This window comes from Chiloscyllium plagiosum, unplaced genomic scaffold (assembly GCF_037043375.1).
Source record: "Chiloscyllium plagiosum isolate Xiang-an unplaced genomic scaffold, Cpla_swu_hap1 HiC_scaffold_39, whole genome shotgun sequence".
Classification (NCBI taxonomy): Eukaryota; Metazoa; Chordata; class Chondrichthyes; order Orectolobiformes; family Hemiscylliidae; genus Chiloscyllium; species Chiloscyllium plagiosum.
The window spans coordinates 22,631,667-22,775,845 of NW_028270177.1; the positions used below are offsets into that span (position 1 = coordinate 22,631,667).

The window sequence follows — 144,179 nt, forward strand, 5'->3', positions numbered from 1 at the left end:
GTGCTCACGTTGTTAATAATCCTGTTTCAACAACAGTGCTCTGCTGTTAACAATCCTGCATCGACAGGCAGTGCTCACGTTGTTAATAATCCTGTTTCAACAGCAGTGCTCTGCTGTTAACAATCCTGCATCGACAGCAGGGCTCTGCTGTTATCAATCCTGCATCGACAGGCAGTGCTCGGCTGTTAAGAATCCTGCATCGACAGCAGGGCTGTACTGTTAACAATCCTGCATCGACAGCAGTGCTCTGCTGTTAACAATCGTGCATCGACAGCAGTGCTCTGCCGTTAACAATCCTGCATCGACAGCAGTGCTCTGCCGTTAACAATCCTGCATCGACAGCAGTGCTCTGCCGTTAACAATCCTGCATCGACAGCAGTGCTCTGCTGTTAACAATCCTGCATTGACAGCAGTGCTCTGCTGTTAACAATCCTGCATCGACAGCAGTGCTCTGCCATTAACAATCCTGCACTGACAGCAGTGCTCTGCTGTTAACAATTCTGCATCGACAGCAGTGCTCTGCCGTTAACAATCCTGCATCGACAGCAGTGCTCTGCTGTTAACAATCCCGCATCGACAGCAGTGCTCTGCCGTTAACAATCCTGCATCGACAGGCAGTGCTCTGCTGTTATCAATCCTGCATCGACAGCAGTGCTGTACTGTTAACAATCCTGCACTGACAGCAGGGCTCTGCTGTTATCAATCCTGCATCGACAGCAGTGCTGTACTGTTAACAATCCTGCATCGCCAGCAGGGCTCTGCTGTTAACAATCCTGCATCGACAGCAGTGCTCTGCCATTAACAATCCTGCATCGACAGGCAGTGCTCTGCTGTTAACAATCCCGCATCGACAGCAGTGCTCTGCTGTTAACAACCCTGCATCGACAGCAGTGCTCTGCCGTTAACAATCCTGCATCGACAGGCAGTGCTCTGCTGTTAACAATTCTGCATCGACAGCAGTGCTCTGCTGTTAACAATCCTGCATCGACAGGCAGTGCTCTGCTGTTAACAATTCTGCATCGACAGCAGTGCTCTGCCGTTAACAATCCTGCATCGACAGGCAGTGCTCTGCTGTTACCAATCCTGCATCGACAGCAGTGCTGTACTGTTAACAATCCTGCACTGACAGCAGGGCTCTACTGTTAACAATCCTGCATCGACAGCAGTGCTCTGCTGTTAACAATCCTGCATCGACAGACACTGCTCTACTGTTAACAATCCTGCATCGACAGCAGTGCTCTGCCGTTAACAATCCTGCAGCGATAGGCAGGCATCTACTGTTAACAATCCTGCACTGACAGCCGTGCTCTACTGTTAACAATCCTGCATCGACAGCAGTGCTGTACTGTTAACAATTCTGCATCGACAGCAGTGCTGTACTGTTAACAATCCTGCATCGACAGCAGTGCTCTGCCGTTAACAATCCTGCAGCGATAGGCAGTGCTCTACTGTTAACAATCCTGCATTGACAGCAGTGCTCTACTGTTAACAATCCTGCATCGACAGCATTGCTGTACTGTTAGCAGTCCTGCATCGACAGGCAGTGCTCTGCTGTTAACAATCTTGCATCGACAGGCAGGGCTCTGCTGTTAACAACCCTGCATTGACAGCAGTGTTGTACTGTTAATAATCTTGCATCGACAGGCAGTGCTCTGCTGTTAACAATCCTGCATCAGCTGCTGAGCTCTGCTGTTAACAATTCTGCATCGACAGCCGTGCACTGCTGTTAACAATCCTGCATCGACAGGCAGTGCTCTGCTGTTAACAATCCTGCATCGACAGGCAGTGCTCTGCTGTTAAGAATCCTGCATCAGCTGCTGAGCTCTGCTGTTAACAATTCTGCATCAACAGCCATGCACTGCTGTTAACAATCCTGCATCGACAGGCAGTGCTCTGCTGTTAACAATCCTGCAACCACAGCAGTGCTCTGTTGTTAACAATCTTGCATCGGCAGCAGGGCTGTGCTGCCCACCGGTATAAGTGTTCTTTTTCAATGGCCCACAGCCATTCCAGGTCACCTCTTTCCCAATCATACCTTTTCCCCAGCGTCCTGTTCATCCTTTCCTCATTGTTTTGCATTATCTGTACTGTGGACTCTTTCGGCCTTTCTCCACACTTTTTAGATTTAGATTTCATCAATTCTGAATGTTTCCCCTAGTTTTCTATTTCATGATCCATATTTGTGCTCACTATACTTTCAGTTTTCAACGTGATGTGCTCTTTCTAATGGTTTCTGGAATCTCACGGTCACTGATTTTCTTCTGGACTTTTTGTACAAGTATTTTCCACGGCTGATCGATTGGACAATTTCTCCAAACATTTAGTCTGGGCAAATTGCTTTGACCTTTATATAAATTTCATTCGAATAATCTTCACAGCAACTTTATTTTCAATTCTACTGAACCTGATCAGTGCTTTTAATTGATAATCTGAGGTTCACTGTTCCTCTCTGTTATCACTAAAAGAAGAGCAGTTCTTGTGGTGCAGTGGTAGTGCCCCTAGCCCTGGACTTTAAGGACCTCTATCCAAATCCTAACCTGCTCCAGAGGTGTGTCATAACCTCCTTAACCAGGTTGGTTAAAAAATATCTATAATCAGTTGAAATCCATTTCTAACTACTGTGCAACAGCGAATAACTTTACAGATATTGACAAATGCAACAATTGTTGACTGAAAATAAATGTTCTTGCAATAAAGGATTTGAATATTGATCATTTCCAAAAAGAAGAATTCCAGTGTTATTAGCTAAGAAATAAAAACGATGTGCTGTCAAAACTTAGCAGATCTGGTAGCATCTGTGGAGAGAGAAACCATGTTAATGCCAATATAATTCTCAAAATGATTCAGTATGAACCTATATGAGTGTGGAAGAATTTGCAGATCCAAGGATGGGCGAGATCATAAATTCATTTGTAAATTAGTGTGAGAAGTGTGAATTTAGTGTAGTGGGGGATAGAATTCAGAGGACAATTGCTGGGACTGCAGTAATAGATGAACAGAGCCAAGTGCAGGGTACAAAAACTGACATCCTGTACAAACAAGAATGTATTAACGATGAAGCTCAAGAGGTCCCTTCAAAGGGAATTGCAGGTGGTAAGACTAATTTTGATCAAGAACATCAACCATAACTTGTATTTTTATTAGTACTTTAACACAGTAAATTATCGCCAAGTAATCATAGGGATGTTATGAAACAAAATTGGATGCTGATTCATGAAAGGAGAAATTCGTGCAGATGATCAAATGCTTTTTCCAAAGATATAAGTTATAAAGACCACCTGAAACGAAGAAATTAAGCTAGAAAGGCCAAGAAGGTTAGGGAAGGAAATCCAGAGCTTCGTATTTCAGTTAAAGGCACAGCCAATGGTGGAGTAACTGAAATTAGAACAAAAGGTCAGAATTGAATGAGAATGATATCTTGGAAAGTTGTAGGAGGATATTGAAAAGAAGAAATCATGGATAGATTTGAAAACCAGGATGAGAATTATACAATTGAGTTCCTTGACATGGAGCAAGATTAGGTCATCACAGGAATGATGTGTTTACACAGGACAGAAGATGGAAGGGCTGCCAGCAATACATTGGAATAGTCAAGTTTAGAGATAATTAAAATGTGGGTGACAGTTTCTGCAGCAGGTGAATTGAGGCACTGACAAAATCAGGTAATGTTACACGGTTGGAAATAGCCCTGTCTTAGCAATAGTGCTGCTACCTGATGGAAGTGCATCTCTGGGGTCACACACACCAAGATTGTGAATATTCTGTCCAAGTGTGGACACTTAGCACAGAGAGAGGGGGGAGTAAGTGGCGAGGTAATGGATGTCATGGCTGTGCCCCAAAAAAACTTGGGTCATCCCAGTACATGTCTGGAAGACATTTCTGTTCATCCATTATGGGTTGTTGGACAAGCAGTTAGAAAATTTGCAGAAGTAGAGGGCATCGATAGAGGTGGTGGTGATGTACAGTTCAGAGTTGTTATCATTCGTGTGGAAACTAATGGTTTGAAATATTGTCATCAAGGAGTAATGTGTAGATGAGAATTAGGAGGGAATCAAGATTTGATCACTGGAGACACCATAGATAATGCTACAAGAGCAGGAAGAGAGTACACTAAGGGTGACTTTCTATCTGTCAATGGAACAAAGTGCGACTGAATGACAGAAGAGAGGTGTTGGAAGAAGATGGTATAAGCAATTGTTTCAAAGATTGCACACAAATTGAGATGAATGAGAAAAGTTTTATTGCCTCTGTTAGAATCATGTTGGATGTTATATGTGATTTTGATAAGAGCTGTTTCAGCAATATGGTGAGGCAAAACTCTGTTTGGCGGATTCTTGAGCAGATTAACATGGATTCAGGAGGTGACATAACAACATAAGAACATAAGAAATAGGGGCAGGAAAATGCCATGCAACCCCTCAAGCCTGAAGCACCATTCTATAAAATCATTGTTAATCTGGCTCAAGCCTCAAATCCTCTTTTGTGCCAGCTCCTCATAGCTCTTAATTCTCCAATATATCAAAAATGTATCTACCTCTGCCTTAAATAATTCCTGTGATCCAGTCTCCACAAGTCTCTATGGTACAAAATTCCATACATTGACTACTGTCCGAGAGAAGAAATTCCAATATGTCTCAGTTTTAAATGAATATTCCCTTATTCTGTAACTATGCTCCCTAGTTTAAAGATCCCCCACTTGTGGAGCCATCATTTCTATCCTGTCAAACCTCTACAGGACCTTATTTGTTTCAGTAAGAACACCCTTCATCTTCCAAAACTCTAAGGGATAAAAGCCTAACCTGTTTTGCTGTTCTTGTTAAGTCAACCCCATAGTGATCAGTTTTGAAGTGTCTCCAATGCCAGTATATCTTTCCTAAATGCAGGGACCAAAACTGTACACAATACTCCAGATGCAAACTCACCAAAACCCTGTACAGTTGCAGTGAGACTTGCTTATTGTTTAAACCCCAAGCCCTGACAGTAAAAGCCAAAATTAGATTTTTCTTCTTAATTAGCTGCTGCACCTGCATGCTAACTGTTTGTGTTTCACACACAAGAACACCCAGATCTCTCTGCACTACACTCTTTTGGAAACTCTCTTCATTTTGATAATAGTCTTTATTTTTATTCTTCCTGCCAAAGTGGTTAAACTCACACTTGACTAATTAAACTCAATCTTTCAAGTCTTTGCAACTCAATCTATATATATCCCCTTCATCACCTTGCCCTCCCATCTATTTATCTATTGTCAGCAATTTTGCATAAATTACACTCAGCCCTTCCTTCACTTTACTAATATAGACTAGAATACCTACAGTGTGGAAACAGGCCCTTTGGCCCAACAAGTCCACACCAACCCTCCGAAGAGTAACCCACCCAGACCCATTTCCCTCTGACTAATACACCTAACACTATGGGCAATTTAGCATGGCCAATTCACCTGAACTACAGGTCTTTGAACTGTGGGAGGAAACCTGAGCACCCAGAGGAAACCCAGACAGACACAGGGAGTGTGCAAACTCCACACAGGCACCCACCCAAGGCTGGAATTGAACCTGAGAACCCTTGGTGCTGTGAGGCAGCAGTGCTAACCACTGAACCACCATGTCACCCAGACAGTAAATAATTCAGACCATAGGAATGATCCTTGTGGCACTCCACTGGTAACATCTTACCAACCTGAAATAGATCCATTAATCATGGTTTTCAGCAGCTGAGGGAGAAATCAGATTGGAATTAAACAATGTTGCCATGTTATAAATATCTTGGTGATAGATAGAATAAAGGGTTTGAAACTTAGTTTTAGGGGAACATTGAGCAAGCAGCCAGGGAGGGAACAAAAACAGAGGAAAAGTTTAGAGTTTTACTGCAAGTCAAGCAAGTTGGCTTCAGTCTCACTTATTTTAACTTGATTGGCAATTGATGGGAGATTCTGGCTCAACCTTGCCTTGATGTTGAATAATGGGCATTCACTGCAGTGGTCTTACTAGCACTGATAGAGTTGCCATCAGTGTACAAACAGCTGCTAAGCCTTTGCCACTGAGGGGAAGCATGTGTTGAAAGATTAGGAGTGGTCAAAGATGGAAAATTGTAGCTTACCTGAATGAGCACTGGAGCACGGTGGCACAGTGGTTAGCACTGCTGCCTCACAGCGCCAGAGACCCGGGTTCAATTCCCGCCTCAGGCGACTGACTGTGTGGAGTTTGCACATTCTCCCCGTGTCTGCGTGGGTTTCCTCCGGGTGCTCCGGTTTCCTCCCACAATCACAAAGATGTGCAGGTCAGGTGAATTGGCCATGCTAAATTGCCCGTAGTGTTAGGTAAGGGGTAAATGTAGGGGTATGGGTGGGTTGCGCTTCGGCGGGGCGGTGTGGACTTGTTGGGCCGAAGGGCCTGTTTCCACACTGTAAGTAATCTAAATCTAAATCTAAAACAACTGGAGCTGAAATGCTGTGTTATTTTAGGACAGGTCAAACTGGAATGGTTGATCACAAAAGAAAGGTGGCAAAAGAGGAGGAAGTAGTTGATTATATCGAACACCATGAAAACCATTGAGGAATACAAGGAGAGGTAAAATACCATTTTTGCAATCATTACAGATTGGTTAATTGTGATCTTTTGGTCTAGATACTTTGAGCAGGGCTAAAACTGAAATGATTCAAAAAAGGAGTTAGAAGTGAAAAACTGAGAATAGTCAGATGGGAATGACCTTTTCAAGGACCATGGATAGGAAAGGATGCTTAGAGGAGGAGATGTTATTAAAATCTTTGGAGGGAAGAAGGATTTTGGTAAGGAAAATACTGATATTAGTATCAAAGAGTGAACAAAGAATGTTGAAGCAAACAAACCATTGATAAAGCTACTGAATACCAAAGCAAGTAAAAGTAACACATTTCAAAGTTGTTGTGGTTCTGTTCGCCGAGCTGGGAATTTGTGTTGCAGACGTTTTGTCCCCTGTCTAGGTGACATCCTCAGTGTTTGGGAGCCTCCTGTGAAGCGCTTCTGTGTTGTTTCCTCCGGCATTTATAGCGGTTTATAGTGGTCCCCACACCTCAGGAAGGACATACTGGCACTGGAGCGTGTCCAGCGGAGATTCACACGGATGATCCCTGTAATGGTAGGTCTAACATATGAGGAACGGCTGAGGATCCTGGGATTGTATTCATTGGAGTTTAGAAGATTAAGGGGAGATCTAATAGAAACTTACATGGCTTGGAGAGGGTGGATGCCAGGAAATTGTGTCCGTTAGGCGAGGAGACTAGGACCCGTAGACACAGCCTTAGAATTAGAGGGGGTAAATTCAGAACAGAAATGCGGAGACATTTCTTCAGAAAGAGAGTAGTGGGCCTATGGAATTCATTGCCACAGAGTGCAGTGGAGGCTGGGATGCTAAATGTCTTCAAGGCAGAAATTGATAAATTCTTGATGTCACAAGGAATTAAGGGCTATGGGGAGAATGCGGGTAAGTGGAGTTGAAATGCCCATCAGTCATGATTAAATGGCGGAGTGGACTCGATGGGCCAAATGGCCTTACTTCCACTCCTATGTCTTATGGTCTTATGGTTTGTCTCTGCCGCTTCCGGTTGTCAGTTCCAGCTGTCTGCTGCAGTGGCCGGTATATTGGGTCCAGGTCGATGTGTTTGTTGATAGAATCTGTGGATGAATGCCATGCCTCTTGGAATTCTCTGGCTGTTCTCTGTTTGGCTTGCCCTATAATAGTAGCGTTGTCCCAGTCGAACTCATGTTGCTTGTCATCTGTGTGTGTGGCTACTAAGGATAGCTGGTCGTGTTGTTTTGTGGCTAGTTGGTGTTCATGGATACGGATCGTTAGCTGTCTTCCTGTTTGTCCTATGTAGTGTTTTGTGCAGTCCTTGCATGGGATTTTGTACACTACGTTGGTTTTGCTCATGCTGGGTATCGGGTCCTTTGTCCTGGTGAGTTGTTGTCTGAGAGTGGCTGTTGGTTCGTGTGCCGTTATGCTGCTAGGATGTCACCTAGACAGGGGACAAAACGTCTGCAACACAAATTCCCAGCTCGGCAAACAGAACCACAACAACAAGCACCTGAGCTACAAATCTTCTCACAAACTTTGAACATTTCAAAGTATTAAATGCTTTGATATTGGCAAAGATGCAAAGAAATGGTGATAGATCATATGATTCTAATGGATTAGATTGTAATGTCATCTTCAGAAATTCAAAGCAATTGTTTGTCTTGTAATCACATCTCCATATCAGTATTCTCTCTAGATCCTTCACAACCCTCTCTGTACTGCTGCCAAATAATTCTGAGTGGCAAAGTCTTGAAAGATTGCAATGTTTGATGGAATACAGATTAGAATTACTTCAGCTATAATTATCTAAGGTGTATGTGTAACTTTACAGCCAATCCCTGCCGTATAAACGTTCCACCGGAAAAAGAAAAACCTCACTGCGTACTTTTGTTATTGCTGCCAGTTAGGTTTTAAGAATTGCATCATCTGAGGAACACTTTGTGAATTGCATAAATAATGTTTATCCATGTTGGATAAGCTTACATTACAGTTTCATTTTTTAATTAAATGAACTATCAGAGGAACTTTAATTCTAGCATCGCTTCAAACTCTTTCCTTGATTACTTGTTGAGTGGTTGGTGATTTTGTACATAAATAGGCACTCAGTATTAATTTTACACAACATTTTTGCATCCTTCTTTTTATTAGATTTTTTTCAGAAATGTCTTCAATTCTGATCCACAGTTATGATGACAAAAAAAGCAATAGTTTCTGAGTTACGATTTCTATCTGCTAAATGATATATGTTCAGTAACTTTTAGGCCAATATTTTACTTTGGGTGTTTTCTAGATTAAAAGCATATTGCTTGGGCTGCAATTATAGTGCCCTGTTAGTGACTAGCTCCAGCATTATTGTGCATCCATTGGGTGGAATCTGAAGCTGACTGAGTATTTTCAGGGGTCATGACTATTTTGAGATTCTGACCTTGCATGGGTATGCAGTATCACAACATACTCCAGAAAGTGTCCCCTCCCATTGTCCACCTCTGGGTCTGATGTCTAATTGAAGGCAGCAATGAGTTCCTCAGACATCCCGAAGCCCTACCATGATGCAACTCAGGTGGAAAGAAGAACTCAAGAGTGCCTCAAACTGTAATATTTCTATTCAAGAAATGACAGAGAGAGAATATAGGGAACAATGGGCCTGTTAATATATCAGTTGTGGGGGGAAATGCTGGAATCAATTATTAAAAAGTGGAAGTTGGGAATTTAGAAAGTTGCAATATGATTAGGCAAATTCAACATAGTTTTATGAAAGGATAAATGTGGTTGATAGATCTAATAGAATTATTTGTGGATGTAAATTGCAGAGTGGATAAAGAGGAACCGATAGTTGTATTATACTCAGATTTTCAAAATGTACATGTGTGTGCTAAGGTGCCATAGAAAGCTTTCTTTAAACTTCTTTTGTGGGCTGTAGGCATTGGAGCCAGGTCAGAATTTGTTGCCCATTCCAGTTGCTCTTAAAAAAATGGTGATCTTCTTGAACTACAAATTTGGGATAATATATCAGCATGGATAGAGAACCATTTAAAGGTTAGAAGTCCGAGAGTAAGAATAACTGAGTAACTTTCAAGTGGGCAGGATGTTACTGATGATTGATGCTGAGTCCATAACTATTAGCAATCTATATTTGTGACCTATATAAAGGAATTCAGTCCAATATAAAGCTTGTTGGGAAAGTAAAGTTTGACTGCACTAAAGTGTGTTTGCATAGATGTATAGGTAGGTTAAGTCATTGGCAAGAAGATGACATTTGGAATGTAATATTTAATTATTCTGGTAGGTAGAATACAAAAACAAAATATGTTCTAAGTTGTGAGAAATTATTAAAGCTTGACATTCAAAGAGATTTGGATGTCTTGTACATGAAACACAGGAAGTTAACATACAAGTTCAAGAAGCAGTTAGGAGCCTAAATTCTAAGTTTTTTTAAATTGCAAGAGGTTGACATTGCAAGGGTAAGGAAGTCTTGCTGCAATAGTACAGCATTTTGTTGAGACTATACCTGAGATACCATGTATTGTTTTGGACTCTGCCTCAGGAAAGGATATGCTTGCTTTCAAGGCTGTGAAACAGAAGTTAGTAAATTGATTAGTGTGACAAGAAAACATAGATATACCATACCATAAAAAGAACGTGAGTGAAAAGGGCTCTCTAAAGTTTTGAAGATGTCACTGAGACCCATAAGATTGTGAAAGGGCTTGACAAAGTACAAGCTAAGAAGCATTTTATTAGGTTTGGTGCCTGGATGTGGGAACCATTAGCTAGGTTATTTTGGCCATTCCTAATTGACCTTGAGAAGACGATAGTGAACTGTCTTCTGGAACCATTGCAATCCTTGGGATGTTGATACATCATCCACTGTGCTGTTGAGGACTATGACCCCCTGGCCAGTGGTGGGGAGGGGGGTAGGGGTTAAACTAAGGGGCAAAATCTAATGACAAGACCAGTTAGAACTGAGCAAATGAGAAATGTCTTCATTCAAAGGGTTGTGAATCTTTGGAATTCTTTATCTGTGAATGTCCTGTCCTTGAGTATATTTAAGACTGAGATTGATAGATTCTTAGAATCTAAGGGAATCAAGGGACATAGAGATCATGCAGGAGAGTGGAATTGAGTCAAGGATCAGCTATGATCTTATTGAATGGGAGGCAAGCTCCAGGGGCTGTATAGTCTCCTGCTGCGCCGTTTTCATAAGGTCTTTTGATGTTGATAGAAAATGACTCTGTATAGTAATTGTTAGGATGTCTCCATTTTACTTGTCACACACAATAACCGTCCTGTTACAATCAAGTCAGATTAGAAACCATTTAAATACCTCCACTCCCACCACCTCCACCTATTGACTTAACAAGGTTCCACTGGACTGACTCTCATGTGGGACAAGTAGACACTATGGTAACTGAAAGGAAAACTAAATGACAGGCCAATGGATTCGTTACATTGGGCGTCTCCCCTCAGCAACGAGAGCCAACATTCATAATGTGTGCGTGTAGTGTTGGAACCGAACTCCCACTGCCTGGCTTGGTTTCTGTGCTTTGCTTTGTTAACTGTATGTGGGGTTCTTGTTTGTCTGTGTTTAAACTAATGACTTGAGAGTAAAATGTTTTGATTACATTAATCACTGTCAGTCTCTTCTGAAAATAAGCTCTTTGATGTAAACCTCTATTGCAGGAAAGCGGTTTCGAAGGAGAAAAAAAACAATATTCACATATGCTGGACGATAAAAAGAATAGTTTCGAGGGTTTTGTTTTCGCACTTTGATAAGATTCTGTCTTCTTACGTAAATCCAAGGCTGTGAAGTCAGGAAAATCAATAGCGCTGTTGTTTTGGTTGTAAATCGTTCGATACCAACTTTAAATGTTCTGCCATTTCCTCAGTGCCCAAGTATGTCTCAGGATCTTCGCCATTAATAATACCCATTGTATTGATTCAGCAGCAGCTCCAGACAGAGACCAGGCTGTCAGCATGCGCGAAATTCGCAGGTCGTTTGAAATCTGTCGAGGAAGTTTGCTGCAGGGATAACATTAACGGTTCGTGTAAAAGCCTGAGAAACAAGGTCCTACCTAATAGGATCGTAAATGAAGTCCCGTTTTCTTCTCGCACCTTATTCGATATTCTAGAAACATTTCAAAGGGTTTAATTTGCAATGAAAGACATTAAGGGGCGGGTACTTGGGTTCTGACGGTAGACCCGATTGTCCATTTGTGCATAGGAAGATGCCACGCTTTGGCGAATGGAACGAGGGGACTCTCTCGCTCTTGCTGTTGATTTGAGGGAGGAATATTGGTCAGGGGAACTCTCCGCTCCTCAAATAACACCAGAGAGTGCCCTCCAAAGCGCTGCGACACAGGTTTAGCGCCTCCTCTGAAGATTGGCATCGTCTGTTATCCACAGGCTGGCACATATGGCAATGCCTGGGCAGAGGGTGAAATACTGGCGATGCAAAACACAAAACAGGTTATTGTTTCAGCTCAGCTGTCAGAGTGGGTGGTGAATGTACCTGGCAATATAGGAATAAAATATGACAGGGCTAAGAGAAGCCAACACTGGATTTGTGGCGTGAATTTCGACCTCCTCACTAGCAAAAAGATGATGCTGAGAGGTCTGCAGGTGTCAGGGAGATGCTGGTGGAGGTTTGTAATTGGAAGGGGGATACTGGGACAGGGAGGGGGTGACAGTCTCTAAGGTAGGGATATGCTGAGGAGGGGTCTGTAAGGACGATACTGAGGAGGGGTCTGTGAGGGAGATACTGAGGGAGGGTATTTAAGGGAGGTATTGATGGAGGGGGTCTGTAAGGACGATACTGAGGAGGGGTCTGTGAGGGAGATAGGGACGGTATTTAAGGGAGGTATTGATGGAGGGGGTCTGTAAGGACGATACTGAGGAGGGGTCTGTGAGGGAGATACTGAGGGAGGGTATTTAAGGGAAATGCTGAGGAGGGGCCTGTGAGGGAGATACTGAGGGTGGGTCTGTGAGGGAGATACTGAGGAAGGGGTCTGTGAGGGAGATACTGAGGGAGGGTCTGTGAGGGAGATACTGAGGGAGGGTATTTAAGGGAAATGCTGAGGAGGGGTCTGTGAGGGACATACTGAGGGAGGGTCTGTGAGGGAGATACTGAGGAAGGGGTCTGTGAGGGAGATACTGAGGGAGGGTATTTAAGGGGGATTCTGGATTAGTGGTGCTGGAAGAGCACAGCAGTTCAGGCAGCATCCAAGGACCTTGGATGCTGCCGAACTGCTGTGCTCTTCCAGCACCACTAATCCAGAATCTGGTTTCCAGCATCTGCAGTCATTGTTTTTACCCTATTTAAGGGGGATACTGAGGGAGGGTCTGTGAGGGAGATACAGAGGGAGGGGTCTGTGAGGGAGATACTGAGGGTGGGTCTGTGAGGAAGATACTGAGGGAGGGGTCTGTGAGGGAGATACTGAGGGTGGGTCTGTGAGGAAGATACTGAGGGTGGGTCTGTGAGGGAGATACTGAGGGAGGGGTCTGTAAGGGAGATACGGAGGGAGGGTCTGTATGGGAGATACTGCGGGAGGGGTCTGTAATGGAGAGGCTGAGGGGGTCTGTAAGGGAGATACTGAGGAGGGCTCTGTAAGTATGGGAGTTTCTTGGCCTGGGTCTTGGGGGTGGGGGCTCTGTAAGTGTTAAATGTTACTAGCTTAAAAAAAACCATGTGCCGGGAGTTTGCTGCTGTCTGTCTGCCTGTCTGCCTTTGTGAAAAACGCGTTTATTTTGGACGGTTTCGAAGAGCTCGTTCCGCAGAAGCTGTTTTGTGTACCTTCAAACTTTCGTTTTCATTGGCAAGGAGAATTCCCAGCTGGGGAGAAGTGGCGGATCCTGTCTGGAGGTTGTGGGAAAAGTCCGCTGTCGCTTCCGAGCGCTGCTCGTTTCCATTGCCTGTGGCGGGCTTGGGCTGTGAGAGTTTGCTGGGGAAACTGGGCTCCAGCGGCCGGACACACACACAGATACACAGACACATACGCAGATACACACACAGAGACACATACACAGACACACAGAGACACACACAGACACACACACACACAGACACGCACAGACACACAGACACACACAGACAGACATACACACAGACAGACACACACACACAGGGACAGGCACACACAGACACAAACAGACACACACACATAGACACACACACAGATACACACAGACACACACAGACACAGACACACAGGGACAGGCACACACAGACACAAACAGACACACACACATAGACACACACACAGATACACACAGACACACACACACAGGCACAGACACACACAGACACACACAGACAGACATACGCACAGACACACACAGATAGACACACACAGGCACACACACATTTACCTCCCCAACCAGAGTCACCTCGCCGTATGTTCTTTAGTGAAGCCGATAGCAGCTTTGAAACAACCGACTGTCGGCTTTTGCCGGTTAAAAATCTGCTTCTTGTGCAAGTTTGAGATTTTTAACAATAATAAAAGCTGGAGGAGCACAGACATTGTTTTTCCTGTCCATCTTTCTATATAAGTGGTGCACATGCCCCTCAGGGATGGGACACGCCAATCAGGTAAAGGCGAAACAGATTAGGACCAAAACTGAAACAGAAATTTGCGTCCCCGATAGGGAAATTCGGTCCGCAACATCAACCAGAAACAGGGAGAGGGAGCCAATGTCCACTGTAGGAATGAAAAGGGCTTGAAAGATCGGAGTTTGGGAACTGCGACTCTTTTCCCAATTCTAGTGGTGAGGGAGGCACGATCTCCGGTGAAAATCGCTCCAGGATTAATCGGGGAGAGGAAGGGGGAGGTTAAACTGGCTGAAAAATCCAATGGATTTCAACCGTGTGGGTCATCCGCTGCATTGCCCCCCCCCCCCCAAGGTCTGGCTGGCTGCGCAGGTGAGGAGGTGAGTCTCAGATAAAACATACCATCTGACAAGGTAGGACCAGGACTGACTGTCTCTCGTGAATGCAACAGTGCATTGGAAAAGGCAATGAGTCCGATAGTTTCACCTCTTTGGAACATGTCATTGAGAAAGGACAGCCCAACCCCCTTCTCAGCTGATGCCCAATAAGAGAGAGACACAGACTGACACCTGCTTAAATAGAAAAGCCCAGAGCTCAGGGACACAAGTCAGAATCTCTGATCAGCAAAAGTAACGGGGGGTGGGTGGGAGGGGAGACAGAGAGAGAGAAAAAAACTCGGCATCCTGACTGCAACCCGTCTCGCCAAATCGACAACTATGACTTCCAGTGAAATCGAGATCCCCAGTGAGGTGAAGGCTGACCCCGCCGCTCTGATCGCTTCCCTCCAACTACTACCATCGCCGACACCAAACCTAGAAATCCAACACACCAAGGTTCGTTTCCTTTTTCCATTAAAGTGTGAGTAAGAGTGAGGGAGTCATGGCACTCTGGGGGTCATGGCGGCTGCGGCCAGGCGGCTGTAGCTGTCTGTGTGTGTGTGTCTGTGTCTGTGTGTCTGTGTCTGTGTGTCTGTCTGTGTCTGTGTCTGTGTGTGAATCTTGAATCTTGAAGATTCTTTTTCTTCGATTTGGTCAGCACACCAGAACGATATTTGAACTACTGTTTGTAGACTCAGCTTCCCAGCGCCTATTGCAGCCCACACTGTGGGCTCCAAGTTCACTTTGGGAATGTTCAGCATGGGAAAGTGCAGCCCCTGGATTCACACACCGTCTTTTGAATTTTCTCTATTTCCAGTACCTTGCCGTATAGTTTACCTCTTGACTTGTTTGTTTGGCTTTTACATGGTGATGAGAACAGCAGGTGGTTTTACCCCGCGAGGGGCATCTTCACAAGAGAATGAAAGTGACAAACAGAAGCGTGAAGACACTCCATCACAGGCCTCCCGAGTGTCGTGCGTTAATGCAGCTCTTCAGATCAAATCACAGCATGGTGGGGGGGGGGGGGGGGGGCGGTGAGGGGTGACGACGCATGTGTATGTGTCTGTCTATGTGTGTCTGTATGTGTGTGTGTCTGTGGATGTGTGTATCTGTGTGTATGTGTCTGTGTGTATGTATGTGTGTGTCTGTGTGATTGTATGTGTGTCTGTGGATGTGGGTGTATGTCTGTGTGTATGTGTCTGTTTGTATGTATGTGTGCCTGTGGATGTGTGTATCTGTCTATGACTGTGTTTGTGTGTATATGTCTGTCTCTATATGTGTGCATATATATATGTGTGTCTGTGGGTGTTTGCATCTGTGTGTGTCTGAGATAGACGGGGACGAGTCTGAGTCTGAGCCCTGTGAGACCAGTGGCTCTCTCTGCCCCCTCGGGTAGGATTTATTATTGGGTGATGTGGAGATTATGATCGGGAGTGCGGCGGGCTTTCTCGTTCTCTGTGTCTAGGATGTACTGAGCTCAGGTTTGTCACTGATTGTCTTTCCCAAAGGACTTGTTGGAGCAGTTGGCAGCTCCTGTGATGCTCCCTGTTCAGCTTCCAAAGCAGCATTTGGTTCAACCTGCTCTGTCACAATTCCCTACCATGTGATTGATTTTTATTGTAATAATTCCGCGACTCAGTCATGGTTTAGAACCGGCAGTAAAGCGGTCAGTGGTTTGGTTCATGGTTGACCGAGTTAAACATGTTCACTGGTGAAAAGTGCTGGAGGCAGGCTCTGTTGAGACTCTGAAGAGAGGCATTGTGTGATTGGGCAGAAATGGTGTGCAGGGATATGGGGAAAAGGCAGGAGACTGACACCAGGTATTGGAACAATGGGCCGAACGGCCTCCTACTGCCCCGTAATCCCTCTGTGATTCCCTTGATGCCGCTGGGATATCCAAAGGCATTTTGTCTTAGCTGCGTTCAGGTTTTCGTGTGGTTGTAGATTTTCTTTTGGCAGAATTCATCCTAGTTTTTACACGCCCGCGAGATGGTTTTCCGCAGGGGGATCTGAACATCTCGCATTCTGCATGGACCTTCATGCGTTCAAAGGGAGCGGGGCAGATTTATCGCTGTCTTCGTGCCTTGGGTGTCGAGTCGCAGTCTTTAGTGCAGCCCTTTAAAGCAGGATCCACTTTCCCGTTTATTTATAAAGGTCAACACACAGCCCAAATAGGACAAGATTTGGAAAGTGATGCTTCGGTTCTCTTTCAGAAACGAATTGGGGACGAAAGCCTCGCTTAGTGACCGGATGGTAACTTGCCTCCTGTACTTCTCACATCAATCTACATGGGGGCGGTGCAGGGAAGGGTGGCTTTGGGGGCGATGGCTAATGTGTGCACATTTAGAATGAGACTTTCCACAATGTTACACCGCGCTCTCGATAGACTGGAAACACCTAAACGTCCTCGAATTTACGAGTGAAATGTATGAGATGGGTAGATTTGACAAATTCCCAGAAACCCCTCAGTCCATGGACAGCGTGGGGTGTAAAGTGTGGAAAGTCGATACAGTCCTACAGCAGCGAGAAAGACCCTTCGGCCCATTGAGTCTTTGCCAGTCAAAAGCAAGCACCTAATTATTCCAATCCCATTTTCCAGCACTTGGCCCATATCCTTGTCTCGCAGATTTATAACAACATAACCTCATGGATAGAAACAAATAAGCCTCTGGCACTTTATGCTGATCTGTAATATGTTTCAAATTGACGTTGATCGCAATCGAGCCTTTCCTGACTTCCCGAGTCCAGTGGAGTTCATTCCATCCCACCGAGAGAACGCAGGGCGTGTGTGAGCGCCACCGCAGCAATGGTTAAATATTCCGTTCCGTTATTCAATCAGCCCAAACTCCACTCACTTGGGTTCCAGAGTGTATCAAGGAGTCTAGTTTCATTCAATTCTGAATTCTTACTTTGAGAAGGGCTCACGCCCATCTTTAAGTGTAGAAATAATTCCATGGTAAAGTGAGGTTCCAATCAAAACGGGGAAAATGTTCACACTCTCAAGTACTGCAGTTTAAATGGGGCCTGAGACCCAAGTCAGGGTCAACCTGACATTAAAGAGAATTTCGGTACACGGATCCGAGCCTGGGAAGATCGGACTGTTTCATCTCAGAGCGAGTTAATGCCTTTCCATTCAATTTACATTACACACATTTAACACAACGTGTACATAAGGCTCTGGGCTCTGATGTTACACTTTCGCCTGATAACATCTTCACTCTTCCATTCGACCACCCATTGGGTGGGAATCTGGTTCACCGTCTACCTGCTCCTACTCTGCCCGGCTCGAGCACCTCCAATCTATTCTTTAAACATTTGCCTGTAACTGTTGGATGATGGCTCTGTTCATGATGGAAGCGACCCCGTGTATGTGCGGAGACAGACCTTTTTCATGTGTGGTGCCAGGGATGTTAATGAGTGCATCCCTGGGTGGGGTGATGGGGAAGGGAGTGGAATTGCTCCAATTATATGATGCCCGGTGTATATAGTTAAAAATCACACAACACCAGGTTATAGTCCAACAGTGGGAGCGCCACTCCTTCATCAGGTGGTTGTGGAGTATAAGACTGTAAGACACAGAATTTCTTACAATCTTATATTCCACAACTACCTGATGAAGGAGTGGCGCTCCGAAAGTTAGTGCTTCCAATTAAACCTGTTGGACTATAACCTGGTGTTGTGTGATTGTTAACTTTGTACACCCCAGTCCAACACCGGCACCTCCACTGTGGAGTATATGCAGTGCTCACTTGGAAGTAGCTACGGCAGAGAGGAGCCAGTGAGCATGGACAAGGTTCTGATGAAGAATCATGATCGAACTCGAAATGTTAACTCGGTTTCTCCGCCTACAGACGCTGCCACACCTACCCAGTTTCTCCTCTGTTTTCATTTTCTGAACAGGGTTCTGAATAGTTGGAACCCAATTTAAGAGTAGAATCTTATGGATATAGTCCGTGAAATATTTGCTTGTGTTTATGAGCTGCCTGCTTGATACAAATTCATTGTGGGCAAGCTATTTCCTTCTTCTGCGAGTGTAATATTTGATTAAAATTCATAGAATCTTTTCACATGGATGGATGATATTTAAGCTAATGTATGTGTTCTGGCTCTTTGACAGTGCTAGCCAGTGAGTAGTGCTCTCTACCAACTGAGTTAGATTAGATTACCTACAGTGTGGAAACAGGCCCTTCGCCCCAACAAGTCCACACCGATCCTCCGAAGAGAAACCCACCCCCCTATATTTACCCCTAACCAATCCACCCAACACTACGGGCAATTTAGGATGGCCAATTTACCTAACCTGCACATCTTTGGACTGTGGGAGGAAACCGACGCAGACACGAGGAGAATATGCAAACCCCAGGCGGGAATTGAACCCGGGTCCCTGGCGCTGTGAGGCAGCAGTGCTAACCACTATGCCGCCCCTTCCTGTTTAATTTTCCTAAAAAAAAGTCGTTACTTTTGTTGTTATATATCCAAATCTCTTTTGAAAGTCAATAGTAAACCTGCTTTCGACGTCCTTCTAGATAACGTATTCTCAAATCAAACAATTCACTCCATAAAATAAATTCTCATCTTCCCTTTTACCAATTCCCTTAAACCTAACTTCCCATTAATTTGAACAGCTACTCCTTTTTTTTTAAATGAAATTACTCTTTTTGAAAGTTACACATGGCAGAAGTAGCTAGGAAAATTTGATATCAATAATTAATAGGTTTGGTTCTGTCTTGTTAAATGATAAGTTCAGTTCTATTATTTTAGATGAACAATTACGTACTGGAGGGAAGTTGAGATTCAGGGCTGATAGCTCTAAGCTATGCATTATATTTAACGTTTTTGGCTTATTTTACAGTTGAAAAGGTATTCAAAGATGATGCATATTCTATACAAAGAAATGTTAAGTAATTTGATCCAATTTTGATAAACATCCCAATTCCATAATGATTCTTGCTTATTGTATTCATTTAAAAAACAATTTTACCAAGTGTACAGCATCCTGTTTTTAATTCCATAATAAAACAAATAATGATGGATTATTACATCATACCTGCAATTTTCAGATACTTGCCATGTACTTGTTACATAACAAGAAAACTAAAAAGATCAGAATCTGCCAGATAATTTTAAACATTTTTCCTTCTTGTCAACCTCCTAATGATGTTGGCTTCTTCATTCTATGGATAGAAGCTGTTTTCTGCCCCCTCAAGCAAGTAGTCCTTGTCAGTTGTACGGAATTTGACAGCAAATGCTTGGCACCTATTTACCAACATGCCCTTATTCAAGTGACATGCATATACATCCTGCAGAAGTCACTGAATAATGATTAACAGGGGAAGCACAGATAAATTTGCTTTACATGTCCTGGAACCATTCAGGCTAAATTCATTAGCTTGGCTCCTATCTGGGTAATTCAGCCTAAATTAGAACTTGAACTTGGCTAAAAACTCAACTGGATATCATCACAGAGCTGCTGGGAATCATTTAAGATGATTTTATTATAAAGTCACAGCATGAGAAGTGTAGTTCTTGAAATGAACTATGAAGATGTATCATGAATAACAGAGTGATATTTGGATCGATTGACCCAGAAGACTGTGGCTAGAGCATTTATTTTTGGATTGTGTAATCTATAGGACTGTAAACAGAGTGATATCTGAATTAAGTGATGCCTTTAATTATAGGAAGTGTGACATTGGAATTGAATAGTCCACATTAATTGTGAGCATTTTGATGACTTGTTAATATTTTATAAATTGCCACAATTTCTCTTACTATTCTTCACACTAAAAAGTGGAGAAATCATTATCATAGTTATTTGAAGTTATAAGTACTTTTATTTTACTCACTATAATGTTTGTCCTAGTACAGGAACAAACAGAGAAGCTGTGACAATAGAGTAAACAGCATTCACAAACTCTTAGGTGTGTTATGTCATCCCAGCCTCAAAATATAGTACAATAAGACAGAGTCAAATGCAATTTAAAAAGGGCTGTGCACTATCATTAATGGCTAATCAATTCATATCACATTCCAGTTTGTAAACTGTTAACCTTTGTAAGTCTGTATTAATTGGTCACTAAAAAACTCCACACAAAGAAATCAATGTTTTGTTTGATGTGTTTGCTAGTGAAGCTATCATGGTGAATGGCAACAGAAGGCACAAAAAAATCACATAGTTTAACAATTAGTGATTAATTTTTATTGATTGATGCAGGGCAATCTCATAATATGTAAATTATTTATTGTACAAATGGCACACAACATGAAAATCTGCCTTTTTCTGTTTCTATATTCCCAACTAGTCTGATTCTGCACTTCTACAAAATGTAGCCCAGGTTATTGAATATCAGAATCTTTACCAGAAGGCCACAGAATTTAGTTTAAATTTAATTGGGCAGTTATGATCTACCTTTGTAGGTTTATTTCTTGAATAGGCTTGCCCCGGTACAGCATTCTCTTGTTGCAAGACTCAAAGTTGAGTCATAGCCAGTTTGCTAAGTACAACTCTGATGGGGAATAGAAATCAATTGTTTAGAACCTGTGGTTCTTTCAGTTGATTGAGACAATACAACAGAACCAGCTTGTTATGATGTAAACTGGAGTTAAATCAAACATAAAAGTATTTATTCAAAGTTCCATGGTTATAATATTAAATAAAACTGATTAAGTCACTCAGCTTTAATTGTTTTTACTTTAGTAAACTAATTGAAATTAATCAGCATGCTCAGACATAATAATAGCTTAAACTCTGCATCATTAGATACTGTTCAGTAATACCTGTTTCAGTTCCATCAGTAAATCCTGTACATATCAGAATTCAAGTCTGATCTCAGCTACAGATTACATTTTAGCAGTAAATTACTTTGGTGGAAATCTGATTCTGACCATGTAATGAGCTCACACTTTAAGCAAGTACAAATTGGGCCTAATTTTCCTGCATGTTTTCTTTAAGTAAATGTTTCTTTTCTACTTAGGCACGAATGTCCCATTAAATAAACAAGCCCTTGATAACTTATTCCTGAGTAAAGACATTTCCCTTTCTACACAAAGTGGTTGTGTGTGAGTAGGGCTCTTTGTAGTTGCCTCTCCCAGCTGTTTGCCTGAGCAGCTCTCAGGGGGAGTGGAAGCAGCGAACCTGGAATAACAACAACATTAGACTTCATTTACCTCTCTGGAGAGTTTAGATCTTGCTAAATGGATTGAATTGATGTGATATTGTATACTAGGCTAGACCAAAGGGTTGCGGTGAATTAACTTTTTTCCAGTGCCTTGAAGCTTCCTTAAAGGGCGGCTGGTTATTAGGCTACATGTGTTGGTTGTAATTAATATGGCCTTCCACACCTCCACACGTTGATAGGTATTTGCACTGTCTGGGTGATAAATTCCCCAAATGAAAGCATTGCTGGTGGTTCCAGCCATTTAGTGATTTTGTGTCACAAAGTTCAGTCTATTGGGCATAAATCCTGCCTTGTAAACAGCAGGAGCAGTAATGAGCTTTCCTGCACATTTTAGTATCATTATATCAAATTCATGAAAGGATTCCAGCAGAGGAAGGAGATGGGATGCACTGGGTAACAGAAGAAAAGACCATTTATTCACGAAAGCTTCAGGTTGCTGTAGTGCTGGGGTTTGTTACTTCACACCTTTATCTCATAAATGCTGACATTTTGTTTGAAACTCTTACCTCGAATGTCATGCCTAGTTTCATGTAAAGGTTAATCACTTTTGAGCTGTCAGGATGTTTTTAGTTCTTTTAAACAATGAAGTAGATAGCATTCCAGTGCCCCTTGTATCTGGTACTTAGAGTGATAACATTCAATTAAGTTGATATATAACTATCATCACATTTCTTTCATTTGTTGGCAGTCAGAGAATTTATTTTAATTAACTCCACAAATCATATCTTTGAAAAGAGCATTTGTTCAAGATAAAACACAGCCAGCAGTTTTGTCTGGAAGACATATTCATATTATTCACCAAAGAGATAAGAAGTCTTAGAAAGAGTCCAAACTAATTCGCTTGCCACTTGAACTTGTGTAACAGGAGTTCTGGAAAAAGTGGAACATTGGTATATGAGAAATGGAGGAGAAGTGATAGGCTGAGAATGTCCAAGAAGTACCTTCATCGCTTTGGCCTAAATTATTCCTTCTACCACTGTGCAGGTCAGTGGCTCTGCTATTCGTCTCTGACCCAAGTGATCTGGAGTTCTTCAGATCAAAACTTAAGTCTTGCTGAGCTGAGATCAAACGGGCGAAGGTAGGGATACTGCCGGTGATTCATCATTGCCAAGGCGGGTGATTGGGCCAAATGGAGCCGTTGCAAATGAAGTTGACATTCCAGCGATCTCCTCTGTTTGATCAGGGGACCATTCTCTTGATAACATTAATTTTCATTCAGCAACAGAGCAGTGGAATCTCCTGTAAATATAACTCGAAATAATGTTATTTAATTATTATTTAAATGTTATTTAAATGTTAAATAATTAAAACATGTAGATAGCAAGTTTTTAATTAGTAAATGTTCGTATACATACATAGACTGTTCTCAAACGGATATAATTAACACATATTGTGTTTTCACTAAATTTATTTAGCCAATTAATGGCAATGCGCTTGTGAAAAGACTTGTGCGTCAGCTACATATGCATAAGTTAAATTCATCACATCACCATTTTCTTGCATTCCCACCTGCAATCATTCTACAAAACTGTGTAATTTGAAACAAACTAATGTTCTTACTTTAGTGATGCTTAACTAATTTAATTTTACTACATTAACACCCATGTTAAAATAGCGAAAAAACTGTTCATTCATCCAGTATTATCAGCCAAAGTTCGTTTTTTCTCGTTTGGCGAAGGTGGGTTGTGGTATAATCTTGAATTGCCCTCCGACACTCAGACCAAGGTCAGAAAAACTCTTCATCCTTATTTGTTCAATTGCATTTCGCGGTGAATGAAGGCAAAATGTCCACCAAAATCATAGTGGGCACCTACGTACACGTGGTTTCCAACATCGCAGGGCATCTGATTAATCCAACAAAATAAAAAAACAAGAAGCCAGAGTGTGTAAACATATAAAATGCGTTTTTAGAAATCAGTCGCAAAATGTCACGTTGTTGGATTCCACGAGGAATGTTTGAAAATTTACTTGTGAACCGTAGGAAAAGTATAAAGTATAAAATATATAATTTTGGACTAAATTACGAGGCGTAAATACGTTTGTCAACAGACATGCTGCAAAGGTTTGTTTAATGTATTATTTCAATAAGTGACAGTTGGCACTATTGTCTTTGGCCACAAATGCATAAGGCACTGCGACCTTCCATTCCGCATTCTGGAAATCAGCAAACATTCGAGACATAGCAGCGTCCCTCAGATGTGTCGTTCACAGTAAGAAAATAAACACTTTGGTGCCCTATGGTTGCTCTGTTGCCATATGTAAATTTCACGACTAATTGAGGAGACAAGGAAAATAGATTGAGCAAACATTTGGTGCAAGTATTTTGTTCCATAACAAAATGTCAGGTTACATTCCTAGTTTCATAACAGATTGATGGCCGATAGTAAAAGATAGTCAGTGTCATCTCCTCCCATTCTATCAATGCGAGGCAGCCCTCCCACCGAGCACTCTCACCAAGACACAACCGTTTCTACATTTCTAATGCCTATAATCCTTGTTGGTTCAGATTAGCAACAATGAATTCTTCGCTAACACTGTTTGAGCCTTAAACTGATATCGAAAGTCTGTCTTGAACGACTTTGGAGTGCAAAACGCACCCCAAACACGGCATTGTATTCTTGGAATTAGAAAAACCAAATCAAAATGACACCAAAAGGACTGAAAACGCACACTAAGTTGTTGAGTAAAATCTAAAAGAACTGCGGATGCTGTAACTGAGAAACAAAAACAGAAATTGCTGGAAAAGTTCAGCAAGTCTGGCAACATCTGTGGAGAGAAATCAGAACCCAGAGGATGGGTCACTCAATCGAAACGTTAACTCTAAACTGTTTAGTGATGTCTGGAAGTGAATGTATGATTGTGCTTTACTGGTATCTGAAAATTACACAGAAATAAAGAGGTCAGTCAATTAAATTGAGTTCTGAACCATACACAGAGTTCCATTTTTGGGGTTGAGTGACCGTTAACCAACCCTCCTGATTTCCAATCTAACCACACCTCGTTGGTAGATTACAACGTGGCATTCGCAAGCAATGCAGAATTTCTTTTCAGTCTTAACCCAGTTAATAATAGAACCTGGTGCAGAATTGACTTCTTCAAGAATCCACTAATAAGTAATATTTTATAAATATAGTATACTAAACAATATTTTATACGGAAAGAGGTGTTTTTTGCAAGACAGCCAGGGAAGAGATATTTGTCTAACAACAATCTTCTTAATAAATGCATGCAATCATTTTATGCTAAAACTTTCAGGATAAGAGTGGACAGTGATACTGTAAAATTATTTGTTAAAATTCCACCTCAAGTTAAATAATGTTTCAAGAGGAATAAAATTAGACTTTCTTTACCACATCTGAGTTTTTGGTCACCCATATACAGTAAGCATTTAGGTTCTTGGCTGAGTTCCCTGAATAGTTCACATTCTCAAAAACTATTTGCATTTAATTTTCCCGGTTTGATTGTGTTCTTGCTAGCCCTATCCAGAATGTAGGATCAGAGAACGCAGAATGGTTACTGTGCAGACAGAGGCCGTTTGTGTCCATGCAGTTCTCTGCAATCACAGCATAGCTAATCCCAATTCCCTGCCTTGACTATGTTGTTCTGCCAATTTCTTTGCAAACATTTAGAGATAGGTAAGGGATGATGCGCTCTGGATTTCCCTTCTCTTTACTTTTTTTTTTCACCTCATGAGGCAAGCCACATCCCTCAAGAATGCTTTGCGGTTCAATGTAAGATTATGATACTCATGGAAAAAGAATTATGCCAGCTTTCATGGACTCCACACTGAAATCTACATATTTCAGGTTTGGCTCAACTATTTACAGTTAATGTTTTAAGACAAGGTAAAATTTCACCCACCCAGATGATGGTTTCACTACAAAATAGTGTGCAGCTGTCAAGAGCAAAATGGTGTGGAGACAACATATAGATTGGTAAGAAGAGTTAACCCTTAAATCGTTTAAATATCTAAAATATATAGAGACTAATAGTACAACTAATCCCCCCAAAACATAAGGGGTGATTGCAACATAACTGAAGATTGGAGAAGGCACTAATATATATATTTATATAGAGTCTGGTTTGCCAAGATCAAGAAACTAAGTTTGTAGTTTTAATGAAATGATCCAAATTAGCAAACCATCCATCATCAAGTTTGTGTTTTATTGGTTAAAACCAACAGAACTCCTCACAGAGTTCTCCAGACTATTTTGTACCCTAAAATATTTTCCTGCCATTTTCAAAATTATGAACTTTGTGGAATGTGGGCATTGCTGGCTGGCTAGCATTTATTACCCATTACTAGTTGCCCTTGAGAAGGTGCCTTCTTGAACCGCTGTAATTCACATGTTGTGCATTGATCCACAATGCCATTAGGGAGGGAATTCCAGGATTTTGACCCAGTGACTTTTCTCTAAAAAATTGCATCCTTCAAACTACAATAAACATACCTATAAAGATACAATGTCAAACAATGCTTCTGTGCTAATTGTTTAACTACTCATTAAAATAAACGTGATTAGATAATTTTTAAACTTTGATTTATGTCAATTAGATTATGTCAATGTTTATTAAGTATGCATTCAGGCACATATTTAAATTTTAAAACACAAAGCTAGTATAGTGAAATATGTTTAAAAGATCTAAAATAATGAGAAAGGCTAAACTAAGTTTTAAAGTAACAAAGAATGTAGAGTGTATGGAAATAATCCTTGATGTAATGGTTACAAAGAGTTGTGTCCTGTTATTAGCAATGATTGGAAGCATTTTTTAACTTCCTGCTGATGGCCTGTGATACAAATAGTGCAGTTTTGTGCCACAACAAAGAAAAGGGAAAAACCATCTGTGACTCATTGAAACTATAAAAACTCATCAAGATTACCTCGTTCTTCACAATAGTATTAAAAGATAATATTTTCCAGCAGTTGCTATTACCTATCATGACTCATTGGTAAATCACAGTCCTGACTTTAAAAGTCTTGTAAAGGAGGTAATCACAGGATTTCCACTGAGGGTTGCACTATACTACATGAGATGTTATTACTTGGTTTGGGAAACTCATTCTTAACTTGGTATATAATAACATAACTTTACAGACAGTGCTTGGTTTTTTTGGGGGACTATGTAAGTTACTGAAAATTGTGCAAACTGGTTTAGACAGGAACAGGATCATCTGGGATCACACAAGGATTTATTCTGGGCACTACTTGTCACTGCATGGTAAATGCATTCAAGAGTATTTACAGTGTTGTTAAACATTGTGACCAAAACAATTCTTCCCCCAAGAGGAAAAGTAAACTTGGTATGTGTTAAAAGATATCAGGTATCCAGATTTAAATTGAAGACTTGCAGAATTCACACTCTGTGTAAACATATTTGCGCAGTTAATGGTCCATGGAAAGAAAGGGAAAGCAGTTAATTGGCTTGGTAATTAACTGGACAACAAGTGACTCTTGCACTGGTCCACCTAAACCATATCAGTTTCGCTCACACATTTCAAAATTTTGGCCTGGTGAAACTGAAAGTGTCGCATCCATTCCTGCACAAGTTCTGGTCATCCATCTACCTCCAGGCCTTCTGACATCCTGACAGCCACTTGTACCTTGGTAGTGCTCTCCATTTCTCCAGAATTAAACTATATGCTTGCTACAATTGGATTAAGGCCGGTGTGCAACCCACATCCTTCATTCAAAGCAGCAGGAGGTTGTCTCCTCGAGTTGCACTGTAACCTGACGCATCTCGCCCGGTACCATAAACATAATGTCAATAGAACATTTGTCAGTTGATGCAAGATTGAGTTAGTAAAACAGACCACATGATGTGTGACCTCCTCTTGCAACCTCAGCCTCTTCTAAAGGAAGATCAATAACAATCAACTATCAGGTAGATTATAGCATTTCCCTATAAAGTGTATTAAACTCAATGAATGTAACACATCGACTATTCAGGACTATGCTCAAGTACTATTCCTAGGTAGCATGTCCTCAGAAAGCAGGCAAAGAGGTTTTTTACAAGGTTAAAATAATGTACAGGAAAAGCAGAGTAACACTGGCCATTGCCTGTCTTGGCAGTAGTTAATGACATAGCTCATCAGGCATAAGCATTTACTTTCTCTGTAAAAAACACAAGTGAAAAGTTAGTAAGCAGCAGCTTTAAAACTTCCACATAATACTGAACACCTTGGAAATCACACAATGTGCAGCCATAAATTCACAAAATTAAGAACTTGGAGTGGTTCAGCTAATAATTAGCCAGATATATTTAGTGCTAAGTACAGATACTGCTTTGAGGTGTGATTACCTGTAATGTAAAGAATTATTTACATTTTAAGATTAAGGCAACAGCAAAACAAAAGAAGCATTATTGACAAATCTCAAACTAGTCAATATGACATACCAGTCAGAAATCAATAAAGTAAACATGAATATTGGGAAATAGCAATAAGAGCATTGAGTAAAAGTTCAAGATCAAACCTCTATCGTTAGTTGTGAGGTGGAAATAATGGATGCATTTTTATGGAATAGGTTGTATTTGCTGAAAGGGAAGTTCCTGCTCTAGTATCAATTTGGTATCATGCAGCAGGTCATAGGCCAGAGTAGTCTCACACAGTTTGACTTCACATCATCTGCAATGTATCTGCAGTCTCTGCAAAAGATGACATTTGAAACTTAATGTTTAAAAAAAGAGGCCAAACTGTTTTTTGGACTTCAATATCTTTAATGTTAGAAAAGTGCTGATGGACTCATTAATACATTTTGACAATAGATATCTCAGAAAAATCCTTGGACACAGAACATATTTCTCCATGTAGGCGAAAATGAGGATCGTAGATGCTGGAGATTGGAGTTAAGATTGGAGAGGTGTTGGAAAAGCACAGCAGGACAGACAGCATCCGAAGAGCAGGAAAACTGACGTTTCGGGCAAAAGCCCTTCATCATGAATGCCCAAAACATCAATTTTCCTGTTCTTCGGATGCTGCCTGACCTGCTGTGCTTTTCCAGCACCACTCTGATCTTGACCCATATTTCTACATGTATCTGCTCTGTTGATTCAAGATCAGTGTAAATGAAATGAAAAGTGAATGAACTTTATCAAAAATGGTGTTAAACTGATTCATCTGATCCATCCTCACTCTTAGAAATTTATATTCATAGAACTATAGAAATTTATGACACTTGAGACCACCCAGTGAAGACCTAATCCTACTTCCCAGCCCTACATTTGCAGTTTTAAATCAGTGAACTGTACATTTAATGCAAATTGTTCTCTTTTTCTCATTCAGTAAATCATTCATATTAAATACAAAAAAAACATTGAATTAATCTATTCAAGCCAATAAATGGTATCAATGAAATGAAGATATTAAGTTTGCCAGTAAAACAGGACTGAAGAATCAGCTCCAGAATTAGAAAATCAGCAAAACTGTAATTAGGATGTGACTCCACAAATTGTGGGGATGTATATGGAGTAGGCTGACGTACAATATAGTGCCTTCTTTAAGAGTCTGCTTAGAGGATTTCTGATAACGAAAGCATGGAAAGAATGTTGCTGCAGATATAATGCAAAATAATATGAATGTTAGCTAGGTTATGTTTGGGGCTGGCACTTGTATGGAAGGTAAGAGGCACACCTAATTATTCCCAGTTAGGTTTGGTGAGGCTGATGGGTGGGGTAACCATTTCTCATCCATAGCTCTTTGATTCCTAGTTAATGGCCACATGTGTCTTACTGAAAAGAACTGGCACAGATAATAATCTAGTTGAAACATTAAACATTTCTGTTTAAAGTCCTGTGTTATATTTCTATTTAAATTTTATCTGAGTACAAATCATGTTCATTATAAATATATTTTATCTGCAATGTATTTATTGCGACCACAGGAGATCTTCAGATGATTCTTTGATAGAATGGAGGCGAGTTAGTGAATTAATTTATGATGAGTTATCTCAATTCCCACTTCATTTTTTTGAATAGTTCATTCTCTCCTTTTGGTTCAATCATTCATCATACTTCGCTTAGAAGTTATGGGGTGAGTCTATTCTCTGTGATTTGTTTGAATCACCCTGTAAGCCACCAGTAAGAATTTTCAAAAATGAGATTGAATAAAGTAACTTTTACACCTATTTGAATACAAATAATGACATTATTTATTAAAATCAGCTAAGGTCATGAATTTACAAACTCATTGTACCAAATGTTCTCATCAACCCTTTAGATAGCTTATATTTTACTAAGAGTTAAAGACCAAAGCAAAACATGATAGAGATTATTATTAACTATCCACTATTGTTGTGCTCATTTGATGCTAAAGATATGCTGATTATATTAGTGTCTATGGAATGATGTTAAAAAGTTAATTACCGAGGAACATATTAAATATGATTAAGATTATAGTGCAGTGATATGCTATATTTTGTCATCCAAAAAGTCATGACTTAAGAATTCAAACTGCATTTGATTAGCCTTGTGACTTCAGCTTTATTGCACAATTATTGTAAGACACAGATGTTCCTATTTCATTATGAATTCCAGTTTAATATCTGTTCCGCATATCCAAAATTTGATCTTGTATGTATAGTTGCATGGCACATACATTGCAAACTAATGACTATAATTGGAGTCATATATACAAGAAGGATTTGTGTCTTGCATATATTAATTGACAATTAGTCACAATATGACATTTATTCAGAATTTTAATGATTAAATCTGTGCCACATTTATATAACAAAATTGAGTGCCTCTCCAATGACACTTGTGTTTCTCAGTCTCATGTCACTTCCATTACAATGATAATTGCAAGTTCTGAATGTTCCAAATGGGCGGAAATGAAGTTTTTCAGTTGGAACAGGATATGAAATTTCCTGAGTTATCCTAGGAGCAGGTGCCCAATGTGCATGAGGTTATGGAATATTTACAAAACTGTGTCATTCCATGACTTGGAAGACATTGGAAGCCAAACAGCTGCTAATGCTTCAAAAATAACTGAGCATTTTATGCCTGCCTCTCTGAGCATGGGAGTCAAAAATTCTCAAAGCAGGAAACTACATATGAAAAAGGAATTATTTCTATGGAATGAAGTTGCAACCAGCAACTAAATCAATTAAAATAGAAGAAATTCCCATTCATTCAATCCTCCATTCACCTAAAGTTATTCCTCATGTGGGAAACTGTTATTTGGGATGTGAAAACTCTTCCGGTACCAAAACATGTGTGAAGCTGAAAATACAAAAACATCCCACAACAGCCATGAGAAACACTTGTGGTTAAGTCTCCAGTTCTTGTGATATATCGTAGAGCAATTTTTAAAAAATTAAAGGAAAAGTAGTAGACTAATCTAATTAAAATAAATATTGATTCTCCTTCAGCAGCTATTAATTGATTGAATAAATAACTTGTAAGCTTTTGACTGAAATTAGATTCTCAAATAAACGAAAGCACTCAATTTCTCCTTGTTCTCTTTTCTAGGATAAAATCCATCAGATCATTTATGGCCTTCTTAATGGTGAACAGGTTATAATGCTGATAGATTATGATATATATGTTGGATAAGCAAACCAAAATATAGAATAAACTAAGATTGACCTTTTTCTGCAGTTTATCACATCTGATGTTGAAACTTCTGGAGAGGACATTCATAGGATGGCATGGTGGCTCAGTGGTTGATGCTGCTGCCTGGAGGTGGGTGCGGGAATGGGTAGCGCCAGAGCACAACTATCAAGAAAGGCTGAACAAATTAGAGTATTTTTCTCCAGAAGAGACCTGATAGAGGTCTTTAATGAAGCAGTTTCATAAGACTAACACAGAGAAGCTGTTTCCACTTGTGGGAGATGTCTGACATGAGGGCCATAAATATAAGGCAGGTCAGTCACTAGTAAATAAAGAAAGAATTCAGAAGAAACCCGTTTACTCAGAGACTGGTGAGAATGTGGAACATTCCACTGTCTGGAGTAATTGTGGTGACTAGCATTGTTCTATTTAAGGGAAGCTAGATGAATCTTTAAGGAAGAAAGAAATAGAATGATATATTGGAGATGAAGCATGAACACCAGTGTAGATCTAGTGGGCTAAATGCCCTATTTCTGGGCTATAAAATACTATGTGCATGTGTAATTAACAGAAATCATTGCTTACAGGAAACCTGAGCATAATAAAACAGGAATAGACAGTGTGTCAGTTGGCATTGGGAAGAAAAATACATTATAGTTGGATCCCTTCACCAAAACTGGAACAATAAAATAATTGTCTGAGAATTACTGTCAGCAATGTTATCATGCAAACACTCTTATAACTAATTCCTCTATCTATTATTTGAACAGAGACATTAATCTAGTTAGTTTAAATGGTTCAGTGCCTCCAATAAAATTGCAGACAGAGGAGTTTGCTGTAAGAGCGTAATGTTTAGCAGCATTGCTCATGGTAATTCCCTAACAATGCCTGTACTGATTGCTTATAAGAGTGAGCTGGTGAAGTAAGACAGTGATCATATACTGGAAATGGACCATTCATTCACTGAAATAAGAGATGGCACAGCCAATGACTAAACAGGGGGTGAAAGATTTTCAGATGTTTTGACACCCCTAAACCAAACATAAACAACTGTGAAGCTAATCAAATCAAATAATGGCACTTCGTGTCCACATAATATAATTTATGTTAAATTCAGTTATCAGCCCTACCTGATACCGACATCTGTGGCACATCCTTGCTACAACTATACCCTCTAACCAGCTATTCCCCCGCTTGAGATCGAGGACATATAGTTGTTCAATTAACAAAAGAAAATTACAACGTTCAGGTTATTATCTTTGAAGGAATGTTGTTCTCAAGGTGTTTTAACAAATGATTCAACTTTTCCAGGTCAGTTAATTTAATGACAAAAATAGTATGGCCGGATGTGGAGTGAAAATCCCATTGCTTTGTCTGTCAGTGTACCTTTAACTCCAACTTAAGAAAAGGCACCCCTTCTACAATAGTGCAACTTTTTCTTTCTCCAACTGCAATCATGTTCTCGCTTGATTGCAAGATCAGGTATTAATCTGTGTTGAATTATGGACAGTTAGTGTTCAGTTCTCATATATAAAGGGTACCCAAACTAAATCATACCTAACTGGCATTTATAGGAGATGTGCATTAATATGCCTGAACTATATCAGGACGCAGAGATGAAAAGACACTGCTGCTACACATTACAGCACTTCAAGCAACAACTCCTTAGGGCCTCAACATCATTTAGAAGCATTTAATCATCCAAGATATGTGAAGAGTTTGTTGTACTAAATTAAACACATTGGAAATCTAAATATTCCTTCTCACTCTGCCTGAGGGTAGATCCTGAATAACAACTTGCTGCACATTGACAAAGTGGTGTGACTGTTTTAACACAGGTAAGCTGTAAATCCCCAACCAGAATGCGAATTGAGATATTTCCATATCAACCTATTCAGCTGTGCTATTACACACAGCTCTGGAGCCAGTGTGATTTAAAACCAGGCATCCAGGCTCAGAGGTAGAGACACTACCACTGTGCCACAAGAAAGGCCTCAAAGGTGACAAGTAATTAGTCTATCAGATTTCACCTATTTTCTAATCAACCTGTTGAAAGATCTTATTACACACCTCAGGATCAGGTGGGACTTGAACTTGAGACTCTCAGTCTAGGGGTAGATTGACAACTGAACCCTGTGCTGTTTATCCAAACCATATGTTAGCTGTTTAACCAACTGAACTAACTGACCCTACATTTGGAATCTAATCTAAGAGATATCATAAACCCTTCCAATGAATCCTAAGTCTTATTCTACAAGTGGCAGAAACATACAACAGATCATGGTTGAAAATCTGTCCCTGGCAGTTCTGTTAGAAAAATGGAATATGGTATTATGAAGGTGGGAGTGAATCAAAGTTATAATTGAGTTGGAGGCCAGATTACATCACAAACTAGCAGAGCAAATTCTGCCTTTTATTGACATCTTCTGAAACCCAAAAGAAAGATTATGGCAGTTAATCACCTGCTGCAATCTATAATTTTGAAGCTTTCACTGCCTGCAATGCAATTTACAAAAAACAAACTTATGATATTTAAAAGTAGAGCTGAAATTACATTCGTTCAAAGTGAGACTGTTTTGAAGTAATTACTGTTGAACATAGTGTCTATAATTCCCAGAGGCTCAATAAAAAAAAATGTTATGGCCAATACAGTGAATGTCTTAAGTCACTAGTTACAAAGATATAAATATTCAATTTAACTCACGTAGAGGTGTTGGTCACATTTTACCATTTATTTTCGATGCATTTTAATCCATAAAAAAAGTCAAAGGGTATTTATATAATCTTGGAGGTTTTATTGAATTTGTTGAAAACTACTTTGTTCAGTCATTTTGTTATTGTGATGCTATATTTTTATTTCTGTTTGTAATTCTCCATGAGCTTTTGAATGTATGGGATACTGTAAGCCTGGAATGTGTTACAAAACTGGAATGAATTATAGTGTGGAGATAGCAAAATCAACCAAAACATCTCAGCTTGAATGATTTATCAATGCCACCTCAAACCAGAAAATATTATTAGAAAGCTAGTGTTGCTGATTATATGTTAAGTGTTTAGAAATATAGTTTAACTGAAACTTTACATGTGCACTTAAATTTTCTGTTTTTGTTTCACCATTAGTGTGTGTCATTTCAGAAGGTAAGATTCTGTTGAATCCAGCTCATTTAGTCATACAGCATGGAAACAGACCCTTCAGTCCAATTAGTCCCTGCTGATCATGTTCCCATACTAAACAAGTCCCACCTGCCTGCATTTGGCCCATATTCTTCCAAACTTCCTTATTCATGTACTTATTCATATGTCTTTTAAACATTGTAACTGTACTTGTATCCATCACTTGCTCTGGCAGTACATTCCACACACTAATCAGTCTCTGTGTAAAAAGGTTGCCTCTCATGTTCTTTTTAAATCTTTCTTCTCCTCACCTTAAAAATATGTCCGCTGGTATTGAACTGCCCCACCTTAGACAATAGACCTTTGCTATTCAACTTATCTCTGCACCTCACAATTTTATAAATCTCCATAAGGGTGTAGGTTTGCTCACTGAGCTGTAGGTTTGATATCCAGACGTTTCATTACCTGGCGAGGTAACATCATCAGTGGCGACCTCCAAATGAAGCCATAAGGTTGTCCTCTCAACTTCCCATGCTCCAGAGAAAAAAGTCGCAGCCTATCCAGCCTATTTTTATAACTCAAACTCTCCATTCCTGGCAACATCTTGGTAAATCTTTCGCATATAAGCATAAGTAAATATTACTACTTATTTCATTATGTAATACAGAGAATTGCATCAGTATGAACTAATAAGTGTGTTGAATGATGCTTCCCTAATATGTACATGAGACAAAGTTTGCCCCCTGTGGCCCTGTCCCATACAATATTAGTTCTTCCTCACTTGTCACCCGTCTCCTTGCTGACCAATTTTGGCTCCTGACCCCCGACACTATAAATTTAAAGTTGGTTACTACATTAATCAAGATTTTGGCCAATGCTCCTATCAATGTGGGTTGATAAAATGAAGGTCCAGGTCAACCATGATCTTACTGAATGAGGGAATAGAATGGACTGATTGGACTGTGCCTGGAAAAAGATGGAAAAGGTAGTGTCCAGATCAAGGTGGATGGGGTCTCTGGGATAAGATTGGGGGTGAATGTGTCTGGGACATTGCTGGGGGTTCGAACAGCAGGATCTGGAACAGGAGGGGGTCGGGAGAGCAGGGTCTGGGACGAGATGGATGGGGTCAGAAGAGTAGGGTCTGGGACAAGATGGAGGTGGTCAGGAGAGCAGGGTCTGGGACAAGCTGGAGGGGGTCAAGAGAGCAGGGTCTGGGACAAGATGGAAGGGTTGGGGAGAACAGGGTCTGGGACAAGATGGAGGGGGTTGGGAGAGCAGGGTCTGTGACAAGATGAGAGGGTGGGGGCTTAGGGGAGCAGGGTCTGGGACAAGATGAGGGGGAGAGCAGGATCTTGGACAAGATGGAGGGTGTTGGGAGAGCAGGGTCTGGGACAAGATGGAGGGGGTTGGAAAGCAAGGTCTGGGACAAGATGGAAGTGGTGGGATAGCAGGGTCTGGGACAAGATGGAGGGGGGTGGGAGAGCAGGGTCTGGGACAAGATGGAGGGGGGTGGGAGAGCAGGGTCTGAGACAAGATGGAAGGGTTGGGAGAGCATGGTCTGGGACAAGATGGGGGTGGGAGAGCAGGGTCTGGGACAAGATGGAAGTGGTGGGAGAGCAGGGTCTGGGACAAGATGGAAGGGGTGGGAGAGCAGGGTCTGGGACAAGATGGAGGGGGGTGGGAGAGCAGGGTCTGAGACAAGATGGAAGGGGTGGGAGAGCAGGGTCTGGGACAAGATGGAGGGGGGTGGGAGAGCAGGGTCTGGGACAAGATGGGGGTGGGAGAGCAGGGTCTGGGACAAGATGGGGGTGGGAGAGCAGGGTCTGGGACAAGATGGAAGGGGTGGGAGAGCAGGGTCTGGGACAAGATGGAGGGGGGTGGGAGAGCAGGGTCTGAGACAAGATGGAAGGGTTGGGAGAGCATGGTCTGGGACAAGATGGGGGTGGGAGAGCAGGGTCTGGGACAAGATGGAAGTGGTGGGAAAGCAGGGTCTGGGACAAGATGGAAGGGGTGGGAGAGCAGGGTCTGGGACAAGATGGAAGGGGTGGGAGAGCAGGGTCTGGGACAAGATGGAAGGGGTGGGAGAGCAGGGTCTGGGACAAGATTGAGTTTTGTAGGAGGGAGGTGTTTGGCTTCCCTGGATCTTCAGACTGATCCTTAGTGTGTGAGATTAGATCAAGTAATTCAGCAAGTCCTGGGGTGGATCCTGGAAGCATTCCAGTCCATTTCAAAGCTCAACTGTACAGTTTATACATTTCCACTGTAAAACACATGTTCTGGTGCTCTAAGATTAAGTGGTGCTTGATGTTTGTGCCGTAGATGTGTATGGTCTACAACTCTAAGTTACACAATGAGCACTGAAGGATCGAACCATGGCCAATGGAAACGAGTTTAAATTATGATGGTGGTGACACGAAACTGTTTAAAACAGCCCAACATGCAATTGCCCTGAATGAAGTGATAATACCCTCTGCTCCGTTTTCACACGCCTTTCTGAAAGGCAGACTCGTACATCGCCCCCTAACACCCAGTCCCACACTTCGTAAAATATAAAGTAAAAAAACACAGGCAGAACCCAGAAGGCAACACAATCACTGTTACATTCTTCATATCGACGTCATGAATATTTTGACCAGCTCGTCCCAAACTGGATTAAACATATTTCAACAGGATAAACCCTGAGGCTTTTCTCAGTTTCTCACCAGACGGCTACTTCAGAAATGTATGACTACCCAGTATGGCAACGTGAACACTGCAGTCAGTTTTCTCGGTAAAAAGTACCAACCGTAACATTCTACTCCACTGGTTTTGATTAACTAAGAGACCGGGTCTCTGTCCCTGACACACATTAAAACGGCCAGTTGCTGCAGTTGAGTGAAACTGAATGATCATTTGTTTCAAAACGTTGAGTAAATATCCAAGTTAAATGGCTGGGGAGTTCTACAGACCTGAACAAAACACGAATATTTTGCTTACTTCCAAAAATTGTAAGGTTTTCCATCAATGTATAGGTTAGATAAATAGAATATAGCATCAGATCTGCTTGAAGCTGCAGTTGGGAAAGGTTAGAGGACGATTAATGTTTTGGGTACCTTGCTCCCTTAAGAATGGGACCTCCCTGTACCATCCATTACCTTGATGTGAATTACCGTTTAGCTGAGTTCATTCCCAATTAACTGATTCAATCTGACAAACAAGAAAAAAGGTCTTTGGAAAAATGCACAAAATCACTTCCCAAAATGTACCCATTATTAATTCATAAATTGGATGAAAACATAAAAACCAAAACATATTTTATAATTCTCACATTGGATATAGGCGTTACTTGCAAAGCCAGTGTTTGCTTTAATCGTCTGTGGTGGGCAACTCTGCTGTGAGTCTGGAGTCACATGAGGTGGGGTAAGGACACAGATTGCCTTTCCTAAGTCAAGAACATCGGTGATTTCCCTTTTTAAAAAGTGGATTGTTACATGGTCATTCGACTGGCATTAAATTTAAAACTCACCAACTGCCATTGGGGAATTGTGAATCAGTGGAGGTTACCTGTGACATTGTCGTTTTAAACAAAAACCCGAAATAACCGCGAATGCTGCAAATCAGAAACAGAAGTTGCTGGGAAAGCTCAGCAGGTCTGGTAGGATCTGTGCAGAGAAATCGGAGTGAACGTGCCGCGTCCGGTTACCCTTCCTCAGTTCTGAATGCAGCGACACCGGACCCGAAACCCTCACTCTGATTTCTCTGCACAGAGGCTGCCTGCCCCCACTGTGTTGTGTCCCCAATCATCTGTCCGAGCAGTGATACAGGAGGGGGTTCGCTGAGGAGACAGGTTTGTTTTCTGTCTTCGTTGACCAAGCTGGCGAGTGGAGGTACCAGCTGAGCGTGAATAAGCTTCCGCCTTCACCAGTGAGTTATGTCGCTTTTGTGAAACTGCCAAGTGTTTGTGTGTCAGCTGCAACGATTCATTCATGAGGCAGTTCCAGAGAGCTGCTCTCTTTTCTCTCAGATCTCCTTGGAAGCGACTAATCCCTGTCTCGCGGACAGATTACATTTACGTATCTGCTCTGGTTGACTTCAATAAATCAGTATTCAATGATCTAAATATTTAGAGACTGGTAAACATGCGTCTGTGAGGCACGGGAGGGGACCATAAATATTGTTCCTGAACAGACTCAAACAGAGTGCATTGGGGCGGGTTGTAATGCCTTCGATAAACTGGAGAAGTAAAAACCAGAGCACACACTCGCTGAGAACTGTACACACGATCGCTGGACCACATTCCTGTCTCTCGCGTTGGCAAACACCAAAACTTCCCATGGCTGGCGATGTTCAAAGCGAGAGCCATTGGTTAAATGAATGGTCTATAAGTTGTTTAACTGCAAGGGGAATCTCTGCAGGACGGTATTTACCTTTAAACCACCTGTTTCGGTTTTAAACCGACTGAGAAATGTTAATTTACAACGTGGCTATCTTTGTGGAAGCTTAACTTCTATTTATGTAGCGCCTTTAATGTAGGAGTGCGGTAAAATATAGGAGCGGTTATAAAACAACAGACGACTAAATACGATGGGAACGCTTCAAACCAGTACAGACCCATTGGTTTGGAGGCGCAGATGTAAACATCACCCAGACCCTTCCCTGTATCCTGGCGACTACAGGAGTCAGTGGGACACAAGTTACAGTCGATGAGACAGTTGGAGAGAAGATGGGAGGGTCTCCCATAAATCAATGCTCCTTCCACACGCAGTATAGTGTGCAAAACTCTGGATAGTTGGAAAAAGACTGCGGAAGCAAACCACATTGCCAGACTCCTGTTGCATTTACTCAGTTATAGAAAATATGTAAACTTCCTTAAAGTGTGTGTGTGTAAGGCGTAACAGACTGTGTGGTAACTGGAACGTAGCAAATGTTGCATCACATTCAAAGGACAGAAACAAACTCTGCAATTATAGACCAGTCGGCCTAAAGTCCGTGAAGCAGAACTTCTGAGACATTAATCCTGGACAAAATTAATTGGCACTTAGAAAAATATGGTTTAAGAAAGCCAATGCAAATTTGTGGTTTGATGGACTTGTTTGAGTTCTCTGTTGAAGTAATGGAGAGGGATTATGGGAGTATTGCGGTGGATGTGCATATGGATTTTCAAAAGTTTGGTAAAATGTCACTTGTCAGTAAAATTAAAGTGCCTGAAATTAAAGGGAGAAAAAGGATTTTTTTAAAAAAAAAGACTAATAAAGCAGAGAAATGTGGTCATTTATCAGTCTGGATTGAAGTATATGATGGCATTGGTAAGAGACTGACATTAGGTCAATCATTTTTTGAAATACATTAAAGACCCAGAAGTAAGCATTTGGAGCAACATTTTAAACTATTTCAAAGGACACAGAACTTACAACTGTCATATAAAAGCAAAGCAGTAGTAATAAGCTTGGGGAGGATTTAGGTGGGTGAAATGGGCAGATGGATGGCAAACAAAATGTAATACAGAGATGTGTGAAATGAATCATTGTGAAGAGAGACCTGGACATATATACAAAAGTCTTTGAAGGTGGCAGGACAGTAATCAAACTAAGAATAGGCATACAGGATCCTTGACTCTGCAAATAGGGGGATAGAATAGAAATGCAAAGAAATTATGCTAAACTTTATAATACACTGGTGAAGCCCCATCTGAAGCAATGTGGCCAATTCTAAGTATTTTGCACTTGAGGATATTGGAGCCTTCAGAATTTTACTAGAATGGTATTGAGATGATGTACTATAATTACATAAAGGCTACACAAAGTGGGGATGTTCTCCTTCGAGTAGAGAAGATTAATGGGAGGTAGTTTTCAAGATTTTGAAAAAGGCTTAATTAAGGAGAAACTGTTTTCAGTGGCAGGAGGTCGTTAAACAGACGGAACTGATTTAAGGTAATTTGTAAAAGAACCAGAAGACATGAGGAAAACATTTTTACACAGCAAGTTGTTGTGATCTGGAATACACTGCCTGGAAGTATAGTGGAACCAGATTTAAAAAAAACTTTTGAAACAAGAAAACTTGAAGAGGAACATTTTGTAGGCCTCTGGGAGATAAGCAGAGAAGTGGGACATAATGGATATTGCAAAAAGCCATGAATGACTGAATGAACGCCTTCTATACTTATTATATATGATTTCCTTAAGAGTTACAACTTGATGAATAGCATGAGCTGCAGTGTACACATTGATCTTTTACATATGGCTGTCCAACTCTTTTTAGATTACATGATTCTTTATGGAGTTCCATGCTTTCTTATCTCATCAGCTTTTCATTAACAATGAGTGGCATCATTCAGTGAGTGGGAAAACATTCTCCACCTCCAACCCTTCAACAGGAGAGAAAATCTGTGATGTTCAAGAAGCTGACAAGGTAAAATGCTCTGGTGATAATGTCAACATTTGTTTGTCAAATAAAGATCAAATCATTCCCATTGTAATTTCCCTTAGTTTGATGTGTCCAATATATGCATAAAATCATTTCATCAACATTCAGTACAATAGGAATTGAGGAGTAATTTTGTCCACAATCTATACACACAACGTGTTTCAAAAGGCCTAATGCATAGTTACTTTGCACACATATGAGCTATAAAATGCTGGGAAATTGTTGGTAAAGGAACAATGTTCACCATTCGAGGCTGTAGAAATATTGACCATTTTATGGTATAGAAGAATCTCACCAAGATTGATAGATATGGTTTGCTATGGTCATTCCATCGTCATTGTATTATGCAACTGACAGAATGGAAGGTGAATTAGATAGACCCAGGTTTTTATTAGCATTCAATAATGTCTATGTTTCAATGAAAGCAGTGTAATAACTTGCCCCTGGGTGCCCCACTGATCCTGATCGTGATGGACAGGGTTTCTCATTTTATACTTCATGCATCAAGAATGTTTAATAATTTACATAGTTATCCTGCTACTCATTCATTCACTCATTAACTTCTCAACGACAAAATACAACATTCACAAACACAACTGGGTTACAATTTTATTGCTTTCTATTTGCTCAATAATAAATACTTTCTTACTTTATTCTCTCACTCTTAACCCATTCTTTCTTCTTCTCTCTTTATTACTCACTTTTCATTTTTTTTATCTTTCAACTTTAATTCACTCATATGAGAAGAATTTGGATTCGCCACTAATTGATGGGGCAATTTATGCCACTCCATATTATCCTTAATGAAACTGAGAAAAAAATTGAAAGTTCACCAATAGCACCCCCATTAAAATACATTTCCATTTTTAGTGCCTATTACTCTGGCTGTAGCCATATACAATTGCTGATATATGTCATAAGGGCCCTTCTAAAGTCATTATGTTACATTGGAACATAAAGGTTCAAAAAGGGAATAGTGAAGCTGTGAAGTCTCAGACCAGCGATTAGTGAATTGTTCTTGGAGAGATTTTTTAAAAAATCAAGACCTTTGATTTGTATTTGAATAGGAAAGGTTTGGAACGATATGGGCAAAACACAGGCAAGTGGAATTAGCTTAGTTTGGGAATATGGTCATGCATTGACTAATTGGACTGAAGGGTCTGTTTCCATGCTGTATGACTCTATGACTCTATAACTATCTGCTTTGGCAGTATTTGTATGTCATTTCTGTTAGTGTAGGAGAGTAATGATTTTTTTGGATGCAAAGCTGTTTTGACACTTGAGTGCAAATAAGATAGATTTCTTTGAGGAAAAAATGTTGGGATGCAGCGCATGTGTAATATGAGACATGACCTAGTAAATGTAGCATGCGTGGGAGGAAAGCAATGATTTAGGACCTATGGTTCCCAACTCTCTCCACCACTGGGATTTTTCTTCTGTCATTTCTATGTCTGTTGTAGATTAATTGATAAAGATTGATTGCCATGATCAGTCAACAATTCCATCATAATTGTATTAGCAATTTCTGTGTTCCGATGAATGCAGTGTAATGACTTGCCCCTGGGTGCCCCACTGATCCTGATCGTGATGGACAGGGTTTCTCATTTTATTCTTCATGCATCAAGAATGTTTATACAATTTGCATAGTTGTCCTGCTACTCATTCATTCACTCATTAACTTCTCAAGGACAAAATACAACAATTCACAAACACAACTGGGTTACAATTTTCTCATCTTGTGTTTGTTTGATTAGATTAGATTAGATTATTTACAGTGTGGAAACAGACCCTTTGGCCCAACAAGTCCACACCGACCCCGCTGAAGTGCAACCCACCCAGACCCATTCCCCTACTTTTACCCCTTCACCTAACACTACGGGCAATTTAGCATGGCCAATTCACCTAACCTGTACATTTTATTTTGGATTGTGGGAGGAAACCGGAGCACCTGGAGGAAACCCACGCAGGGTTATAAAGGTTTCCTTTCTCTTTTTATTTCTCATTCTGAATCTACATTAACTCTATTACCCTTTCTGTCATTTGGTTTGTTTCTTACTCTATTCATTTCATTAATTGATAAAAGAAATACATTAAGGCGTGGGAACCTTCAGGTTAAACCACCACCAGTTGTCTCTCACTCATGAGAGAGCAACCCTATCGTCTGGTAAGACTATGGTGACTTACAGTTGTCCAACTGAGCACAGTGGCTCAGTTTTCTTTAGCATTGCTGTGCCATTGTCAGCTACACATTCAGAAATGTTTAAGCTCAATAGTGCATAACTTTTAAGCATCTTATTTGTAATAGTATGTGATGAGTTTTAGTACTCACAATGTATACAAGCATAAGTCACTTAATGTACAAGAAAAATGTTTTGTGTTAAAATTGAAGATTGCTTCTTACTGTAACATTAATTGTTTATTTTTCTGTACACTGCTTCTACAGGCTGATGTGGACAAGGCAGTACAAGCTGCTCGGATTGCCTTTTCCCCGGGCTCCGTGTGGAGGCGGATGGATGCTTCAGAGAGGGGTCGGCTGATCGACAAGCTGGCAGATCTGGTGGAACGAGACCGAGCGCATCTTGCTGTGAGCATCCAGTCACATCTTGCAGTATCAGGCATTGAATTACACGATCAACAAACTGCAGGACTAGCAAAGAGGACATTTTATTCCCACCCACAGTTAACAGAAGGACAGATAAAATAGTTAAACAAAAGATAAACAAAATAACAGCAAAAATAAAGTGTAGCCAAAAATAACAAAACAGAAATCTGAGGAAGCCAAACATTAGAAACATAAAACTTAAACACATACCTTTAGAAAATATATCCCTAAAACATCTAATCTAAATATATATTTTCACTACAAATAACCTAGAAACATAACCATAAAAACATCTACCATAGGAGAATATATTCTAAAATGCATATCCTAAGAATATACATCTTAAGAACATATACTTCAGGAAATGTAACCAAAAACATGGATTTTCAAACCTCCACAATACTGTTTGAAGGATTCCCCTTCAAATGAGTAAATAACCATGGATCCCCATCTAAAGATTTTGGTTCTATAATATTCAAACAAAAGAGCTACATGTGAAGAGTATTTCTCTAAAGCTTTTCAGAAACTTGGTATTTACTTTTATGATGTTTTCAGTGCTCCTTCATGTACAATCCAAACCCCCCCTCCTGTGAGGCAGCCAACCCACTCTGCTATGCATATTGTGGTGACTGCATTCTGTTCCTGCTTCTTGTACTTACACATGATGGTTTTGATCCCCACACCCCTGGAAAGTTTCTACTGACCCCTGGGAGTTCAGTGACTGTAATTTGTGAATAGCTATCTTAAAAAGAAATACCCAGAAAACATTAACCGAACAAAACATAGCCTTAGAGCAGAAACATTAGAAACAGAGTCATACAATTTTATGTAATAGAGAAAAACAGATTAGAAATGTTTGTTATCTCTGAAAATAAACTTATCTTTTAATTCCTTTAAAACTACAAGATAAACAGTTCATCATTGCTTGTCTATACTTCCAATTCTCCAATGTTTCCTAGTAGATGGCCTGTATTCCTTTCCATGTTGAGGGCGTTCATCTTTTTGCTTATTCCCCCAACTTAATAAATTGTTTGTCTTTCCCTTCAAATAACAATACACCTGTTATGAATGCATTAGGGGGCTAAATTTCTACTGGCAATGTGTTTAGGTAGATTCCCTTATGCACTATTATAAAGCAGACGAAAATGTATTAACCAATGTCCCATTGGAGGAAGTGAAACACCTATATGTCAGACATCCATGGGAAATATGAATAATCCATTTTATGATCCTAATCACATTAACACACTCATCACTTCATCAGTCATGAATGATATGATTGGTGTCCAGTTGGATGCAGTCCATACACCAAGAGAGACTGATAGGTACCTTCAAATAACTAATATTGAGCAAGGCATGCTGTAATCTCACTTTCTATCCCCAGCTTGATTTATCATCTCATTGAATTGCATTATGTTCTTTGCAGACACTTGAATCTCTAGACAGTGGAAAGCCATTTCTCCAGGCTTATTATGTTGACCTACAGGGAGTCATAAAAACCCTCAGATACTTTGCTGGTTGGACTGACAAGATTCATGGCAAGACAATTCCAGTTGGTAAGTTGACAAAGGAAAGGGACCCATTGGTGTTTCTGCTTGGCAGGAATTCAAGCAGGGAATACCAAAACTAAAGCTGAAATGAGACTTAATGAATAAGCTGTTTCTGTGCTTAACTTGACTTTTGTTTTAACAATCTCTCACAAGAGTTAAACATCAGGTGCCTTGTTTCAGATTCAACAGAGCTTCTGTACTTTTTGATGATATTTGATACATATGCCTGATTTAGATATTGTAGCTTACACTAAATAGCATTTACTATTGATAGTCTAAATCTGGTCACAAGGTTACTTAGAAATCTTAGGATGTATATAAACTAAGAGTCACAAAATTTGTTATGTGGTGAGTATGATGTTCAGTCAGTAGACAACAGTCATACTGTCATGGATTTTTTGAAATGGAATTTCAATCTGCAGCTGGTAAGTCTAAATCTTCGGCTTGTGTTAGTGCTTGCTTTCAGCGCACTTAGATGTATAGTTAAGCTTTTTTTGATAGTCATTGATGGGGTGTGAGCATTGGTGGCAAGACCAGCATTTGTAGTCCATCCCTAATTGCCCTTCAGAGGATGAGCTGGCTGCTTTAACTGCAATCTATCTGTCTTAGGTATGTTTACAGCAATGTTGGGGAGGGAGTTCTAGGGTTTCGATCCAGCAACAGTAAAGAATTGACAAAACATTCTAGGTCAAGGTGTGTGTAACTTGGAGGGGAATTTGGATGTGGCAGTTTCTGCATTTGCTGTCCTTTTCTTTCCTGGTGGTAGACATCATGTGTTTGAAAGGTACGGTTGAAGGAGGTTTATTGAATTGTTCAGTGCATTTCTAGATGGTGGTGCACACTGTGACATTGTGTATCAGTATGAAGGGAGTGGATGTTAAATATATTTGTTTGGTCTCCAATCAAGATGGCTGTTTTGTCCTGGAGCTGCATATGTCCTTGCAAACAGATTACTCTTTCTCACCCTGACTTGTGTCTTGAGACTGGTGGACACGCACTGCAGAGAAAGGAGTTGAATTATTTGCTGCACAATTCCCAGCTTCGATATTGATGCTATAAGTTTCGGCAATGGCATTCTCATTGTCAAGGTGAAATGGTTAAGTCAAAAGGCAGAGCTATGGATGCTGGAAATTGGAAACAAAAGCAGAAATGCTGCAAAAACCCAGCAGGTTCAACAGGAGCTGTGCAGAGAGAGAAAATAGTTAGATTCTGTCTTGTTTGAAATGGTCATTGCAGGCACTTGTGTGCCATTAATCAGCTCAATTCTGTGTAGATCTTGCTGCATGTATGCACAGACTGAGTCTGTACATGAGGAGTTGTGAAGGATACTGATCATTGTGTACATTCTCACTTCATGAGTGTACATTCTCACTTCTGACCTTATGATGGAGTGAAGGCTATCGATGAAGCAACTGGTGGTGCTGATGGTTGGGCTTAGATCAGGATGTGATTGCTGGTTTATACTTGCCCTTTTGCTTTGATACACATCTGAAATCATTTCAAATTGACAGGAAACTGGCAGTAAACTCTAACCATGGAGATCTGATTATTACAAATCATACTATTTCCAAAAAAATGTCAGATACAGTTTACTTTTCAGACCAACCCAGTTGATTAACAATATAGTTATACAGAGAGTTTCACACTAATCGAAAGCAGTTTCAGATTTATATCAATGTAACTGCATGACTTAGGGGTCACTGTTGAATTTTCTGAGCACTAAAAAAGCTCAGTATTGAGTTTCTTAATACATGAAATCAAACTCTGCTTCTCTAACAGTAAAACAAAGCTCCCCAGGAGCATAACTTTGTGGTATAACTTTTGTCTTTCTCATATTCTACAAGAATTGGTCTCATTGCAGTATAACTTCAGCACAAGTTCGATTTATATGGATAGCTGATGTAAAAGATTAATTGCCATCTTGTGCAAACAGAATCTTGGAAATATTGCTTGGTCCAACCTTTTAATTTGAAATTCATATTGGTCAGTAATTATGAAGAACCAAGAAAAATAAGTAAATACTTTTAATATGACATAATCCTGACTCCAGATCAGCATCCCTGCAACTGTGATTAGCTACACCAACCTTTATCAATTCCTGTCCACATAGTGATAGTTTCATAAGATTTTCCAAACTGATCCAAACTCAATTTATTCAATATCCTGATGATGGACAAAAGAAAACAAACTTCTAACCTGGGTCTTCACTTTATTGGAATGTAGATACCAAGGTTAGAAGTCAGAGTTACAGCTCACAGCTCCACTCATCCCTTGAGATGCTCCCATTTGCAGATAACTTTCCTTTCTTGCATTCCCCATGCAATATATTAATCTTAGCCGAGATTGTTAGTAATTCTTTGTCAGACTTCCGCCAATGCAGTCGGTGGTTATTGTGAATTACTTTAGGGAATGGCCTACTCCAGTTCCTATTTGAGAAGTGCCAGTGATTGTACAGATTAACATCCCAACTGGTGTGGTCCTGCCAGTCTCTGTAGTGTGGTACACCTTTTAAAATCTGTGTTTTGAATGAAAATTAAGGTATGTTCAACACAAGTATGTGTTACTGGTCTCTGCCTTAGTTATTGAAGAATTTTTAATGCTGTTCAGTGCTTAGTTATCTGAATAGAACCAGCAACTTTTAAAAACATCAGTTTGGGTCAAATGACCACTAGAACTGTGAGTTTGTGTAAGGTTAAAACAATCTAGTCATATCTAACTTAGTGATGAATGAGACAGTTCCCTCCTGATCACCACCACTTGAATTCTCTCAAGTCGAGGCTATGCAATTGCTGACAGAAAACAAAATTGGGGATTGTTAATGTCCTGTCACCCATTTGTCATTGACACTCTCTATTTTCACGTGCCTTTAAGTTCCAAAGAGAAAAAAACAATCCATAGCAGGATTGTATTCTTCAAATATTATTGTATTAGCTCTTGAAAGTCAGTTACTATGGGACGATGCACACACATTAGAGTCAAAAGAGCTTCTCAAGTTTCTTAATTTAATTCCTTTGAGAGCAGTAGTTGAGCAGAGTTTTTTTAGATAGATTTCCTTTATAGTGGAAACTGCTTTTAAAAACACCACTTGATTAAATGTTTAATCACAGTGAATTGCAGGGTTAGAGCTAATGAGTTCTGGCTTCCAGAGTGGGTGTCTATGGTGGAAAGACATTAAAGAACTGGTATAAATGATGACAGAGTCAAGGCCCAGATGTCTTCCCAGTTTATGTTGTTTTGACGAGTGGGAGGGGAGACAGAGTTATACTTTGTAAAATGCACATGCAGTGAATCTGTCAGTCTGGGGTAGTAACACTGTGAAGCCAGTTCAGACTGTGTAGCCTAGAGTAGGCTGAATTATAATCAGTGATAAATCATTTAACAATCTATGTCCAAATGAAATAATTATGATGTCCAAGAAATATTTGCAAGTGGTAGGTAGTTTAAAGAGGGTTTAAGATAATAATTTTCAAGTACATCTCATCTTAAATTCTTGCCTCTTTGATAATGAAACACAATGTCTTTTGCTTAAAAATGAGTCATTTTCTTAAAATGCTGCTCTGTTATTTTCAAGAAACTCTCTGTTGTAATTTTATTGGAGATTTTCATGTGCCAGGAATTCTTTAACCCTCAAATCATCCCACTATGAAAATTACTCAAAACGTCTGATGTCTTGTCAGTTGTTCTTTCTAAAGTATTTACAACAAATTGGAAACGAAACCATTGTTGGATTTCGGTTCGATTCTGAAATGCCTTTGGGATGTCAGTTTTCCCTCTGGTGTTTCGACAGCCCTTTCCAAAGCTGTGATTTATACCTTACAACTGTGCTGTTTTCCTGCTAGTCCTGACATTCTGGGCATGAGAATGGGATTTGTTTATTGAAATGCTTAAAGGGGAAGATGTACCATCAGAACTCCATTATAAAATCCCACAGTTGAAACAAATTCTGCTGAACTTTAACATCCTTTCGTTTTATTTCTATTTCTGTTGTTTCAAAAAACAGAATTTGTTTAAATAATCGGAGCCTGATGACAGCATGAAAGAAATTGGCCAAAACGAGATGCTTATCCCAATAGTGTAAGGAAGTTGAACTAAGATTAATAGATAATATCAAGAGCTTGGGGTGTTTCAGCAATTGTGTCAATTCAGCTCCTTTACTCTCTTGGATTCATTGACTTTTCTAGAATCACTTTTTCCAATAACATTTAAAATAGACAATAAAATAAAGGATTTTTAAAAGTTGTCTTAAACCAATGGTATGGCTCATTTAAGATGAGCGTTTGGTATGTAAAATATTGCTGTTGTAGATTGAAACATAGGTTTAGTGTAATCCTAATTAGTTATGATTCTAGATTGGCTGACAAGTCAGTGAAGCATTAAAAATTCAAACATATTTTGGAAATGTTCTAATTAGTGCAACACCACCCATGCTAGAATTATTTTTAGAATCAGTTCAGCTGGTAACTCTTCATGTAAATAGTTTCTACCTTTGTTTTTCCATTAATTTGTATGTCTCAGCAGGAATCCTGTCCTTCTTGAAGGCAGCATTCAATGTATTTATTTGTATCCGACTAGCCACTGGAACAGCTTGATCTTGACATGTTCTGTGTTCTCAAATGACAAGTGCTCGTGCATTTTAAGCACTTGCAGAGAGGTTCAGGTGTGGTAGAGATCAAAGTGTGGAACATCACAGGGAGGTTCCAATGTTAAAAAAAAAATTCCTTTAGGCACCTTCAGATTGGTGTCAAATGTGCAGACCTCATTCAAATGGACTCCTACTGATATCTCCCAGACAGGAGACATGCACATTAGTTATTTCCAATGAGAATGAAAAATAGACTGTCGCTCTGTGCCTTTAATATAGTTGCTTCTCTTTATCGGTTCATAAACTGTGAAAGAAAAAAACCTTTGTTAAGACAAATAAAACATAAGCATTCACCCTTCACAGCACTTTGTAAATGCAAATCTTGGAAATGTTGGCACTAATGATTATCAAAAGCCAGTCCATTAAAATGTGGCATTATATTTTCACTATTGAAATAACGTGCAAGGGTGTGGAGAGAAAACAGGAGATGAGCACTAGGTAATGATGCTCGTTTGTACAGCTAGTATAGGCACAGTGGACCAAATGGCCTTCTGCTGCACTGGAATAATTCTGAGATTCTGTGCATCCGTATTGAAATGCAAAGAAATAAGCATTTCAGAAAAAATTAGAATGGGCCTCATGCTGTCCTGTGAAGTTACCCATTCAGCAGCTGAGTCGATGCACTGGAGGGTCTTACTTTGAATCTTTGGGTTGTGCAGAGGGTTTATGAGTTTGCCATAAAACTGTAGATAATGGATCTAACAATGTGAATACTAGGAATCAGTTTCCAGAATCCAAATTTAAAGAATGTATTAGAAGGATCTTAAACTATTTCAACTAGCATATCAGCTAGGATGCCACAATTAGTGAAAGCACCCTGGGTTAAACAGAGACAAGGAATACTACACCTGCCAATCCAGTAATCTTTCATAGAAATACAAGCTTCCATATTGGAGACAAAAAGAAATAACTTGTGTTTATATAGCACCTTTCATGAACTCAGAATGTCCCAATGTGCTTTACAACCAAATAAATACTTTTTAAAGAATTGTGAAAAGGAAGTTTAATGCATTTGTAGATATTTTCAACCTTTAAACTGAGGATTGCTGAAATAAGTGAAAGATCGCCTCTTGAATCATCGCACAAAAATAATTCCCTCATGTACGTCGCTGACTGCTTACTATTTACAGAATATAAACACTCTGGAAATTGGAAAAATGCATACATTTCACCACATTCTTCCACCAAGTATAACTGACTGGCAATAATTTGACTGTGGGTGTTGACTGGCGTGGAACTTGGCTATTTTTATCGTGGAGTTGTCCTTTAGCCGATCTTGGACTCCATGGTATTAACTCTGCCTGTCAATCCCCAATTTTAAAAAAGTTCCTAATGTCACATCTTCCAATAATTGCATCTAAACCTTAAGAAAATGACAAGATATTTACAACTCCACTTCAGACTGATTTTGGACTTGGCCCAGTGTCAAGCAGCTGGGTTGACTCACAATTTGAATTTATGTTGAAGAATAAATGTTGAAATGTTTGTTTTACACCTTTCCTTTGATATATTCAAGTTAAAGGCTTGGCTGTAATGCATTCTATGAACAAGGCTAGATCAGTATCCACCATTCATGGAATATATCTTTTTTTTGTGAAGATAATATTCTTGAGAAAATAACATAAAAAGTTAAGAAATAGGTTCAAGAGTCAAGCTTAAAACCTATTGAGTTTTTTCTTTCTTTCATTCTGATCATGACTGATCTTCAGCTTCAATTTCACTTTACTGCTTACTCATTATAACCCTAGCATATCAATTAGGATGCCACAATCAACCCTTGATTCCCTGAGAGACCAAATATCTGTCTATCTCAGCCTTAAGCATGTTCAGTGATGGAGCACCCACGACCATCTAAGGTGAAGAACTTGAAACATTCACAACCACTTGAGTGAAGAGATTTCTCTTCATCACAGTCCTAATTTAGACTGGGAAAACGGAATGTGCAACAAGACCTGGATGCCCTTGTAACTTAGTTGCTAAAAGTAAGTTTGTAGGTGCAGCAGAAGGTACGGAAGGCAAATAATGTGTTTTAGTACAGGAGCAGGCATACCTTGCTGCAATTGTGTTGAGACCAGATTTGGAGTTTTGTGTTCAGTTTTGGTCCCCTTAACTGAGCAAGGATATTCTTGATTTGGAGGTTGTGCAACAAAATTTTACCAGACTGATTCTTGAAGTGACAGGACAGACACACGAAGAGAGATAGAATTAATTAGGATTACATTCACTGGAGTTTCAAAAGGTAAGGGGGGGACGCGCTTTCATAAGAACCTATAAAATTCTAATGGGAATAGACAGAATAAATAGAGAAGGATATTCCTGATGAGTGGGAAATTGAAAACTAGTGGTCACAGTTGATACGGGGGTAGCCAATTGGGCCCATGATGAGGGGAAATTTCATCATCAAGAAAGGGATAAGGCTGTGGAAATCTCTGCCACAGCAAAAGGTTGAGGTCAAAGCATTGAATGTAGTTCTTAGGGCTGAAGCAATCAAAAGCTATTGGGAGAAAACAGGAACTGGATACTGACCTGGATGACCAGCTGTGGTCGTAGTGGTGCAAGTGGTGAATGGCCTATTCTTGCTCCCATTTTCTATGTCTATGTTTCTAAATGAACAGTCCCTTGTCCTGAGAACATGCCCCTGATTACTTAATCCCTCAGCTAGGAAAACAATGCCTTAATGTTTATACCCTGATGACCCCATTCAATATCTTATATGTCATATTCAACATAAGCATACGGGGAAGTGATGGCCTTGTGGTATTATTGCTGGACTGTTAATCCAGAAACCCAGGTACAAATCACATCATAATTTCAATAAACATTTGGAATAAAGAGTTTGATGATGATTGTGAAGCGATTGTCAATTGTGGAAAAAGCTATTTGATTCACTAATGTTGTTGAGAGAATGAAATTGCCATCTTTACCTGGTCTGACAATAGACAATAGGTGCAGGAGTAGGCCATTCTGCCCTTCGAGCCTCCACCACCATTCAATATGATCATGGCTGATCATCCTTAATCAGTCACATGGCCTGCATGTGACTCCAGAGCCAGCAATGTGGTTGATTTTTAACTGCTCTCTGAGCAATTAGGAATGGGCAAGAAATGCTGGCCTTATCAGTTACAGTCTCATCCCATGAAACAATAAAAAAACCTCTTGTTGGATCGTTACAGACTCACATCAGGATTGGAATTGGATGTTTCCTTCCCAACTCAATTTTCTCCCAGAGGTGGGAAAAGGAATGGATTTTACTCAACGACAATGAAAACAACTAGATTGGGCAAATATTAAAATGAAAAAGTATTGTAAAAGTTATGCTTTATTGACAATCAAATTGTTGAACCAGGTTTAAAACAATGATTTTAATCATGTAATTGCAGTCTACCTGGTCCCTTTTTATAACAAGGATTTTTATTAAACAGTTCTCTTCGCAATTTATTTTTCATGAAAACTACATTGGTTTGTCAATATCAGGACTTGACAGTAAAAGATAGTCTACATATTTTCTCTCCTGTGCAAGTTGATTAATGTGCCGAGAAGTATTTAATGTTTTTTTGTGCAGCCAAATCAAACAGGAATGATGAGTAATTGCAGACCTTTCTTACAGATGGAGATTATTTCACATTTACAAGACATGAGCCAATAGGGGTGTGTGGACAGATCATCCCTGTGAGTATTATTCATCAACAGTAGGTGTTTATGTTCTCAGAAATACCACAGATGAAAACTGAAGACCAATTTTTAATCTTATTATTTGTGCACCTCTGACATGAAAGGATAACTTGCAGCTGGGAGTCCTTAAATAAAAACTCAGCCCATTGAATACGAGGAAAAGCCTATTTTCAAACAGTAGAAGGGACTTATTTATTTGGCTACATTCATAGTTAATTTAATGCATGTATTAGAGAAATCAAATCAGCACCTTACATTCTTTATTAATCAGATAAAATCTCTGATGGTTCAGTTATTTTGTACAGGGATTTGAGATTAAATGCAGAATAGATTATGAGTGCTGCACATGTGTTACAGTAAAAGTGTGATTACAGAACATTTAACAGTATCTTCCAACAGTTGTGGATATTCTTGATAGCTGAATATATATAATGTGGATACTTCGCAATGTAGACTGAGAAGTATCCAAATGTAAATAGATGGAGAGTAAATATCCTAATAAAGCTCATGTCTTGTATCTGTTTCTTTCAGATAAATATCAGTATGCTTGAACCTATAAAATGAATTATAATATTTAAAACCCAAGAGTGGTAACATTTAAGTTAGCAAATTTTGAGTTTGTGTAATTGAGTGTAAATGAAATACTGTTGCCTCATGCTTCGCTGTCATCATGACTATAGTTGGCTTTTAAATGTCAATCACTTTGGGCAATAATTGCAGTATAAAATTATTGTCTATTTTGATGTATCCAAGGATCTGTATTTATACAAGGGAGTGACCTATACACGACATGATTTATATAACATGAGGAAAATAACTGTGTCCAGGCACGGAAGAATTGTAGCTTTTGTAAACAGGCTGGATGAGTAGAAAAATAAATAAATAAACTTGCTTTCGTTTAGTGCCTTTCCCAACCAGCAGACAGCTCAAAACACTTTGTAGCCAATGAAATAATTTTGAAATGGAGTAACTATGACAATGTAGGAAATGTGGCAGTCAACTTCCACATTGTAAATTTTCACAAACAGCAATGTGATAATGACCAGGAAACCTGTTTTTCTGGTGTTATTTGAGAGATAAATATTGACCAGGACACTAGTCTCTACCCTTTTCTCAAACAGTGCTGTGCAATCTTTTGCATTCACCAAAGCAAGCAGACAGGTCCCTGGTTGAATATCTCACCCAAAAGATGGTGTCTCTGACAGTGCAGCACGCTCTGTGCTACACTGGAGTGCCAGCCTTGATTTTTGTCCTCACATCCTGGAATTAGATTTGAATGCACCATCAACTGAGCAATAGCCAATACCAATTAGTAGGCCTGAAACAGTTATCAAAGATGTCAATGTAAAGCTTTGTCAAGTGATGAACCATGTACAGCTCAGATCACTGCATCCTCTTTCCAAGCCATGTTACTGGGAGGAAATCCAAACAGGGGCCAAACACGTACCTCAATGTGTGAAGGGACTTCATTTGGAGAGAGTATGCAGCTTCAGATAATGTTTGTTCATCGTTTAGCAGTTGGTCCAAAGACTAGTAGTTGGACACCCAGGGGTTAGGCAGCCAATCCGACATCCTGGCTGCAGGGGGAAAAAAGGCGTGAATAGTCCACTAATCACTAATTGAAATGTCAATGCTTAAGTCAATAGACATTGTTTACTTGGTCAATGGTTCTAATCTAAAAATATTCACAATGTGTCTGAAACTTACTGTTGTCAAGATTTATTAAAAACATTCACAAAGAATTGATGATATTTTTAATAAGTCATTTTAATAAATTCATAGCAAAATTTGGGTTAGAACTTTCATTCTTATTTCAATGAGATTCCCCTCTTTCTCAAAGAAATTGTAGAAATCATGAAAATACAAAAAAAAATGAAGTATGGTGAAAAGAAAGCAGCGGAACATATGTTGAATAGTGCAAGTACAATTCTTAATAAAGTGAGAAACCAGCAAGTTGCTGCTTTGTCTAAAATATATAGCCTGTAAATTAACATTTATGTTATGATAGATCAACACTGAACAGACATACATATATCTAACATTCTTTGTCCAATATTTTAATGAAAGTATTAAAACAAATTGATGAATTAGCTGATTTAGAACAAAAGGCAATATTGTCAGAAATTCTTGGTGTATTGGTGATCAACAGTGATCTTCAGCTTAAGTATGTAAATGCATTTTTACGTAACTCCAGCAATGGTACTACTTAATTACTGTACAGAAATGTACAAACAGTTTTGTCAACAGTTCATCTTAAATAATTATGAGCTTTTGTCATCAGAACATGATTTTACATATCCCATTTTTAAAATCATCTTTCTGTCCCTCATTTGCCTGCAGTGGAATTTTCCCCTTCTCATGTTTGCGTGGAAGATAGTTCCTGCCTTGTGTTGTGGTAACACAGTAGTCATCAAACCAGCAGAGCAAACACCCCTGACTGCGCTCTACATGGGAGCCCTCATCATTGAGGTGTGCTTTTTTTTTACTTTCAATGATGACATAAGTAGTGAGATCTGACAGTTCCTCTGATATCTCTCCAGTTATTCGAGGCAGTTTTTCCTTTACTGAACATATGTCATCTAATCCTACTTTCACAGACTGGGCTTCCCCCAGGTGTGGTCAACATTGTGCCTGGATTTGGTGTGACAGCTGGTGCAGCAATAGCCTCTCATATGGATATCGACAAAATCGCATTTACAGGATCAAATGAGGTACACAACTTGCCAGAATCATTGTCAAAATTAACACAATGTTATATTGACTTGAAATTAACACTGTGGGTTTATATTGAGTTGTTAAGTGGCACAAATAATAGAATTAAATATGAAGCGTCTGCATTTACATAGTTTTATCATGTCTCTAGGATGTTCTGGAGTACTCCACTACCAATGGATTGATGTATTATCACTGTGTGTAGTAACCAAATGAGGCAGACAATTTGCATACAGTATGATCCTAAAATGAGATGGAAGATTAATTAGAATCATAGAATTTACTGCACGGAAAGAGGCCATTTGACCAATTGTTTCTGTTCCAGCTCCCACAGAGTCACTAGTCCCGCTCATCCCCCCGTCTCTGTAGTCCATTAAATTCATCACTTTCAAATCTATATCCAGCTCTTTTTGAAATTTACTATGGAATCCACCTCCACCAGTCTCCCAGGCAGTGCATTCCAACTCCTAACAATGCTCTAAGAAAATACTCTTCATCTCACTCCCTCACTCTCTTGTTGACAATCTTGAAATTGTGACCCCTAGTTAAACTCTCTGATGGTTGTTTCAAGCTTGACTTTTGGCAAAGACCAGAAAGCACCTTGCCTTCCACCAAATGGGAGAGTCCAAAACTAGAGGGCGTGGATTTAAGGTGAGAGGTGATAGTAGATTTTAAATGAGGCAAATAGGGTTTTGAATTAATGTCCCTCTGCAATGCATCAATAAATAAGTCAGAATAGCTCACAGCCTGAAACTTCTAGTCAGCCCTTTCTCTGTCACTGATAAGAAGAAAAAAACGTACCCGCTTACCTACAGCTGAACTTTCTGGCCAATATTCCACTGGAGTATTCTGCAGGTCCTTTTTAAATCTTTCTCCACTCACCTTAAGTCCATGCCCCTCTAGTTTTGGACTCCCCCACCGTAGAGGAAAAAAATTGGCTGTTTACCCTATCCACACCTCTCATGATAACTTACCAGGCAATTACCACAGAGTCAGTACGTTAGGAATTTCATGGCATCCCAATGATCATCTTGGGTCATACTTCTTATAGTCTTCAACTATCCAGAGACCAGATGCTGGTCAGTGCCTTGAGTATAGGAGTTGGGAGGTCATGTAGCAGCTGTATAGGACATTGGTTAGGCCACGATTGGAATACAATTCTGGTCTTCCTGCTATCGGAAGGATGTTGTGAAGCTTAAAAAGTTCAGAAAAGATTTGAAAGTATGTTGCCAGGGTTGGAGAGTTTGAGCTATAGGAGAGGTTAAATGGATTGGGGTTATATTCCCTGGAGTGTTGGTCGCTGAGTGGTGACCTTATAGAGGTTTATAAAATCATGAGGGGCATGGATTGGGTAAATAGACAAAGTCTTTTCCCTGTGGTGGGGGTGTCCAAAACTAGAAGGCATAGATTTAAGGTGAGAGGGAAAAGATTTAAAAGGGACCTAAGGGGCAACACTTTTAATGCAGAGTGTGGTGTGTGTATGGAATGAACTACCAGGGAAGTGATGGAGGCTGGGACAATTATGGCATTTAAAAGGCATCAGGCAATAGGAAGGGTTTAGAGGGTTATGGGTCAAATGCCAGAAAATGGGACCAGATTAATTTAGGATGTCTGGTTGGCATGGACTGGAGGGTCTGTTTCTGTGCTGTATATCTCTATAATTACTATTAAGGCCTGATTTCTTTAAAGCAAGAATTGATGATGTTATTTTTAATAAGTCATTTTAATAAGTTCATAGCAAAATTTGGGTTAGAACTTTCATTCTTAGAAGCAATGTTAAGGCAGATGGGGGAAGAGGTCTGGAGCTAAGCCAATATAATCTTCAAAAACTATAAAATGCTCAGAGGGGTAGAGTTGAAATAGCACTGGGGAGATAATTGGAGCTGTGGGGAAGGGGAAGGGTGCAGTCTGTCCTGCCGAGCACCCATATTTTTAGCCATCAAGCTTCTGGCTGTGAAAGTCTCGTCCCCTATACCTGACCTCCCTCCCATCTCCATCACCATCTTGCCCCTAACACCACTACTCACAGATGCCGAAGGTCAATCCCATGTTGACCTGAAATCGGCCTGAATTAATGCTCGTCATCTGCCAGCCACTTTGCAGCAGGCTCTAATCCTCATCTGCTCCCACTGTCAGAAGGGAAGTCCCTGCAGAAGGATCACATTTGCACTGATTCTATGACGTTTCCTGCAATTTTACCACCCTCCTCCAGTGACCTATATAATCTTGACTAATATTTCATTGCCTATTCATCAATACTAATCATGATGGTCTGGAATTAAGCCTTTAAGACTGCACAAACAACCGAAGAGCCATTTAACTAATGTTAACCGTTACTAGAGTTCTAATACTACAGTGAAAATTCAAGTCTATTCTATGCTTCAGTGGATCAATGAGCACATGAGATGATGTTCCCCTCCACTAAAGGGTTTGCATGAATTGGCACAGCTGGTAATTCTGTAACTTCTGAAAACACTCGAGTGATTAGTACTGGGGGGGGGGGGTTAAGATTAATGATGACTTGAATAGCAGATGTTCTGCATCCTATGCAGATCAGTAGAAAGCTTTGGCTTTTCACCAATGCTATACCTTCAGTTTTGGAGCATTAAGTATTCAAACTTGTAGACAATTAGCACAGAGAGAATTACCAAACACAAGAGGCAACATCATGTACACCAGTAATATTGCAACATACAGTGTCGCTGTAGTGTTACCAGACCATAGGAGCTGCTCTCTTATTAGAGAGAAGCGACTGGTGGTGATTTAACCTGAGGGCCACCAGACCTCAGGTGAGGGAACAAGTTGAGAAGGACAGTTTTTCATGGTAACCTCAAACCAGTGATGGGAATTGAACCCATACTGTTGGCATCACACTGCTCTGCAAATCAACGATCCAACCAACTGAGCCATACCGATTATTGCAATATAAATCAAAATTAATTTGCTTTAAATATGTCTCATAATCTGACCTTCAATTATTGTGCCAGAAAAGGAAGCAAAAGGCAATTGGTCAACTCTGTAGCTGTCTGGACGGGTGATATGGCATATCAATTAAGAGAAGTGATGATTTTCACTGTAAGAGCAGTGCATTGCAAGAGGTTGATTAATCTTGTAGGTCTTCATCTCAGATCCAGTAGCATACCTGATGTTCAGCCTAATTACGGAGTCAGAGTTTCCTTGCCTGTAATGCCAAGATAAGTCGCTGTGTTGCAGTAGGTTTAATAAGGTTGTGCATCCAATGTGCCTTTTACATTTCCAGTCTTCCCTCTCTTCATACTTGCCAGCAATATAGGTGCTAGCAGACACTGTACTGATATTCTTAAGCAGAAACTACTTTAACTTTTTGTGTTGACAATTGCACTGCTTCTTTGAAATTACTAATGCTAGGCCTAACATAGGATTAAATGTGTTTTTTTTAATTTGAGTGGGCAGCTGTGGAATATTGAATGAGTTCATACTTAAAGATTTTTAACACAGTTCTATCAAGCAAGATGCGGACATTTCATTCTTATTTTGCTGTTCCGTGCTAATACATTTTCGGGCACAGTGTCATTGAATGGTTACAGAGCTGAAGGAGGCCTTTTGGGTCATTGAGTTCTTGCTGCCTGTCTGAAAGAGTAATTCCCCTAGCCACCTTTATCTCAGGGCTCTGCAATTGCTTTTGCTTAAGAGCAATATCCAACTACAATTTGAAAGTCTCCATGCTCTTAGGAAGCACAATCCAGATTGTAACTGATGGCTGAGTTAAAACCTTTTCTTGTGTCATTGTTATGTATATAAAATCCCTGGAGTGTGGTAACAGGCCCTTTGATCCAACAAGTCCACACCCACCCTCCGAAGAGTAACCCACCCAGACATTCCCCCTACCTGATATTTACCCCTGACTAATGCATCTAACCTACACATCTCTGAACACTTGGGCAATTTAGCATGGCCAATTCACCTGACCTGCACATCTTTGGATTGTGGGAGGAAACCGGAGCACCTGGAGGGAAACCACGCAGACACAAGGAGAATGTACAAACTCCACACAGACAGTTGCTTGAAGCTGGAATTGAACCCAGGTCCCTGGTGCTGTGAGGAACAGCGCTAACCACTGAACCACCGTGCCACCCCTTGTTCAGCTTTTGCAGTCGACTCTCAACTTGTACACCTATCAAAGGACACTGAACACGGAGCAGTAGTGCTTTCCTAAATTACCTTTTTTTACTCACATTAATATAAAGCAAAAACAGGCAAATTGTTCTGGGTGTTCTGAAATGCTACTCAGCCCGGCAGCATAGGGAGGACTTCTCTTAATCCTGAACAATCCCTGCAGCAAGGTACACCTTGCACGTGTGACAGGATGCTGAAAGGCATCTTCCTCCCAATTCCAAGGATCAAACAAAGCACATTCAAAAGTTGTATCCAGAGTGAAGAAAACCGAGTCAGAATAAAAACCCAGATGAAAAGAGGGGAAATTTAAAAGACTAAGAAGAAAGATTCAGACATAAAATCTGAGGGGATATTTTCAGCTTCAACGCTGTGCACTGCAAAGATCCACACCCAAGAAAGAGAAAAGAACAGACTTCCATTCACATATTTCATCACCACCAGATGACTCAAAGCACTTTACAGGAAGTGGAGTGCTTTTGGACATGTATCGTAACACAGGAAATACAAATTCTCTCAAACAGCAATATGAAAATAACCAGATCATCAATGATATTGATTGAGGGATAAATATTGCCATGTCACTGGATAGATATCAACATATGAATTATGGGCAGAAGTAGGCCATTCAGTCCTTCAAACAATTTCCACCATTCAATAAGATCATGGTTGAGCTGCTTGTGTTTCACATTCTACTTCCCAGCTACCCTCAAACCCTTGCCTAACAAGATTCTACTGTGCTTTGAAAATATTCAATAATGCCCACTTCCGCCCTTCTGACATAGCTCTCTAAGCAAAAACAAAAATCCCTTCATCTTTTCAACCATAATTTAAAACATTTAATCCCTAATTATGGATTCACTCACAAGAGTAAACATCCTTTTCATATCCACTTTGCCAAGCCTATTAGAATCTTATAAATCTCATTCAAGTCATCATTCATTCTATTAATTCTAATGAAAACAAGCCAAGTCTGTCCTGTCCGTCCTCAAAAGACAACCTACTCACTCCTAGTTTCAATCTATAAAACCCTTCTGAACCACCTCAAATGCATTTATATTCTTCCTTAAATATGGAGCCTTAAACTGTATAATATTCAAGCTTTGGTCTTAACCAATGCCCTGTAGAACAAAAACATAAATCCTTACTTTTATATTCAATTCCTCATGTAATAAAGAATAACATTTCATTAGCTGCCTTAATCACTTGTTGTAGAATCATTCTTTTTGTGATTCATACACTAGAAAGCCTAGATCCCTCTTTAAAATAATTAAACCATTTAAATAACTCATTTTTATCTTTCTGACAATGTGAACAACTTCACAGTTTTCCACATTATACTCCATCTACCAGATTGTTGGCCCACATCTCGCCTATCTGTATTGGTCTGCATCCTTGTTATGTCAACTTCCCAATACATTTTCCTATCTCTTTGTGTCATTTGCAATTTTAGTTAGATATCTTCTGATGAGCCTTTCAAGAGAGGTTATTACACATCTCTGGAGCAAGTGGGACTTGAATCTGGACACTATCATTGCACTACAAATAGACCATGCCTCTAATCCCCTCATCTATATCATTGACACAAATGTTAAAAAATTCAAGAGTACAGCATAAGCACTTGCAGGACCCCATTCGTCACATCTGCCAATCTAAAAATGACCCACTTTTGCATGCTTTCTGTCTTCTGCCAGAGAGCCAATCTTCTATACCTGTCAGTATGTTACCCCCCCAACACAAACTCCCTCGTCATGCAATAACCTTTTAGGTGGTACCTTTTCAAATGCCTTTTGATGACGCAATGGGGCAAAATCTTATGGTCACCCACAAGTGTGTTTGGAGTTGAAGAAGGCCCAAACAATTCAACTAGGTAGAAGGACTAACTGCCAATTCCATTAACAGTAACAACTTGCCTGGAGTCCGTGTTTAAAGACTTCTCATAAAGATACAAATTAAAAACAGGAAGTAGTAGAGTCAGGGGATTGAAGATGTAGTCAGAGGGGATTGAAGATGTAGTCAGAGAGGTAGGCCCTCAGGAAGCTTTTGAGGGTGTGGTGACAAGGAGGAATGTTATGCAGTGAGTTCCAGAGTTTGCAGTTCAAGTTTTCATGCAGATTGTAGAATGGGAGGGGTAAGTGATGCACTGAAGGTCAGAGACCTAGGGGTGCATTGCCCTGAAAAGCTTAAAAGGCAAAACACAATGACAGAACACAGTGAGATTTGTAACTCAAACTGACATTTTGAATTCAATTTCATAGTGGAGGGGGAGAATCAAATAAGGGTGGAGGGGTGTTGGTTGATAAGGATGAAATTGAATTAGGATTTGGCGTAGGATAAGTTTTGGGCTTCAGATCTTTGAGTATGTTAGAGTTTGCTTCGGATGGAACAGCTTGCATAAAGAATGCAGCAGTCTGAGGAATGTAATAACCACTATCATAAAATTTAATCCAAGCTATTCTGGGTGCCTGAGGAGATGGGCACTAGATCAGAAAGTCTCTCTGAATCATGTTGCTCAGACATTTATTTACCACTTGGAATACAAGCAGCTTGTCCATGAGACAACAGGTTGCACTATAAAAGGCAAAATCACTTCCCAAACAATGAGTCTGACAGATTTAGTTTTTTTTAAATTATCATTGTGTTAAAATGGAGATTCGAACCGTTTCATATCAAGTATTTCAAAGTTGTAAGTGATTTGGAGGTGCCTCTTCAGGCAAAATTATTTTAGTTGCAATTCTAGAAGGTTCTGCTTTCATTAAAGCATATGTTCTAAGTCATATTGTGTGGTTTGCCTCAATTGCAGTTTATTTTCATTACCTGCACATTTAAAAGCTTCATGACCCTAAAAATGAAAATGAAAATTATCCAAAATCTAAAGCTCCATCTCGCAGATCCAAACAAAACCAGATGCTTACTGCGATGTTCAGCCATTATATACTGTGTCCTTTTTAGGTTTTGATTTCCTGTTATGATCCAAATATCTAAAAGCAGCTGTGTCTCACAGAGGTTAACATTTGGTTTGATAGGAATACCACAAAACAGGACATCTATTTTCCAATAAAAAGTGCACCGCAAGGTCTAGTGTAATAAAAGGTCTGCCTGCTAACAGCAGTGATCTGCTCCCTTCTGAAAAGCTGCACTGCTGTCCTCCAAGAAGTCTGCTTGAGAGACTTTCTTTTGCATCTTTTAATAATTAATTTCTTATGATGATTGAGTTTCCAGTAACTAAGGTTTCTTTTGCTGGAATTTTCCTCCTGTGATTATCGGAACAATTGTTTTTTTTTATATTAACAGACGCTGAGCATATATTTTTACTCAGAAGTTTACTTTCTTCTATGTAGCAGATATAATTCTGAAAAGATACAGCCAAATCCTATGACACAGGGTTTCGAAAATGGGGGAGCTACATGGGTTGATTGGTCTCGTTTTCTTTACTTACGTTTGTGATATACTGTATACAATCTTCTTGAAGTAATTCTTTCTGATTCTGATATAAACATTGTGATATGGAAAAAGCTCGAGGAGTTGTGCAATTTATGCTGTGGAACCTGATGTAGAAAGTATTTTTGCAGCAGTTTCTTCATGTCTGTTACTAGCCAACAGGTACAACCTCTTGCCCCTGGTACTTCCACTCTGATCCTTTATTAATCTTGGTCACACTGACCACAAATAGAACTCTTTGATCTCCTCTGTTGCTAAAGCTGCTTGTAAGTAATTCTACGTTTATTAACCCAAGATTTTATTTTCCCTTCAATAATTTTAAACTCTCAATAAAAGCAAAGCCAATTCAAGGATAAGCCAATAATATCTCAGGGAATGTGATGATAGGGAGAGCAACTAGATCAATGGAGTTAAAGCGAAAGATTGGCCGTGATCGACTTGACTTGTGGATCTGGGTTAAGACAGTGTATTGTATGGTCCTGCTGCTATTTCCTTTGTTCTTAATACCGCTGGCATATTTAATAAAGCCCTTCCTCCTAGCATTGCTCTTTCATCCTGAACTGAGGCAATTCCTAATTTTCTTTAGAAGCAAACCTCCTTCCTCTGCTGTCTGCTGCATCTTCACTTGTAACTGACATAATCTTTACAATTGATATTGGTGCGATCAATGTCCCACTATGGTTTCTCTCTTGTTCCTTTGAAAACTCAGCCTCCCGACCTTTTGTACTCTCTCCCATCTCTAAGGCCTCACTGGGTTGAAACTTAGACTCAAAACAGCTTCTGACCCTTCATTTATTCTTTTAGAGTACAGTCGGAGAACTCCTCACCACCTCGTTCTCACTTTCTTCCTCTGACTTTCAGGCTTTGTTGAAACTAGAGTTTGTAATCACCCAGTCTCAGTTTATCTTCCATTTTATCTTAACTTTTGTAACATTTTTGGTGTCCTGCACTTACGGTGTTATGGCCTTTGCTTTGGCTTACCAGTAAAAGTAAAATTACATTTTTAAAAAGCTGATAAAATGAATAAATTTCTTCATTTTGAAACTTCCATATGCTTTCTAGAGGTACAAAGCCAACTTGCTTCCAGTTGGAAAATTTCTATTCAACAAATGAAATGACTTAATATTGACACTTTAAACATAGCATCTAATTGCAATGCATTTTTATTTTGGAAATTTCAGTAATTTCATTTATATTATCATGTTCTGTGAGAAGGGAAGCTCAATTGAGCATCAATGCATGAGGACAGCACCTTTCAAACCCACAACCACTTCCAGCTAGAAGGATAAGGGCAGCTGATACATGGGTACACCATTCCCTGCAAGTTCCCATCCAAGCCACTCACCATCCTGACTTGGAAATATATGGCCATTCCTTCACTGTTGCTGGATTGAAATCCTGAAATTCATTCTCTAAGGGCACTGTGGGTCAACCAACAGCACATGGACTGCTGCAGTGCAAGAAGGCAGCTCACCACACCTTCTCAAGGGCAACTATGTACAGACAATAAAGTCTGACCACGAGCGAATAAAAAAAGTCTATTCCAACTCACTCCTGGCCAGTCTCTCCAATTAAATCCTCTGCAAATTTGATACCATCCAAAACTCTGACACCCATGTCCTAACTGCCCTGATTTGCACTAGTCCTCAGTCAAGCAATGCCTCAGTTTTAAAATTTTTGTCCCCTTTTTGAAATTCCTCTGTGACCATATCTTCTTCCTATCTCTGCAAATGTCCCCAGCTGCACAGCACTTTGAGATATCTGTCCCCCCAAATTGTGACATTTTGAGTGTTGACAATTTTAATTGCTCTACTATTTGGTCTGTGTTTTCAGCTGCCAAGATAGTAAGTTCTGAAATTGACTCCCTAAAACTTTCCATCTCTCTTCCTCCTTTTTCTTCTTTAAAATTCCGCTTAAAAGTCTTTGACCAAACTTTAGTTTTTCCTGTCCTAGAAACTCCTAATGTAGCCTGGTGCCAAACTTTGTTTTATAGACCTCCTGTGAAGTACCTGGGGATGATTCATTACATTAAAGGAGCTATATAAATACAAGCATGTTGTTGGCTGGGCAAATGCTAAGAAGGTCCTGTGATTAGAGCAGGTGAGAGTGACAGCCAATGTTGTGCAAGTTAGACAGTTTGACAAAGGGGATGCCCCACATAATCACTGTGCTTTATATAACCCACTGCATCCTCTGAATGCAATGTCCTCTCTTAACCCAATCCCTACTGCCTCATCGCGTGACAACGTCAAGGATGGGGTGTTTGAAGTTTGAGGAAGGAACCATGACACTTGAATTGGTGCCACAGGAGAAGAGCATGTTAAGGGGGCAATTTGAAAACCATGAAAGATTTTTAAGCAGTAAGTCATTAAAAGGCTATTTCCTCTATTTGAGGATTCAGTGACGCATGGGTAGTAACTCAAAATTGATGCAGAGCTTAAGGATTGATCTTACACAGGGAGTATATGGAGGATGGAATGCTTTTCCAAAGGGAGTGTTTGAGACAGAGATTACTCAATCTTTTAAGGGATCGATTGTCAAAGAGAGAGATCAGAATGGTGAGTTTAGTTTTGATTGTTCAAGCAAAGAGCCAGGTCAGGCACAATGGATTGAATGGCTTCTTTCTGTGTTGCAAATGGTTATGGTTCTATGTTTTCTGGTCTCTGTGTCCTATTCTTGCTGGCTACAGTTCACCAGCTGCGTGGTTTCAAGTCAAGATACAGGATTTACTCCCATTGACTTTACTAGGTTTCAGATCATTAAATGTTTAAATGGAAAACGGCTGTGTCCGATGTCATGTTCCAACATACCTCACCAGCTGCAATGCTTACATTTCACTGCAATAAAGTAAACTCTGCTTTTCATTTAAAAAAAAAAATTAGCCTTACCCACAAAGGAGAAATGGACTCAAAAGGCAAAAATCATCAGTGGGCATCGGAATAAATGCTTCAGAACTAATGATGGGGAACCCTCCAGGTAATCAGTGGAGAGTTAGGAAGTTGGCCTGAAATCTAATGGGCTTGATTTGCCAACCAGGTCATTTCCTCCATGTCACCAATTTGCTGTTTGAATCATTATTTGACAAAGTTTAGCAGGGAGAGTGAACAGTGTAAGTGAAGGAGGAATTTGCAAAGAGGAAATCAGTGCAGAGCTGTAATATTATTGGATTAATAATCTGATAGACATCTCAGATTATTCTCTGGGGACATTGGTTCTAATCCCACCATGGCAGCTGGTGGACTTTCAGTTCAATTAAAAACTTTGAATGTGACATTAATTCAGGAATGGTGCAATGAAACACAGTCATTCACGTTATCCTTGAACAATCTGTATGCTAGGCAGAGGGACAGGTAGTGTCGAGGAAGTAGGGAGGCTGCAGATGGATTTGGACAGGGGCTAGGAGAGTGTTCGAAGAAGTGGCAGATGGAAACAAAAGAGAACGTATGAGATTAGGAGGAATAGAGGTGTAGACTATTTTCTAAATGGGGAAAGGCTTTGGAAATTTGAAGTACCAAGGGACTTAGGAGTTCCAGTTCTGGATTCTCTCATGGTTAACATGCAGGTTTAGTTGGCAGATAGGGAGGCAAATGCAATGCTAGCATTCATTTCAAGAGGGCGAGAATACAAGAGCAGGCTCTGCATTTGGAATATTGTCAGCAGTTTTGGACCCCGTATCTAAGGCAGGATGTGTTGGCATTAGAGGAGATTTGCAAGTATGATCCGCGGAATGAAGGGCTTATCGTATGAGGACTGGCTGAGGACCCTGGGTCTATATTCGATGGGATGAGGGGGGAACTGATTGAAATTTATGGAATACTGAGATGCCTGGATAGAGTGGACGTGGAGAAGATGTTTATCCCCCTGAGGGCACAGCCGCAGAGTCAAGGGGCAACACTTTAGACCTGAACTGAGGAGGAATCTCTTCAAATCACTAAGCGTACTTAAGACAGAGACAGATAGGTTCTTGATTGGTACAGGGATTGGGGTTACAGGGAGAAGGCAAGAGAATGGATCGAGAAACCTATCAGCCATGATTGGTGGCACAGACACGATGGACTGAATGGCCTAATTCTGCTCCAATGTCTTATGATGTAATGGAAACTATAATTGATTGTCATAAAAGTCCATCTGATTCATTAATGTCCTCTCAGGGAAGAAATTCTGCCATCCTGGTCAGTATATGACTCCTGACCCACAGCAACACCCTCTGAAATGGCCCAGCAAGCCATTCCCTTCAAGGATAATTATAATGGGTAGAAAATGCTGACTTGGCCAGCAATGTCCACATCCCACAATCAGAATAAAGAGAAAAGGGGATAGACAAATTTAATAAATGGATGAAAATATGGCAGAGGTGTGAGGTGACTTTGAGAACAAAAAGGTTACATATACTTTTTTAAAAGGTAATATAAAACTGTGAACTGTAAAGCAACAAAGAGATTCAAATATCTAAGCACATAGACATTAAACATCCATAGACAGATACAAAAAAACTTCAAGATGGTGAATGCATGATTGCTGTTTAGCCTAAGTGGGGGTGAAATGCAAAGGGAAGGAAGCAATGCTTCACTTATATACAGTCTTTGACAGACTTCAATTTGGAACACAGTATTCAGTTTTGAGTGTTGCTCTGCTGGAGATAGCTTGGTACAGATTTTTAAGATCCACACCCTGCTGTGTAGGACTAAATTATAGGGACAGGTTGCATAAGCATGGCTCATAATTCTTTGGAGGAGATGGAGCTTGATCAAGGCATTTAAAAGGATATTAGCTACAAAAAAAACTAAGAAATTATTTCCTTTGTTGGGGGGAATCAAGAGCAAGGGTATGTAATGATAACATTAGAACAAGTGTGTGCAGGAATGAAATCAGGAAACATGTTTTCATGTGGGTTCTAGGAATATTGAATTTTTCAAGACAGATAAATTACATTTTGGTGGGTAAAAGGAATATTGAATTTTTCTAGACTGAGATAAATAACATTTTGGTGGGTAACTGTTATCAAAGCATATGGAGCCATGGCAAGGAAGTGGAAGTTGAGATGTCCATCAGACCAATGGTGGAGCAGAGACTAGATTAGAGTGGTGCTAGAAAAGCACAGCAGGTCAGGTAGCATCCAAGAAGCAGGAAAATCAGGAGGCCATTCCTGATGAAGGGCTTTTGCCTGAAACATCGATTTTCCTGCTCCTCAGATGCTGCCTGACCTGCTGTGCTTTTCCAGCACCACCCTGACCTAGACTCTGATCTCCAGCATCTGCAGTCCTCACTTTTGCCAATGTTGGAGCAAGCCTGAGCAGTTAAACGACCCAGATTTGATTTCTCTCCCCTGAATTGTTGATTGCAGGAATGCAGCTCTTTCATGTTTGGGGATCAATAGATGAGGAAGACCACATCTTATCTTGCTCATTAGAGGCTCAGCTCGGTGCAAAAATGCTCTTTTCCTAATGAATTACAAGCGATTCTGCTGCTGTTTGGTGCACTGAGTTGCTTTTGCTAAAGAAGTCTTTACAATGTTTGAATATGTTCTGGAGAATATTTCATATGGTTCTGGCTCATATCCAAAATGGAATCTCACAAGTGAGGAAGGTTTTTTTTGTATCTGTAAACCATTCAACTTGAGGGTGTTGGGAGAGAGGGGAGTATACATGTTAGGAAATGGGGCTAACCCATGCTGCAGTTGCAAGTGAACCTGTGGATGGAATTAGCTCAATATTCTGCTCTGTCATTGAAAAATGCAAAGAGGGGAAACACCAAAGCTCTGAAATATAAGTAATACTTGGACGTGTATTTGATGCAAGTGGGTTGTTCAACATGTAAGGAAACCATGGAATTATTTACGATGAACTGAGACCAGACGTTGCTATTGGCCATTGATGAGTGGCGAGAGACAGGATGGGGTCGACTTCTCTGTGTTTCACTCCTCATGACAAAGTATCCTTTCTGGCCTTTTATCCCAGTATAAGCAAGTCTAGCCTTTAGAAGATAGCCAAATTCAGATGCTGTTTGCACATCAGATTTTTTAAAAAATGGAGGCATTAAATTAATGTTGTACAAGAAATGAGAGAATAAGTAACTCTGTGAATCTGAAATAATGGTTGATGCTGTCCTGTTTCTGAAAGATTTCAAGAATGTCCTGTTAAAAGTCTGAAGTCAAAAGAGGAGAAAGCTGTTTCCTGTCTCAATCCCTTAAATGCCAGAACTCAGCACTTTTTTGGGGGGCTATTTCATCCAAAAGTGTCAATTAAAAGTAGAATCAGCCCACAGTAATTTCCCCAAAGCATTCTTCTGAAGTTTTACATAGTCAGTAATGATTTCCCATGATAATTTTTTTCAAGTATAAGGAATGCCGAACATTTTCAAACATCCTTTTGACCAAAGCTCATACGGCACTAATCATACCATGTTGCGATTACAAAATTAAGGAATTTCTTTCAAGCCATAAAGCAACAGGAAGCAAACAGTAACTCTGAGCCTTAATAAATCTTCTGAGAAAAAACTAAAATACTCCCATTTCTATGGTCCTATTAGTCAGGAAGTTGCACGTTTTTAGATGCCAGTAAACTCCTCATATCTGATAACTGATCCCGTCACCCTCCAAAATCTGCCTAAGATGCAAAAGACATTAAACTCATCCCTGCAAACTCTCTTTCGCATTTTTAAATTGACTTGATCAATCATAATTCACTTGCAAAATTAATTTTCTGTTTCAAAAAATGCTTTGTTACGTACATCTGACTATTGCATTTTGAAGTGAGGGAACTGTTCATTTAAAAGAAGGGGAACAGTCACCGTTTGTTTAGATTTAATAGATCACTAGAGTGAAGAAAAAGTTTGCCGATGCTCCTGTGCTTCGTGTCAGACTTGATACTAATTTATGTATTTCTAGAAAAACAAATATAAATTGTTTCCTTTATATTTTCAAAACAAGGTTGAGGTCTATGACTTTAAAAGGTGAATACTTAAAATACTTAAATACTTAAAAACCAGAAAGAATATCATATCACTTTTCATAACACGGCCAGTTAAGTACTTGTTCAAAGTGTGGTCACTGTGGTAAGGCAGAAGTCTCAGTGCACTTGACGTACAGCAAGATCCCAGAAACATCAATTCGTACACTGTCAAGCAGTAATGACAGGATCCAACAAATTGGCCAACCAGCCTCATTTGATGATTAGTGCCCAGTTAAAAGTGTCAATCCCTTGGGTGGCTTAGCAGTTTATATGCAGAAGCCCTGGTCACCTCTGCAGGGGTCTTTACCAATGGGCATAGTTCTGTCACTGAATGTACAGGCTGACCATATTGAATACTGAGAGCCCGTTTTTAAAATATGATTTGAATTTTTAACATGAACGTAGCTCCCACACATTTGTAGGCCCTGATCTTTTGCAATCACATGAAAGGACCGACAATGCAGCATTCTTTCAGCGCTGAATGGAACTGCCAGATTATGAGCTCAATTCTGAAGTCTCTGGAGTGAAGGCTTAAACCCACAATTGTCTTTTGGAGGTCAGAGTGAGACTGAGCCAAGGATGACACCTCACAATATTCCAGTGATCAGGTGACAGTGAGTAATGATGGTACAGCATGATCTGTGCTGGATCACAGCTACAGAAAAATCTGAGTGTGTTTTTGGAAAGATTGCCTTTCAGTATTTCTGTCATGTGTTGTTATGTTCCTTGTGTTTTATACTGCCAATAACCAAACAAGTCATGTGTGTTGATGTCTTTTTCATGTTTTCTTTTGTATCTGTGCTGGGCAAATTCTTTAGCCTTGATTAGGGAGCCATGTTAGGCATTATAACTAGGACATACAGATAATCAAATTGTGCCATTTGGTGAATTCTGTCTGTCTAACCTCCTCTGGCTGACAAAACCTAATGTTATTCTGCAGTTCAGCTGGTAAAGAAATCTACTCCTAACCCAATTGAATGTGAAAAGACTGCTTGAAGTATGCTTTTACTTTCATATCAGTAGCTGGCTGGACACAGGAGAAGCATCAAAGTAAATGGAAGTAAAACTAGAACCAAATCCCACCCGCCCAATTTTCTGAGTTAACAGCTGCATTAACTACAAACCCCATCATTCACTCGGCAGGGTTTCCAATTTGCCTCGAATGTGCTCGCCTTCATCCCCTGATTTATTTTAAATAGGAAAAGTGTTAAAGACTTTGAGTGGTCACAGAAGAAGACTTGTGAATGTGCTGCTGTTATAATGTGTATGATATCCACTCTCTCTCATACCTATCACTCTCCTGATATGTAACAATTATGCAGTCATATGTTAACAGCTGCTTCTAACACATGCCCGTTGGCTATGTTACATTTGTTGAATCTGTTTTAGTCCTCACTGATAGAATATTCAGTATCCAAGACAGCCTTGCTCCGATCTATGAGTTATCACTTTTCCTCACTTGAACTTTAATATTACTAAATCTCAGAACAGCCTCAGACTAAAGTTTGTATTCTGTATTTATCATTAGGTTGGAAAATTAATCCAGGAAGCAGCTGGGAAGAGTAATCTGAAGAGAGTAACACTGGAGCTGGGAGGAAAGAGCCCGAACATTATTTTTGCAGATGCTGATTGTAGGTTTAACTTAAAATGACAACTATTGTACAGAGCAAGGACACACACATTTATAGTACAAAATGCCCTCCTATGCAACTGGGCTTACACACAAGCACATGCATGACAAAACTCTCAATTTTGATGTAGTGCACAATTAGATTAGATTCCCTACAGTGTGGAAACAGGCCCTTCGGCCAACCAGTCCACATCGACCCTCTGAAGAGTAACCCACCCAGACCCATTTCCCTCTGACTAATGCACCTAACATTATGGGCAATTTACCATGCCCAGTTCACCTGACCTGCATATCTTTGGACTGTGGGAGGAAATCGGAGCACCCAAAGGAAACCCACGCAGACACTGGGAGAATGTGCAAACTCTGCACAGACAGTCGAAACTGGAATCGAACCTGGTACCCTGGTGCTGTGAGGCAGCAGTGCTAGCCACTGTGCTGCCCCAGTGATTGCCCATCAAATTACCCATCCACTTACTCAATGGAAAGAAAACAATGGTGTTAAATAAGTGGTTAATCCACTAAACCTTGTTAAACACCCCTCTGAAATTGGACATGTCAAGTAACACAGTTGCATGCATAATATCTTGCTGCTCTTAAGTGTTTCCTAAGTGAGATTTCAGCTGTTGTACTTGCTTAAACAGCAAGCGATTGCAAATGACACAGTGACCAGTGACATCCTCCACCTTTGCCAACTCAAACCATTGCCTGTTACCTTCCATGTTGGAAGGTGATGTCTGCTGAAAAGTCTGGTATAAGAGGAATAATTTGTTTTACTCAGATACTCTTGAGGTAAAGAATTTGTAAGGAGAGAATTTCATTATCTCTTCTTAAAAATCATTTGAATCTGATTTGGCTCTGGAAATGTTCCTTTTATACTTTGAAGATTATATTATGTGTAGTTGTACTTTGATACCGACCTACATAACTGCTGAGCCACAGCTGTTAGTGCTGTATATAAAACACTCCACTGTGTTTAAGCATGTCACTTTTCTCAACTTCTTATAATATTTAGATAAGAAATCTGTGGTTCCTCATTTTCTGTAAATATTTGGGGGGAAACGTATGACACTTAGAAATATATTGTCTAAGATGATACTGGGACTTCCTAACACAGAAAAGGTAATAACTAATCTCTCATGTGCCATGTTGTTGGCTTATGCTTGCAGTGGATTATGCTGTGGAACAGGCTCATCAGGGAGTGTTCTTCAACCAAGGCCAGTGCTGCACAGCAGGATCACGGATCTATGTAGAGGAGCCAATCTATGATGAGTTTGTCAGAAAGAGTACAGAACGTGCACAGAGGAGAACAGTAGGAAACCCTTTTGATCCTGCCACTGAGCAGGGCCCGCAAGTAAGATTTTCTTAAGCAAAACAAACAAAAAATGGTTATGTCAACATTTGTTCACTTTTATTATTGATAATTTCAATACACACTTTAGTTTCTTAGAAACTTTTGACATAGCCCTGTGCATCGGAGTCAATCTAGAAACACTAAAACAAACACAATAAGCCACTGAAAGATACAGTTCAGATTAATTTTAGTAAACTGTACTAGTATTACTATCTAATTCTAGAGGGAGAGTGACTGTAGATTTGGCCTTACTTTTCATCGTACAGTTTCTTATGTTATGGTATCAGGTTGAGTTTATTATGATGTAAGTTTGCTCATTGTTGGGTATAAGACTTGCTTTTTTTGATGAATTATAAGGCTGGGATTATACTGTACTGTCTTTAAAAAGCTATTTCATGGGATGCGAACTTAGCTGACAAAGCCAGTATTTGTTGCCCATCCCCATTTCCTCTTGAGGTTGTGGTGGTGGTGATGGATGTAACGGTGGTGGTCGTGATCGTGGTGATGGTGGTGATGATGGATGTGGTGATGGTGATGGATGTAGTGGTGGTGATGGTCACAGTGATGGTGGTGGTGATGTTGTTGGTAGTGACGGTGGTGATGGATGTGGTGGTGGTGATGGATGTGTTGGTGGTGGTGATCGTGTTGGTGGTGGTGATCGTGTTGGTGGTGGTGATCGTGGTGGTGGTGTTGGTGTTGGTGGTGATGGTGATGGTGATGATGATGATGGTGGTGGTCATGATAGTGATGGTGGTAGTGGGCTGCCTTCTTGAACCACTACAGTCCACCCACCATGAGTTTCAGGTTTTTTATCTGGTGACTATTCAGTGTATTATACAATTGGATATTTTACAGTATGATATAAGCTTACTACGATGTAACTTTTTTTTTAACTATACAGATTATAAGATTGCATTTGCTGTGGTACAGAGCGACCAACTGTGCTCATAATGGATTTTACTTATCTTCAGATTGACAAACTGCAATGTGATAAAGTCCTTGAACTTGTACTAAGTGGTATCGCTGAAGGAGCAAAGCTTGAATGTGGTGGCAAAGCATTGGGGAAGAAAGGATTCTTCATTGAACCCACTGTATTTTCAAATGTCACAGATGACATGCGGATAGCGAAGGAAGAGGTACTGGACTCGATTCTAATTATTTCCAGTACGAAGTTTATAGATTATATCATTCAACAATAGACTTTGAAATGCTATTTTACTGTTAACTTGTATTTTGATTCTGAGTATCTTCATTCATTTGTTTCAGATTTTTGGCCCAGTTCAACCAATCATCAAGTTTAAAACTATGGAAGAGGTTGTGGAAAGGGCTAATAAGTCTCAGTTTGGTCTGGTAGCTGCAGTCTTCACCAAGGACATCGATAAAGCATTAACGGTTTCTGCTGCGATGCAGGCTGGGACAGTCTGGTAAGGAACCACAATGTGAGACAACTCTCTCCTGAACTCCATCACATTTCTGAATTATGTTTCAAGGAAAAAGATCATTGATCAAAGATCAGACCAGAAGAAAACCACAAAGACAGATTTCTTAGTAATTTAATTTAGAGGCTGTATAAGGTGGGTGGTGTCAGACACTGAACTGACCAAATCAGATGAAAGTGGGTAAAGTTTGTAATACTATGCTCATAGATTAGAACCACTTTCACAGGAGCATGGACTGTCAAGCAACTCGTATTAAGCAATAGTTCTTCATTGGAAGTGGAATCTTACAAAATGTGACAGATCAACATTTTCACATATAGTCAAACAGAGTCATAGAGTCTGTTTTGACCTTATTACAAACTTCAATAGACAACAACAATGAAACAAATCCACATCTACAAAGGTAGCATTAGCTACTTTGTACAATAGAGAGACAGGCCATTCAGCCCATCATGCCTGTTCTAACTCTTTCAAAGATCCATCCAATTAGTCCAATGGTTCTGCTCCTTTCCCAAAGTCCTACAAACATTGGCTCTTCAACAGCATATCAAAGCACCTTTTTGTCAGTTACTATTGAATCTGCATCTACCACTCTTTCAGGCAATGCATTATAAATCATAAAAACTTGATGCATAAAAATCTTCTCATTTCCTTCCAGATTTTCACAAATTATCTCAATTTTGGGTCTTCAGGTTACCAAACTGTTTCCAGTGGAAACAGTTTCTCTCCATCTACTCCATCTAAACCCTTTATAATTTTCAACACCTCCATTAAATCTCCCCTTAACTATATGGACTCAAAGGAGAACAATCCAAGTTTCTCCCATCTCCTAATATAACTGATGGCCTTCTACCATTCTAATAATAAAACATAATGCCTAGAAGTAGACACAAGTCTCTAATTGAGGCTGATTTCTAAAGCTTTACCATAACCTCCTTGTTTCTTTACTCAGTGCCTCTATTTATAAATGATGTGGAGGTGCCAGTGTTGGACTGGTGTCACAAAGTTAAAAATCACACAACATCAGGTAATAGTCCCACAGATTTATTTGGAAGTACAGATAGACAATCCTTTATCTGAAATTCCAAAATCCGAAAAGTTCCAAAATCCGAAGTATTTTTCCTGCAGATTTTATCTCATTAATAAAGTGGTTTGGCGTGCAAACAGTTAATGCAACACCACACCCACTCAACCCACGTCACTCAGCGGTGTGGCCCAGCACTGGCAGGCATCAATTCTGTCTCAGTGCGTGTAGTAATCACAGGTGGGTCTGCTGTTCAGTAATTTTTAAAAATGTTACTATGAAAATGTCGATTAATCTGAAAGACAGCTGGTCCTGAGGATTTCGGATAAAGGATTGTCTACCTGTACAAGCTTTCGGAGTGCTGCTCACTCGTCGGGTAGCTAGTGGGGCTGGATCATAGGGCACAGAGTTTATAGTAAAAGATCAATGATGCGATGTTTTGAACAAACCTAGATTGCTGTTAAGTCTTTAATCACTTAGAATGGGTCACAGGTTTTGATTCATTAATATGTACATCCCAGAACATCTTTCAGTTATATTCCTGAGATAACCCATGGTTTTATAAAAGAAAGTGACATCTCAGCGGAGACAATGCTTTAAAATTGTGAGGTTAGAGTTTATCTGTATTCCAACCTTGAGTCAGACTGGTTCTATTTCCAAAGTAGGAATTTATAATGTCACGTGGTCTGACTGCTTACAGATTATGTGCTTTTTTGAACAACTTAGAATGTACCTGCAAATGCAATTCACCCCATAGAATTCCACAAATTCCAAATAAATCTGTGGGAATATAATCTGGTGTTGTGTGATGTTTAACTCTATTTATAAAGGCAAGAATCCTGATTGATTTTGTTGTTAAGCAGCTTTTTTGACAACTCCTCAAAGATACGATAATGTGAAGTTCCCAGACTCTCTCTTCCTGCATGCTCTTTAAAATTGTCCCTTTTAGTTTATGTTGGATCTACTCATTCTACTTTCCAAGATGCATCACTTCACACTCTTCTGCAGTAAATCTGCCTTGTGCCTGCCCATTTCCACAGTCTGTCCATGTCCTCCTGACGTCTGTTACTAGCTTCCTATGACATAGTTTATTCCAGAAATATATCCAGTTATCTACTGAAAGTAAGTACAGGGAATGGATGCTGAACAATGGATTCAAGCTGTCCAATTCGGTTGATGTGTTACTACATCACTCACTGCTTTTGCAGCTTGCCAGTCCCTCTCAGACTACAGTCTGTTGCTGGCACAAAGCATTGCACAGCCTCTTGCCTCAGATGGTTTCCAGCCTGCTTACCAGTGACTGTTTTAGTGAGCTCATTCCGTTATTACAGTCAACGTTTTGGAAGGAAAGAATATTTATTGAAACAAAACATATCAAAACTCAAACACTCAGTCCTGAGCAATGTTGAACATAAATTCTATCTTTCATTTTATTCAGGATCAGCAATTTCTAGATGTGGAATATTATAAATAAAAATGCTCTGTCATGAGTTGGAGCACTCAATGGAGGTTTCTTTTGTACAATCAGATTTATTTATGCTTTTTCAAGTTTTACTTCTGGTGAAATACGACGGCTTTAGTGTATTTTGGGCCTTGTCTAGTGAAATGAAATATGTGTAGGGACGGAAGATGCTAACTAGTAACTAATTGCAATATTTTGTGTCATGCTGAACTCAAATCTGCAGAGTCCCTTTTTCACAGCCAGGTCATTGATAAGGAATTACAATTGACTTCAGTGTCTCTCAAATGAGGAGGGAAAGTCAATCAAAATTCCCTCTTTTGAATTCTCTCCATCAACAAAAGGCGACCATAATGTTGGGCAGAGCCTGTGATCTTCCACATCTTCTTTGCAATGGACATAGAGATTAACTGTGTTAGGCTCCCCCATCATTGAGAGCAGGGATATTTCTGAAGCCTGCTGCTCCAGTGAGATGTTTAATTGACCACCACCAGTCACAATTGAATGCAGGGCTTAGATTTGATATTGTGGAATTGTTTAGTCCTGTCTAATACTTGCACTTTCTGCCATTTGGCATGCAATCAGTCCTATTTTGTAGCTACACAAGATTGACTTCTCATTTTTAGGTATGCCTGGTGCTGCGCCTGGCGTGCACTCTATTGAAGCAAAGTTGATCCCCTGGTTATGATGGTAGTTGTAGATGGGCAATGTGACAGGCCATGTGGTTGCAAATTCTGCTCAAAAGGTGTGACACTGAAAAACAACAGCAGATCAGGTAGCATTCAAGGAGCAGGAGAATTGACGTCAATTCTCATGTTCCTCGGACACTACCTGACTTGCTGTGCTTTTCTGGTGCCAGACCTTTTGACTCTGATCTCCAGCATCTGCTGTCCTCGCTTTCTCCTCGTCACTGCGAATTCTGCTGTTGATGACAGTCATAGTGCCTCATAGATGCTCAGTCTAGATCCGTTCAAATTTAGCATGGTGATATTGCCACACAACACAATAGAGGGTATTCTCGGTGTAAAGGTGGGAGTTATTCTCCTCAAAGACTGCGCTACTGTTGATGATGGACACTGAAGCCACCCATTCAGAGTACATTTTGTGCTCTTGCCACCCTCAGTGAACAGAAATTACTGGAGAAACTCAGCAGATCTGGCAACATCTATGGAGGGAAAGCAGAGTTCAGTGACTTTTCATTTGAAACCTCCATGCTATCTGTGCTCATCTAATTTCTGGCCTCTTCTTAATATTTATTACTCTACCATTAGTCGCCATGCCCTTCTGTTGCACATGCCTCAAGCTCTGGAAATCCCTTCCTACACCTTCTCTCCTTTAAATTATTTCTCCCTTAAAATATTCCTTAAAATCTACCTCTTTATCCAAGCCTTTGGTCATTTGATCTGATGTCTCTTTAGCTAGCCTGGTGTTGTTTTATTTTATAATGCTCCTATGAAGCATTTTGGTTAAAGGCACTATATAAATATAACTAGTTGTTGATGTGCACCATGCCTGTTTGAGATGAAGTGTTAAAAGTCATAGTCAATTTGAACCTCCTTGGAGTTCAAAACTTAATGCCAGGACTGCAATTAATTGTACAAGCAAGTGTTTTAACATTCACAGAGAGACAGATTGCCTCACTCACACCCGCAGAGGCAAAGAACATTCTAATCAATTAGGAGACTGACAGTTTTAAAAATCACTCATTTAAAAAACAACTCACATTTGCTCTCTCCAACATACATTTGTGCCTCTTTTTCAAATGGGGTCATGTATTGTTCATTGGTGCAGTTGTTGTATTTGGATCAGAACTGGGTATCAGTTTGATCGTGGTTTCAATGTGTTCATGTGATATGACAATGGATTTTGATGCACTTGGTGTATTGACATTACAAGGAGAAATTTACAAAAGGCATTTCCTTAAAAAATTGGCCACACGTCTGACAGTTCTTAGCGTATATGCATGCATTTTATGTACATGAAGTTATTCTGGAGGCATATTTAGTGGGGCTGATAACATCAGCCCTCAAACTTGCTAAAAGTATGCTCCAAATTGACTTGTATTTTAAAAATCCTGGCTTTGTACCAAGGAATTTCAAGCAGCAGCAATTACTCCAAGAGCTGAATCATTTGCACAAATGTAATTACTGAAACAGGACAACTTTCCATTAAGATAGTGGAGGAAGAGTGGAATATGACATAGTTGAAGCTTTGAGTTTTTATCCATTCTGAATGATTTCAATTCCGTCTGATCTTTAAAGGTTGTGTTGCCTCTTTTCCAATCTGATTAATTTTGTTCATCTGTCACAATTCATTGTCATATGTTGCACATCAAACTCTAAACCCTCTTGTGAATACAGTTAAAAATCATCCCTTATGCTTGTTTTTCTTCACTCGTCTTGCAGACTTTAGAATTGAGTGGATTTCTTTAAACAGTAATTTAATTCAAATTAAATTCATTCTTCTTTTATTGCAGGATTAATTGCTACAATGCCTTAAATGTCCAAAGTCCCTTTGGAGGATTTAAAATGTCTGGCAATGGAAGAGAAATGTAAGTAGTTTTATAGACTTGGGTTTCAGAACACTGTGTATCTCACCAAACTCAAGAGTGCTGTTTTATTTCCACAAACACATCTTCTGTTAAACTTCAAAAAATTAAACACCGGGGAAGAAGGAAACAGAATTCCTCACATTTGCAAAGTGTTTTTTAAAAACCCATTTTCTGATTTCAGTGTCAAAGTATTATTTTAGTCAATCGTACAATGTGAACGTGCTATTTATCTCTTTCGTTCTCTTTCTCTCTCTCTAGGGGAGAGTATGGGCTAAAGGAATATACAGAAATCAAAACTGTAACAGTCAGAATTCAACAGAAGAATTCTTAAGGTTGTTGGGGCTGATGTTTTGTACATGGACCCAGTGAATCCATTCTGTGGTCAGCAGGACAAACGTGCACAATGGTGGGTTGTGCAGTATACGGTTGAAGCTTTATCTTATCAAAAGTAACAAAAACTATACTAGTGAATGTATATGTAACACAAATACTGTGTATTTGAGGAAAATACAATAATCTCAGCAGATTCCCCGAGTGCATTCATTACACATTTCCCCTTAAAATCATTTCAAGCCTTATGGAATCTGTCCACTATGGAGATTTAATAGACTGGGAACATTTCTAGTGTCACTGGAACTGATAGCCTTGTTCTGCCTCTATTAACACTTTGAAAACTGCCATAGAAGCTAAAGACCCCAGGCTAAAAATCAGCGTGTGCTGTGAGCTGGCTCAGATCCATGAAGGAGGGGAATAAATTGAAGGGTGAGGTCAGCCTAATGTTCACATCCCTTCAGTGACGCAGTGTAATCATCAGTTTAGGCCCACACACTCTCTTAGACAAAAAAGGTACAATTATGCAAGCGAGTCACAAAATCCAGTGTGTTCTCATTTTTCTGATGCTTGGGGAAGGGTGGGGGGGGGGGGGGAGGCGGGGGTTGAGATATGGTGAGGTGGCTCTATGGGTTACCCAAATATAAATGTGTAGGTATCTGGGCTGTACACTAGTTGATTCTGGATATAAGTTTGCTAGCTGAGCTGGAAGGTCAGCAAACAAACTTACATCCAGGACCTCAACTTGAGCTACAAATCTTCTCAAAACTCGTTCACTGGTTGATTCTCATAGCCAGCAGAGAACTGAGAGTCTGCCATTAGCTGCAAGAATTCAACGTTTAAGATATAAATTTGCACTGGAACAATTTTAATCTGCTACTGTCACCATTTACCTCTAAGGACAAGGGAAGCCTCGGATTTCCCAGAGTCAGTCTCACTTGGGAAGGGCAGCACAGGAATCCCCGAGTTTGTGGGGGGGTCCATATCCACTGTCTGAAGGAATTCTCTTTAATTATGATCTTGGGAATGTCCGTGCACCCCCCATGAGTCCAATATGAGGTTTGAAAGTGAGGGTATGGCAGAACTGGTGGGCAGATTACCTATATTGGTAATCACGATTTACATAACATCTAGTATTTCGAGGATTGAACCAGCCCTTCAGTCCAAGAGCCACAGCAGTGTTTATACTTCACATGAGACTCCTCCTGCCCTTCTTCCCTCAACTTCATCCACATCTCCTCCTTTTTCTCTCATGTGTTCAGCTCCCCTTAAACATATACCCTACACAATATATATCAACACAAGCTGCTCCCTGTGGTAGCCAGTTCCACACTCCCAGCACTGCCTGAGTGAACCAGTGACTCCTAGATTGGATTTATTCACAACTTTATTCTTATGGTGCTGATAGTGTTCCCATCTCATAACTGAAAGCTCTCTATCTGGTCATCCCTCAGCCTTCCCTGATCCAGCAAAAGGAGTTGCTGTTCATGTTTTTTTTCTTAATAGGAGTACTTTTGCAGTTCAGGTGTCTTTATAATATTTCAATGTTAAAATATGTTTTCATTTCAATTTTTCAGCTCAGTGCTGCTGGACAATTTTTCTTCTGCTTTGCCCAGCCACTTGGGGCACCCTGGTGTGAGCCAGAAACAGTGTGGGCAGCACCCATTCAAAATATACACAGGTGGCTGGGCAAAGCATTTATAGTGGGTTCAGGGACAGTAAGAGTAAGTGGATAAAAATTCTAACCTCCCACAATACCTACTCGCCGCCTCAAACTGCCCCAGGAAATTCAGGACCAGGATCCAGTTCTGTACTGGTTGTCAGAGAGCAATGTTAGATTGTGCAGCTCTTTCCTCCTCCCCCAACCTTTTATTGTATTTTTCCAGCAGATGCCAGCTGTTTTAAGCAGCACCAGGTTAAAAGCAACTTAAAACAACCAGTAATAAATCAGAAAGTGCTGGAGGAAGAAACTCAGCAGCTATATGGAGAGGGTAAAACTGAGCTAGCATTTCCATCCTCTGAAGAAGTCATTGAACTCAAAGTGTTAGCTCTGCTTCTCATACCAAAAATGCTGGCAGATCTGCTGAGTTTCTCCAGGTATTTTGGTTATCACATTTATGCTATCCAATGAAGATGACTTTCTCCAGTCATTATGTGTATTGACGTAAGAATTAAACACAAAAGGGCTTTCACTGTTGTTACTTCAAGTTTAAATCTTCGAGGAGAAAGTGAGGTCTGCAGATGCTGGAGATCAAAGTTGAAACTTTATTGCTGGAACAGCACAGCAGGTCAGGCAGCATCCAGGGAACAGGAGATTCGACGTTTCGGGCACAGGCCCTTCTTCTGGAATGAAGGGCCTTCTTCCTGAAGAAGGGCCTGTGCCCGAAACATCGAATCTCCTGTTCCCTGGATGCTGCCTGACCTGCTGTGCTGTTCTAGCAATAAAGTTTCAACTTACTTCAAGTTTAAAATGTTTTTTGAGCATTGTAAAATGTCTCCAGGAGTACCAACTAGAACTGCATTTGTTTATGTCTAATACAGAAAGCAGCCCAGAACAAAACTAGACTGAATTACATGGGGCACTAATATTAGGCAATTTCTTTGGCAAATCTTTGTTCTCACTTATTTCCATAATGGCAGCTTGGTAAGTTACAATGAATAACCTCCTCACTTCATTTGGCTATAAACAGTGCTCTCCTCTGAATACAGAGCATATCCTTGTTATCTCCCTTGCTAAGGGAAGGTAGATTTGATAAAGACAATGCCCTTATATATGTGCCATGTCCTCTTTCTGTGTTGTCTGGGACATTGTTACATGTTACACCATTAACTGTTGAGTGTTATCAATATATGGAATAACTCTTGGGCCTTGGTAATATTGAGCAGCTCAATACCTAGGCAATGTTGCAATGTAAGACGAATCACTTGATGTTGTATCAGACATTAGACATCAATGAATCATTTGGAATTTTTGTCTGCTATTTAGCGATTTCAACACAAGTATTATCACCCTTTTAATCATCATGATTCTGAACAACAAAAATAAAGGCACAGTAAGAGGCAATCTGCAGCTCATAGCAGAGAAACAAAATCTCTTTAATCAGTCAAAAAGTCTGAAAATGAGGTAACTGGTTGGCAATAATAACAAAGAATGTATCATATAAAGTGAGAGGATACCAAAGTAATTAGGAACTTATTTCAACTCTTGAGTGGTTAGTCTAGAAATTGCTTTTGGTGATATTAGCAGACTAATAATTAACACAAGTAAAAGGATATAGCTTTGTCCAATATTTTAACATAGGCTTTAATCAATTTAAAATAAAAAGTTAACATTTCTATTAAACTAGTACGTAGAGGAATTCCTTAAGCATTAAGCATTCAACCGTTAATATCACAAACAGTCATTTCAAGGCTTATGTATGTTTAAAATATTTTGTTGTTACAATATAATTACCATGATAAAAATGAATCCTTTTATTATATTTCATACTTCTCAATCAACACATATGGAAACTGAGCATTAATTTGATAAATTATCACTATTCCTGTTTTTTTTTCCATTTCTATGATTTAGGTCACCTATGGTCGATGTCACAAAAAGCAATAATGTATAAATCCTTGCATTTTTATACACTGACTGCAAATTTCTTCTGTTAACTGTACTGCAGTTTTGAAATCATGTATATACAATTATGTACTATGAAGATATAAAGATATTTTCTATACTGTTTTTCATTAAAGAAAGAAGACACATTTGATATTGGAGTCTAAGAATTATGTGAAACAATTTCACTAAAAATCTGCTGATGTTTTAGAACAGAGTGTCAGCCGTGTTGTGTTGGTTGTGACTAGATTGTGTATACACAAAGTCCCTGCCTAGAAATCTATTTCCTGGCACCTGGTCAAAAACTAGTTTTCATTCTCCAGACACTGCATACAACAGGAATACAGGACTCTCAAAATCAGTGACAGGCATCTTACGTTTCCCTATTTACCTGTCTGAAACAGGATTTTATATTTGGAGCCCAATTCATCTTCCGTCTCTGACACATAGACTAAAATCAGACAAAAATGGAATGACTACACTTAGTTCTGGCAACTGTACCTGAATACATGCCTCTCAGTATTTAGACCTGAAAAACCTACCAATCGTGAAGACCCCACAGGCAGTTTATAATAAAATTACCACATTGGATTCATCCAACTCACTATTATTAAGAGTTTTTGTTCTAATATATAAAATTCCACTAATTGTTCAATATTTTAACTTCTATCGTACTAAAGGTACAAATAATGTCAATGTTGACAAACCTGCATAAATATTTGGTTATAAGAATATATCCAGAAAGACAACTGAACATTTTGGCAATTCATTTGACAGCTAATAAATGTTTGACTATGTTACAAAGTCTGTGAAAAGTCATTATTATTTTTTAGTGAGGTGTGAAGCAGTTAAACACATCCATCTGAACATGTAGCAGATGTGGTGACATCACAGCAATGACACTCTACACAGCAATGACAATCTAAAAAGCAATGACACTCTACATATATGTGTGTAGTTAGTTAAACAAAGGTTTTCTTATCCCCTTCATTCAGTCCCTTTGACTCCTTCTGCCAGAGAGATGCTAAAGCTCCCACTGTAGCACTCATTCATTTTTATACGCTTTCAAAATTTTCACCTCCACTAAATGGAGTGGAAAATTATTCCACACATTGATCACTCTGTGTGAAGAATTTCTCAACATTAGCTCTAAAATTGCCTTTTGTTAGTTTGGGCCTGTAACTCCTGTCAAAATCTAGTGTAATATCAGAGGTTACTTTTCCCATTTCTTTAAGACAGAAGACCTCTATAAGGATATCTCTCCAACACCATCTATGTTTGGATGAAAACTTCAGGTTATTCCAATCTCTCTCTTTAACTCAATGTCAAAAAGTGAGGAACATCTCATGCCTTTTTAATCTGTCTTCAGCATTTAAACATCTCTCCTGTCTCTAGGTGATCAAAATTGGATACAGTATTCAAAGAGGAATCAAATCAGTACATTGTAAAGTTTGATTCCTTTCACCTGAGTTGTAGTTAATTGTTCTGTCTATGTAGTTAATCATTTTCATTGATTTTATTGACTGAAGCTCTAAATTGGTTGGACTTGTAAGTTTCCCAGCTTCATCTTTAATCATTTCACACGGTCATGGGGTATCTGTGTCACCTATTTTTCCTTCCTATGTGCAACATTTGTCTCAGTTTAATTTAATTGTTCTGCCTTCTTACACATTTGTCCAACTTATTCTGTAGTTTCTGTACTGCTTCACTGTTTGGTTTCATGTCATCTTGAGCATTTTCTTTCGAACTTCTGAACTCCAGGAACTTACAAATTGAAGAAAATAGTGTCCCCAGCTCCACTCTCTGAGGCAACCCATTGCCAAAAGTCCAAGTGCTGGGAAATGGATAAAGAAAGCCCGCTGATCGAGAGGCTGGGACAGTAGCATAAAAGTGGACTGAACAGATTGTGGGATCAGAACTAGAGATAACAGTAGAACCATATGGACAGGAAAAAAAGGGGAAAAGAAAGTTTCTTTAGCTTGAAGAGAAACCATAAACACAATTTACCAAGCACTATGGTAGATTGAGGCAAGTCCATCAAAGTGCTGCTGCCAATTAACAATGTTTACAAAATGTATCAAGAATGCTCACATTTAACTTCAAGCCAATACATCATTATAATGACATTGTAGATCATAAATATAATTTTGCATTGTCACGTTTTGAAAAACATCAAGCATGACTTTGATAAAATAAAAAGGCAGAACATTGCGGATGCTGGAAATCTGAAACAAACACAGAAAATGCTGGAGAAATTCAACAGGTCTGGCAGCATCTGTGAAGACAAATAGAGTTAATGTTTCAAGTCTGGCGACTTATGGTACATCTGATATGGTACTTCTAAATTATTCTTTGATCTTAATTATTATACATAGTAGTAAACAGCAATTTATGCTAGTGAGATTAGTTTTGACTAACCTAATTTTATAAACATTTCTTTCATATTCCTCTCAACAAGTGCCTCTCAACAAGTGTCTTAGCAAGCTCATTCTTCCCCAGAATCTAAAAACTGATAACTTCCATCAATTATGCTTTAAATTAGCATTGTCTAACTCCTATTTCCTCATTTTCTTCCTCTGCCCTGCTGCTGTCCACAGTTTAAATCAAGGTTTCTCAGTTAAAAAGAAGTCTTTATAAGACCTAATTTGGTCTTTAAGACTCAGGGGAGTAATAGGTACCTATGATAAATGTACACATTTTCCACAAAAGCAAACCCGAAGACAAAAGGAGCCAAGTGTTGATTTAAATGATTTTTATGGCAAGTTTATTTCTTGACTGATTTGTGTGCACTGTCCAACACACTTGTCTTTAGCACAATTTGTATCTGCTCTTCTGCCCAGTTTTATATTCTGTTCTGAAAATGAGTGTTAAACATTGCTCAATTGTAGATATTTAAAATTGAACAATCAGATTAGCTTTGGATGAGCTAATATAACCTTTTCAAACTGTTCACAAATATATATTAATGACTTGGAGGAAGGAAGTGAATGCAAATTTGCAGAAGGCACAAAAATAGATTGAAAGACAGGTTGCAAGAGGGATACAAACAGTGTACAGAGAAACATTTATAGGTTAAGTAAGTGGGCAAAATGTTGGCAAATGGAATATAATGTGGGAAAATGTGAAATTATTCATTTTGGAAGGGAGAACAAAAGAACATGATATTATTTCAATGGAAAAAAACTGCAGAAAACTGCAACACTAAAACAATTGTAAACAAGTCTTGTAAACTTGTAAAAAAGTACTTGCAAACAAAGCACAGAAAGCCAGCACAAAGGTGCAGCAGGTAATCCAGAAGGCCAATGGAATGTTGGCTCTAGTTTTGAGGGGGTTGGAGTATAAAGGTGGGGAAGTCAGACTGCAACTGTACAAGGTGGGGAGATTATGGCTTTGTGGTACTATCGCTGGACTGTTACTCCAGAGATCCAGATGATGTTCTGGGGACCTGAGTTTAAATCCTCCCATGGCAGATACTGCATTTGAATTCAGTAAAAATCTGGAATTAGGAATCTTACGATGACCATGAATCCATTGTGGGTTGTTGGGGGAAACTCCATCTGTTTCACAAGCGTACTTTAAGGAAGAAAACTGCCATGTTTACCTGGTCTGGCCTACATGTGACTCCAGACCCACAGCAATGTAGTTGACTTTTAACTGCCTTCTGGGCAACTAGAGATGGATAAATGCTGGCCTGGTCAGTAATGCCCTCGTACCATGAATAAAGAAAAGTTTTTGTTGAGACCACATCTGGAATACTGTGAGCGGTTTTGGTCCCTTTATTTATTTATATGCTTATCTATCTTCTCTCTATCTATTGACATCCCCGCCTCTGTGGTAGTGCAGGAGGATCCCGATTTATGAACATCCTACTTACGTACACTCTTACTTACAAATGCTGTCTCATACAGGGATGTAATTTTAATGCAAGCATTTCCTTTTGAATACTCCTTCATATTGTCCTGGGTTGTGCTTTAACTTGCTTACGAATCCACTTGTGAATGGACTGTAGAACAGAACCAGTTTGCAACCCAAGCAGTGCATGTACTGATTAAATGCCAATTATTCAGGAATAGAGTAAACAATGGCAGCATTATCATATGTGCTCCAAATATGGCTCCACATCAGAGTGTATATTAACCTAGTTCACTCAGGTGTTTAGGCACAGTAAAAAATGGAAGCATGGGCCTCTTCCTTGGGTTATCCATTGACTCAGTACATCGTCATACTAAACCACAGTTTTATTCTTCATTTTAGATATAAAGACTCATTTACTTAATCTGTTCAAATCTTCATATTCACTTCCTCTTCATCCAAGGTCTTATCAGCTTATCTCCCTCATAGACAAATATTACTTTATCTCTCAGACTCAGAAACAATCATCTTCCCTGGTGCCAAATTCAATCTCTATTTTTCCATGATCCATAATCATATTCTGTCTCCTTTCCAAGTCTTAATCCCTGATCCTTTTAGATTCCCAACCATATCCATCAGCCATGCATCATTGTATCTTCTGGTGGATCAAGGAAATATAACACTGAAGGACAGAATATAAGGATATAGCAATGGAAAGGATAAAACAGAAATGGCCTATTGTCTCGAAAGGAGAAAGCCAGGAAAAATAGATGGACAAGTGCTCCACCAAGCCCAATGAGTTTATCCAGTGAAATCCTGAGTTGTTCTGAACCAGAGATGTTCAAAATTAATTCATGCACTACGTTAACTGATATCAGTTGAGATTATATTAAGATTATTGTGATCAATGTTTGCGTTGTTGGGTTCGGAAGTGAAAAATTGTCGCGGATTTCCATTTTTGAAATTTCAAAAATATACTTTATTCATAAAAAATATCTTTTTATGCATACGTATTCACTAAAGCAGTTCAATTCTGTACAGTAGCATATGCGGAAACAAACAAACATTGGAATTTGACTCTATCCAACAAACAAACCAAAGGCATTACTTACTTGTTCAAGATTATATTTACATATATTTGAGGGGAACGGACCACCATTTAACTTTGGCAGAAAGACCTCAGACTTCCCCACTGCACCTTGGTGGCAGCTGCCCCAAACTTTAGTGCATCCTTCAGCATGTAGTCCTGGACCTTGGAATGTACCAGTCTGCAACGTTCGGTCAAGGTCCACTCTTGGCTCTGAAAGGCCAATAAGTTTTGGGCAGACCAAAGAGCGTCTTTCACTGAGTTGATGGCCCTCCAGGTGCAGTTGATGTTTGTCTCGATGTGTGCTCCAGGGAACAGACCATACAGCACTGTGTCCTGCATCTTGGAGCTGCTCAGGATGAACCTCGACAAAAACCACTGTATGTTTCTCCACACTTCCTTTGCAAGGGCACATTCCAGAAGGAGATGTGTGACAGTCTCTACCTCTCTGCAGCTGCTTCGAGACCAGTGGAAATCTAGGCCAGTAATTATTATAGGTTGTACAATTTAAGATACATAGGCACAGAGTTGAGTTTGATTGAAATTCCTGTTGCAGTTATAAATCCTACGTTTAGTAACTGTGAAAGATCACACCTGAATAAGGGGTGCTAGGAGGAACTATATCATTGTCAAGTGTCAATTTTCTTAAGAAATGGAAGGGAGAAAGTTGACAACAAAACAATAAAACTATAAAAATGATACATAAAAACTTTTGTTCCTACAATGCACTTTATTTTTAAAAATGTAATTCTTTACATTATTTAAGTATATTTTAAAAATTCTTTTGATTTAAATAATGTCCATATTGCAGTGTTGTTGTTTCTGAGTCAAAAGGTTATGAATTCACAACTCACTCCTAATATTTAAATATGTATTCTAGGCTGACTAGTCCCACTTTGTTACAATTTGTTGACCTGTGGACATTCCATTGTTAGTTAACATCTCATAACCTTTCATTATTTCGAAATTATCTGCCAGACATTTTGTCCTCAAATGTGCAAGGCCATGGCTTCAGATTTCTTTCCAAAATTATAGCTCCGCCTTCATTCCTGTGAATCTTCATTACAACCTATCCAAGTTTTTCCTATTGTCGGGTAGTCAGGTTGTACACAGCACCTTAACTGTATGCAAACCAACAGCTTGCACAGATTCAACTTCACCTCATTGCTTTGAAATTCACATACCAATATCTTATTTGCCTTTTGGAATTCATTTTGTTCAGATGTCCTCTGAAAGGTTTGCGCTTTTACACTGCTAGACCTATATGCCTCACGCTTTGAAAAGGCTTAAGGTTTCAAATACTTAGCCTTTCACTAATATTTTTTCTAAAATACACAGGATCACTTTCTTCCTCATTAAACTACATTCTCCACCTATGACATATTCCACCTAGCTGCTCTGGTCTTTCTGCAGTCTTTATATTCTGCCTTGTTATATGCCTTCTCCCTTTATTTACTGTAATAAGCAAACATTAGAATCATTCTTATTGTGGTGTTTGAATATTTTCACAAATGGAAAACAAACGTCTTCTAATTCCCAAAGTCACATCACTATCCACATGTTACCAATCTGAAAAACATTAATTTTCTTCTGCATTTTGTATCCCTTCGCCATCCCTTTATCCATGCAGTCACACTTTCTTGAAGTAATTAGCCTCGATTCAATTTGTGTAATAAGTCTCTTTTATGGTAATTTACCAAATACCTTCAAAAAATGGTAAACAACATTCAACGTGTTGTTCTTATCTATGCATTTTGTGATTTCCTTTACAAATCTGCAGACTGTTCCTTACTGGCTCATGCCTTTCTAAGTATTCATGAACAATAATGCTTTGACAGGCACCCTGAGAGTTGCTGTGTTTCAGGCACCAGCTCATTTTATTGTGGGCACTCAGGCCTGAGGATCAGTTTATGCCCAATGCATATCACATATCAAAATATAAACCTGATGGGCTTTGATGGTTTGAAGCCTACACACAGACAGTGCCCAAATCTCAGAACTAGCTCCAGTTTTGATTAAATGAGAAGACTTTCCAATATTGCATCAAGGAACCGCAAACAGCACCAATATAAAACAGATGGTGATTAGGAAGATTGTTACCTTAAGTTGGATGTTTGTTAAAGCTACAGTGTCATTATTGATGTATCCTTTAAACTGACTGGCTTAACACTGCTGTGATTGGCTAAGACAGCTCTGACTCACCATGTTACATTCTCGAGCACGGGTAGAGAAAGGAGGCAGGATGTGAACCCACTCCGGCAAGAATGGGAATCAAATCCGATGTTGTTTACAATCTGACCCACACTTGCCATCCAGTCAACTGAGTCAAACTGTCCCTAGTGAGTATGAGCAGCTGTGGCAGATAGTGATGATAGAGGCTCCAATTTTCTTTCCATCACACGGCTGACCAGGAATTTACCCAGTTTTACCTCCTGCATTTGGTGTATATTGGAAGGATTCACAAGTTGATTATCCACCTGTTTGTTCAAGTAATGACCTTTCTTGACCATCAAATCCTGAAATGGGGCTTGAAGTTGGAGTCTCTAACTCAGAGGTTGGGGCGCCCACAAGACCTCTATCATTTTGGTCTTGTTGAATAAGTTATTGAAATTAATTGCACTCTCTTTGGAAGTAACTTGCAGTTCCTCTGTAACAATGTTCATTGACACAGGGAACCTGTCAGCATCCAGCCAAGGCTGTTACAGTGAACATTTGAGGAGAATGATCAAGAAGCCTTAAAGACAGCAGGGACGACATTTACGACAGCCTGACAGAAATGTGTCGGTGAGGATGTTAATTGGGTACCAAGATGGTAATGTGCGATTGATTCATGCCTGTTTGTAGTCATATAAGGCAGATTGTGCTGCCTGCTAATTTACATGATAGTGGCAGGCAGCCCAGCACTAAGCAATTTGTTTCCAAGTCAGGATGGTGAGTAGCTTGGAGGGGACATTGCAGATGGTAGCGTTTCTGCTGCCCTTGTCCTTCTAGATGGAATTGGTTGTTGGTTTGGAAGGTGCTGTCTAAAGATCTTTGATGAATTTCTGCAATGCATCATGTGGATAGTACACAGTGCTGCTTCTGCATCAGTGCTGGAGGGAAACAATGTCAAGGGTGGTGGGTGGACTGTTTCATATTGGAGATAGTCATTACCTGGCATTTATGTGGCACAAATGTTACTTATCATTTTTTAGTCCAAGCCTGGATATTGTCTAGGTTTTGCTGCATTTGGACTGCTTCAGTATCTGAGGAGTCCCGAATGGTTCACAATCATTGGCAAACACCCAACATTTCTGACTTGATAGAGGGAAGGTCATTGATGAAGCAGCTAAGATGGTTGGGCTTAAGACACTACCCTGAGGAACTCCTGCAGAGATGTCCTGATCTTCTGGTGATTCTTTCATTTTTGTCTCATTGTAATTTTATAACTGCCTTTGCTGACTAACTACCTACTTCTCTGTCCCTGTGACAGTGCTTCATGCTTCCCTATGTATGGAATACTATTTTGTAATATCTTTATCCTTGGAATTCTTTTATCTTATTGCTTCCTTTTCATTTTCCATAAAGTTTGCTGAGGTTTATTCTGGGTGAAAGTGAGGACTGCAGATGCTGGAAATCAGAGTCTAGATTAGAGTGGTGCTGGAAAAGCACAGCAGGTCAGGCAGCATCCGAGGAGCAGGAAAATCTATGTTTCGAGCAAAAGCCCTTCATCAGGAATGAGGGCTAACCTGCTGTGCTTTCCAGTACCGCTCTAATCGAGACTCTGAGTTTTATTCTGCATTATCCGTAAAGTATTTATCAAATGCCTCAATATATATATTATGTATCCATAGATCTCTTGCCTTTGCTCTGTTCTCTTCACTGTCACTCAGGATGCATTTAAGCAGTACCTTGCCAATCTCATATTTAAATATCTACCCCTGATACTTTGTCTTTATTTCCATTAAGCTCCATCTGATTCTGTTAATGTGAGCTAATTTCCAGTTCTAAACTATGAACTTGGATTCCAATTTTCTTCTATGTATTTTCAACATGAAGATAATTATAGTATACTCACTGTTTTAATAGGGTTTCAACAGCTCGTTTTACATCCTCAACAAGTTACATTTATATAGCCCATTTGACATACAAGAACAGTCCAAGGCAGATCACAGAGATGTGATCAGACAGAAACACACAAAGGAATTGATGTTAGAAGGGTGTGGGACCAACATTTTGTCAAAGAGGATGTTGTAATTTTTTAAAAGAAAATTGTTAAAGATGAGTCATAAAGGATGAGAAAGGAGTGAAGAAGCTCAGGAAGATATTTCCAAGTCTTGGGATTCAGACAGCTGTCAAGTGACTTCAGGTTTTTATTCAACGGATCAATGACTAAACTTACAAAGCATAGTCATGCTGTGACCTCAATCACAAAATCCAATTTCCACTCGGAAATGTTTGACATTATCATCAGCATTCAAGATGAAAAAGAGGGAAGCCAGTGCAAAGGGTAACTGATTGTCTTCAAAACAATTGCTCTGCTGAGATACAGTCACAATAAGATCTTGGAAGCCTCCAGTTTGAAGGTAATCCTGCCAAGGACAAAACTAGACAACAAAGTAGAAAGAGTTTTTTAAAAAATTAAGTTAATTTGCTTTTTAAATTGTTCTCACCATTATTATAATGTTAGCATTCCAATTTTCAACGTTGTACCATCCGACATTAATTACTTATCAAGCTGTGTGCATGTTTCAAGCTTCATAAAAACAAAGCAGTTATCAAAATAAAATTCCTTGAGTTATTGGAACATTCATGCACAAATAAATATTGAGTTTTATGTAAATTCCATGAAGTACGTAATGGGGATAAAACTGGAATCAACAAAATTACCTCAAAGACTCTCATAGTTCAGAGGCATCACCAGAATGGTGTAACAAGATAAACCAAAATGCTTCTCTAGCTTTTCTGGTTCAGTTCCAAGTTTCATGCATTCTACAAGGTATCCCTGGAACCATTTAGCACGTTGACCTCCAGAAGATTAGTGACTCCTCATTAATTACAACAAAAGGTACAAAAAATACACTGTTTATTTTATAAAATATTTTGCAGTGACTGTGCACTGTTGAAATAGTTGAATTTTTAAAAAAAAATCTATTAAGACTGACATCTCCAATGTTATGAGATGAGATATTAACAACACAGCCCAGATCTACACATCAAATGAGGGGTACTTGCAGAGAGCATGGGAAAGGCCTGCCTCAAACTGCATGTGTTCCACTCACTCGCCATGTACAGCACTTTCACAGACTGAGCTGGGGATGGGCCAGATTTTCAGTACAGGAAGCTCTGTCATGACTGAATTGCACCTTTGAAGTGTAAATCACCAAGATAATTTTTCTTGAGGAAGCATTTCTGCTAAATTCATGCATGAGAAGTGGTTTTACTGGCTACAGATGCACCAAAGAGCATGAGATTCATTTATTTAGTCTGTAACTGTAATTTGGAGTCAGCTGCTGTTTATGTTTGAACTGATCCAATCTAGTACTGCCAAGATACACATCCAATAATCTGGATCATTCTTTTCTCTTCTTTAAGCATGTCAAAATTCATTTGGTTCCTCTTTTTTCTCCACCAAGGTCACTTTTTAAATTTATCATCGTGTTATCATCGTTTTCTGGGGTTCATTGCTCCAAATTTTAAAATACCAGCTTTAAAAGGTGATGCATAGGAATAGGAAATAAGTCGGCAGATTGGTTTTTGTTGCTTAATACCTTTGACATCACTGAAAACAAACCTTTGAATAGAAAGAGGTTGAAAAGTAAAACTTGCCAATCAGAATAAATGAGTTAATGAACAATAATTATTGCTCCTTTCATGACTTTCAGACCCCAAAGCTCTCTACTTGCCCTGGATGAGTGCAGCTCCAACAACGCTCAAGAAGCTCAACACCATCCTGGGCAAAGCAATCTGTTTGGCCACTACATCCATCACTTCCATCACCAATGCACAGTGCCAACAGTATACGCTGTACACTTTAATAACTCAAGAAAACTTCCCTAACAGCACCCTTCACAACACAACAGACGTATGGGAACAAAGGGCAGTTTGCATGTGAAATGAACTTCCCAAAGAAGTGGTGGATGTGGGTACAATTACAACATTTAAGTGACATTTGGATGGATACATGCATAGGAAAGGTTTGAAGGGACATGGGCCAGGAGCAGGCAGGTGGGACTAGTTTAGTTTGGGATTATGTTCGGCATGGACTGATTGGACCAAAGATTGTGTTTCCGTGCCGTATGACTCTATGACTATAGCACCACCACCTGCAAGTTTCACCTTTTTTAAAGATCGGTTTCAGGATAGCCCAGAACAGTCTACATCATCTTGCAGACTGATGTATCTTAGGAAAAATCTCTTGTTTCAATTTATCTGGGTGTTTGCTGACAGGGGTTAGTTTAATTGCAGTTTGGATCTCATGTAGTTTGCAGGTCATTGAACCAAGTTAGCCAAAATAAATACCAGTCAGAAAAGACCCTTGCTGTTTATGGAGTAAGTCACTAATTCCATTACTAACCACATAAAGGACAGGTGCAGCTCATGCTCAGGTTGAGTTTTGTCTACATCGTGGCTGGTGGGAGAATCTACAATGGGCCACACAGTGTTTTATTGTAAATGAAAATAACCAGCACAATAGCTTGGAAGTATTGGAAAGTAATGCAACAAGAACAAAGGACTGAGGTCCCCACAAGCAAAGAAAGAGTAAATAAAAGTTTTACCTGAGAATAGCTGGATCTGAGGATAATTCTCCAGAGAACTGTGGCATACATATGGCAGGTCACTAGATAAATCAATAACTATAAGACTTATGTGTCTTATAAGAAAATTCTTGGAGGAAATAAATAGTAAATCTGAGAGCATAACATTGTAGTTCTAGACCATATTGTTAAGCTAATCGTATTTGTTTTGTTTAGGCCCTTTCTATACAATAGATTTTGTTTCATTAAAAAATAGGTGATCTTGTGGCACAGTTCTTGGTTAAAACAAGATGTTTGAAAGTATTTTTCAATGTTAATTGCCCTTAACCAGATCATGTGAATCCCCAACACAAGACACTGCGTGCATTCCTCTTGCATGTTACTTTTTTAGAGTAGTAACGTAAAACATAGGACAGCTTCTCATTTTATTTTAAAGAAAGTGATTAGATAACCAAGCTATTCAACTGACAGCTGCCTCATTGGGAAAATGTGAGGAATGGCCGTCTGTGCTGCTGATGGAATATAACACATCGATGTCTTCTCGCTTTTCAAAAGGAATGCTTCAGACCTTTGTGAGGCTTTTGCTGTGTGCCTTTGAATCATGAATGGGGCCACAGACAAAATGATTCAAGGTTTGCACTTGCACGCAGCTTTATTTGTGATCTAAAGAGGCCTGCTGTGAATGCAGTGTCAAGTAGCAGATTGATTTTTTTAAAAATCGCAGCACTACCTAAAGCAAATGGCACTGCAATGAGCCTGAGTGCCAACATCAACAGAGCTTCACTGCAGCACCTCATCCACTTCAACAGGATCTTAGGGCAGATTATTCAGAACCTGTTCCAAAATTCTGTTGCGGAAAATAATATGCAAATACTCCTTTCAGATTCGAATGTTCACAGGCTCGAACAACCAATCAAGTTAAGTCGGGATAGGAGCTGTTTTTTGGTGCCACTGTACTAATTGCTTAAGAGGAAATACGTGATAGAATACATTGTGTCAAAATGATCATTTTATCACTTACTAAAATTGTCACAAAAGTGACGCAAGATTCTCTGGTTTGAGCCCTACCCAACTTCTTCATAGTCGGACGTCACACAACACCAGGTTATAATCTAACAAAATCATGAGCTTTCAGAGAGCTGTTCCTTCATCATGTGACCTGATAAAGGAGCAGCGCTCCAAAAGCTTGTGATTTCAAATCAACCTGTTGGACTGTAACCTGGTAATGTGTGACTTCTGACTTTGTCCACCTCAGAGCCTCCACATCATAACTTCTTTACGCAAAGGACAGTGATGATAAATGCAAAAAAAGGGGGGGCTTCCTGATCAGAGGCAATGCCTGGTGGATCTTTTCGGAATTATTTACACCATTCATAAATATTTTGATTTTGCAACAGAAATCTTGCTCACGTTGCCAAGTCACAAATGTAAGGGACATAAACTTCATTCAGAGAGTTAGGCTAAGGAGTAGGAGATAGGCTAAGGAATAGCAAAAAGATTTAAGGTAGCCAATTATTATGTCACGACTGTTCAAAACACAGGTTGCAAGCAGGCATACAGGATGCTAAAGGTGCGAAATGTATTTGGGTTGCAGTCATTGTAAAATTGCTGGACGTTGTGAAGTTAAAGAAAAATGAGGAGACATCTACAAATAGAAGATGGAAAGGACTCCCTGACAAGATGCTTCTACACATCAAACCAGCTTCTTAGCTATGAAATCTCCTTGGGGAAGCATAAACATGGAACAAAGCCTGAGGCCACTTTTCAGAAAATCTTCACGAAATGCCTCTTTAACACCTCCATGCAAGCCTGCAGGAATTCAGACATCTCACCCACTGCAACTACACCATAACTTACACCTTTGAACATTAAATGTTCTCCCTTGGGAAATTTGTCAAGTTCACACTTGAAAGGTTAAGGAAATACATGCTCAATGCTTTCAGATTTATGCCTTTAATAACAAACCTGGAAAACAACAACTTGCATTTTCATAAAGCCTTTAGGGAAATGAAACATCCCAAAGCACTTCATAAAATCATTATCAAAAAAAAACTTGACACTGAGCCTCATAAAGAGATATTAGGTCAGATGATCAACAACTTGCTTGACAGTATTTTAAAGGAAGGAAAAGAGGCAGAAGAAGGTTAGGGAAAGCATTGCAGCACTTAGAACCCAGGCATCGAAGAAGAAGTAATTAAAATCAGCATGGAGAGAAGGCCAGAACTGGAAAAATCTGGTTTTCTCAGAGAGATGGAGGCGGTTACAGATAGGGATGGGAGATGGGGCTAAGCTAAAACAGGATTTGTAAACAGGAATGGGCGGCACGTGGCACAGTGGTTAGCACTGTTGCCTCACAGTGCCAGAGACCCGGGTTCAATTCCCGCCTCAGGTGACAGACTGTGTGGAGTTTGCACATTCTCCCCGTATCTGCGTGGGTTTCCTCCGGGTGCTCCGGTTTCCTCCCAAAGTCCAAAAATGTGCAGGTCAGGTGAATTGGCCATGCTAAATTGCCCGCAGTGTTAGATGAAGGGGTAAGTGTAGGAGTATGGGTCTGGGTGGGTTGCGCTTCGGCGGGTCAGTGTGGACTTGCTGTTTCCACACTATAAGTAATCTAAAATGAATGGGAATTTTAATATCGACATTTGCTTAATCAGTGCAGGTTAATAGAATTTCATGTGAGCAGTGGGGACCCATACATTAGTAGTAAACCAGGTGGCACTCTCACTACCTTATGAGGAGAGTTTGAGCAGTTTAGGCCTATACTCACAAGAGTTTAGAAGTGTAAAAGAAGATGTAATTGAGGTGTATAAGATGCTAAAGGGAATTGGTAAAGTAGACACAGAGCTGATGTTTCCCTTTGTGGGGAAATCTAGAATGAGAGGTCATAGATTTAGTTTAAGGGGTGGAAGATCTAAATCTTCTCTCAAAGTTTGTGAATATGTGAGATGTCATGTTGAGGCTGTACAGTACATTGGTGAGGCCACTTTTAGAATACTGCTCACAATTTGGTAACTTTGTCACAGGAAGGATGTTGCTAAAGGAGAAAGGGTACAGGAAAAATTAACAAGGTTGTTGCTGGGACTGGAGTGTTTGAGTAAGAAGGAGAGAATGGATAGGCTGAGGCTTCTTTCTCTGGACCGTCGGAGGCTGAGGGGTGACCTTATAGTGGTTTATAAAATCGTGAGAGGCATAGGTAAGGTCTTTGTCCTAGGGCAAGGGAGTTTTTGCCCGAAACATCGATTTTCCTGCTCCTCGGATGCTGCCTGACTTGTTGTGCTTTTACAGCCCACACTAATCTTGACTCTAATCTCCAGCATCTGCAGTGCCCATTTCTGCCTAGGTGAAGGTGAGACAGGGCAAGATTTAAAAAGGACCTGAGAGGCAACTTTATCATACAGAGGGTGGTGGGTGTATGGAATGAGCTGCCAGAGGAAGTGGTAGTTGTAGGTAAAATTACAACATTTAAAAGACATTTGCGCAGGTATGCGAATAGGAAAGATTTAGAGGGATATGAACCAAACACAGGCAGCGCAGATTCGTTCAGTTTTGGAAACCTGGTCGGCATGGATGAGTTGGATCGAAGGGTCTGTTTCCTTGCTGCATGTCTCTATGATTCTATGACCGTACGACTACTCCACAGTGCAGTGGGTACTGGGACACTGAATACATTTAAGGAGGAGATAGACAGAATTTTAATTTGTAAAGTGTTAAAGGCCCATAGGGAATGGGCAAGAAAGTGGGTTTGCAGCCAAGATGTGGTCAGCCATGATTGTATTAAATGATGGAGCAGGTTTGAGGAGCTGAATTGCCTCCTCCTGCTCCTGGTTTTTTATGCTCTTATGCTCATTAACTCAATCTCCAGGATGTGGAGGAGCTGATGTTGGACTGGGGTAGACAAAATCACACAACACCTGGTTATAGTCCAACGGGTTCATTTGGAAGCACTAGCTTTCACAGCGCTCCGAAAGGTAGTGCTTCCAAATAATCCTGTTGGACTATAAGCTGGTGTTGTATGATTTTTAACTCAATTTCCAGGAACTCAGAGGAAATTGAGTTCCTTGTTGGCAGTGTGAACACTGCTGCCAGGATTCCTGCAAAGGGGAATGGCAGGAGTCAGGAGAAATGGCAGCAAGTGGCGCTCAGCAGGACCCTCCTTCTTGGATATCCTGGGTTGGGATATCCTGGATATCCCAATCCGATCAAGTCTCCCACCTGATCAAATGCCACCCTTTGCCTCTCCTTGGACCTCCATCCAAAGGGGTTGGTATTACATTCTGGTCAGGGTACAAGTTAGAAGTCTGGCAGCAAAACTTTGGATAATCTCAAACATACAGGAGTGGAGGAGTGGGCTTGATGTGTGGGCAGATGGAAGGCCAATCAGGAGCAGTTAGAATAGTCGTATCTAGAGGTTCAAATGTTATGGAGGTGGGGGTTTCTAAGATTAAAACCAATTGTCTGACCAGCCAAATATCTAGGCCAAAGTGAGGACTGCAGATGCTGGAAACCAGAGTTTAAATTAGAGTGGTGCTGGAACAGCACAGCAGGTCAGGCAGCATCCGAAGAGCAGGAAAGTCGACGTTTCGGGCAAAAGCCCTTCATCAGGAATCAGCAAAATATCTGACCAGCTATCCCAAATGACAAAATGTTTCTTAATAACAGACATTTCCCTTTAAGCAGCCTGGTAATCAAAGGATACAAGATTTGCCAGACTTCTATCAATCAGTAATTTGAACACTGCAACACACATCGAAGCAGAACATTTCTGGCTTGAAGTCACTTGGTTTTCTTTACTAAATGCCCATCTCTCCAGATTATCACATCCCTTAGAACATTGTCATCTCCATCATCTTCTTTGCAGTTGCTGTCAAACAGAAATAGGTAACCTCAAGATCTGACTCTGTCTCTTCTTAGTTACCATTGTATATTGTCTCACTCCTGCCTATTGAAATATGGCCAGATCTTGAACAGTTATTAACTACATAACTCATATGGTTTAGATAATACACTCCAACTTTCCTTCAGCACTCTGAAGTAAATGAAATCAAGTGCAGCACACTATCATCTTTGATAGTCTTCATGTCTGGTAAGATCATTCCTGTGATTATTTCCAGAGAATCTATTTTAGTCACTTTGTTTTAATTATCTTCAACTGTGTCTTATACCTGTCTCCACTATATTGTATTATTTACTTTAAACATTGTGAAATATGTTTTGAGGACTTGCTGTCTTATGACTTTCTGCTGAGCAATGTAGATTTAGATTAGTATATATCTTTTTTATCCAAGAAATATACAAAGCTTCCCTGTTTGTAAGGATAGATCAAAATATTTTCCATTGTTGTGTTACGATTGCTGCCTTTGGCAGTGAATTCATTCCATCTTTCCCAACATGTTTCATTTCTTTGAAAAGAGAGTCAATTTGAAACCTGCTCCAAATTTGGACTTATTTGCTGTGGTAATTTATCTAACCAACAAAAATATGATCACTATTGCCAATAAGTTTCCCACATGAGAATTGAATATCATCTCATGCTCATGGTTAAAGACTAAATACAATATATTATTTCCCTTAATATTTTCCAATGCACGGTAAAAAATGTCACAGATGACAATATCAACAAATATTTCTGTCTTGCTCCCTCTAGACTTGTCAAGGCCAGTTTATTAATGAATGAGTGAATCCCCCCAGCAAGGCCTACCCATCTCCAATATCCCCTTCATCACCAGTGACAACACTATAGTGTCCTTTTTTGCTCAGAATTCTCCATCTGGCTGATTTCATATGCTGTAAGTCCCACTATAAATGCCAAAGATCTTAGACTTAGTTGGTCTGGTCCTGTGCAGGTCAATGGGCAACAAGTTTCCACCATCAGCTCCAATCCACTATAATCTCTTGAGCTCCAGCCCAGTGATGTCCCACTCTTGGGAGGTTCTCCTTTGCAGCAAAGTCCTCTTTGGCAAACCCCGTCTTCTCCTTCCATATGTGCACTCCAGTACTGCTTTGGCAGGGTACGTGTATGAGAAGCAAATAGATGCCTTACTGAATTCTGTTGTCTCTCCACTATGATGCCCCTGAAGCATTGACACTGTTTCACACTCCACAGATGCTGGCTATTTCCTGCATTTTCTGTTTTAATGACACTAAACCCTGTTAGGTAACAAATTGTATCATAATTGAAAATTAATCAGTACAAATTATCTTCCTGTTATCTTTATCAAAAAGATCTTTCTGAGTACGGAAATGGTTTCCTCTCTTGTGGCCGTGTAAGCAATTTCATGCAAAGTATTGATGAGGAATTTCACTTCTAAGGTGAGAAATCTTGAATCTCATTCCTTCAAAAGAAAGTTAGAGGGCAGTTTCAGAGAAACACAACCAGGACCTAAGCCTCTACATAATGGACTTAAAGACTTTCCTTGAGACCTACTGCTTTGACCAAGGTTTAGTCACCTGCATCATATCTCTGTATGTGGCACAGTGTCAAAGTTCGACTGGTGCCATTTCTGTGATGTGCCTTAGGACATTATGTTATGTTGAAGGGCAACATTTAGATGGTTCAGATTTCCAGAATGGAGCTTCTTTTTTATTGCGGATGGTAGGATAGGCAGGAGTAGGTTGGGAACATTTAAGAATCTAGTGCTCTGAATGTTAAGAAAGGTGCATGATGTCTTAACATTTCAAGTGCTGAATTAGAATATAGCTTAAAACTAAAGAGCTCCATCAACGTTAGAGATTAGAAAATGTTCCATCACAAGATAGTAGAATGGCAGTTGATAAACCATTCCACAAAAGAGCCATGTTGGGGCTGCCCATGGCTAAAAGCAGCACAAGATGGTGGTTTCACTTAACACAGAATACCTTGTTTAGTGCAGTATTAAAGTAAACCATACGTTAGGACAATTGTGGATGCTGGAGATCAGAGCTGAAAATGTGTTGCTGGAAAAGTGCAGCAGGTCAGGCAGCATCCAAGGAGCAGGAGAATCAATGTTTCAGGCATGAGCCCTTCTTCAGGAGAAGGGCTCATGCCCGAAATGTCGATTCTCCTGTTCCTTGGATGCTGCCTGACCTGCTGTGCTTTTCCAGCAACACATTTTCAGTTAGGACAATTGTAGCCTTGTCAACAGAACATGCCCGAGGTAACATGATTGAGATAGTACACAAAGGGTCCTGTTACAGGCACACAGTTGCAGTTGTTCATACAGAGACAGTTGGATAAGAACACCCTTGTGTATGCTGACAGAAAAATTCCATATCTAGCTAATTTAAAGTTTCAGATCCATCACAAATAGATTGATTTTAGTTAAAATTTCTAGATAATCATTGCTTTAGATTTTGAATTAGTTATAAATGTTGAATATATATATGTACAACCTAACAAACAAATCCACATTTAAAGAAATGCCACTAAAAATCCATGGATAAGGAGGTCTTAGACAATAAGTGAGGGCCTCCCCCAAACTGGTAGTGGGAGGATTGAATTACAAGTGTAGAAGTCAGCAGTGCTGGAATTTGGTTAAAGACAGCATGGATTGTGAAAGCCCCAAGGATAGAGATAGGGGTGGCTGCTCAACATCAAAAGATCATGGAAGACCACAGGTTGTCCATAAGCTGCCCACCGTTGGCGTACAATTACACGGTCATTTTGATTGGGTGTGCATGTGATTAATTAACAATATGTTAAAGACAGGTTGAAAACAAACATATAAAAGTTTCTGACTTTCCTTTGTTCATTGAAGAAGCTTCTGATCCCCAGAAGTTTCTTTCCACTGGTGTCATTTCAATCAACTCTTTCATGCTAGAAGCAGACTCTGTGAGTTACATAATTTATTTAGCCATTCCACAACAACAGCAATTTGTTCCTTTCCTTTAGAGTAGTGTTAGATATGCTGGAAGGACAACATCTGCGACCATAAACCGGAGATAGGGAATGTATAGATGGTCCATTGTCAGGATAGAATCCATACCTTTAGATGGAGGAATAAGCTCGATGAGTGGAAGATTATTTATTCATTCCAAACTTTCCTTTGTCTCATTGAGAAACAGATATGATGTCAAATATTCAGAGAGTGGAATTTACATCAAAAGAGGTTGGAAACATTAACATCTTTAATATCCAGGATATTACCTGCCCCTCCCTTGCAAACAAGTCACTAGAATGTTGCAGAAAAGATGTTTCCGCGGTAATTAATTTATGGAGACTGAATATTTCATACCTGGGAGAGATTTGATGGAGGTGCTCAAAAACAGGACAGCGAGAATAAATAAAGAGAAATTGTTTCTATTTTGTGAATTAATTGAGAAGAAGAGGGCACAGAGGTTTCAGGTAATAAAGGAAAACTGATATGAGGAAAATCATAGCGGCAAAAGTAAGCCACTCAACCAATTGTGTCAACTCCACTTTCCTGTCTTTTCCCCGTTAACTTTTGATTCCCTCAATAATAAGAAATCTGTCTATCTCATCCTTGAATGTGCTCAATGACCCAGCCTTCGCTAGCCTCCATAGTAAAGAATTCCACTGATGCACTACTCACTGAGAGAGGATAATCCTCCTCACATCTTTCCAAATTGGGTTACCCCTTACTCTAAGGTTATACCCACTGATCATAGACTCCCCCCACAGGGGAAATAACCTCTCCACATTGACCCTGAGAAGTTCCCTCAGAATCTTCCATGTTTTGATAAGTTCGCCTCTCATCTGTCAAAACTACAATGCGTACAGGGCCATGAGTACAGGCTCAGTCTCTTCTCAAAAAAAAATCGCCCCCATACCCAGGGTCAGCCTACTGAAGTTTCTCTGGACTGCTTCCAATATCTTTCGTTAGATAAGGAGACCAAAACTATTCACAATATTCCAGCTGCAGTCTGAGTAATGCCTTGATTAGCTTTAGCAAGACTTCCTTAGTTTTATATTCCATTCCCTTTGAAATAAAGGCCAACATTCTATTGGTTTCACTATTAACTGCTGCACTTATGTGCTCGCTTTTTGTGATTTATGCATAAGGTCTCCCAAATCCATCTGTTCCATAGAATGCTGCAGTCTTTTTCTCATTTAAATAATATTCAGCTCCTTTATTCTTCCTGCCAAAGCACCATAACTCACATTTTCCCACGTTATATTCCATCTGCCAAGCTTAAGTCCCTTTGCAGACTTTTCTGTCATCCTCACCAATTGCCTTCCCACCTATTTTTGTGTGATCTGCAAAATGGTCTAAAGTGGATTCACTTTCTTCATTCAAGTTACTAATATATTGTAAATGATTGTGGCTCAAGCACTAATCTCTGTGGCACTCCACTAGTTATAAGTTATTATCCTGAAAATGCCTCTTATCCCAACTTTCTATCCTTTATTAATTAGCCAATTCTCTGTCCATGTTGATGTACTACACTCAACATTAAGGGCTCCCATCTTACTAAGTAGCCTAATGTATGGTACCTTAAAGAATGCCTTTTGGAAATCCAATATCTTACAACTACTGGGTCCCCTTTATCTATCCTGCCTGTTAACTCCTGATAGGATTCTAATAACTTTGTTAGGCATGCTGTCCCCTTTGTGAAAGCATGCTGACTCTGCTTGATTATATCATGCATTTCTAAATGCTCTGCAACTACATCCTATAAAATAAACCCTAAGATTTTCCCAATACAGCTGTCCAGCTAACCAGTCCATAGCTACCCACACTTTCTCTCTTTCCAGCAAGGAGAAATTGAAGCACAAGGAGCCAGCACAGAAAGAAGTGCAGTATTGGTCTGAGGTAACAGAAGGGTTACTATGGGACTGCATAGAGTGGATGGACAGATCCATATTTGAGAACTGAGTAGCCAACCTAAACAAGTATGCGACCACCCGTTACAGACTTCATTGGTAAGTGTGTAGAAAACTGCTTGCTGAAGAAACTACTCCGAATGTTCCCCAACTGGAAACTGTGGATGAACCAGGAGATCCACTCCTTACAGAAGTCCAGGTTTGAGGTGTTCAGGTCAGCAACCCTGATCCATGCAGGAAATCCAGGTACAACCTTCATAAGGCCATCAGAGATGCCAAGAGGCATTACCAGACTAAGCTTGAGACCCGGACCAAACATCTGGACACCTATCGTGTGTGGCAGGGCTTACATGACATAACGGGCTACAAAGTGAAGTCAAATAAAATCGTGGGCATTCTGCCCCAATGAGCTCAATTCATTCTACTCTCGCTTTGAACAGAAGGGCAGTGAAATGATGTCATCTATCCCAACAGCCTCGGGTATATCTAGCCCCACAATCACCGCCGCAGACAGTAGATGGGCCTTCTTGAGAGTGAGCCCATGGAAAGTGACTGTCCCAGATGAGATCTCTGGCTGTGCACTCAGATCCTGTGCAGACAAGCTGGCGACAGTATTCATAGACCCCTTTAACCTCTCCTTACTATGATCGGAAGTCCACATCTGCTTCAAGGAGATCTCCATCATGCCGGTGCCAAAGAAAAACTGCGCGGCGTGCCTCAATGACTACCGCCTGGTGGCTCTGACCTCCATACTTATGAAGTGCTTCGAGAGGTTAGTCATGGCTCACATCAACTCCGGCCACCAAAGTCCTTTGATCCTTTACAATTTGTCACTGGGATTTGACAGCAAGTCCTCAGCAGATGCCATCTCCTTGGCCCTACACTCATCTCTGCACCATCTGAATAACAAGGATACCTATATCAGGCTCCTACTTATTGACTATGACTCCACTGCTCTGTAACTGGATCTTTGATTTCCTGACCAATAGATCACAATCAGTAAGAAGAATTGACATCACCTCCTCCACCATAATCCTCAACACTGCTGCCCCACAAGGCTGCATACTCAACCCTTCGTTATATTCCTTATACACTCATGACTGTGTGGCCAAATTCCACCCCAACCTCCATTTACAAATTTGCTGATGACATCACCATTGTAGGTAGGAACTCCAACAACAATGAGACAGAATATGGGAAAGAGATTGAGTGCTTAGGGGCATGGTGTAAAGACAACAATCTCTCCATCAACGTCAGTAAAATGAAGGAGCTGGTCATTGACTTCAGGAAGTGGAATGGAGGGCACACCCCTGTCTGTATCAACGGTGCTGACTGAGGTGGAGATGATCAAGAATGTCAAGTTCCTGGGAGTGATGATCACTGTCAATCTGTCCTGGTCCATCCATGTCAAAGTGACAGTCAACAATGCACAACAATGTCTCCACTTTCTTAGGAAGCTAAGGAAATTTGGCACGTCCTCAGTGACTCTTCCCAATTTTTATAGAGGCACCGTAGAAAGCATACTATCCGGATACATCACACACTGATATGGCAGTACTCTTCCCAAGATTGCAAGAAACTACAGAGAAGCATGAACATAGCTGAGTCCATCGCACAAACCAGCCTTCCATCCATTAACTTCATCTATACTTCCTGCTGTCTCAGGAAAGGAACCAACATAATCAAAGACCCCTCCCAGCCTAGTTATACTCTCTTCCACCCTCTTCTGTCAGGCAGAAGGTACAAAAATTTGAATTCACTTACGAACAGATTCAGGAAGAGCTTCTTCCCCACTGTTATCGGACTTTTGAACAGACCTCTCAAATGTTAGTGTTGATCTCTCTCTCTCTCTGCACTTTCTCTGTGGCTATAGCATTATATTCTGCACTCTGTTCTGCTACCCTTATATGGTATGAACTGCATGTCTGGTATGCAAAACAACAGTCTTCACTGTATCTCAGCACATGACAACAATAAATCAAACTCAAATTCAAACTCCCTTTTTGAATAAAGGTATTCCACTGGCAGTTTTCCAGAATCTAAAGATTTTGAAAGCTCACTATCAGTGCATCCACTATCTCTGTACCTACTCATTTTAATATTTTAGGATGTATCCCAACAGGTCCAGAGGACTTATCTGTCTTTAACCTTGTTAGTTTCCAGTGCACATCTTCTCTAATGATAGTTATCGTATGTATTTCCTTTCCCTCTTTTACCCCATGATTATTTAATATTTTTGGAATGCTGTTAGTGTCAGCTACTGTGAAGATTGATGCAAAGTGTTAATTCAACACCTCTGTCATTTCCTGGTTCCTCATTATTATTTCCCCAGCCTCATTCACAATGTTTCCTTTGGCACATCTCTTCTTGTTTATAAATTTAAAGATGTTTTTTATTGTCCTTATTGATATTATTTGCAAGTTTATTCCCAAAGTTTATTTTCTCCTCTATATTAATTTTTTGACCATCTTTAGTTGGTTTTTAAAACTTTCCCAATTTTCTAGCTTACTATGGTGAGAAGTTGGGATCTGGCACAGACTACCTGAGAACGTGGGGAAAATATGTTCAAGTGAAGCATTCGAAGAGCAATCACTCTATTATCTGAATCGGAAGAATGTGCAGGCTTACAAGGAGAAGATGCGAGAATGGCATTAAATGAACTACTCATTCCCAGATCCAATACAGATATGATGGATGAACGGTCTCTTTCAGTGCTGTAATAATTGTATGATTCTGCGAACATTTATTTACTTGATATCTCTCCAATCCTTCATCATTTACAATTCATAAGAGGTAAGTGTTTGAACAATAGTACAACCCTTTGAATATTGTTGACTCCTACATTGAACTAGAGCATCAATATCCCAAATTTGTTATTCCACTCATTAACAAGTACTACAGAAATAGTAGCTTTACTCTTCCATTTTGTTTAGCTTTTCATTCTATGATCAGAATTGTCTTCCCTTTCCTCACATCCACTCCGATGTCTTTGTGAGACGTTCTTTACAGTTGCATCATTTCAGAATGTATAATATTACCCATCTCATTCAAATAAAGAGAACTATTCCAAAGTTGTACACAGCTGCCCTTGTCCGACATCTGTGCTTGATTTTGTCTGTTGTTATTTTAATTTCTGGCTTTACAAATGTCCACTTTTGTGGGTTTGCTCAATATGTTTATTTTCTCTTGATCTTTCTGTTTGAGGAATGTCTCCTGATTGAATCATATAATGCTCTGAATAATGCTGTGCCAAAAGTGTAATCCATACGATTAAACAAACAAGTGGCCAAAGTTTCAAACAGTGTAAAGCTATGACACATGAGTTAAACCTAAAAGTGGATAAAGATCCAACTCCTTCTCACCTATTGACACCAGAAGGCAGAACAAACCCAATCGAAATATTCTTGTCTTAAATCTGGATTTTGGTTGCACTGATCCTATTTCCAAGATATGATGGTTTTTCACAAGTATTCTCAGAATTGAATGTCTTGGGTTTTCAATAAATCTACAACAGAGAAGTTGTATAATGCACTACAGATCCTTTAAAGAGCTGGCAATTGCCTCAAGATAAACTAAAATGTATGGAACCTCTACAGAGCCTTCATAAAAGGGAGACAGAAATCATATTGAATGAATAAAGGCGTAAAATGCACAAGTAAGAACCTTATGCTAAATCTTTAATAAAATACTTGTTTAGCCCAAGCTGGAGTACTGTGGGCAGTTTTGTGCACCATTGCTTAGGAAGGATGTCAAAGCTTTGGAAAACACAGACAAGATTGACTAAAATAATCCCAGAGATGGAGGCTCTGCAATTATGTAGAGAGAGTGAAGAAGTTGGGGTTGTTCTTTTCACAGCAGTGCAGGGAAGGTGAAGAAGTGATCTGATTAAAGTGAAGAAAGTCTTAAAGTGCTTCGAAAGAGAAATGAAGGAGAAACTGTTCCTAGTGGCAAAAGAGACAGTAACAAAAAGACAAAAAGTTTGAATGTGATTAGCAAAAGATCCAGATGAGGCATGAGGAAATCTTTTTCACACAATAAATGGTTATGGTCTGGAATGCATTGCCTGAACTGTGGTGAAACCAGATTCAATAGTAACTTGTAAGAATATTGGAAGTGAAAACATGTGCAGGACTATCGAAAAATAGCAGGGGAGTGGGATTAATTTGATAGATCTTTCAAAGACCGGGCATGAGCATATGGGGCTGAATAGCCTCCTTCTATGCTACATTATCCTACATCCTAGAGCAACAAATTAGAGGTTCTGATGACTTACATTGCTAAGTTTTCCCAGTCATTAGTAATTCAATAAAACTATATCTTGAACTTACAGAACTCGAAGACCCAGAGATTATCATTCTGAAGCCTTTGTGTCACAAGTCTGGAGAATAATTGTATTCTCATATTGGAGGTTGTATTGTAGGGATGTCTCAAGTCTCTAAAAATTTAACTGCAAACAATCACCAACTTATTATTTTAAAACTCTGTCATTTATGCTTTTACATTTTTGGGTCAACTCGTATCTATAGAGTTCATTTAACACAAGATCTGCTGGAATTTCCCATTTAGAATGATTACAATAAAAATGAGCTGTTTGGAACAGCATGGACTAAAGTAACAGGTAGAAAGAACAAAATAGAAATAACTTGCATTTATGCAGTACCTGTCATATCCTCAGGATACCCAAAGAGCTTCATGGCCAATGAAGTGCTTTTGAAGTCTGCAGGCATATGAGCAAGTATTAAAATCTGTGAGAGTTTGAGTCTCTGTTGTATCTATGTAGCAATAAAAATATCCTCACAATGAAACTAAAAGTATGCAACAGAAAAACAGCATTTATGTCCTGAATTCAAAAAGACAGGAATTGGCTATTTACCCTCATGAGCTTGTTCCCCTGATTAATGAAGTCATGACTGAATTCCATAGATCTACTTTTATCCCATATCCTTTGCATTTTCAGTTAACAAAAATTTATCAATCCCAAATTAAAAATTAAAAAAAATTAAGAATAGCATTAATCGAGAATCAATTGCCACTGGAGTAAGAGAGTTTCTAATTTGCAAAAGAAAAGACTTTGTGCATGGAAATGATTCCCTTTTTTAAGCTCTGACTCTAATTTGTAGACTATGTTCCCTAGCTTCAGTTTCCTGAGTGATTAATAATCCTGGATATCCATCTGATTTATTTAGTACTGTTGTAACCCATTGTAATAAAGTTGTTACTTTAATGTTAAAATTCTTCTGCTTCGAAAATTCAATGCTCTCAAATAAAGATGAAAAAAAAACTGCAAGTTTCTTTCCATTATAAACACTTAACAAAACATGATGGTAGCAGTTTAACTCAATAAAAGACATTACAGGGCGAACTTTATAACAAAGAAAATTTCTCTATATTCAAATCTTGTACAATTCAAAACAACAGTGTCAGTGTAAGAAGAAAGAGCTTGGTTTACCACCTACAAATTACTTTGTTTCCATTAATTTAATACAATTGATATTGTGGCTAAGGTAACATTATGATTAGATTACTTACAGTGTGGAAACAGGCCCTTTGGCCCAGCAACTCCACACCAACCCACTGAAGCGCAACCCACCCAAACCCATTCCCCTACATTTACCCCTTCACCTAACACTACGGGCAATTTAGCATGGCCAATTCACCTAACCTGCAAACTTTTTGGATTATGGGAGGAAACCGGAGCACCCGGAGAAAACCCACGCAGACAAGGGGAGAATGTGCAAACTCCACACAGTCAGTCACCTGAGGTGGGATTTGAACCCGGGTCTCTAGCGCTGTGAGGCAGCAGTGCTAACCACTGTGCCACCGTACCGCCCTAAAATATTATAAAATATTATTTTGAACCATTTATGCGTTATATAATATATACAAAGAAAAGCAAATACACAAGAACTTTACTGGCCATGGCTATCAGCCTTGAATTGCATGACCTCCAGATGCCAATGGTTGCCAAGGTTACCTCCTCCATTGGTATTCATGTTGGGGTGTCTGCTTCTTTGTGTATTCTCCCTAGTCTTCTGAACCAATAGCCCTTGCCAAAAGAATAGCAGGTGCTTAGTGCTTGGACAGTTGATTCATTTTGATGATGGGTTAAACAGCAGAGTATAGTGCCCGTACTGAAGGAAGGAAAAAAGCAGCAAGTGTGGGCCACCCTGGTATTTGTGAGGGCAGCAGGATTGAGTGTGGTTGCCAGAATGTGACAGTGGTGTGATGAAGTATCCTACTCTAACTGAGGGAATGGAATGAGCAATAGTTGGTGAAGGGTTGATAATGACAGGGTTAAGTAAGGAGGTTCTGGTCTGTAAAGATAACAGGACTGATATCAAGGGTAATCTTAGGTTGTGATTTGGAGATGCCGGTGTTTGACTGGGGTGTACAAAGTTAAAAATCACACAACACCAGGTTATAGTCCAACAGGTTTAATTGGAAGCACACTAGCTTTCGGAGCGACACTCCTTCATCAGGTGATTGTCACCTGACAATCACCTGATGAAGGAGCGTCGCTCTGAAAGCTAGTGTGCTTCCAATTAAACCTGTTGGACTATAACCTGGTGTTGTGTGATTTTTAATCTTAGGTTGGCAATCCTGGCTCAGTCATTAAATCTCTTCCTGCATTGGAGCCAGTCTTTGAAACAATGGTGCTGACGTGGCTCAGTGGTTAGTGGTTAGCATTGCTGCCTCACAATACCAATGGTCCCAGGTTCAATTCCAGCCTTGGGTGACTGTCTGTGTGGCATTTGCACATTCTCCCCATGTCTGCGTGGGCTTCCTCTGGGTATTCTAGTTTCCTCTCACAGTCCAAAGATGTGCAGGGCAGGTGAATTGGCCATGCTAAATTGCCCATAGTGTTGAGGTACATTTGTCAGAGGGAAATGGATCTGGGTAGGTTATTCTTCAGAAGGTCGGTTTGGGCTGAAGGGCCTGTTTCCACACTGTAGGGAATCTAATCTAACTTTTCCCAGCGCCAGTCAGAAGGAGAATAAAACCTCCTTCCTTTGCCACTGGAAATGAGTTGCTATGTTATTCGATTTCACTTAGATATGCTTTATTCAAACTCAGGAGGCTAGAAGCTTTGGAACAATGTTCCATTTCCAGGAATGATGTGCAAACAGAATCACATGTTGGAGATAGTGAGCGTGTACATTGGTCCTTGTTTAACCTTCAATGCTAGTGCTGTCACTAAAATGTGAAATTAACTTATTCAGATTCCACTCTTTTAAATATCAATGGACCTTTCTGCAGCAGATATTCTAACTTTGTTTTTGGTTTTCTATTATATGGCAAGATGTAAGTTCTTCAGTCATCTCCACTTTATATCTTGTTGTCCAGGCTGGCATGCTGTGAAGCTGTAACAGTGCCACTTCTTTTTCTGTTCCTAAACTCCTGCGAGAGATATTGGAGGCAACAGGAAGCAGGAACGGTCCCCAATTTGAGTCCACAGGCCAAGCAACCCTTGGCTAAAATCCAACTCAACTGGTGTTGTTTTTCTTCTGAGCTCATTATCTGCCCCTGCTTACATCTGCAGAAAATATCTGGCATTGTTTCCCTACTGGGGAGAGAAAAAACAAACCTTTACTTGTATTAGTAAATCAGCTCAGACCAAGTCATCTTTCCCACACACACACACATACACACACACACACATGCGCACACACACACACACATTCTCTGCAGGTTTATTTAGTTGTACCATTCAGATTTTTGAGGCAATATTTTAAAGAAACGGACCTCACCACAAAATAGATATCCTGCTTTGTATTAACATAAGTTTTTCACCAAAAGATTTTAGTGGGAGGAATTTCAATTCTCCTCATCTCTAGGATCGATTTTTAGACTAATATTCACCCCTCAATCAACAGCACAAAGACACATTGCTATATGTGGGAGTTTGCAATGCACACATTGGCTGCTGCATTTCCTACATAACAACGGGGACCACACTTCAAAAGTAATTAATTGGCTGAAAAGTGCTTTGAGACGTGCAGTGGTCATTAAAACCAAATAAATGCAAGTGGTTTTCTTCCTATTCTGCATAGGTTTGCAATGTGTTCAACATTCTAACATTCCAACCAGGGAGAAAGATCCCAGGGGAGGGCCCACCATCCATGGCTAACAAACAAAAATTAAAGATAAAGCATGTGGTTGTGTGAAAATGGGAGTCAGGTCAAAAGATTGGACAAAATTTTTAAAAATCAAAGTTTGACTAAAAAATTAATAATGCAGTAAAAATTAGAGCATAACTGAAAAGTAGCTGGAAACATCAAGATAAAGAGTAAGAGTTTCTTTAAATATTACTAAAAAAAAGAGTTAACCAAGTGAGCACTTATCCTCAAGAAAGTGAAATTATTTCTAGGGAAATAATTACAGAAAATAAAAAGTAGCAAATGAGTTGAACAGGTACATTGCATCAGTCTTCACAATGAAGGATATAAAGTAACACTCCAGAAGTAACTATAAATCAAGAGAAGGAATGTGAGGAGTTAAAGAAAATTATGATCACCAGAGAAGTGGTCTTGAGCAAGTCATTGAAACTACAAGCTAACATGTCCCTGTATCCTAACAAAGTTTATCCTCAGCTCTTAGAAGAAGTGGCTAGTGAGATAGCTGATGCATTATTTTAAAAGTTCTATCATTCCCTTGATTTGTGGAAGTTCACATTTAGATTGGAAGATAGCAAATATAACTTCTTAATTCAAAAAAGGAGGGAGACAGAAAACAGGAAACTATTGGTCAGTTTGCTTAATATCAGTCACTGGAAAATGATAGAAGCTATTATTAAAGATGTTTTTGCAGGACAATTAGAGATGATAATCAGGCAGAGACAACATGGTTTTGTGAAAGAACAACCATAATTAACTAACTGATTTGAATTCTTTCAAGGGGAACATATGAATATACTCTACAAAGATTGGCAAGAGACATTGCTCAGGAAAGACATCAACAATTGGTGGTATAATAGACAGTGAAGAAGGTTTTCTAAGATTACAGGGACCTTGATCAAATGGGTCAATGGGCTGAAAAATGGCAGATGGAGTTCAATCTGGATGAATGCGAGGTATTGCATTTTGTACAACAAACAGGGGTAGGGCTTATACAATTAATGATAGGGCCAGAGGGATCTAGGGGTGCAGGCACATATTTCTTTGAAGTTTGCGTCACATATAGACAGGTGGTTAAAAAGGCGTTTGGTATACTTGCCTTCATTGCTCAGTCCTTTGAGTATATGAGTGGGACGTCATACTGAGCTTGTACAGGACATTGGTGAGGCCTCTTCTGGAGCACGATGTCCAGTCCTGGTTGCCTAGTTACAGGCAGGATATTATTAAGCTGGAGAGGGTTCAGAAGAGATTTACCAAGATGTTGCCAGATATGGAAGGTTTGAGTTACAAAGAAAGGCTGGGTAAGCTGGGGATTTTTTCACTGGAGTACAGGGTTGAGATGTGGTATAAGTTTGTAAAATAATGAGAGATAAAGATTGAGTTAATGGTAGTTGTCTTTTCTCTAGGACATTATTAATGTGAGAGGAGAGAAAATACATGAGGGGCAAATGTTTTTACACAGAGGGCGTTTTGTGTACAGAATGGACTTGCTGAGGAAATGATGGACGTGGTTACAATTACGATGTTTAAAAGATGTTTGAATAAGTATATGAATAAGAAAGGTTTGGATGGATATGGGCCAGGAGAAGGCGGGTGAGAAAAGTTTAGTTTGGGATTATGTTTGTCACAGACTGGTTGGACTGAAGGGTCTGTGTCCATGCTATGTGACTCTATGACTCTAAAGACTATTCCAGAAAATAAGAAGGCAAGGAAAAGGGGATAATGTATTTGACTGCATAGAAGACTGGCCAGCTAACAGGAAAGAGAGGGAAGGTATAATGTTATGGTTTGCAAGATGCAACAAGTATCATACCACAGGAATCAATCCTGGGACCTCAACATTTTATACTTTATATATAACTGACTTAAATAAAGGGACCAAAGATATGGTTGCTAAATATGTTGATTGTGCAAAGACTGGTATAAAACTAAGTTGTTAAGAGGTTATATGGAAGCTTCAGTTGGAGACAGATCAGTTGTGAGTGGGCAAGGGTCTGCTAAATGAAGTATAATATGGAAAAATGTAAAATTATTCATTTTGGCAGAAAGAATAAAAAAGAAGCATATTATCGAAATGAAGTGAGATAGCAGAGCTCAGGAAATAGAGGGATCTGGTTGTCAACATGCACAAATTACAAAATGTTGATAAGCAGGTAAAGCAAGTAATTAGGAAATCTAAAATAATGTTATTGTTTATTGCAAGGTTATTGAATTCAAAAGTAGAGTAATTATGCTCCAGCTATGCAGGGTGCAGTGAGACCACATCTTGAATATTAAATACAACAATGATTTCCTTATTTAAGGAAGGATGTAGCTGCATTGGAAACATGTCCACGTTTTTGAGAGGTAAAGGGGTAAAAGGTTATTGTGCATTGGTGGTATTGTGGAGTAATTGGAGTAGCACCGACCTCAGTGAATGGTGAAGCAGACTGAAGGGTCTGCATCTAATTCACATGATGAAATGGTCACATCAGATTTGCTGAACACCTCTAGGGTTGAGAATACAGAGATCCTTAGCCCTGTACACATTGCCACAATAGACTGTAACTCCCCATTTTAGAAAGGCAGGCTGGAAAATTGAACTTGTTGTCGTTCTGTTTCCTTTATTTAACAGTGCTGCGTGTGGTTGCATGGGCTTTTCCTGAAGTGTCTAATGATTGCCTGAAAATATTATTAGTGAACTATTAGGAAATGAATTATTTTCATGACATAATGGAAATTGAATTTTATATTTTTTAAAAAGTGTTTTATATTAGCCATAAAGTGACACACAGATGTAGATTTTACATTCAGGCAAAATCTGAGCAGAATGCAAGTGGAGCACAATTCATCTGAACAGATGCTTGGGTGAACAGACTTCCCTGTTATTCCAGTATTGGTTGCCCAGGGAGAAGCCAGTGACATTAATAAACTTAGGGAGAATTACCTCCATGTTTTTTCTTCAGGCTTCAATGCACAGTGGGTCAATGAGAGCAGTAGTCACGGTCTGGCTCTAGAATTACCTGATGGTTCTGGGTTTAATGGCAATTGTAATTTTAAAAGCCGTTGGCAAAGTGCTGATCCATTTAAAGCATTTGGCACAACATTGTATCTGTAATCTTCAGAATGTGAAACCTTGGCATGTGCTGCTCCTTTAGAGAGAGTAAGGACTGCAGATGCCGGAGATCAGAGTCGAGAGTATGGTGCTGGAAAAGCACAGCAGGGTAGGCAGCATCCGAGGAGCAGGAGAATCAATGTTTCGGGTATGAGCCCTTCATCAGGAATCATGAATCGGCTGCTGCCTGGCCTGCTGTGCTTTTCCAACACCACACATGCACTGTTCCTTTGTCAAGTCCAAAAGGACTGTGTTGGTATGTGGGGATTGAGATCAGACAGATACATTTTCAATTAGCCTATATGGACATGTGATATCACACATTCATGCCCATCACATTCTGAGGTGGGATTTGAACCTTTTAGTAGGGGACACTGTGTTGGTATGTGGGGATTGAGATCAGATGGATACATTTTCAATTAGCCTATTTGGACATGTGATATCACACATTCATGCCCATCACATTCTGAGGTGGGATTTGAACCTTTTGGTAGGGGACACTATCACTATATCCATCTTTCCCATGTCAGATGGATGTACAAATGAATATACTGTAGCCAATCTCAAATGGATTGAGCAGGATGAAGGGGATAGCAGCCTCTTTATTGATTTTCATGAAATTATAGGTTAAGTAATTTGCCTCCTCCTTCTTCATGTTGCTTAGCAAGCCTGAACCCGATTGTAAATGTAGGGTCAAAAAGTGTGGTGCTGGAAAAGCACAGCAGATTAGGCAGCAATCGAGGAGCAGGGGAGTCAACATTTGGGCACAAGCCCTTCATCATTCCTGAAGAGCCAACTCCCCTGCTCCTTGGATGCTGCCTGACCTGCTGTGCTTTTCCAGCACCACACATTTTGACTCTGATCTCCAGTATCTGCCGTCCTCACTTTCTCCTATTGTAAATGCACCTAATTGTCAATCAGTGCAGATGGTAAACAGAGAGACAGAGGACGTCATCATGTCAATTCTGCTTCATGCCTATGTCAGTGCAAACACTGAGCATGTCCTTGCATTTATTGGGGAGTCTGTGGGAAACAAGTTGAGGGGGATGTTGTGGGGGCAGAATGGTTACTTAAGTGGACAGATTCCCATCTGATTCCAAATGGCTCCACTAAAGCAGGCAGAGTCCAGAAGTGAATATCCAGCAGTGAGCCAGACTTTCCAACTACTGTCCACAATGGGGCTGGAAATCCATTGAGCACAAAGCATTAAGCTCATTGCTCACATTTCTTCACACAGTAGTCTCTCCAAGCTAGTAATAAGGAATATTTTGATGCAGGTGAGGAACATGTGAGCACAGATCAAGATTTCTGACTAGGAAATCCTTTCACTGTATCCCCCTACTCAATTCACATATAGCAACATCCCTTGGTGCACGCTGTATCTGTTCCCCAGTTATCTGACAGGAACTATAAGGTGAGCTCAAATTGCCCATATGAAGTGGCACATGATGCTTTCAGCAAGTCAGTTCAACTTAGCATTGAGTTCAGTTCACATTAATAAAAGCAAAACACTATGGATGCTAGAAAACCGAAATGAAATCAAGAAGTGCTGGAGAAACCTAGCAGGTCTGGCAGCATCTGTGGAGAGATACACAGGAGTTAATGTTTCAAGGCAACGAGTTATATCAAACTCTAAATGTTAACTGTTTCTCTCTCTACCGGTGTTGCTTGACCTGCTGCGTTTCTCCAGCATTTTGTGGTTTGTGTCCAATTTAACACTGAAACAAAGGCCAATATAAAATTATTGGATTTTTCATTGGAACACTTTTGATTGAGGTACATAGGAGATGGTGGTGATGGATGGTGCTCATGAACCCTCCTGCCCAGCTGGATCCCCTATTAATGGGGTGTGGGTGGTGGAAATCAGGTGGTCCACAACTCTTCGACTCCCATGAGTCCAAGTAGCAGGTCATGCATATGAGCTGAGATCTCATTTACAGTCAGATAAGAGTAAGCAAGATGCCCATCAGCTTCAGCTGGTGTGGTGTGAGGACACCACCCCTCCTGAACACACATAGACTGCGAATGTTAGCTGAAGCAGAAGATCTGAACAAGCTAATAGGACAATGGCCCAAAGGGCAGAGATGGCACTACCATAACACTTAAGAAGGCACCTAGGAAGAGCTGAGGACCTCACACAGTGTACGCCCCATAATTAGTCAGAGAAAGCCGTTGACATACTTTGACAAAGGATTTCCAGTTGTCTGGAATTCCCCCAAGCCAGAACTTCCTCCTGAGAAAGGGGCCAACACATCATTCTAACCTAATTAATACTTCTCCGAATCTTACATTGTTAAAAGGGGGTGGGGTGGCAGGACTGCCCAAGCCATAGAATTCAGCCTTCCATTCCCTTCAGGAATTGTGTGAAAAAGTGCTCTGGGGTTTCACTCTTAAATTACCCAGCTCTAGTCTGAAGATTATACCCAATCTAGTTTACAATCTCCCATCAGAGTAAGAAGCTTCTCTGATTTTACTTGGTCACATCCTTTCTTGTTTTAAACTTCACAATTAGATCACCCGGAGTTGTCTAAATCCAAGGAAATTCAAGTCATGTTTGTTTATACAGTCTGTCCTCATAATTGAACCCCTGAGCCCTGATATTATTATTGTGAACCCTTTCCAAAGACAATTTATTCTCTCTCTGGATTTGGGATGGGACCATGCTGCATTCACTGTCTGGTGTCTAGGTTTGGTGTTCAGGTCCTTTTCTGTGCAATTTATCAAGAATTAGTCTATAATCAGCAGGTAATATCCACATAGCTTTAGGAGGAGGTCATTTGATATTTCAATGCATAACTTTGTTCTTGACTGACTCTGAGCAAGATCTTTTAGTGATCCCATGGTTATGGCAAAGAACAGAGTAGTGAGTCGGACCAGTTAGTGCTTTCAAAGAGCTAGTATAGGCAGGATGAACTGAATGGTCTCCTTCTATATTGTACCATTTCATACTGTGTCCTTCTAAAGGTCTACCATTTGATCCTTTCAAAATATATTTAAAAATGTTGCAATGACCAAAGACTGTTATTATAGAGATATAAATTTAAATATTACTTACTTGTTGATTCTGTGTTAACAATTTGCGAAGAAACCATGTATCAATTTTGATTTCAATATTGGTTCTTTCCTGCATAATGATAATGTTACTGGACTAATAATCTAAAGGCCAAGGTTAATGCTCAGGGACCATGATCTCAAATCCCATGGAAGCTAGTGGGATTTTAATGCAATTGATTATCCAACTTGAGTTTAAAAAAATAGTTTCTTGGTCACCATTACTGAGACTATCTGATTGTTGTTAAAAACCCATCTGTTCAGTAGCATTCTTTATGGAAAGAAATCTGCCAACCAAGCATCATCTGGCCGCTGTGACTCTGGACTCATACAATGTAAATCACCGTTAACTACCCTCTCGAATGGTGCAGCAAGCCTCTTGGTTATGATAAGCTACAACAGAGAAGTTAAAAAGTTTTTTTTCAAGAAGGGAACTCAGCACCACCCTCTCAAGGGTAACTAGGGATGGGTAACAAATGCTGGCCTGTGTGAGCCAATGCCACCTACATTAGGGCGGCATGGTGGCACAGTGGTTAGCACTGCTGCCTCACAGCGCCAGAGACCCGAGTTCAATTCCCGCCTCAGGCGACTGACTGTGTGGAGTTTGCACATTCTCCCTGTGTCTGCGTGGGTTTCCTCCGGGTGCTCCGGTTTCCTCCCACAGTCCAAAGATGTGCAGGTTAGGTGAATTGGCCATGCTAAATTGCCCGTAGTGTTAGGTGCAGGGGTAAATGTAGGGGAATGGGTCTGGGTGGGTGCGCTTCGGCGGGTCGGTGTGGACTTGTTGGGCCGAAGGGCCTGTTTCCACACTGTAAGTAATCTAATCCTGTGAAAGAATAAAAGAAAACTGATCTATTTGAGTTGTAGAAAGATTTGAACCATGCTGTCAGTGAACCATATTGTGAAACAGTGTCTAGTGTCTGTTGTTTCCAGTTTCTGGTGTGTTCTGGCACAAATTCCAAACACTTCTCATTAATATATTCATGTTAAAGTTGATGTACATTGTGCCAGTTACATTCAAATTTCAGTTTGATTTTACTGCATGTTTAATGATGTCAGGTTTGAAAATATCTATTGCAGCCCATGTATCAAACAATGAAACAGCTACACCTTTCAACACATATCATATTTAGCACTCAAGCTGTAATAAAAACAGTGAAGTATATCATCACAGCTCAGCATGTGTTCATCTTGTTGGATTATCATATGATATACAATTACAGCTTGAAAACAATGGAGAATAAATCAGGGAAAGTGTGGCAAGGAGTCAGCGGGAAATGTTGTAACCTACTTCAAATTGCCTTTTCAATAGCTGGAGAACATGAACACAATGCCTTGGCAAATAAGATACATCCCCCCAATAATTGACTTAAATAGTGTTTTCAATTTAAAAGCAGGAATTCATTCCCACAGTGTTAAAGCTTCCTTGGCAATGCATTATAGGCAGTAATGCTGCCAAACATAGGCGTATCATTGAAGCTCCCATTTCCTGTTCAGCAGTGAGTGGATGGCAACATTACTGAATATTTGAAAATATCCCCCAGCCCAATATCTTGTGTAAATTGTTAACTTAGGAGAAGAATTTCAATCTGTTAGAAAGAGTACTTGCTATGCCATTAAGAGATCTTGAGTTACCACCCTCAGAAGATCACGTGGGCGGCACGGTGGCACAGTGGTTAGCACTGCTGCCTCACAGCGCCAGAGACCTGGGTTCAATTCCCGCCTCAGGCGACTGACTGTGTGGAGTTTGCACATTCTCCCCGTGTCTGCATGGGTTTCCTCCGGTGCTCTGGTTTCCTCCCACAGTCCAAAGATGTGCAGGTCAGGTGAATTGGCCATGCTAAATTGCCCGTAGTGTTAGGTAAGGGGTAAAGGTAGGGGTATGGGTGGGTTGCGCTTCGGCGGGGCAGTGTGGACTTGTTGGGCCGAAGGGTCTGTTTCCACACTAAGTAATCTAATCAAAAACCAGGAGAGAATAAGAAAGATAAAATAATAAGAAAAGTCAAATGGATACAGACTACGTTATTTGTTTGTGATATTTGCTTTGATTTGATTTGATTTATTATTGTGACATGTACTGAGATACAGTGAATAGTATTGTTTTGTGTGCTAATCAGATAAAACATATCTTGTATAAGTACATCAGGGTAATTGAACAGAATGCAGAATATAGGGTTACAGCTACAGAGAAGATGCAGAGAAAGATCAATTTTAATATATTAGATTAGATTAGATTACTTACAGTGTGGAAACATATATTTGGGGTCCTTTCATAAGTCTGGTAAAAGCAGGGAAGAAGCTGTCCATAAACCAGTTGGTGCATGTTTTCAAACTTTGATATGTATAATAAATCCATCAGGAATTTTCCTTAAATTATGCAATCTCGTTTCTCTTCATTTTAGGTCACATTATCAGCATAGAACAACGGACAATGGGAACTAATGGGAACATGTCGACCATTTGTTTTGCAAATCTAAATAATCTAGCCTTGTTCTCTAATATTGAAGTGTTAAGAAGGCTGTGAAATGCTGCGTTGACCTGAATGCAGGAGATCATTTCTCGGTTATTTCCTTGCTTTTTTTCTTGAAGTTTCCTTTTGCGTAAAGCTCCATTTCAGATCTTCACTTACACTTGGGTACACAGTGAAGATTTCCATTCACACCGGCTGTGGATAGGCCAAAGAGCAACTTCTTAAAATATTCTTGTAAACTCCATTTACCTTCCCTTGTATTAGAAATGTAAGCTGGCTACTGCAGAATTTCTTTTGAACTCTAAGGGAATTATTGGGTATAGGGATAGGACAGAAAAGTGTAATTGAGGTTGAAAATCAACAGTGATCTTACTGGATAATTGAGTAGTTTCAAGGCTAAAGTGGTTTCCTCCTGCTCCTATTTTCTACGTAATGTTCTTTATAGCATTAAATCTACAATATATTCCTGGTTTGCACTACAGAACATATTATACATCTTCCTGTACATCCTTATCTGTGTAATCTCATGCAGCCTCACAGCCCTCTGCTATGTATCTACTTATCTAATGCTAGCTGATAAGTAGTTGTTGGTTGTACAGAACGTGAGAATTGCTGAGATAAGATGCATCTTGACAAAGTTTTTTATCTTGAACTCATCAGGACAATTTGCAAGAATACCAACTTAAGGGAAAACCAAAATTTATACTGCATTAGAGGAGAGTACTAGTGGGTTGGCAATTGGATTTGATTATTATGCTTTAGTTCATTATTCAGGACAATACCTTGACTAATCAGAGTCAACATGCCCCTTAGTGTGGAATTTAAAAATTTAAAAGGACCTGAGAGGTAAGTTTTTCAAGCAGAAGGTGGTGTATATATGGAGTGAGGTGGCAGGAGGTTGGCAGAATACAACATTTACAAGGCATCTGGATAGGTATATGAATATGAAGGGTTTAGAGGGGTATAGCCCAAATGCTGGCAAATGGGTCTAGGTCAGATGAGCTATCTGGGTGGCACAGACAAGTTGGGCCAAAGGATCTGTTTCCATCCTGTATGAGTCTTAAGTAAAGCCTAGTAATTAAATGTGAATCATTATGAATTGATACATTTTAAATAGCAATGCCTCTTTCACTCAGAGTTCACTTGCCAAACAATCAGCACCCTCCTCTCATACTCTCCTCTCATAAATGTTGGTTTTCTCTTAAACTGATATTCTTGTGAATTGTCCTGATGACTAAAGTGTAAGACAAAAAGCTTTGATATGATGTGCCTTGTCTAAGTCAGACTCTAATTCTGGCCTCTTGAGAATCTCTAATTTGGTTGTACACCATCGGTAGTCATATCTTTGGTTTCCTAGACTCAAACTTCCCTCCCTAAATGTCTCTGCATCTCAGTTTTCTGCATCTCTGTCTCTGCTTCAAAACTATCACATTTTGGATCATCTGACTGAATATTTCCTTATGTAACTCAGTTTTGCATTTCGTGTTCTAGAGGGGGATGAAACTGGAAGATGACATGTTCTGAGGACCAGTTTAACCTCATGCAACTCTGGTATCGTATTGGGCTTTTAATTTATAATGAACAAGGAAAGGTTATCATACGTATTGTTCCACCACTCAGACTAAAATCAGACAGTGCTCCAACCTCAGGAAATGCTTTGTTATTTTCATTATTCATCACTGTAGATAAGCTTGATACAAAAATTCTTGGGAGATTTTCAAGAAGGTGCCCACTTAAAACATTTGTTTTATGTGATAAAATGTATCCAACACTTTTAACCAATCAGGTCACAGATACAGCCTGCAAAACCAGAGATCACTATCACTTCAGCAAGATTCCTGCTAGAATGAGAAGCAATCAGAGTAACTTAATTAAAGCCCAAACTTTTAGTTATTAGTCTGCTTTAATTTCTGATTGGTTTAGCCATCTACTGAAATAAATCTTGTACAACAGGAAACACAAGAATAGTTGCTGCTCGCATCACAAGTTGGAGCTAAACACTGGAATATCAGGGGCATATTGGAATAGGAAAGCCTGGAGATGCCAATGGCATGGATAATGGTTTAGCAACAGGTGATTGAGGCAAGAATTGGAGTAGATGGAAATATGGGTCTTTCTAATGGAAAGCACATTGGATGAGAAACTCAGCTCAGTGTTGAGTTGCACAGCAAGATCTCAAAGTTTTGTTCAGCCTGAGTCTACACCCAGGAAAATAGGTGGAATCAGAGGTCAAAGAAAGTATGGAGTTTGTAGCAGGTCTTTCCCAGGAATAACTGGAGGAAATTTTGACTCAATCAAGTTTGGATATTCAACAGGCTGTCTAAGGATAGATTGGACACATGGGGACAGAGGACAGATTGGACCGATCAGGAGGATAAATGGAGCTGTAGAGCTGGGTGGCAGTAGTGCATGTGGAGAGAGGATCACATATTTCTGGACAATGCTACTATACCAATGAGTAAGAACAGACAGCTGGGTCGCTCCACAACCAACAGTGTGGTGTCAGGAAGTGAAGTAATTGTTTCAGAAGCTCTGAACAACGCACCCAAGAAAGGAAAATCACACTGAAATAAACACTGCAGGAAAGCCATTGAGGATGAATGGCAAGGTTTACTATATTAAAGCAGTGTTGAGGAGATTGAGAGGCTAATACACCATGGTCACATGAACCTGCTTATTGCCTTTCTGGGAATTCAACAGAAATACAAATCTCAAAGAATTAAACCTGGGCTTGTCGGAAAGATGGTACAAATTTGGGACTAACAACTTCCAGAAGATACAGAGAGGAAGGCAAGGTTGAAGTCAGCTTGCAAGAGTGATGTCAGTGGTAGTGAGGACAGAGTGAGATGGATGGTACCTGATTAGTGAATGTTAGACAGAACGGGGTGGTGTGGGGAGGATAGGGATTGGTTAGGAAAGAGTTTAATGAGATTGCGATCAAGGGAGCAGGAAATGGGATTCATGGGTAAGATGATCTGAGTGAGGGCATGGCGTAGGACCAGAATGAATCCAGAGAAAGATGCATAAACTTGGCTCGAACAATTTTCCACATTTCCCTTCCACAAACAGCATGATGCAACCGAACAGGCCTCTGAACATCTGGCTTCCAGCTGCACCTTATCCTCATTATTTATGATTCTCAAATGGCCAGCCAGCTTCCCACCTTCAGATGCCTGACATAAACAAAATGTACATTATGAGTCTGACTCGAAAGTAAAAGAATAACATTTCCAGAAGTCACTGAATGGCTTGGGTTTGATCACATGCTCAATAGAGCACGGCTAAAGAGGATTCCAATGTGGGGATGTGCACAAATGTCTAGTTCTGCTAAACAAATTCTTGTTTATTTCATTGGTGCAATGATCTAGAAGCAGAGGAGGCAGAGGGAACAATGGATGTTATTGGGAGCATAAGTGAGACAGAGGCCCTTTTCAACAAATACTCCCAGGCACTCGCACTGACTGGGGTTCGGGGAGAGAGAGAGAGACAGATGTTTGTGAGGAGGGGAGGACATGGCTAACTGTGCAGGGAGTGGGAGGACTGGCTGCTATTAAGGCTGAGCAAGGCCGACATAAACAAACCCACAAGAGGTCCATTATATTTAAATATTAGAAATTTATGGAATACCATTTCTGCAGATGTTAAGTGAGAAGAAGTGAGTGCAGTTTGAAAGCAGGAAGGCTTCCTGTCCTCAAAGGTTTACGTTTGTTTTTTAAGGTACACACAGATAGCCTACATTATAAATAATAACAGCTGCCTTAAGGTGTATATTACAAGGTTGTAACCTAAGCTCAGCGTTCAGATGACTTTGTAAATGTTTATGATGACCAAGACTTTTAACACGCTTCAACCCAGAAGATATTCCATCTGTTTAGAGTCATAGAGTCATAGAGATGTACAGCACAGAAAAAGACCCTTTGGTCCAACTCGTCCCTACCGACCAGATATTCCAACCCAATCTAGTCCCACCTGCCAGCAACCGGTCCATATCCCTCCAAACCCTTCCTATTCATATACCCATCCAAATGCCTCTTAAATGTTGCAATTGTATCAGCCACCACCACATCCTCTGGCAGCTCATTCCGTACACGTACCACCCTCTGCGTGAAAACATTGCGCCTTAGGTCTCTTTTATATCTTTCCCCTCTCACCCTAAACCTATGCCCTCTCATTCTGGACTCCCCCACCCCAGGGAAAAGATTTTGTCTATTTATCCTATCCATGCCCCTCATGATTTTATAAATCTCTATAAGGTCACCCCTCAGCCTCCGATGCTCCAGAGAATACAGCCCCAGCCTGTTCAACCTCTCTCTATAGCTCCAATCCTCCAACCCTGGCAACATCCTTGTAAGTATTTTCTGAACCCTTCCAAATTGTGCATTTATTTTGCAGGATCATGCTTTCAATTTGATTTAGTGGGGTTATGGTTGAACTCTAGGGCAGGGCTCCCAATGTGGAAATAGGGTTCTAAAAGCCCATAATTGTTCAGCAGATACTTTTCCTGGGGTTGAAACCATTAAGTGAACTGAGGCTAAAAATTATGCCAAGAATAGAAATTAATATGTATTTTGAAGTTTATATTCCTCACGGGAAAGAAAATATACTTCTTTATAAATGGCCTGAAACTAAAAGCAAAACTGTTACAAATAAGATGTTCATAAGGTTGTTGTGGACTGTCTTTTCAGGTTAAGGTAAAATGGAGGAATGCAGGGTGTCACATGACTATTCTGACTTTCGCCTGAATCAGGTTTGGGATGGTTTAGTTGTTAAAGGGTAAAGCATGGCCCAGGTTTTTTTCCTGGCAAGGTACAAGATGCTCTCAGCTGTGGACAACGACAAACATATCTATGATGAATGTGGACAAACTGTTCTCCAAGTGCCAGTGCATTGAGTATAGGAGTTGGGAGATCATATTGCAGCTGTACAGGACATTGGTGAGGCCACTTTTGGAATATTGCATGCAATTCTGGTCTCCTTCCTCTCGGAAGGATGTTGTGAAACTTGAAAGGGCTCAGAAAAGATTTACAAAGATGTTGCCAGGGTTGGAGGATTTGAACCACAGGGAGAGGCTGAATAGGCTGGGGCTGTTTTCCCAGGATTGCTGGAGGCTGAGGGGTGATCTTACAGAGGTTTATAAAATTATGGAAGAGCATGGATGGAGTGAATAGACAATTCTTTTTCCTGGAGTGGGGGTGTCCAGAACTCAAGGGCATAGGTTTAGGTTGAGAGGGGAAAAATTTAAAAGCGACCTAAGGGGCAACTTTTTCACACAGAGGGTGGTGGTGTATGGAATGATCTGCCAGAGGAAGTAGTAGAGGCTGGGACAATTACATTTAAAAGGCATCTGGATGGGTATGTGAATAGGAAGGGTTTAGAGGGAAATGGGCCAAGTGCTGGCACATGAGACTAGATTAAGTTGGGATATATGGTCAGCATGGACGGGTTGGACCAAAGGGTCTGTTTCCGTGTTGTACAGCTTTACAACTCTATGACTCTAAGTGCCACATGGAGGTGCCAGATGTCAGGTTTATAAATGGTTATACTCGACACTGTCTATTTAATTCCAAGGCAAAATAGAAGTGAATTAGTTTTATTGCCACATGTACTCACATGAGTACAGTGAAAAGTTTACAAATCGCCACTTACAGCATCATCTTAGGCACAAAGGTACCTAGGTACAGCAACTTGAGTACAAATCCTTCGGAAAAAAATTAGAAAAATAAAGAAATAAGAAGTCTGGCATTACAGACCATCAAAAGTCCAAAATTGTGTAATAAATTTAAAATAAAAGTTTAGAATAATTCCAAGATAATATAATAAAGAAAAAAAATAAATTTAGTAATAAAAGAGTTTAAGCCAAAGTCCACTGAATCCATTTCATGGCTCTGTGCTCCAGGACACAAACTCTCTGTTAGAATCCAGGGGCAGAGCCACCACGATGCCGAAGAAAACGTCGGATGCAGTCACAGATCGACTGAAGCTGCCACACAGAGACCCAGAGAGACGCCGATGAAACCAGCCAATGAAAGGAGTTCCAGGCACTGCCAGAACTGCCTAAAGGAGTCCCAGGCTGGGCCAGAGCAATCATGCTGCTGCAAAAGCCTCAAGGAGAAACCAGGCCCAGATCCACTTCACCCTCAGCCGCTGCTGAAGCAGCCCAGTCAATGGACCCACTAGAACACAGCCACAAGGAACAGCTGGATTAAGCTGGGGGCTCAGAAAACAGTTAATCTGCATTTCTACCTGGATACTTAAAGCCTATATTTGGAGTATGTAGGCATATCCTTCTCACTGTAATTAGTTTCTATTGGTACTTTTTCAACATCTTCTTCAGCAAAAAATGTGTGAGTGACATGCATCAATTTGGATAACATGGCTCTTATGGTGAATAGCTGTCAGAATGTGTATCCTATGATGTACAGGTGCGATGTTTTGAAGCAGTAGTAAACTCATGAGAGTGCAGTCAAATAGATGAAAGTTAGATATGTGTCTGGATTTACAGAGATTTTCGGTGGGGGCTGATGGTGAAAGCGGTGTTGAAGGCTGAAAATGTGGTGGTATTTGAAGGCCTGTGACCAGTGGTGTGCCACAAGGATCGGTGCTAGGTCCACTACTTTTAGTCATTTATATAAATGATTTGGATGTGAGCATAAGAGGTACAGTTAGTAAGTATGCAGATGACTCCAAAGCTGGAGGTGTAGTGGACAGCGAAGAGGGTTACCTCAGATTACAACAGGATCTGGACCAGATGGGCCAGTAGCCTGCGAAGTGGTAAATGGAGGTGCTGTATTTTGGAAAAGCATGTCACAGCAGGACTTACACACTTAATGGTAATGTCCTGGTGAGTGTTGCTGAATAAAGAGACCTTGGAGTGCAGCTTCATGGTTCCTTGAAAGTGGTGTCGCAGATAGATAGGATAGTGAAGGAGGAGTTTGGTATGCTTTCCTTTATTGGTCAGAGCACTGAGTATAGGAATTGGAAGGTCATGTTGCAGCTGTACAGGAAAATGGTTAGGCCACTTTTGGAATAATGCATGCAATTCTGGTCTCCTTCCTATCAGAAGGATGATGTGAAACTTGATAGAGTTCAGAAAAGATTTACAAGGATGTGGCCAGGGTTGGATGATTGGAGCTATAGGGAAAGGTTGACAGACTGGGGCTGTTTTCCCTATGGAGTCAGAGGCTGAGGGGTGACCTCATAGAGGTTTATAAAATTATGAGGGGCATGGACAGGATAAATAGACAAGGTCTTTTCCCTGGAGTGGAGGAGTCCAGAACAAGAGGACACAGGTTTAGGATGAGAGGGGAAAGATATAAAAGAGATTAAGGGGCAACCTTTTCACACAGAGGGTGGTACACGTATGGAATGAGCTGCCAGAGGAAGTGGTGGAGGTTGGTATAATTACAGCATTTAAAAGACATCTGGATGGTTATTTGAATAGGAAGGGTTGAGATGGATATGGACCAAGTGCTGGCAAATGGGATCAGATTAATTTAGCATAGCTGGCTGGCATGGATGAGTTGGACCGAAGGGTCTGTTTCCATGCTGTACATCTCTATGACATAACCACAAAGCTGGATTTTGTGAGAGGTACAGGCCATAGAAAACCATTGTAGTTTTGATTCACAGGATTTACTTAAGAAATTTTTGAACTTCACAGATACAGTGAGATGGAGAGAGTGCAGTGAGATTGCAACAGTCTGTATTGTTCACCATGCAGAACATCTGTGGAAGCTCGCATTTAGATTGAAGAGACCAGTTTCATGAGGAATTAAATGAGGCTAGAAGATACACATGGCTTCAGCTGGAACAAGGCATCTGCAGGGAATCCCTTAAAGTGTAAAGTCAGGCTGGGAATTCAAAGTTATCTGCCTGGAAAAGGGAAAAGGAAACATCAGGAACAGGTAGTGGTTCCTGGGGATTGAAATGTCCACAAAAGGGATAATGTATAAACATGAGGAGGATTTTCTTGATTATCTTAAAAGTTAAATGAAGAAACTTTCCTTAAGTTTGGAGTATAAATTACCCACTGGCGAAGTGTTTAGTCAATGTAGCTTTTAGTTTATTCCTTGTAGTATAAGGCTTAAAACTTGAACTGTTGCTGTCAGTTACTGGAAACTTGAATATTATTCTAAAATTTATTAGTGTCCACAAGGATGGTAACAGTACTGCAAAATATTGCTGACTACCATGAAGCTAATTGAAAGCTCTTGGGGATAGTTTTTCACTCATGTCACTCGGCACAGGCTGGTAGTGCCAATAAAGCCTTACTGCCCACCTTTCAACCTCAGTATAGACATCAACTTTGCACAGATTTCCCATCTACTTGCTGGCCACCTTTCTCAGCCAGGAGAAAGTGAGGACTGCTGATGCTGGGGATCAGAGCCTAAAAATGTGTTGCTAGAAAAGCGCAGCAGGTCAGGCAGCTTCAAAGGAGAAGGAGAATCGACGTTTTGGGCATAAGAAGAAGGGCTTATGCCTGAAACGTCGATTCTCCTTCTCCTTTGATGCAGACTGACCTGCTGCGCTTTTCCAGCAACACACTTTTAAGCACCTTTCTCAGCCAGTAGGCCCTTTCTTTTGAGTGAATCAAGAGATGGCATGGAACACAGTCAGGCAGACTGTGTGTTCCATGAACACCATGCCCACTTTTACCTGATGCTCCGGGCAAGGGAGAGCAGAAAGGATGAGCTTCTAATTTGTCTTCATGGAGCCATAAAGATAATATGGACCTGGGTCTATGGATCACTAGTCCATGATTTTATCATAATGCCAGCAGCTCCCCCCATAAGGCAATAAAGCACTTCAAAGGAGGGTTTTAAAGGAAGAAAGAGTGGTAAAGAGGCAGAGAGGTATAGGGAAGAAATTCTGAAGCTTAGGACTAATAGCTAAAAGCATAACCATTGATAGATTAATTTAGATCAGCATTATCCAGGCATGAGCATTAGAGGAGCATAAATATGATGGAGAGTTTATTGGAGATGGCTGAAAAGATAGGGAGGTCATGGAGAGGTTTGAAAACTAAGATCAGAAGCTCTTAATCAATGCATTTTTGAACTGGGAGTTAATATCAGTGAATGAGCACAGAGATGATGAATGAATAGCACCTAATACAAGTGACGACACAGGCAACAGAGCTTTGGATGACATCAGGCTAATGATGAGTAGGATTTGGGGGACGAGAGTGGAATGCATTGGAATATTAAGGTCCAACAAAGGAATGAGTGTTGCCATCAATGTTGACAATGCTGATTGCATCTGCATTACCTTACATTAAACACACAACTAAGTGGTTTGACACAACTCCCAATCTCCCACGGGAGAAGGCCCAAAATGTTCTTTTCCTCTGGGGCAGCTGCCCTTGGATGGCACCATTCTGCAACACTCTATCATGGCCAGCTCCTTATGCTGGGAGATCAGGAAATCACAGCAGGTCAATGTACATCTTTCACAATGTTTATAATCATAGAACTCCCACAGTACAGATAGAGACCATTCAACCCATGAAGTGTGCACCAACCTTCTGAAGAGCACCCCACCCTATCCAACCATAACCCCACATTTACCATGGTTAATCCACCAAGTCTACACATCCGTGGACGTTATAGAGTAATTTAGCTTTGCCAATCCAGCTAATCTATACATCTTTGGACTGTGAGAGGAAACCAGAGCACTTGGAGGAAACCCATGCAGACATGGGGAGAACATGGATACTCCACATAGATAAAGACTGGAATCAAACTGGGTCCCTGGTGCTGTGAGGCAGCAGTGCTAACCACTGAGCCACCGTGCCACCCAGAATCATCCTTGTGTGCATCCTTGAGAACGGCTCGTAGAGTAGCCTCCTGCTCAGCAACCACCATTGCTTCTCTTTCTAGACCTTCTTTGCAAAGGTACATTCTAGAAGGAGCTGGGCCATCTTTCCTTACCACCGCACGTGCGTTAAGGGCAGTGTAAGATAGTGCTGTTAGTCCAAGTATGTTTGAAGATATTGACAGATAAGCCCCTCTCACTACCAGTCGGGGCTTGCTTGACAGTTTTGGTGATAAAACATTCTGACAAATTCCTTTTGTAGTCTGATCAGGGACACATGCAACAGGATCCACCACCTCCTTCCCGCTCAGAAAGATATAGAGAAGAAATTTCTGGTGGAGGAATTCAAAACAAGTTGTCATCAACAAATCTGTCCCTAGTGTAGGGTGAATGGAAGGCCCCAAACTGGGATCCTGGGCCTCTGGGAGGAGCCCGGAAACCTGGAGGACTTTGTTCATGAAATGGAAGGAAAAGCTGGAGAGCCACATGGGAGTGGAGGGGTTGGGGGGTGCTCTTGCACAGTGTGATTTGTGCTAGGACCTTTGGGGCTTCACTGTAACGTAATCACTGGTAAATCTAGTAAGGGATTTGTAGAGGAGTGCCAAATGTAGAACTTGCAACCCAGGGAATTATTTAGGAAAGTGGCATAGATGCACTTAAGGGAATCTAGATTAAGTACTTGAAGGAGCATGGAACAGAATGATATGTAGAATTACAGCAAATAGAGTGGAACAATATTCGTTTGCCACATAAAAATTGGCAGGAAACAGTGGGCTGAATGACGTCTTCCTATGCTGCAATTTCTAGATAATTCTATGAATAGTGATCCAATTCTAAAAAGTCAGGACTGAAACATCAAAACAGATCATTTGAATGAAATCACTCTGTATTAAGGGTTTGGACTGAAAAAAATAATTGACTTATTGGAAATCTCCAAACAATTGCACACACGTTGGGAGCAACACAATGCTGTCCTATGAATATAATTTGGCAATGATTCAGAGTATGGGGAAATCAAGTGGTTCTGCCCACACAGGACTTTTGACATGTTTAGAGGAGAGCTAATAATTAGATTCACAAAATAAAACCAGCATCAGCCTCCCAAGTACCTCTGCTGGAGAGCAGAACTCCCTGTGTGGCTCTTTATCATATACTGTATATTAAACCGTTGAAGGCTCGATTGTCAAACGGGGTAAGCTGACTGACTGCAGCTGATTGAGTCCACACCCCATAGCAGATGCTGCAATCTCTGCAAACAAGGTAGAAATCAGTTAGATTTTCTCCATCTTATTGCTAACCAGAGGTTGGCAAGGTCTACACCAGCCTGTGGTGCTACTGAAGGCCAAACAGCTGGTCAGTTCTTAATTCATACATGGCAAAAGTGCAAGACACTGCCATTTGTTGGATTCAAATCCTTAGTGAGTCACTACCTCCTGTTATAGATCAAACCGAACCCCCTTCAAATATATCAAGGAGATAGCCTCAACTCTAACTTTTATCATATTTAAAGGCAAGTGTGTTTCAGATGTAATTCAGTTGGTTACACTATTCAGCTTTAAGCAAAGTAAACTTAATTCTTACTCTACACTTAAAATACAAACAAAAGAAAGAAGAATTGGCATAACTTTAACTCTATTGGAAAATTTAACAGAATAATATATTTTTAAACTTTTCCAGCAACAGCAACTTTTCCAATGTAGTAAAGTTCCATAGACACACCCTTAGCAAAGGCAAATTCAGTAATACAGATTGCCTCACATGTGATTCTGGCAGCAGAGAGTGAACTTTAACTTGTTGCTGTGGCTAAGAGAGATGTAACAGCTTCCAAAGCCAACTTCAAAGCCCAACAACTGCTGAAAGCTAAATTAAAACCCTGGTTCTGAGAGAGCCAGACTCCACCCGTTCATGCTGCTTCTATTCTTCCAACCATTAAAACAACTCCAAAGCCTCAGAAGCTGTTACTTCATTAGATTCAAAAAGGCAGCTTATGTGGCTCAAAACCTCTCCTCAAATGAAACCAGGACAAAATACACCTGTAAAGCCACAGTATTATCACCCTGCAAGAGAAAAGAATAGCAGAACTAATAGAATGAAAAAGTCAAATTCATCAAATTTCTCGATGGTTCACACAAAGAAGTTTTATTTCTTTCTATTTCTGTGAGGTTATATGTTTTGAGTTAGCTCTGAGCACACTGAGCGATAGGGTAGTCTGACCCAATATTTGGCCTGAGACCAGTGGAGTGCCACAAGGATCGGTGCTGGGCCCTCTACTTTTTGTCATTTACATAAATGAATTGGATGCGAGCATAAGAGGTACAGTTAGTAAGTTTGCAGATGACACCAAAATTGGAGGTGTAGCGGACAGCGAAGAGAGTTACCTCAGAGTACGTCAGGATCTTGACCAGATGGGCCAATGGGCTGAGAAGTGGTAGATGGAGTTTAATTGAGATAAATGCGAGGTGCTGCATTTTGGGAAAGCAAATCTTAGCAGGACTTATGCACTTAATGGTAAGGTCCTAGGGAGTGTTGCTGAACAAAGAGACCTTGGAGTGCAGGTTCATAGATCCTTTAAAGTGGAGTGGCAAGTAGATAGGAGAGTGAAGAAGGCATTTGGTATGCTTTCCTTTATTGGTCAGAGTATTGAGAACAGGAGTTGGGAGGTCAAGTTGCGGCTGTACAGGACATTGGTTAGGCCACTGTTGGAATATTGTGTGCAATTCTGGTCTCCTTCCTATTAGAAAGAGGTTGTGAAACTTGAAAGGGTTCAGAAAAGATTTACAAGGATGTTGCCAGGGTTGGAGGATTTGAGCTATAGGGAGAGGCTCAACAGGCTGGGGCTGTTTTCCCTGGAGCGTCGGAGGCTGAGGGGATACCTTATAGAGGTTTACAAAATTATGAGGGGCATGGATAGGGTAAATAGGCAAAGCATTTTGCCTGCGGTCGGGGAGTCCAGATCTAGAGGGCATAGGTTTAGGGTGAGAGGGGAAAGATATAAAAGAGACCTAAGGGACAACTTTTTCACACAGAGGGTGGTTTGTGTATGGAATGAGCTGCCAGAGGAAGTGGTGGAGGCTGGTATAATTGCAACATTTAAAAGGCATTTGGATGGGTATATGAATAGGAAGGGTTTGGAGGGATATGGGCCGGGTACTGGCAGGTGGGACTAGATTGGGTTAGGATATCTGGTCAGCATGGATGGGTTGGACCGAAGGGTCTGTTTCCATGCTGTACATCTCTATGCCTCTATGACTCTAAGTGATCTTGTTTGAGAAGGTCAGTTTGACTGTCCACTGATAAGAAAACCCTGTTAGGATAATTAGCAGCAATTGTAGGGCTCCCATCACCTCTTTGGTTAGGGGATGTCTAATCTGGGAGTGGTCACATTTTGCCAATAACCATCCTGGATTCTTGGCTCACAACCTACTGGGGAATGGATTTCCATCCTTAAATTAGAGGTTGCAGTGTATGTGCATGTGAAATGATAAACAAATTATTTCTCAAAGTGGTTACAAACCTGGTACACATTAGAGCATAATCAATGCCTTCCACAGGAGCTAATGTATTCCAAAGCATCTTAAATGGATGGAGTGTTGGATTAGTATGAGTTGAACCTTTTGTCCTCTATGATCAGTTATTATTAATAGAGACCAGCACAATAACCAAACTGTTACGTTATTATTTGAATTTATTGTCTCTGTAAAAGGGTGAACAAATTAATTTGAGTTGTATCCAAGAGATTATGCTTACATCATATCAACAGATACTACAGTGTCAGCTGTGAGCTACTTCCTAGGATTTTCCTCAGTTGATCTTGCTCTAATGTTGTAAATGTGCCGAAACATTTATCAGTGAGTAGGTTTTCTGCGCAAACTTACTGAAGGCAATAAGGCAAAGCTCTGAAAAAAATCCCAGGCAGTGTTTGAGTCAAAGCGTGAAGTTCTTACTCAGGTCACTGTTTCTTCATGTTCACATACTGTGGAACCTCAGGGCACTTAATTCAAGATGAATGGTAAGAGAAGCAATGGCGACACAAGAAAAAACTTAGTTAAGCAGCAAGCAGTTAGGATCAGGAGCGCACTGCCTGAAGCAAATTCCAATGAAGCTTTCAGCAGAGAATTTGATAATTATTACGAAAAAAAATGTTTGTAAGATTACAGAGAAGAGGTGAGAGATTGGGATTAGCTGCTCTTGTAAGTGCCAGCAGAGACACAATGGTCTCTTTCTGTCCTGCAACTGATCTATGATAGTTCCTACCTTTTAAATTTTGATTTGCCTTTCTCTGAATTTGAATACATCATTCGATGTGACCGCTGAAGGTGTGACAGGAATTCGGCCTGACACATACAGGAAATGCACCAGCTACACCAAGGGCTAGAATTCCGCAGGGATTCACTTGATTGCACAACCTCTGAGAAATGAATGGAACAGCCTTTTCACAGTTTAAGGAAATTACCTACAAAATCACAGTTCCTTCATATACTGTAAACTACAGTCTGTGGTGGGGGGCAGCATATAATGTTGTGCGGGACTGTTATAAATAAGGCAGGGATTAGGAAATCTTAGAGTTTTAATTTTTCTGTTCACTCGGGGGACATGGGCATCACTGACTGGGCCAGCATTTATTGCCCTCCCTAATTGCCGGAAGGTGGTGGTGAGCTGCCTTCTTCAATCGCTGCAGTCCATTTGCATTGATTTCTGTAGTGATGAGGATGCAGTTCAAAAGCTGTTTTTCTTACTTGACAAGTCTAAACTACTGCTGCTGACAAGCCTTAACAGCCAGATTCACCCTTTCCTCAGGCCAGGAGGACTCAGTTCCCAGGCCGTCAGTGTTACCCACCAGAACCAGGCTCTAGCATTGTTGGCCTATAGGTGTGGCTAGTATTCTGGCAGCCCAACCTCTATGTCAGGTGGTTTGTGAGTTAAAGCCCCACTTCAGGAACTGAGGTCCAATACTGAGAGAGCGCTGCTTTGTTAGAGCTGTCACCATCTGGATGTGCCACTAAACCAGAACATTTTCTGTATTCTTGAATGAAAGCAAATTAACACATGGTATAATTCTGAACAGCAATGGCATCTAGGTAATACTTATTCCTCAACCAATAATCCTGAAAGGCAGATTGTCTGACCATTGTGGTTTGTGGGAGCTAACACATAAAATGTCTACCAAGTTTCCTGCAATTCATTAATACCCAAACTAGACTTCCAGCGTGAGTGGTGAAAGGTGCCATGTAAATTCAATTCTTCCTTTTCTCTTCCATTGACATCCCTCAATATCAAGAATGGTTGACATTCAGCACCCTAAACCTTGCAATTGTGACTAAGATTTGGCTGCAGCTGGTTCCTCCATTGCCGACGGTGTTTTTAAATTCACCTCATGCTAAAAGCTTGCCCTAGCTCACACAGAATCATTTCAGTAGATGCAATTGTGCAATGTAAGTCAGTCAGTCAGCATCAGCTTTAAGAAAGGGCAAGTTTGCATTCGGTCTAGGTACAAGTATGCCTCAGAGGTTTTTCCAAACTGGCATAGCCCATCTTTCCCCTTTTCTCTAATTATATTATATAGATTCCACATCAGATTAAATTGACAACAGCCGAATAAACAGGACATAATTAATAAAAGGATAGAATGAATTAACAGATAAATAAAATGTTGTGAGACATGCAATTCAGTAGCATGGAAGCCAGATGTTTGGGAGTTTTTTTTTGCTGAAAATGTGTTGCTGGAAAAGCGCAGCAGGTCAGGCAGCATCCAGGGAACAGGAGAATCGACGTTTCGGGCATAAGCCCTTCTTCAGGAGTGTTTTTTTTTGCTGCATTGATCAGACACTGTGCTGGAAGGGAGCACATTTAGCTGAAAACAATGAAATCTCTTCGTTAAACTGTTATTTGTCAAAGAGTGTAATGCCAACTAATGGTAAAAGAGTTACAAGATGTGTTTTCCAGTAGTGAAACATGTCCAAACAGATTACGTTTCAGGAAAACAGTTTTGACAATATAACGGTGTATAGTTTCAGCTGAAGATCTGAATCCCTGCTGAAAATGTCTGTTTACAAAAGTCTACCTAAAATGATTCTGACAAAGCTGCATATATTACAAGGACCTCAAGTGCAAAACACTTGCACCTTGCATAAAATGAAATAGGAAACAGATGCTTGCTGATTAAGGGCATGTAGGTGATGACAGGACTATACTCGTAAGGCACACACGCTATTAGTCGCAGACTGAACTGTTTCCCATTTCCAACATTAGATCTATAAGTGGAGGTCTTTAATATATGATCCATGTGAGGTTCATGTGCTTTTCAGATGCACCTGAATTTAAATGTCTGCCCTCCAGCTCTAGTGAAAGATATAAAATGACCATAATTTCTTGATTGGAAATTGAGCATTTAAAAAAAAATCAGGACAGAAAAAGAGAGTCAACTTGAAGCAAATATTTTCATTGGAGAAGCTCTGGAAAACTTAATAAATGCAACTGATTCAACTTACTTTAGTTGTGCAAGAAACAGTAGATTAACAATTCAAACAAAAACCTACAAATATTAGTTCAATATAAAAACTGTGACTTTCTTTATGTTTCATTTCATTTTGACTAATTATCTGGTCTGTTTTACTCATAGGTCTTCCTGTTGCTCACCTAGGGATCTGGCCAAAATATCAATTTTCACCCCTTCATCAGTACGGAACTGTCCAGACAAGAGGAGGTGCTCTTGCAAGGTGGGGTGAGCTGCAATATTGGTCCTTTCAGAGTTTACAGGCTCTAAAGCACTCCTTTTAGCATTACTAAAAGGAGACCAGAAGTTATAAGCTTGTGTCTTGCACTCATCAGAACTAGGATGCAAAAAGATAGACTTAGACACCATTTTATGCAGTATGAGAGAAGGTGCTGATTGGTTGGGACTGTCATTGACATGGACCTGACGCAAAGACAGTTAGCTGTCAATCTTAATTCTCAGTCCAGACAGGTAGATTCTGATTGGACAGGGCATTTCCATGGGGACACAGCAGAGTTTGGTTGTCCCCATGGTGCAATTTATGTGCAAATTCTGAGTATTTGTGCCTTGCTGATGATCTTAAGTTGCTTGTTGGTGTAATTCTTAGCACAGTCTGAACTATTTAATGTTGAAACTCAAGTACTTGAAACATTTTAAATTGAAACAACTGATGGTTTTCTGTTTAGATATATTCTAGGTTACTTCCAGAGAATAACGGACATTATTCACCTCTTGTGGGATATCAGTTGTAATCAGATCAGAAATCAAAAAAAAACTCTCATATTTATGTAGTTCCTCTTGCAGGACTTCCCAAGGCAGCCAACCTAGTATTTTTATAATCATTGTTGTAGGGAATGTGGTACTTAACTTGCACATTGCAAGCTTCCATGATAGGTAGGAATACATATGGATGAGATAGGGCTGAGGATAAGATATAGGAACGTTTTTGAACCAGACACCCCGTCCCCCAACCTCCTACACTCCAGTGAAATATGTCCCAACCTTTCCATTCTGCTTTTACATCTCAAACCCTCCATTCCCGGCAATATCCTGACAAATAGGGTGGCACGGTGACCCAGTGGTTAGCACTGCTGCCTCACAGCATCCGGGTCCCAGGTTCAATTCCAGCCTCAGGTGAGTGTCTGTGTGGAGTTTATACATTCCTCCCACAATCCAAAGATGTGCAGGTCAGGTGAATTGGTTTGCTAAATTTCCCCATAGTGTTAGGTCAATTAGTCAGAGGAAAATGGGTCTGGGTGGGTTACCCTTCAGAGGGTCAGTGTGGACTGGTTGGGCCAAAGGGCCTGTTTCCACACTGTAGGGAATCTAATTTCAAAAACATTGTATTTGAGTAATTCAAGGGAGCATTGGATGAATATTTGGGTAGTAATGGTGTGCAGGGATATGAGAAAAAGGAGCAGATTGGCACCCAGTAATAGAATTAGCACAGGCATGATGAACCAATTGGCCTCCTTCTCCGCTGTAACAATGTTTGGTTCATTGTCACCAGTTTTTCTTTCTACATACACAGGGGTCTTAGGTCCCTTGTCCTCATCTAGTCATAAAAATAATGGGGAAGTGGAGGAGATGAGGAGGCGGGAGGTGTCTTTCTCCCTTACCCCTTCTCTCTTAAAAGAGTAGACAGTCCAGTAACGGAGAAAGGTAACCCTCACTTCCTCCACCATAATCTCCCCAGCTTCCCCAGACCATCTTGCAAATGGTCAGATCTAGTTGCATTACTGTGATGATGGGCAGATAAAAATAATCGGCTCTCAATTTATGGCCAGTCTGACGGACCTCAGGCCTCTGCCCTACTAAAACAATGAAGGAATTGGCAGTGCTCCACCTGTGATCACATTAGTGTGCCCACCATTGTTATATTGCTAATCATCAAAGTAGGCCTCGGTCTGTCTTCCACAACTGTTTATTTACCCATCATACAGTCTCAACCCTGTTCCTTCTTCCCTTCCTGACCAACTCCCCTTGCTGGAAAAACCAGCTTTTTTTTCATGTATGCTTCAATGAGCATCAGCTGCTCTCTATTATCTCTGGCACATGTCCTGTTTCATTCTTAACGGGACCATCACTTACAGCATTGTCAATCATGTCTTTGTTGCAAGTAGTACCTTAAAAACAAATTTGATTTTCAAAATGTGTTAAATCATTTCATTGCACTTCCTTCACTGCATAAAAGACATAAATAACACACCTGGAGTGAAATAAAGAGTCAAGTGGAAGCAAATAGTTTGACTGGACACTCCAGGAAACTTAATAAATGCAACTGATTAAACTTGCCTTTAATTGTGCAGCAAACACAGATGATTATCAACTCAAAAAGATCTTGTAGTACCTATTGTTCTGCTTTGCTTTAAACCTTGTGAGCTGTTCGTCAAAAATCCTTTAATTACCTTCTGTATGGGTTTAATTTTTATACTTGAAGGGTGCATAACCAATTCACACAGAGCAACATTCCATTTGGATCTCTTGACTAATGCAGACTATCAAGAGGGTGTAGCCAATCCCATTACCTTGTTACAAATAAACACTTCCACAAAAAGATGCTAATCAATGCTGTCCCCTTTGACAGGAATTTCTGCATTTTCATGTCACTGGAGGCATGGCTCTCAGAGGTGTTGGATAGAGAATGGCTTTGCTAACAGATGTGATAGAGTTATATCGGCACAGTATGCAGCATGTTCCATCAGCTCTCTGCTTCCTCACTGTGTAGGGTACTGTTTGTTAGAAGGGTGGCTTCAAAGTGAGTGGAATTTTACATAAAAGGGCGACGCTTTTTAAGCACAGAACTGTGAGAACCATCAATAATTTTCTGTCAGCCTGGATCTTTTTTAGTACTAAGACTGCGAATGTTCTAAAACTTTAAATGAAGTGAGTGTGAGTACGTGGCACTGAATTCCATCACAATAACGAAACGAGGTCTGAAGAACTGGCTACGTTTTACATTAATGTTAAATTCCTACATTTCTTCCAATGCCATGAGAGATTTCAATCTTGTCCTGGAAGAGGGATGGGTTGGACTATGATCTGTCTCATTTTGCAATAGAGCAGATGAAATTCAATTAAGAATCTTCCCCAGGCAGTAACCACATGTCCTACAAATTGCCTGAAATGGATTCCAGCAGTTCCTCCACTTACTGAGAGGACTGTAACGAGCAGAGGATGGCTCTTTATATTTACTGCCCTTGCCAGGTGATCAAAGGGTTTTCAGAACATAACCTCCCCCACATCAGGCATTTTGTCAGGGTCAATGTACAGGTGAAGTGGCCGATTAGGCTTCCATTTGGAACGATTAGAATAATACATTCAAAACCAGTTAAACACTCAACTGTTCACAACCTGAAAATACATTGCATCATTCCTTCTTAAGGAAAATACTCTCAAAATCAAGAACTGTTTATACTTAACAGGTGAATGATTAGAAGCAGAAGGATATTTGTTTGGAGCTGGATGTTGAAATAATTCAACAGAGGCCAGTATCCCGTCACCAAGTCATTCCTTACTTACAGGTGGAGAGTCCTTGGCACTGATCCAGCTCCTTCCCTCGCTCTCAGAGTGAGCAGAGCCTCTGACGTTCTTGTTTATATCTCTGGTCACTTTTCTCTATTTCAAGAAACTCCCTTCAATTACTACTCTCTGTCTCCTGTTGCTCAACCAGTTCTTTATCCACCCTAGCTAGAACACCCTGCACACCATGTGGCTTCACTTTCTCCATTAGTCTACCATGGGGAACCTTATCAAACGCCTTACTAAAATCCATGTATATGACATCTACAGGCCTTCCTTCATCTATCAACTTGGTCACTTCCTTAAAGGACTCTATTAAGTTGGTAAGGTACGATCTCCCCCGTACAAAACCATGTTGCCTATCACTGATAAGCTCATTCTTTTCCAAATATAAATAAATTTTATCCCTCAGTACCTTCTCCAGCAACTTTCTCACCACTGATGTTAGGCTCACTGGTCTGTAGTTACGCAGAATATCCCTACTACCCTTCTTGTACAGAGGAACAACATGAGTAACCCTCCAGTCCTCCGGCGCCTGACTTGTATTTAAGGATGCTACAAAGATATCTGTCAGGGTTCCAGCTATTTCCTCTCCCGCCTCCTTCAGCAACCTGGGAAAGATCCCATCCGGTCCTAATAACCTCTAGCCTACCCAACACGCACTATTAGATTGGACTAGATTAACAGCTCCAATTAGGGAATTCATATTCTTTCAGGTTCACCTGGCTGGCCTCATTACAATCACTACATTCCTACCCCTCTGAGTCCTAGCATATAGACCAGTTATATTTTGTAGCTCCTGGAGTGTTTTAGCACTGGGTCAGGTTCCTCTAACTCTGCCTCGGATACAGGTGGCATGTAACACACAGTAGCTCGCCTCTTAGACCTGAAGCATCTTGGAAGAAATTAATTCTCCTCTTCAGGTAGCATCAAGGCAGCTACATCCACTGTGTCCATCTCAGATTCTGAGGTATCTTCAACACTTGGTGGAGAGGGGGAGCCCGTGGTTTCCAGAACAGTCCAAAGAGTAGTTGAGGTGTGAGCACATTTTGCTTTCACACAGTTTGTGAGTTTGCAGTTTTCATATGGTCCTTATGCTTGTTCAGGACTGTCACACCACCTGACCTTTATACATCACTGGACCTGACCTCGTGTCAATCAAGCTTCTTACTCATGCAGGCCCACTCTTGTGGTTCCTACACCAAACTTTGTCCCCTGAAGTAAACTGTCTCTCTCATTTAGCCAAATCCTGTGTCCAGAAATAATGTTCCTGATGTCTTTCACCCTCCTCACCCCAGTTCCAGGAAGATCAGATTTAACCTTATGCAGAGTCTTTAACATTATGCAGAGTCTTCTACCCATGAGCAACTCTGCTGGAGCTATCCCTGCCGTTGCATAAGGGATAGTCCAATAGTCACATAGGAACAGGGAGAGTTTGGTGTCTAGTGAAGCTGTAGGCTGTTTCTTTAAGCCTGCCTTCAAAGTTTGGACTGCCCTTTCTGCCAGAACATTGGATTATGGATGGTATGGAGCTATCCATATATGTGGAATGCCATTTGACTTTAGGAAATACTCAAATTCCCTGCTCGTAAATGATGTACAGTTAATCTGTGATTAACAATTCCAGGGGTCTGTGTATTGCAAAAGATGCTCGCAGTTGTTCTATCATCACCTGCTTGTTTGACAAATGCACACACATTGTTACGTGGCCTCTTGGACAGTGTTCCAACCTGTAATTATACACACTTAAAATTAGAACTCACCAGTAAATTCAGCCTGAATCTATGGGCAGCACTTCCTTGTCCTCTTTAAGTAGACTTAGCAGGGTTTTGTGGCCCAGTACTATTGCAAATCTACGACCATAAAGGTATTGGTGGAACTTCCTGACTCCAAATATGGTCACCAAACCTTTCTTCTCTATCTGGGCGTATTTACGCTCAGTCAAAGTCCTGGATGCATACACTAATCCTCTCCATTGGGCCACCTATGAGATAATACTATCCTGGTGCCATATGGGAAGGCATGGCACATCAATACCAGATCTCACCTGGCATCATCGTGTGCCAACACCTTCCAGGATGACAGCTGTTTATTCACGTCCCTGAAAGCTAAGGCTTGTCCATGTGACCATCTCCAAGGCTGACCTGTTTTTTAGAATTGTTGCAAAGATGCCAGGCAGGAGGCCAGGTTATGCATGAACTTTCCATAATAATCTAACAGCCTGAGGAAAGATCTAAATTCTGGTATAGACGTAGGAGACCTTTGATCATCCTGACTTTATTTTCCAATGGGTGTAACCTAGTCTCGGTCATTCTCTAGCTCATGTAAGTCACTTGAGAGTGTGTGTAACATTCTTTGCTTCTAA

The 144,179-nt window shown here is 40.1% G+C and overlaps 1 protein-coding gene across 1 annotated transcript; it reads left to right on the plus strand.

Moving 5' to 3' along the window:
- Positions 1–14,735: 14,735 nt before the first annotated feature.
- On the plus strand, positions 14,736–80,786 carry aldh1a2 (aldehyde dehydrogenase 1 family, member A2). The gene is made up of 13 exons (XM_043677453.2): positions 14,736–14,925; positions 40,593–40,697; positions 43,156–43,296; positions 44,741–44,870; positions 53,114–53,175; positions 55,519–55,647; positions 55,776–55,889; positions 71,962–72,064; positions 73,230–73,414; positions 74,386–74,550; positions 74,681–74,838; positions 79,813–79,887; positions 80,146–80,786. Exons 1-13 carry the CDS (start codon positions 14,809–14,811, stop codon positions 80,216–80,218), a joined length of 1,557 nt encoding a protein of 518 aa, XP_043533388.1. The 5' UTR covers positions 14,736–14,808; the 3' UTR covers positions 80,219–80,786.
- Positions 80,787–144,179: the final 63,393 nt, after the last annotated feature.

Bases quoted from the DNA above. Each gene is read 5' to 3' on its own strand.
- aldh1a2 (XM_043677453.2), top strand. From the start codon at position 14,809: ATGACTTCCAGTGAAATCGAGATCCCCAGTGAGGTGAAGGCTGACCCC. The intron at 40,698-43,155 runs GTAAAATGCTCT...CTGCTTCTACAG, and splicing joins ATGTTCAAGAAGCTGACAAG to GCTGATGTGGACAAGGCAGT. The intron at 72,065-73,229 runs GTAGGTTTAACT...TTATGCTTGCAG, and splicing joins TATTTTTGCAGATGCTGATT to TGGATTATGCTGTGGAACAG.